General features: G+C 37.1%; 1 protein-coding gene across 1 annotated transcript; it reads left to right on the top strand.

Annotated features, from left to right (window-relative positions):
- The first annotated feature begins 35,956 nt into the window (after positions 1 to 35,956).
- LOC149228121 (CBL-interacting protein kinase 23-like) lies at positions 35,957 to 118,271 on the top strand. The gene is made up of 14 exons (XM_089378050.1): positions 35,957 to 36,135; positions 113,244 to 113,306; positions 113,721 to 113,792; positions 114,054 to 114,161; positions 114,336 to 114,416; positions 115,262 to 115,315; positions 115,520 to 115,645; positions 115,758 to 115,847; positions 116,071 to 116,193; positions 116,285 to 116,395; positions 117,179 to 117,298; positions 117,491 to 117,547; positions 117,669 to 117,743; positions 117,924 to 118,271. The coding sequence occupies exons 1-14, from the start codon at positions 35,965 to 35,967 to the stop codon at positions 117,987 to 117,989; spliced, it is 1,317 nt and encodes a 438-aa protein (XP_089234176.1). The 5' UTR covers positions 35,957 to 35,964; the 3' UTR covers positions 117,990 to 118,271.
- The last annotated feature ends 25,908 nt before the right edge of the window (positions 118,272 to 144,179 follow it).

The following is a 144,179-nucleotide window of genomic DNA, read 5'->3' as shown; positions in this document are numbered from 1 at the left end:
TTAACTCCTTTGCCAATGTTGATGGTTTCATGAATACCATTGCATAAGTCCAAGCTCACAAGGATTTTGGCCATTGACATATCCTTGGTCTCTTTGAATGAGTAGTTAGCTTCCTGGAAAATCCCAATACTGTTTCTGAGATCATTGAAACTCTTCTTGTTCCACAAATGGGAAGGTAATCTAGGAAGCCAAACCCAAGTAGGAACAATGTCAAGCTGCTCTCAACTTGCATAAAAAAACAAGGGTCCAAAATTTGAACATTACTGGAGTCAAATAAATGGACCATACAAATTTGGCAATTTGTTATGCCTCCTTAAGAGAGCCGAAATTAATTTGAATCCAACCTTTTGCCAAAATGAAAATTTCAAGAGTTTTTTTACCTTTGCATTTATCTCGACCCTAAGCCACTCCGACAAAGTCTCGATGTTGAATTTGCACCCTTTGGCCCTTCTGACCAAATACTTCTCCACATAATACTTTTCCTATGTCATTTCCATGTCATCTCCTAACTTGAGTTTGTAAGCGGCATAACTTTTCACACTCTTCAAAACCCTATTCTTCTTTGATTTAAGCCATGAGCCAAATGTTCCTTTAGTAGGAGAGTGAGAGTCTTCTTCACCACCACCTTCCTTAGCTTGCTCTCCACATTCTCCAAGCCCTACTAGTCGTTCACCTCCATTCCCTTCCTCAAGAAATGTCTTCAAAAAACTTCCTTGAGGTTGGATGAAAGGCTTTCACCACTTGTTCTACCTTTGAGACCTGACTAGAGGCCAACGAGTGAAAAACCCTTTCCATGGTCGAAAATGGTAAGACCATCTCTCCCATGGAAAAATCTATAATTTTTTCAAATTTGGGTTCCTGAATTCCATGCAGAAGCGCCCCTTGAACATAAATACTAAACCCTCCAGGAAAAACAGGTTCCAATAAGTTAAAAACCCATGACTCCACTGATGTCAAAACACCACCATTAACCTAGGGAGGGGTAAAACCGTAAGTAACCTATGGTAAAAACTCAATGAAATTAAACCAAAGAATTGCTAATCACATGGCTAGAAGACTGGAGCTCCTCTGATATATGCCCTCTCGATGTAACAATACCCCCTTCTGACGGAGAACCTAACCAATTTGTGACCACCCTGGACTGACGAAAATTCGCATCTGAGACAAAAAAATTCCATGTGACAGGGGCTATATGAGAAGTTAATCATTCCTGACTCCATTCTACCAAAACCCTATGAACCTCGTCAATGTAATTGTATGTTGACAGTGCTTTCCTTTAAATTATTTTGAACTAAAAAGTATTTTATATGTATAATTTAATAAATTCTAGAAATAATTGAGATTTTTTTTTAGCCATAAATAGGGGAGATAATATCATATAAAGGCATTGATTGTTTATAATATGTGTTTACAATAAAATTATAAGTAATACAATTATAGTAAGTAATTAATTTTTGGAGCACAAAAAATTCCAAAAATGTATATGGTTAAGACATTTTTGTGGTGTTATGAGGAAGATGTGTAATTCTTCCATTGTGCAATATGAAGTTAATACATGTCACAAAAATTTATAAGAAAATATTCCAATATTGTTGTAAATAAAATATTTTAATGTCTTTTTCAATCAATTTAACTATTTTGATATAAAATATTAGCAGATCAATAACAATGTACTATAGAAAATAGCCCACGAGTGTAGAGCTTACGATGACAAGGTTTTCTACTAAGGCACTCTGTGGTGTGAAGGTCACCCGTTCAAAATTCCATAGGCAAAAATTTAGCCATGCTAATTGTTGGTGTGGCCCGGGCTAGGCACGATCCCAGGTGATTTTGACAGCTTAGATATCTCTGGGTCGTGGTTACTCAAGCAACAAGTTAAGCATGCTAGTCATCTCAAAGCTCGTATTACCTAGCAAACAAAAAAAAATATACTATATAAAATGATTTGGCTCATTAAATTTAATTGTAAATTAAAATATACTTTAATTTAATATAGTATAATAATAAAATAATTACATTTTCATAATCTAAAACAATATAAAATAAATCTTTTAAATCATAATTTATTATAGTAATTTATAAATATTTATGTAAATTGGATTTATCATATATCACTAGGAATAAAATCTTTTAAGATAATTGTCACATGTCTACATGCTAATACTTATATGCATAAAAAAAAAAAATTGTTTATACAGTGCCATACCTTAGATATGCATCAGCACTCTATTAAATATATGTAACATCATGTGGGTCGCCACCACCACGTATTCAGGCCTAACCTAAGGCGATATATGGTGGCAGGTAATGTTTTATTAAACCAATGTTTAATCAATGTGCACTGATGGTCTATTGTTTAACCTTGATACGATGGTGTAACATCACCCTTCGAGCAAATCAAGCCTGTGTTGACTTCGTTGGCTGGCACCTCCAGCGCTGGACATCTGGCAACAGTGTTAAATTCCACTGTCCGGATCACGTGACAAGGGTATGGTCACTGAGCATGGATCTTTCCCGCGCCTTCCTCTTTGGTAGTATCGCCTCCATCGACGGTGTGCATCTGCTGCCGGAGATCCAAGGCCAGCATTGTTCCACGCTCTCACCACTGGCAGGTAGAGTATATACGTGGTTTCCTCCGGTATTTTCGAAGTTTCCCTCCCTCTGCTCAGTGATCTCCAGCTCTCTCTGCTTACCACTGCAAAGGGTGCTGCTCCGCCATTCCGCGCCGAGACCACCGCTACTTCAGGTACATGCGCCATTCCAAAGGGGTTTCACTCCATGGATCTCCAGTCTTGGCTCGGCCAGGTAAACACGCAACCAATTTAATGATTTGATACGATTCTGTGTTTTACAGGTTTATGCAAATATCTAATGTTTGTTCTTTTGGTTGCCAGGTGTGAACGGCATCTCCCAACTTCTGCGGATTTGGAAGAGTCCCTCCAAATGAGGCCCGCCGAGCTACAGAGGTATTTATCTAATTACCAGGGTTTGATTCCGGTTGATGCATCTTCATCTCTCTCGGGTTGCCAGAGGGTTTCCTCTGTTTTTAGGATGAGACCCCAACCTGATATTACATGGTTGGCCGCAGGTTATGACGGACCCATGGTCTCATTCTGGTTACAATGTCTTGAGCAAATTGATTAAGGAATCTGGCACCTTTCTGCTTGCGGTGATTTGGGTTTTTACCCTAGCTCCCGAGGCTATAGATTCCACTTGGTCTACTAGACAGATGTGTATTATTCCTTTCGTTTTTTGTTGAACATTTTCGTGGCTACAACCATATATTCTGAATATTGTGAAACCCTGGTTGACAACCAGCTTGTTACTAAATTTTGAACTCATATATAGCTCACGGCCTATGGTTTTTAATATATGCATATATATCACGGTTGTATTTCGCTATTGTTTGCTCATTATGCTGGTAGGAATGGTTTCCTTCTATAAATCGTAGGGTTTACTGGTTAACCGAATGCGTAATACATTCTTCTTATTTGGAATCCTGTTGGCTCGGATAATGTCCTACATGCATTTTATTATAGAATGATTCAAAGGTTTATGCCGTATATTTGTTGAAATACTTATGTGTAAAGGATAGCAGAGCTGTCGCACCTGCATCTGACCTCTATAGATGTATGGTCGATCAGCTAAGGATTCACCGCGACAGGAAACCCTGAGGAACTGTAAATTGTATAATGGTTACGCAGTATGGATTATAGACTCCTGTTATGATTCTAGCAGTCGATACATCTGCGACTTAATGCTATCGAGTTTTGATATTTCCTCGGCATATTTCAATGTTTATGTGATACATTTCCGGAATGTCTGTTAATATTCCTGCATGACTCTTGTCTGATATTGGTAATAACTCACGTATTAAATCTTTGTGATATTATACTATCAGCTGCACAAATCTTTAGATTCGAATTTATGTTTAAGATTTCTTTGCCGTCGTTTCGGACTCGCCAGAAACCCCACCTGCTACGGCTGGACCGATTCAGGGTTTCAGAGTTTGTTATTGCCTTCCCATTGTCTTATTTAATCTCTATTTGACATTACCAGCCGGTCGAGGCTATAGGAAAGGCATTTGTTTTTAAGATTATCATAAGAGTTTATGGCTTACTGTGATTATTGGACCACGAAATGAATCAACCAGAATGATTATCGGGGTTTGAGTAACCAGTTTTTCTGGCTCGGATATTCTTAGACTGTGAACCAATCTTCTTGTAAGAATAGGCTTGTTTAATGGTTCTATCGTCTTCTTTGTTTGGATATTCAAATGTTCTCAGTACTCTGTCTTTTGAGTTTTACAGATACTCTAAATATAATGTTCTTTCGTACAGAAAGTCAAGGATATATTTCTTGCTTGTACAGATAACCGGAATTGCTCTGTCTTTTGGTTTACAGCTAGGTTGTTTATATCTGGTACAGATAACCATAGTTGTACTATCTTTCATTCTTTACAGCTAGTAATGTTTACATTCTGTACTGCTAACTACAGCTTCATTATAACAGACAATCACAAATACTTTTATAAGTTACACAGATAAATATGGAGACATAAGGGTCCGTTACTTACCTGGTCTCCACTGACAAGGTGAGTCTGGAACAAGTCTCCTGGCCAAATCTCTGTGTAAAGCTTGTTATCCACCCAACCGTGAGACCAGTCCTTCTAGACCCGAGTCTCCCCCCAAGCTTCTGCTTACCGGATCACTATCCTCAGTAAGCCAGCACTGTGTGCTTGACTATCTGGTCCTTACCAGACTTAGTCCATACAGGGTTTTTTCCTTCCCTTTCTCTTTCTCTGCCTGTCTCTACAGCCCAGAGTTCCTCAACCAACCCCCTTTTTCCCTGGAAACCCTTCCAGTTAGGGAAGGTGGTTATTTCTAGTTTTATTAACTAACTTTTCTTTTCCAGTTCCCTTTGGGAATTCAGATATCTTCATGATTAATTCTTTTAATCATTAATTTAGTGCACATGTCAAATCAACAGAATATCTTCAAAAGAAAATAAATTCCTCAATATTATTTCAATTCAGTTTTCTATGCTGTAGTAACTTTTAAATAATTACATTTTTACGGGGTCATCACAATAATAACTTAAAATAAAAAGCTTTAAAATATAAATATCTGCAAAAATAAAATTTAAGAGATTTGATTTATTAATATATTAAAAAACCAAAAATAAAAATAAATTTACATAATACATTATTACAATTATATAATTAATACTTTCATATAAAAATTAATACTTTTTATTAAATTTAAACATGAATATGATTAAATCTAAAATAAAATAGTTTATATACTTTATAATAAACTTATTGGTTTAAATGTATTACTCTAGAATATAATATTTTATAAAAATAAAATAATTTCTTCATATTTTTACGTATAAATATAAATTACTATAAAATATACAATTTAAGCATTTAGTTAAAACCTTCTAGATGAAGGCGATATTGTTTATATTTAATTTAAATATTATATTTATTATGACATAGGTAAATGTAAAAATATAATAAATTTATATTATATATAATTACAAATGTATTGATTAAACTAATGATATTAAAAATTAATATTTAATAAAAATAAAAGATAAATATATAATTATTATTAAATAATATATTTCATTTATGAATTGGAGTTATTTTAATTGGTTAAGTGAAATAGTTATTATTTTTTCTAATCAGATTTAGTTTTGGTTATGATAATTATAATACTCGATGAACCACACTGGTTGGTTCGAAACGCGTCGACAAAAGATTGGTTATGTGATTTTGCCGAAGATTATCTAAACAATGTTATGGATCACAGAAGTCTAAATTCCTTAAATATAGTATAATTACTTGAAAGTTATAAATATTATTATATTTAATTAATAAATTAAGATTCATATTAAGATGATTGAGGAGAGTTTTGGGTGAGGATTATGGAGGAGAGTTTTGGGTGAGGATTATGGAGGAGAGTTTTTCGTGAAAATTGCATCGGAATTTATTTATTTATTACGCCTTTCGAACCAGTTAGTGTAGTTCATCATCAGAACAAGATGAATAATAAGATAGTGACTACATGTTAAATAAATAAAAAACAAATCTAACAACAGCTAGAAAAAACAGCTACTATTGACTAAGAAATCGGTTAAAATAAATTTTATATATTTTTAATAAAAATTTATATAATTTACATTTAAAAATAAAAAATCACATAACCTATATTTAAACATGCAATTCATACTTTTACTATAAAATAATAAAATTTAAATATGTAGTTGAAACATTTTAGATAAAGGTTATCTATTCTATAATTAAAAATGTAGTTGATACCTTTTAGATAAAGGTCGCATACTATATATTTAATTTAATTTGAACATCTCATTCACGAGAACATGGCTTAAGGAACACGTTGCCGCAACGGTTGTTCTATTTGAATTGTTCCACGAAGATCTCGGGGTCAATCTCGGAGGCCGCTTTACATAGAAAAAGATTGCATGGTTAAAAAAAAAAGTTTATTTATTTTTTAATTTTTATTTATATTTAATACTTAAATGTCACATCTTACCTAAATCCCACCTTTTCACATGATAATCTAAAAATTGATGAAAGCTACTCGGAGGGAATCTCAGGATTTAGGATATTCATGGAAGATTCTTCTAGTTCATCATGGAAAATTTTGTTGCTTCTCTAGTTTTTTATTATTGAATAGCTAAATGTCACATCTTTATTTTATCAAAAGGAATATTAAATATGATATGAAAATTGATGAAACTTTTTAGAAGAATTATTTTTTTTAATAAAGAGTTAAAATAGGTCATATATAATCCATTTGAAATTAATTTGTAAAAATAAAGATTAAAAAAGATCCATATAGAATATAACTGGAAAATATCATGCAGGACCATGATCTTATGGATGTCCTTCCAAAAAACCGTCGATACATCTGGAACAACCGCAGGATGGGTGCTGGTAACATCATGGAGCGGTTGGACAGAATTCTCATCAATATTACACTTCTCTTTGCTTTCTCCGTCGAATATGCTAACATTCTAACGTGCTCTGCCTCCGACCACTTCCCAATAACTCTAACGCTGGAAAATCATAGGCCACTTGGGCCCATTCCATTCAGATACAGTTCTCTCTGGAATGATATACCAGCAGTTGCAGGAATTGTTTATAGCTCTTGGATCCAACACGTGGAAGGCTCTCCCGGTTTCATTTGGGAAACAAAACTACGGAAAACAAAACAAGCCATCAAAGAATGGGCTAAAACAAAGTATCAAGAACCAGAGAAGGTAAAAAAAGAAATTAAGAACAATCTGGAGAGTATCCAAAAAGCAATAGAGGATAATGGCCTTTCCCAAGAGAACAAACAGCAAGAAAATGAACTCTACTTATAGCTATACCGAGTTAACAGAGAAGAGGAAACAAAATGGAGGCTCAAGTCGAGACAATTATGGTTACAAGGGGGTGACAAGAACTCAGCTTTTTTTCACAAGCAAACAACAGCCAGAAAGATAAGGAATAATGTTAGCTCCATCCTAGATGCAAAAGGTGATAGACAAAGCACTCAGGAAGCCATTCGAAGAGCTGCTACAGATCACTATCGGGACCTGCTAACTGAAACAAAGGAAGCAGAGGATTATACAGATTTATTGTAGCATCTCCCAACAAGGATAAGCAGGGAAATGAATGACATTTTAAGCAAGGATATAGATGAGGAGGAACTCAGGAGATCAATCTGGACTCTTCAACCTGATAAAGCCCCTGGACTGGATGGCTTTCCCATCTGCGTTTATCGAGCATTCTGGGGAATTATTAAAAAGGACTTGACAAAAATGCTCAATTGGATCCAACGAAAAGGCAAAATAGGAGGATATACCAATGCTACTCATCTAACACTCATCCCCAAAGAAAACAGGCCATCTTCCTTTGCTCGTTTCAGGCCCATATCACTCTGTAACTCCTCCTATAAAATATTGAAAAAAATCATAGCTACCCGCCTAAAACCTTTGCTCCCTTCTCTCATTTCCAAAAATCAAGGGGGATTCTTAGCCAACAGAAAAATATCTGATTCCATTTTACTTGTGCAAGAAGCCATCCATTCGAGTCAAACCAGAAATGAGAAAGGGTTTATCCTCAAGCTTTATCTGGCCAATGCATTTGACAGAGTGAGACACTCCTTCCTCTTGGCAGCTTTGAAGAAGATGGGATTTGATGACCACTTTCTCAACCTCATTCGAGCCTGCATTTCGGGGCCATGGATCTCCCCTCTTTGTAAATGGCAGACCTGGAGAAGCTTTCCTATCCTCCAGAGGCCTCCGACAAGGTTGCCCCCTCTCTCCTTATCTCTTCATTCTAATGGTTGAATCCTTCAACAGCGCATTGGACTTCAGCCAGAGGGTTGGCTTAATCACAGGAATAAAATTTGGGGACGGGGTCAAGAATATAAATCATTCACAATTTGCCGATGACACCCTGCTGATTGGAGGGGCCTCCACCACAATAGCCAAGTGCTTCAAATCTCTCCTTGACAAATACATGAACTACTTTGGCGGAATGGTAAATAATTTGAAAAGCTGCATTTATGGCTGGAACACAACAATACAGGTGCTTCACAATATCGCCAACATCTTTGGAGTCACATGCAAGTATGATTGGACTCACTTCTCTTACTTGGGCATGCCTGTAAGTGCTGGACCTTTGAGAGCATAAGTCTGAGACACAGTAGTCGACAAAATGAAAAGAAAAGCGCAGCAGTGGGGATCTATTTGGCTCAACCCAGCTGGTCGCCTCACTCTTCTTAAGTCAAGCATATCTTCTATCCCCCCATATCATTTTTCTCTTCTTCAAGCTCCGGCCTCCTTCCATAACAAAATGGAAATCGTCCTTCGCCAATTCCTATAGCAGGGGGAGAAAAATGATAAAAAGAAATTCAACTTGATTAATTGGAAGCAGGTGATCCAGCCCCAAGACCAAGGAGGTCTTGGAATTAGATCTCCTAAATTTCTCAATTTAGCCTTTGGAGGCAAAATTGTCTGGAGACTCATTACTGGACTCCCAACATGGTGGAAAAAAGTTCTGGAAATTAAATACCTCAATTTTCCTAGACAACAACTTCTTGATCGAGATATTCCCAATAGAGAATCCTCCAAAATTTGGTGATTATGCAAGAGAGCAATTCCACTAATCGCTCAAAATACTTCAAAAATCCCCAAGGTAGGTGCGAGCATCAATATTGGAGCAGACAGAATCATGGGTCAGCAACCAATAAACAGACATGGGGGAGTCCACCCTATCCTTTACCTTTTTGAAAGAACAAGCATTCATTACCTCGACCAGATCTCCCAATGGGATCCTCACACCCTTCTTTGGTCAGGTTGGGCCTTCCCATCCATAGCCAATAGTCTTAACGCAAGTCTTTCTGTCCTTCAATCCCATTTGCACAGTATAGCCCCTGTTAAAAAGAACGATCTTGATGGGTTTCGTTGGGACCCATCCGGATCCTCTTACACCATCCAAGCTACTCACCATTATATTTGCAACATCAGCTACCCCATGCCAAGTTGGCACCACTGGAAGGTGGTTTGGAAATCCGAGGCAATTCCAAAAATCAAGTTTTTTCTCTGGACCCTCCTCAAAGGGAAAGTCCTCACGGCCGAAAATTTGCAAAAGAGGGGAATTAACGGCCCCTCTCGTTGTCCTAACTGCTTAGCTACTGAAGAATCAATGCATCATCTCTTTATTGAATGCCCTTTTGCCATCAACTACCGGAGGAACTTGTCTCATAGCAATCAAATCCCATGGAACACCCAAAACACCATAGGAGAAATTCTTTACAAATGGAAAAAAAACTACCCCTGGCAGCACAGGAAAAATAACACAGTGAAGAGAGTCTGGGACATTCTTCCCCACAATATGCTATGGAATATTTGGCTGGCATGAAATCGAAGGTTTTTAAGGATAAGGACTCGACTGTTAGAAGCCTTTGCACCAAGGCAAGGAGTCTTTCCCTTGACATCATCTCACTTAAGAATCCGAGAAGTATAAATGTCAGTGAACTCAGCATAGAAGAACACATTTTCATTGGACACCTGTTAGACCAAAACACCAACAATCAGAAGGGCAACGCCACTAGCAACAGAAACAACAATGTTTCCCCTAACTGGAAGATCAGGCTAAAAGAGGAAGAATTTGCAGGTTGGCTTAAAAACAGCAATAGGCATTATCTCTGTTTCGATGGGGCCTCAAAGTCGAATCTCGGGGCAGCAGGGGTGGGAGGAGTTATTTTTAATGCTAATGGGGATAACATACTCTCATGCGAGTAGGGTCTTGGCCACACTTCCAATAACGGAGCAGAAGCCCTGGCCCTTTACCAAGGGCTTATCCAACTTGGGAAGCTTGGTATAGACACAGTCACAATATTGAGAGACTCAACGATAGTCGCCAGTGCAATGGTTCAGAACAGGGATCTTCCCAATGCTCTCCTTCAGCAGATTATCAGACAGTGCCAAATTTTAGGACACACCATGAAAGATGTGCGCTACTATCATGTTTTGCGATCGTTCAATAAAATTGCTGACAATCAAGCCAACAAAGCTTGTGCCAGATCACTAGGCTGCCTTATCTGCAATGGCGTGGAATCATTTCAGCATATTCCATAATGAAGAGACCTCCCGAATCCGAACAACATCTCAGCTCATCCAATATACCTTTGGTTTCTGTTGTTCCTTTTTCCCGAAGGAACAACAAAAAAAACAGAACAGCAGAAAATGAACAACGGAAAAAACGGAATAGCAGAAAAGGAACAGAAGAAAAGAAAAACACAGCTCCAACAAGTTCGTCAAGCTTGAAGCAAGTCGGCGCCGACGACAAACCTGAAGAGTCTACTGCTCGACACATCAGCCACAGTAATATAGATTGATATGTTTTGTAAATGTTGTTATTTACTACTGCAGTTTGTTAGGATTTACCTTTGGTCTTTGGTTTTTAGAAGCCCAAAAGGCAGGATTAAGGAGGATTTTTGTCTAAGTTGTAACTCCTTCTTCCCTAGCTCTTCTTGGCACCTCAACATGTACTTCAGGAGCTCAGTCTCCCTCTTTTTTTTAGATTTATAATAGCAACTGAATTTGTAAAAAAAAAAAAAAAAAAAGATTAAAAAAATTATTTATATGGTTGATATTCAATTGATTTATAATGAAATTTGAATTTATATTTTATCAAATTGTTTAAGTTTTTTATATGTTTTTTTTGGGAGTAAATGACACTATAATATGATTAATCCTTACGATAAACCCTTGTTTTATTGGGATGATGTTTATAAAGGGTTTTTATTGATTTTTTGGGATGATTATAAATCTTCCAAATCTAGTGTGATAAATTTATCCATGTGGTTTCTAGTCTAACATTTAAGATTTTTAGTGAATGCATTGTTTAGTATCATCACCCTATCCCCAATCAAATTACTCACTCATACACTAGAATTAGATGACGCCTAAGCCATTTCTTTCTCCCATGATAATGATTGTCTCTCTTCTAGTAAGATAGACCATATGAATGTTTGCTTCCATGGATCCAATATGTCAAATAATGAGCAAAATTTTGGGGCAGACCATATCTATCGGACCTTCAGTATATCATTTGAGTAATCAATTACCTCTTCTTCCAGTGTTGATATTATGTCAACCCTCCTTACCTCTTGTGTGTCTACATGCTACCACATACAGGACCTCTGAAACCTTGAAACATCCCTACACAAACCCTAAGTCCTCCTAAAAATTAGATGGTATATATTATGATATATTTTTCATTTAATGCTAACACTTCTATAACATAAAATCAACTCATTTCTCTCATACAAGAAGATGAAAAATCTCTCTACTCATATGGCTTATTTGTGACAATTCTAAACCTTTCGTGAATCTTAATCTCTTGTCGTCTTCTCCAAAACCTATAACTCTAAAACTATAAATGTCTTTGAAACTTGTGAACCATGCAAGTACAAACTTCTGCAATTTTTAAGCACTAATAATAAATTCTTAGGAGGCACATTTAAAAATAACACTCTTCATAAATCTTATAATGAACCAGAATCCTAAAGAATAAAATTTCATAATAATTTTTTTATCATTTAAATAAAATTATAACTTTTGAGAATTTTTCTATAAAATTTGTTTGTTTGTTTGTTTGTTTTTTTCTAATTAAAAATACTAATAACACTTAATTTATATTATTATTAGTATTGTCAGTGCATTTCAATATAATTTTTTATCATTATAAATTTTCCACATAATTTCACCTGGATAATAAATACCTTCCTTTATTTAGAATTTTATTTTTATAACGTTTTATTATTTTTATAACATTTTATATTAATATATAAGGATGTAAAAAATATATTAAAATAATACTTAATTTATATTATTATCATCGTTAATACTCCATAACCTAAAATAATTCCAAAAAATTTCCACATAGTTCCACCTAACTACATAGAAAAACCTACTCTTTGGAATTTTATTTTTATTACGTTTCACATTGATACACAACGATCTAAGTGTAGGCTTTTGTAGCCGCATTTTATTGCTAATTTAAATTATGTTTGGTGTAATTTTTTAAAAGTGAATATAAGTGTTAAAAAATAATTAAATTTGTAAAATTATATATATATATATATCAAATAAAATAAAGATAAAAAAAATTAAGAGTAGTTATGTGTAGTTAGAGTTAATTTAAGAAAATAAAAAAATTATGATTTAGTTTCGAGAGTTCATTTGGTTGAGTCTTTGATGTTAAAGTACTTTTGATATTGAGAGGTTACGAGTTTAATTCTTTTGACATTCTCAAGGTCATGTTCCATGATTGAGCTTTTTTGACATTCTCAAGGTCATGTTCCATGGTTGAGCCAGTAGGAACTGATCCTTTCCGATAGATCTGCTTGGTACAATTATTCTGTGATATTGAGAGGTTACGAGTTTAATTCTCTTGACATTCTCAAGGTCATGTTCCATGGTTGAACCAATAGGAAGTGATCCTTTCAGATAGATCTACCTGGTACAATTATTCTGTGGACATAGCAGTCACCGATCTCTAAGATCATAAACCACATATAAAAAATAGATCTGTATGACTTTATAAAATAATAAATAAATAGTATGGTATAAAAGTGAATGAGAGAGAAATACATTTTAAAAATAAAAATAAAAAATTAACACAGAGAATGAGAATGCACAATAATAAATGAAGACACATAATTGAAGAGGGTGCAATTAATAAAGGGAAAGAGAACATGATGGGATATGTGAGATTAAGGAGTCATTAGGAAACCTAATGGATCTTTGGTGAAAAATAGTTATGAAAATATTAAAAAGAGATTAAAAATATGTATAGAAAAATATTATCAAATCATATATATATATATATATATGGGATTGAAATGAGTATGACATAATATTTGATATTGAGACTCAAAGTGTAGATATAATTTTGAAAATCATATGGAAGTAAATGATTTAAGTTGAGTTAAAAAAATTTAATAAAAGAAAGATTCAATCTATCAAATTGGAATAGTAAGGAGATTCATGAAACGAAAGTCTCAAAAAAATATAAGAATCATAATATATTAGAGAAACTCTTTTAATATTTAAAATAGCGAAAAAGTGCATGAAGGACATGAGGTCAATGGTATCCTCGGATTTGAGATACCTCATGGACCTACCAATTGAGACAAGATGTTGGTTAGGGAGTACTTAGGTTATGAGAAGGTTGGGAGAAGAAAGTAATTAACCTAACGCGAGGCACTTTGGATAACTTTTCGTTAGAAAGTTGTTAGTGTAAGTCAAGCACCTTGTAGAAAAAAGTGTTAAGCACTTTTAGTCCTCATATGCCATGAATGCATAGGGGAAACCATGTGAGTCCCTAAATGGACAATAGAAGTTCCATTTGATGTCACAAATATAGGGGGGACATTTGAATACAAAATACTTTTTGATCTCAAGATCTAAAAAAAAATGACAAGCATGGTGCTTTCGAAGAATATGGTGGTTTATCTCAATGTGGATCCAAAGTGAACACACTTTAAGTCACATTAGATGAACTATCAAGGTACAAGGAAATTGGATTCTTATGTACCAATGAGGTTCAAAGAATTATCCATCCCTAAAGTGAAGATATAAATTGGACTAGTGATTGAGCTTTAAGGAAAAAATTTCTTGAGGCTTCAACCATGTGGACCAGAAATGAGCTTTTCAGAACTCAATTTGGATGCACTTATTTAAATCTCTCTTGAAATGCTCTAATCTTCGACTAGAAAGATGTGTATTGGTGTCCTATTGATATCGATATCAACTAAACAAAGCAATGTAGAGAATATCGAAAGGTGTCCATGTCATGTGTTGTTCATTCCATAGAGGAGATGAGTGCTAGATATAAATAACTAAGGTGACCAAATTGGAGTTGTTCACGTTAGTTTTTGTAGCATCAGATGTGTTATAGCCTTGAAATTTGGTGGAGAGGCTAGAATACATGAGATCTCCAAAACCCAGAAATCGTTTCTGGAAATTTCACCTAGAAATGACTTAATTGGATTATTAACCAGTTTTTAAATATTTCTGAAGTCTAAACTTAGGGAAATGGTTAATTAATCAGTATTAATTAAGTCAAGGCGAGAATCATCTAGAAAATCACATGGATTGATCCAGAGATGATCCTAGCCATCGATTATGTTTTAATCTTAGGCGTTGGTGCTCCAACAGAGGATTATAAGAGGAGGTCGATGTGGTGATGGAGAACACACTTGAGCAGTTTGATTTCTTGGTAGATCGATTTTTAGAATAGTAACAGTCAGTTGTCGAAGAGAGATGAAGATCGAAGTAGTGAGTGAGGGGTAGAGACAGTGAGACTAGAGGAAGTATTCAAGATCCAGTGAGTGCATTTGCATAGAGGCAGAAGAGCCATAGAGAAGCTTACATAGGGGGAGCGCAACAAATTCTAGAGGCAAGTTTGATTTGCTGAGATGGAAAGACGTCTTCAGTTCCAAAGGTCAGGAAGGAGTCGCAAAGTGTCGTAGAATCATTTTCCCAGCTAGTAGAAGGCATAATGACTTCTTCAGATATCGGGCAGAGGCTTGACATCAAGCAAGTTGCGTAGACACTGATGCAGAGGGTCAGAGGGTCGAATTTCTGAAGGCAAGTTGTGTCGGGGATTACGTTTGGGGTGAGGAAATTTCTCACTAGATTTTTTTCCAGTATTTGTCTCTATAGAATTGCCAAATTTCTTCATCCGGTTGTACTCAAAATTTCTCACTACTGCATAGTAATAAAACCCTCAGTTGTTGCACTGGTTTTCCCACATTGGATTTTTCCAGACACTTTTGTCCAAAAATATTTGTGTTAATTTTATGTGTGCATGTTAGCATTTCTCAGCTTCCAACATTTTATTTTTGCACATAATTTTATTTGTGAAGGTTGCAGTGTATTTATTTCGATATTTTCCGTAGCAAATAAATTGTTAATTAATTAACAATTAGGAGAAATAATATCAGTTGCTACAATAGGGTTCCAGTTTGGAAATTTCACATGGTATTAAAGCACAGTTGATCAGCTAGATAACTCAAAAGAAAACAGAAGGAATTATGTTGCTCAGTATGGGCAGCAGGCCAAAATTCGCAAGGGCAATGCAGCCTTTTTCCAGGAGGGCGAGTTGCTTGAGGAAGACCAATTTTTCTAAGATAAGGGAAAAAAAACTGATCCTTCTAGATCGAGTGATTCTAGAGGCAGAGGGAGCAGCTCGAATTTTTCATTAGGTAGATCTCTAGCTGGATGCAAATGTTTTTGTAGTGGTTCGCTAAAGCAGAGCCAACGTCAAGGTGGAAGAGAGAAGAGCACACACAAAGGGAGATTTTTCCTCAGGGAACTTCTAGCCTCAAGAAATTCGTTTTTCCTTGTAGATCGACAATAGTTATGAGAAATTCTTCTCACTCCAAAAGGGAGTGCGAGCAATTGGGCAACATCCAAGCATTAGGAAAGAGGAATTTTTCGACATTTTGTTGAGATGGCCACTACTAGGCTTCGTGATCAGGACAGGTTGGATGGAGCTTCCAACTACATCATATGGAAGGCAAGATGTCCTTCCTTCTACAAGAATATGGCATGAAAGCCTACATTGATGTTATAGTGGCGGTTCCTCAAGATGCATATCAATAGAAAGAATACAAGAAGGAGATGGCGTGAGTGAAGCGGTTGAGCCCAGATGGAGTCAGGGATCATGTTGTATCACATATAGCTAGCAAAGATACTGTCAAATAGATTTGGGATGCTCTCTCCACGTTGTACCAGGGTACTTCCGAGCAATGGAAGATGTACTTAGTGGAGAAGTTGAGACTCATCCAGATGCAAAAAGGGGAAGGCATAGACCCCTTCCTTACCAGGATTCAGGAGGTACGAGACTAGCTGTCAGTTGTTGGGGTAATGCCTCAACCCACAGAGATAGTGCAATTGGCACTCAATAGTGTCTCAGAGGATTGGTAGGTCTTTGTCCAAAGCATATTGGGCGGAGATAAGCTACCACACTGGGATAGAATGTGGGTTGATTTGCAACAAGAGGAGTTGAGACAAGCTCTACTAAAGAGCTCCATCAATGGCAGCATCAACAAATCGAAGCCGGTGAAGGAGGAGGAGAATTTGGCCCTCGCATCAAAGGGTCCAATTAAGGGACAGGGGAGCAGAGAAAGAAGAAGAAGGACCTGTCAAAGGTCAAGTGCTTCAGGTGAGGTGAGCTCGGTCACTACATTACCCAGTGTCCTCTCAGGAAGAAGGACAAAGAGGAAAAGTAGGACCAGCAGGCAATTTCAGCAGAGATCGATAGAATTTCCTCTAGGTTGGAGGAAGACTTTGCTATGTTTATTGATATATCTCCAAGAGTGAGGTGGGCTAACTTCGTGTTGTATCCCCAGAGTGCTACAGTTGGGCAGGATCCTTGAGGAGTCCACCTAATGGATCATTACCTGGCTACGGGGGCCCACATTATTCAGTAGCAAGATGGATCAGTGACATTTGATGCAATCAGAGACCGAGTGACAGTTGCAAAGACTAGTAGTAGTCAGATGCGGGGAAGCACAGTGCATTTTTGAAAGCAGAGCTGCTAGCTCAGTACAGAGTTGGCAGCAACGCATATTTTTTAGTGACAGTGTAGATGTTAGTAGTAGTCAGAAACTCGAGAGACATATGCATCATACTAAACACAATTTATTCAGTATTTTGGATGCTTTTCAGTTGCAAACGTTGTAGTTGCAACAAAAACATATGAGAGGGAGTTGAAGTGCAGATGTAGTGTTGGCAATAGTATGGCAGTTCCAGCAACAACACATATGTAGTGTATATCAAAGTTGCACAGTTGTTGGTGGGAAGTATGGCTAGAAATCAACAGCGTGATAGGAGATAATGCAGAGACATGGTGTTGTGGCAGGGTGTGCAACACTAGAAAACATTCCTTGCTAAGAGTGAGTGTTAGTTTTTGTAGCATCAAATGTGTTCTAACCTTGAAATTTGGTGGAAGAATACATGAGATCTCCAAAACCTAAAAATTGTTTCTCGAAATTCCACCTAGAAATGACCTAATTAAATTATTAACCAATTTTTAAATATTTCCTGAGTCTAAACTTAGAAAATATGGTTAATTAATCAATATTAATTAAGTCAAGGTGAGAATCATCTAGAAAATCTCATGGATCGATCAAGAGATGATCCTAGCCATTGATTATGTTTTAATCTTAGTCGTTGGTGCTACAATAGAGGATTATAAGAGGAGTTCGATGTGGTGATGGAGAACACACTTGAGTAGTTTGATTTCTTAGCAGATCAATTTCTAGAGTAGTAACAATTAGTTACCAGAGAGAGCTAGAGATCGAAGCAATAAGTGAGGGGCAAAGACAATGAGACTAGATGAAGTATTCCAGATCTAGTGAGTGCATTTGTAGAGAGGAAGAAGATCCACAGAGAAGTTGACGCAGGGGCAACGAAACAACTTCTAAAGGCAAGTTCGATTTGCTGAGAGGGAAAGACGTCTTTAGTTCGAGAGGTCGGGAAGGAGATCTAGAGTGCCAAAGAAGCATGTTCCCAGCTAACAGGAGGCATAACGACTTCATTGGAGACCAGTCAGAGGCTTGGCGTGAGTCAGGTTGCGCAGAGGTTGATGTAGAGGGTTAGAGGGCAGAATTTCTGAAGGCTGGTTGTGTCGGGGATTGCTTGTGGGGTGAGGAAATTCCTCACTAAATTTTTGCCAGTATTTTTCTCTATAGGATTGCCAGATTTCAGCATCCAGTTGTACTCGGAATTTATCATTGCTACATAATAATAAAATCCTCAACTGTTGCACCAGTTTTATCGTATTGGTTTTTTCCAGGGACTTTTGTCCAAAACTAATTGTGTTAATTTTATGTGTGTGTGCTAGCATTTCTCAACTTCCAGTGTTTTATTTTTTCACAAAATTTTGTTTGTGAAGGTTGCAGTGTATTTATTTTGATATTTGTCGTAGCAGATAAGTTGTTAATTAATTAACAATTAGGAGAAATAATATCATTTGCTGCAATAGGGTTCCATTTTGGAATTTTCACAGTCCATTTTCTTGAACTTGTGTATCATCATCACCACCTGACATATAATTGAAGTAATGAATGGGGCAATTCCAGACTCCATGAGACTGATCCTTTTAGGAACTAGTATCTTAGCATGAATGTGATTGGAAAACATAAAATCATGTACCCTCTCTATTTGGTTAAGATTTACTACTTGAAACTATGGTCCCCAAATATTTGACCCATATAATAGTGTAGGTGTGACTAACAAGTGAAATATGTGGATCTTGATTCAAATGACTTGAAATCGAAGTTGGAAACAATACTTATCAAGGTGGCATGGCTCTTGCATGTTCTATAAAATAGAACTCCTAGATACATGTATGATGTAACAAACTCAACCCTCTTACTTTTGTAAATCAAAATCACTTAAAATACCTCTTTCTTAGATACATCAAACGTTATTTCCATTTTCTCTAAATTTACTTAAAGCCTATGATAGTAAAAAAAATCCCAAAATATTTGTGTCTTTGAAAACCTCTCCTTCAATGTTATATCATTTGCAAATATAAAACCAAGAATAAAATTCCAAAACACAAACAATGTTATTAAAATGTAGGGAATCTTAATGGGATGAAAAGGAAAAAAGAATAAAATTTCAACACGTAAAGGTTAGAAGGAAGGCACTAAAGATTCTTTTATTTAATTGTATAAATATTTGTTTTTTAATAGTACAATATGAAGGAGATGTGTAGTTTTCTTTGTTCTCAATATGAAGTTGATAGGTGACATTTAAATAAATATTAATAATAACAATAATTCAAAGTCAACCACAAATAAAATATTTCAATGTCAACTTTGTATAGTAACAATAATAATAATACTCTAATTTTAAGGTCACGAACCAAGCCAGACACCAAATTGTTGTATGAGACCCCCTTGTTTATTGAACAAGAGACCCTCCTCCCCTAGGGATTTGAGTGTTAAAGTCTATTAATGTGTAACTTACTCTTACCTCCTCTAGATTTGAACTTTTGAGGTGTAGCATACTTTTCCCTACTCTAGATTAGAACTTGTGAACTCTTACAAGGAAACACGTGGTCTTAACCTCTAGGTTGACTCAAGAAAGAAGTCGTTGAAAGTAAAGAAAAAAAATAAAAAAAATCTTATTATGTCTTAGAGATGCTTTTCACAATTCCTTTTATGCTAAACATGGAGTTGACAAGTAACATTTAAAAAAATATTAACAATAATAATAATACAAGCCACAATCTAATACTTCTACATTTTGACACTTTTGGGGCATATGTTTTGGTCAATTTTTTAGAAATCCATTAAGGATTTGTTAGAATGACAAGTGTGAGTCTTGTAGTATACACAATCCAATGCCTCAAGGGTTATTCAAGGTGCTAAATCCATTTATGCATTCAAAAGCACATTTTAAACAATTAGAAGTCATAATCTCGTCCAAATTTGTATCATCAAATTCTGATAAAAAACCAAAATAGAAGAGTTAGACAATGCCAAAATTCAATCTCAACCATAGATATAATATTTCAATGTCCATGTTAAGTAATATATATATATATATATATATAATTTTTTTATTTTTTTTTGCGTAAATACTAATTCTATTAAAAAGAGAAAATTATGTACATAGAGGTCGAGACCTCAGAGGGGGCAGATGCCAGCCCTCAGCCAGAGATTCAGAGACATACATTTCATGCTTTCTGCCTTTTTCAGATTACAGACTTCAAAAGATTTTGTGTTAGACCATGACCCACTGAAATATTTCTGTTCTGATTCTAACATGACATAGCTAACACCTTCATAGGTTTTACGAAGACGCATGCTATCATGCCCGCCATGAACAAAAAAGACAAAATAGTACCCATCAAACCCATAGTTGTAACTGCAAACAGAGAGCAGGTTGGCTAGTGCCACGAGCTTAAACAAGAACTTAAACCAGACACAGAACCAGAGACCTAGAAACGAAGACACATAGCAAAAAATACACAGAGCGAAGGCAAGAGTGCCACCCGTCGGTGATGAACCAGCCTTAGTCTGCATGCTGCGGAGAGTCGGGCATGTCCTTATCCACCTGGCTAGACGAAGCGACCTAGGTGACGAAACCATTGTCATCAATTCCTTCAATGCCGCCTTCAGGAGTAGTTACCAGGTTGAGAATGCTACCTGCACGATGAGTCGGTCCACAGGTAAGAATCTCGATCTGTGTTGAGTCGGCCGGATGCAGAGGCGCTTTAGAAACAGGGGTGTCATCTTGCATGTTGTCAATGTTAGACACCACCCCAGCCATTTCCCCCTGAAGGACACTATCTTCCTGAGATTGAGAGGAGGTAGTGTGGGCCGAGCTGGTAGGATTACTCTCTTCCTCAACAAGAATGACTGTGATGCTGGCAGACAACACATGCCTGTTGAGCCTGCTATGGAAGGTGAACCTGGTAGTCTAAAAGGAATTGTGCGGAAGAGGCCCAGCTTGACCCGAGGGCGGTGAGGATGGGGAGGCCGACGCAATGGGTATGACATTCTGCGGAGCAGGCCGAGAGGTTCTTCCTCTGTTCCCAGTGTTACCTCCTCGGCGCGGGACTCCTCGACGACGAGGCATTCTCAGAATGATAGACCAATTGAGAAAGGGAAGATGGCGGAGCTGACGGGAGAGAATCTGAGCGCAGAGGAGCCCAACAACACCAGTTAACCAGGCGAGCTTCCAAACAAGTTGAGCCAGGCAGGGGTGCGGGAAGAACCCCGAGCGGAGGTAAAATGAACCAGTGACAATGGCGTGAATCAGATATGGATCCATACGTAAAACCTGAAGCAAGAACTCTTGAACCAGGCGCTCATAAATGCCGATTTGTGCGACCAACATTCCGTTCTGCAGGTGATTAAATGCGCATGCCATTAAAATTGTCCACCAGCCAGATGCGCATGCCATGGAGGTCGTCCGCCAGCCAGGTGCAGGGCCAGCTGCCTGCTTTGTGCGGCCCCTCATAAATATCATTTATTAACACCCGCATCCGGGTATTATATATATATATATATATATATATATATATATATAGTGTTGTTGAGGGAGGTGTAATTCTTTTATTGGAAAATACGAAGTTGAAACATAGCATTAAAAAAGTTATTAAAAAAAATAGTTCAATGGTGCCATAAATAAAATATTTGAATATTACTTTCAACCAAAATGTTTAATAAAAATTCAAACACATCAATAATAATGTAATACATAAAATTATTTGGTACATTGATTTTAATTATATTTAAAAAAATGTTCTTCATGGGGCGTGAATGGGTGCACTCTTAAGGCACTTACCCTGTAGATGTCCCACCTACCTAACCCTTAACTAGAGGTTATAGTGGTAGTGTCGTAATTGATCCCTACCCCTAACTAGAGGTGACGTAGGAGCATCTCACCTCCAAGTAAAAAAAATTGACTAGATCTAGGGGTCATTCATTTATTGAGGGAGTTGGTTCCCTAATTGATAATTATTTGTAGTTTTCTATGTTTTAGGAATTTTATAAAGATTGTAATATTGATGTGATTTGGTGTATAATTGGATCTTCTTCTAAAAAGAAGTTTTGGGAGGTTGAGTGAGTTAGAGAGATCTTGGGATAGCATAAATTTCTTGATATGATTTTGTGGATCTAGAGGATCTAAAGATAGGTTCATTAGTTGAGTGAATTGTGGATCTGAACTAATTCTAGTTCAAAATCCTTTTGTATATTTTTGTAAGCCAAAAAAGCATTAAGAGAGCAATCACAGAGAGGAGAGGATTTGGAGATCGAGTTCGGCCACAAGGCCAATAAGGGCCAATACAATGTAAATTTGGCCAGAGGAGGGCCTTTTGTAAATTATGTGCATACATATTCATTAATAGAGGAAGCACTTTGCTTTGAGTGATTGAATGTGTGCAATTGAGCCTTTGTACACTATTGTGAATGCTTTTTGTAATTTTTGTTAGTCAATTTGTTATAGAATGATCACAGTTAAGCTCAAGAGAGATTGAGTGCAAAAGGAACCCACGAGAGTATACAAAGATCACAGAAGCCGTGAAGAATGAAATTCTTCCTTGAACAAAGCCAAAGTTTTGTAGAGAGGAGAAGTGCAATAGAAGCGTGGAGACTTTAGAGGTCGGAAGGAAGTCATAGAGAATGGAAGTCTGAAGTGAATCTTGTGTAGGAGTAGCTCAACATTGGTTGAGAATATAAAGAAGGTGTAACATAAGACTTGGCTTCTTAAAGGTTGACAGGAGTATGAAAATTGACGACGTTGGGAAATAAAACTTGAAGTTTTGTCATAATAGTCCCATCAAGAGGCAGTGTCGACTTGAAGGTTCTTTCCTGGATGATCAAAGTGGAGTGCATGAGCTGAGCAGTTGGGGTGACGAGGACCGAGCTGACGTGTAAGGTCACCAATAAGAAAACAGTTGGGTTAGTGTGGAGTGTGAACATGATTGCGAAAATAATGTTGACTTATCTTGGAAGGTTAACACAACATATGAGTTAATGGCTAGGAATGTTATTTAGTAGAGGGCGAGATTGATTATAAGTGATGGGAACATTTATGTCTCTTAGATTCTATCTTCCCCGATGATTCTAAGAAGTGTGCACGAAAGAGAACAAGTGGGTTGACTCAGCGCCAGGCCAACATGGAAGATTGATCAACGTGAAATGAGTCGGGATGATACAGAGAAATCTCATTAAGAGACGAGGCTAACAAGGGGCCCACAAGTACTATTTATATTTCACAAAGGAAAAAGGGATGTGCGCGCTTTTTATAAGGATTGGGGACAACAATTAATAGAGGCTGAGGACGACATAATTTGATGGGAGAAACTCCGTTACCTGGAGTGTATCTCCCAGAGTAATTCAGAGCTGCACGCTTTTGGAATAGGCGGGATGACACCAAGCCTGGCTGACGTGTAAAGGGAAGCACCATGGAGCTATTCCATTGGCGGATAAAGGAATGGAATATAACAAAAAGGATCGAAGGCCAATGTCATAAACTTTGGTCACTTGCGAGCTAGCAAGAGCTTTGGAAATAAAGGAAAGAGGGTAAGTAGGGACTTAAGCCGACGTTATAAATAAAAAGGTAAGGGATTAAGCGATATAGAACCTTCGCTCCACAATGGTGATTTGTGTATAAAGAGCTTCAACTACGACGGTTCTTTATGAAGGATTGGTTTAGAAACCCGAACCCACACAATGTATTGGAATGAGTTATATCACCCATGAACGGGTCAACAATTGTGGAATTTAAAAGGGTCTGAACCATACCCTTATGACTCCTCCCACTTGGTTTAACGAAAAGGAAGGGATTTATCTCCCATAATTCAGCTTTAAAGGAAGCACTGGTTGGGATGAAGTTGGGCCTTGTGGGATTTAAAGCTGACATATTGGCACAATGGGTGTTTTCCTGACATCAAAAGGTTATAATGGTAGTATCATATTCAATCTATACTAGTTGTTGTCGAAATTGACCCAATATCATGTGAGTATAAGATAAGTTAAATTACCTATTCATCTAATTACAATAGAAACAAAAAATACCTATGCATTAAAAAATATTTATTTATTAATATGTATTAATATAATGCATCGAACACTTCAAACCTTATAAATTACATCTATATTAGGTAAATAATGCATTAGAGAGACAAATTACATACATATTGAGATTAATAACATGAAATAAAATATTTAAATAAAAATATGAAAAACACAATACCAAAAAATAATAATTATAATATGAGTAGAATATTAAAAAAAATATCTATCATTGTGTAAAATTATTTATTTATTTTCTATTAAATTGATACCAAATTTATAATATTAAAATCTTTTGGTAGTGGTTTGTCAAATTGGAAACTAAACTAATGATAAAAGTTAATGTTTTTTATCCCAAATGTCCATCTACTAACAAACTCCTTACATAAAAAAATGATCCACTACCCAAGATTTTATTATACAATATATTATGACACAATACTGCTAGAAAAACCATAAGCTAGCTAAAACCATAAAAAAGATGTGGAAATCTCAATGGTATTTGGAACAACTAATTTAACTTGAGGTGTAAGATTTGGCCAATTCATCATATTCTTTCACCCCTAAGAGGATAAGAAGATATCTATTAATGCCAATAAATTAAAGTGTGTGTGTGTATATATATATATAATAATAATAAAATCATATATATATATATATATATATCTATAAAATAAAAAATAAAAAAATCATTGATATTATGGAAAATATTATCAAACTTATTTTAAATTTGAAAATAACATAAATAAGAAAGATAATACGAGTCCACGGGGTGTTGGATAGACGGTGATTGGATATTCTATTAAGGCAATTCTTGATGTGAAGTCATTGGTTCAATTCCCTGCCCCAATAGGGATGATGTATTAAATGCATTAGACATGTTGAAAATATAATCCTAGCCAATTTAAAAAAAGAAAGAAAGAAAAAGATAATACAAAATATAATAATATGATAATCAAATTTTTATAATCTAAAATAATATTTAAATTGATACATCAATCTATCTTTTAAATTATGATTTAGTGTCTAATTTTATAATTATAATGTACATTTATCCCGACTTGAAATTTTCCAGGGTAAAAACTTTTTAAAATATAACAATTATAAATGTATGAAGAGATCTAATTACTTTCCCATACGAAAAATTTGAAATTAATTTTTTATTTTTATTTTTATGCTACACTATAAGAAATTTATTGATTAAATTAATTACTTTAAAATTTAATATTCTATAAAAGTAAAATACCTTTATTATATATTTAAATAAAAAATAAATATATACTCATTATAAAATATTATAATTTAATTAAATATGTAGTTCATATTTTCTAAATGAAAGTTGTATATTAATTTATAATTATAATAATATAATTAAATGTAAATTTAAAATAAATTTACATTATAACAAATTTATTACTATATGTAGTTGATATTTTTTAAATGAAGACCGGACAATTTTATTTTTAAAATGAAAATTGGATAATATATATTTAATTTGAATATTATATTTCTAATAATATAGTTGAATTTAAATTTTAAAAAATAAAATTGGATAATGTATTATTTAATTTGAATATTATATCACTAATAATATAGTTGGATTTAAATTTAAAATAAATTATAACAAACGTGTTAGGCTTAAATTATTTAAATAAATTTTGATATATAATTATTATAAAATAATATAATTGAAATATTTTTTAGGCAATTTTATCAAACTTATTTTAAATTTGAAAATAGTATAAATAAGAAAGATAATAAGAGTCTACAAAGTGTTGGATAGACGGTGATTGGGTGCTCTATTAAGGCAATTATTGATGTGAAGTCACTCGTTCAATTCCCTCCCTCGATAATGTATTAAATGCATTAGACATGTTGAAGATGTAGTCTTGCCCAATTTTAAAAAAAAAAAGATAATACAAAATATAATAATATGATAATCATATTTTTATAATCTAAAATAATATTTACTTTGATACATCAATCTATCTTTTAAATTATGATTTAGTGTCTAATTTTATAATTATAATGTAAATTTATCATGACTTTAAATTTTCAAGATAAAAATTTTTTAAATATAAAAATTATAAATGTATGAAGAGATCTAATTACTTTCACATACGAAAATTTTGAATTTTTTTTCTTTTTAAAATATAAAAATTATAAATGTATGAAGAGATCTAATTACTTTCACATACGAAAATTTTGAATTTTTTTTTTTAATACTACCCCATGAGAAATTTATTAATTAAATCAATTGCTTTAAAATTTAATATTTTATAAAAGTAAAATACCTTTCTTATATATTTAAATAAAAAATAAGTGTATACTCACTATAAAATATTATAATTTAATTAAATAAAAGTTTGTGAGAAAAGTATTTCGGTGTAAATAAAAGTTGTATATTAATTTATATTTAACTTGAATATTATAATTATGATAATATAATTAAATTTAAATGTAAAATAAATTTACATTATAACAAATTTATTACTACATCTAGTTGATATTTTTTAAATGAAGATGGGACAATTTTATTTTTTAAATGAAAATGAAAATTGGGTAATGTATATTTAATTTGAAAATTATATCTCTAATAATATAGTTGAATTTAAATTAAAAAAATAAAAAATAGATAATATATATTTAATTTAAATATTATATCTCTAATAATAGAGTTGAATTTAAATTTAAAATAAATTATAATAAATATGTTGGTTTAAATTATTTAAATAAATTTTGATATATAATTATTATAAAAGAATATAATTGAAATATCTTTTAGGCAATTTTTTATTAAAATTATATAATATAATATTTAATTTGGATATCATAAATATCCAAATTAAATATTAGGATATCAGGTGCACACATTCCTTATCTTTTTCTTTTTCTAATACATATTTGCTAATATAATTTCAAGTATGAATATTTCACCACAGTTACCAAAGATTACCAAGGGAAGACCTAGCACAGTTACTCTACAAGGCCTTTATGAGTATATAGAGTCTTTAGAGAAATGTAGAGAAGAAAGAGAAGCCAAGCTACAAAAAGAGTTAGAAGCCATGCTGGAAAATAAATTTGCATCTCTTGAAGACACGATCCAAAAACAAATAGAAAATAAAATAGAACTACTAGAGAATAAGATGGAGGCAATGGAGACTAGACTGCAGGTTATAGAAAAACATAACCAAGATACTAACCAACCATCCCTGCAAGGAGATGCTGATACTTTAGAGAGTCTTAAAATGAAAGACATGATTAAAGAACTAGAAGAAAAAGTTAATAGCCACCTCACCCTAAATAATGTGGTAGATAAGTTAGATATCAAACCAATTAAAGATGAAATGAAAAAATTAATAGAATTAGACCACGAACGTAACAAAAGGGCCTTAAACCTTATAATATTCGGTTTAAAAGAGGAAGTAGATGAGGATAATTTAGCCTTAGCCCAGACAGAACTACATAATAGTTTACAAATTGAAACATTGTGTCTCACAGAAGCAACAAGGTTGGGGAAATTAACCGAGAATAAAGGAAGACTAATCCGCATAAAGGTGAGCTCCACTGATCATAAGCATGACATACTTAGTAAAACCTCAAGTCTAAAAGGAACGGGAATATTCATAAATGAAGATCTCATTCCAGAAGACCAAGCAGAATTAAGAAAGGAGGTTCAAAAGGTAAAAGAAGCTAGAAAGGAAGGAAAATGGGCAATAATCAGAAATAGAAAAGCCTTTATTCAAGATAGAAACCAAAAAGATAGTAATCAATAGCAATTAAACATGCTCCGGATCCTTTCTTGGAATTGTCGGGGCTTCCCATGGAACAAAGGCCCCAAGCTAAGTTGGATTTCAAATGATGTTGATATTATTTTGCTTGTTGAAACTTGGGAGCACGAAGAATCTAAGGTCCCTAACATAGATGGCTTTACGCTATGGTCTACCTGGAACAAGCGATCCTCTCGTAGAGGCATTGGGGGAATAGCTTGTTACATTAAGAAGAACATCTCCCCCCATGTTAGGATTTATAAAAACGACCCTTACAACCAATATAGTTGGATAGAGATCAAAGACATTAATAATAAAAAGTCCTACATAGCAATATGTTATTTTCCCCCCATTAATTCTAACTTCTATAAGAAGAAGAATCTAGATAAAACTAACCCTTACAATGGTTTAGAGAATGATATTTCTAGCCTAAGGAATGACGGTAATATCCTTTTAATAGGTGACTTTAATGCTCGAACTTCAAACAACCAAGCTATTATTCTAAGTAATCATTCCAACCCTAATCCTCTTTGATTAGACGAAGACCCTACTCTGGCTAGCAGGTACAAAAGGAACTCTGAAGATCTCGGGGAAAATTTGTTTGGGTTGGAGCTAGTCAAGCTTTGTAGTGCTCAGGATCTCATAATTTGCAATGGTCTAAAGAAGTGGCCCAATTCTAGCAAGATGACCTGCATCCATGGACTTGGTAGCAGCGTGGTAGACTACGTTATTTCCGATCTCCCATTATACAACGAAATAATAAATTTTGACATCTTAAACGACCACGAACCTGACTCTGATCATAGGCCTTTACTTATAACTCTCAATTTTGTCATGCATAGAGTTCCCATAGAAAATAATACTTATAGCCAAAAGAACTTAATATTTGATAGAAATAAAAATGATCTCTTTCTAAATGAATTAAAAACTAATTTGCTTCCTTTATCTAATATAGACAACATAGAAGACTTCTATCATAATTTTACTACAACCCTCTCATATTCTATTAACAAGTTCTCAATTGAAGTTTCAAATAATAAAAGAAATAGCAAAACCAATCCATGGTATGACAAAGATTGTAAAAGTGCAAGGAGAGCAATTAAGGAAGCTGTTGATGAATCTCTTAAAATGGACAAGATAAAAATATACAAAGCCCTAACTAAAAGGAAAAAGAGGCAGTACATTCGCCAAAGACAGGAGAATCTCTTACACCTCTCTAAGGTAGCTCCTAAGAAATTTTGGAGGCAGATTCTAACTAGGAAGACTAAGGATAATAATAAAATTGCTCTTCACGATTGGAATTCCTATCTTAAAAAGCTTTATGAATCTCCAAATGTCATGGATAATTTGGAAACCCTTCTCACAACGAAAGAAGTTTTCTCTTTAGAAGACATTAAGTTTGGGGTTAATCGCCTCGCTAATGGGAAAGCTAAGGACATTGAAGGTTACCAAGCGGAAATCTTAAAAATTGGAGGTCCTGTCCTCATCCCCCACATCCACAAGCTTTTCAATCAAGCAGTCAAGCAAGGGTTCCCTAAACCTTGGACTGAGAGCCTCATTATCCCTATTTTTAAAAGTGGGGATACAAATAACCCCTCTAATTATCGAACAATTATGATCAGCCCTCTCTTAGCCAAGTTATATGGTAGTATTTTGGAAAAGAAGTTAAGCATATGGCTTGAAAGTGAAGGTAAGCGGGCTAAAGGCCAAGCAGGTTTCAGAAGGCATCACTCAACAATAGACCACCTTGTTACGCTTAGGATCATTGTGGAGGAATTTCGTAATGATAAATCCAATTTATTTTGTTGCTTTGTGGACTTTAGAAAGGCTTTCGATACGGTTCCTAGATACAACCTTTGGAATAGATTAAAAGAGCTAAAGGTTCCTCTCGAGTTGAGAGCTGCCGCTATAAGGTTATACGAGAATGTAATTGCCAAGCTAAAGAGAAATGAAGGGTGGTCGAAAGATATTAAGTGTAACATCGGAGTTAAACAAGGTTGCCCCCTCTCCCCTACCCTATTTGGCATTTACATCGATAAGCTCGAAGGCTATTTAGAGGAAGCAGGATGTGATGGCACGATCTTAGCTGGGATAGTCGTCATCCTTCTTCTTTATGCTGACGATATTGTTCTTTTGGCAAGGTGCCCATCTGATCTTAATAAGCAACTCAGACTTCTTAAGGATTTCTGCTCTACCATGGGTATGACTGTTAACACTGACAAAACAAAAGTTATGATTATCAAATCCAAGGACACTTACGCTAATTTTATGTATGACAATAATAACTTGGAGGAAGTGTATTCTTACAAGTACCTAGGAATTGATATTCATCACAAGCTCAACTGGAACCATAGCATTGAGAAAAGGATTAATGGGGGGTGGAAAGCCTACTTTGGTCTTGAAAATAATTGTAAAATAGCAAACCTTGTAATGTGGGATAAAAAGAAGTTCCTCTTTGAAACTTTAGTCACTCCTGTTATCTTATATGGCTGTGAGGTTTGGGGTTGCAGCATCTCCAGAGAATCATGGAGAAAGATTGAGCAAATCCAGAAGCGTTTTATTACTTATAACTTGAAAATTAAAAGTAATACACCCTATCCTATTCTCCTTATAGAAGCAAGTCTTTCCCCTATTGAGAGCCTAGCTATGCTTAGGTTTATGTTGTACAAGCACAAAATCAGTAACATAGACGATCATAGACTTCCTAAGCTAGCTTTAAATTCTAGCCAAAACCACCTAAGGCTCAATCGAGGGTGGCATAAAGACACAAGGGCCTGGTTAAAGTATTGGGAGATCAACGAAAATGATGCTTTGCAAAACATAAATAACATTAAAGATATTGTTACTTCTAAGTTCAAAGAAAAAATGTGGTGTGAGAAAGACTTAGCGGCTAAAAGAAAATTAAGTTATTATAAGAAGGTCATCAACCCCATCCTAGAAGATCAAAAGTATCTCTCTATTTTAACTAGCTCAAAGAAGAAAATTAATATAGCAAAGATTAGAACAAATTCTCATGAGCTCCATAGTGAAACAGGTCGTTGGGCAGTTCCTAAAACGCCATGGACGGAAAGGATCTGCCATATATGTGAGAATAGGAACATCGAGGATGAAAACCACTTCCTCTTAGAGTGCCCCACGTATAACCACATTAGATCTCAGTTTCACAATCTTTGTTACAATACTGACCTTCCTAGCCTTTTACAATGTCAAAATTATAGTGAGCTCGGGAGGCTTCTCTCCAAGCTTTTTGAGCATAGGAATAAAATCTTAAATCAAAATAGATAATTTGTTTCTTTAGGTCCGATAGACCATTATTTGGTCTCAGCGGACGTTAACCATCATCATCATCATCATCAATAATATAATTGAATTTAAAATTAAGATAACTTTTATATTATAATAAATTTATTAATTTAAATTAAATAAATTAAAATTGATTAAAATAAATATTTTTAATATATATATATATATATAACTTAAAATAATATATATATATATATATATATATATATATATATATATAACTTAAAATAATATATAATATATATATATATATATATATATATATATATATATATATATAACTTAAAATAATATAATCTAAACTTATAGTTAGTAATTTTTAAATAATTTATATTTAATTTGAAAATAATGTCATGTTGATGGCAATTTTTGTTTTATTTATTTATTAAATAATAGGAAGAGTATATATATGTATGAATTTTTTTTTGTTCTAGTTAAAGGATTATGAAGTGTCATGTAAAATTTGGTGAAAGCTATTTGGTTAGGTGATAAAGATATTAACTAAAGATTTGATTTGTTGTGGCCAAAGAATTATAAAATGCGATATAAAAATGGATGAAAGCTAAGTGATAATGATTTTAATTAAAGATTTCACTTATTTATTATTAGTTAAAGGTAATATATTTAAAAAAAATTGATATTAATATATGTTTTAATTTTTCACAATTCTATTTTGCTAAAAAAATATTAAATATATTATATGAAAAGTGATAAAAAAAAGGTATGTTTATTGATGAGTTCTATGATTTATTTTTGGGAATGTTATTTTTTTTTTTTTTTTGTTTTGTTTTGTTTTTTTTATGAATTTGAATTTTTATAATTTATTATAATTAAATTTGGTTATATAATTGTAAAATTAAAAAAAATTATTAATCACATTGTTATTTATAAATAAATATAAATATAATATTAGTAAATTATTTTTATTATAATAAAAATAGATTATATTAATATTTAATATTTATAATTTTATTAATTTAAAATGATTTACTTAAAGTTAAATAAAATAATGATTTTTTAATTATCATTTTAAATATTAAAAGAAAAAATTCAAATATTTAAATTTCATATTAATTAATGAAAATAATACATATTAAAAAAATAAAACAAATATTAATATAAAATTAATTTTATTCATGTTTTTTTGAAGTAATATTAAAAAAATAAAACAAATATTAATATAAAATTAATTTTATTCATGTTTTTTTTAAAGCAATATTACATTTGATTGTAAAAAAGATTACATTATTTTTCATTCATTAATAATAATTGTTTTCAAAAAGGTAAGATTAATTAATTGTTTTCAAAATGGTAAGTCAAAGCTAATTCGGAATATGAAGAGTTACTAACAATGTAAATATTTCTCCCGGATCCGGGTGGCACCAACGACCTTACTGTTTCCCATGCAAGGAGTTAATGTCCGGTACTGCCAGCTGCAGAGCAGCGTGGCCTCCCGGGACGTAAACTCATGCAAGCAGGGGAAGGTTATTAATGTTGCGTTGATCGACGCAACATTCCTACTGTTATAATCATGCCGCTCCATAGTTCTTTCACCATGCCTTGTGCTCAGTTGCGCGGTAACGGAACCTGGTTTGCGGAGGCTGTTGGTGATGGACTAATTCTGGTTCACTGCCGCGAGCTCCAAGCCAACTCTATCAAGGGTAATTTCTCCCCTGTTCTGGATTCATGCATTGTGTTGTTGTCTGCAAGTTCTGTGGTCGTCTGTAAGTTCTGTTATTTTGTATTGTCGGTTGCAAGCTCTGTTGGGCATCCCTCTCGCCTCAATCGACTCTGTCCTGTTGGTTCTCCCGTCCATAATCCATTTGCGCCCTACCTCCTGTCTGTCATCATGGTTCGCTCGGGCAAGAGGCAACGTTCAGGGGGGCGTCGTGATAGTCGCTTGCATCCTCCAGTTGGTCATGCCATGGAAACTGCGCCGGAACCCTTCAATCCCTCCCCCGTCCATGAAGCTGGGCCTTCTATAAGTTCTGGTCGTAAGCCTATCCCGAACAGTGCTTTCCAAACCACGCACTTTAAATTTCAAAGTAATTTGCATAGGCCCCTGGTCACTGCTCACATCACCATTATTCTTTCGGAAGAGGAAAACCAAGTCTCCCCTTTGGCCTGCATCGCCCCTGATCCTTCCCCAAGCAGTGAGCATTCCTCGGACAAAGACAGCATGGAGAATTGGAAAAATGAGAAGTTTGAACAGGAGGAATTTCTCAAAAATCTTCCTCCCCTTGAAGATACAGGACCTGCGGCTGAGGACGGGACTCATGGCGAGGCAGGCCATGCCATGGCAATCCCTGGCAGTGACTTGAGTGGCAATGAAGGTCTGAAGACTGGTGATATAGGTCTGGCTGAGAAGAAGAACCATGGCCCGACAAAGGAGAAGTAGCGCCACTTGGGACTGTCTCTTTTTGTTTCGGCTACTGTTTCAGGCTCGCGGTCAAGGTTCAGTGCTAATGTCCTACTGTTTTTGGCTCCCAGATGGGAATTTGGTGACACATTATGTGCTGGGTTGCAATGTTTTTGTGTTTCTGTGCTGGCTCAGTTCTCCTTCTCGGCAACACATATCTCTTTTTATGTCTGTTATCTGGTTTCTTGATCTTTGTAACTGATTTCCCCAGCTTATGTCTGTAAAGGGGCAGTTCTGTTCTGTCGAGTGCTTCCAAGCCTCGATACTATGTAAAAATATTTTACCTTACAGTTAATAGAAGTTAGTATTTGCAGAGAAAAAAAAAACAATGTAAATATTTCAATATTATTATAAATATTTGGAACTTTATTAAAAAAATATTAATAATATTTTTCTCAATAATGCGTCTCAACTCTATGTAGAATAATATTTTTCTCAATAATGCATCTCAACTCTATGTAGAATATGGAAAGATTTATACCACTCCTTCATACTAAAGTATACAAAATTACATTTAATCCAATAAAGCTAATCAAATATGCATATTTATTTTTGATTTTATTATAATCAATAATAATTTTATTTCATATAATTAACCATAAACCCACATTATTATAAAATTATATAAAAAATTAAAATTTTAATTAATTTAAAATTATAAACTATTTATTAAAATTAATTAAATAATAAATTAAAATGTCACTAAAATATTTAAAAATATATTCATTTATATATAAATCTTAAATATATTAAAACATATTAATTTCTAAATAAAACTTAAATATATTAAAGTACACATAAAATTGATTTTTTTATTAAATTGGTGAATTATTTGTAAAATCATTTTAATATCAGATTAATATGAAAATAAAAATAAAAATATATTAAATTATACACAAATTTAAATATTTAATTATATATCAAACAACAACAACATTTAATTAATTATATATAAATCATATATTTATAAAATAATAATATTTTGGTGTTGAAGGACTGTAACTTAAAGTGTATGGTATATATTTATGTTTCGAGTTGTGGTGAATTTGAATCTCAGGAGACATTATAATTTGGAATAATGTGTTTTTACTTGGTGAAATAAAGATTACTTTATTACAGGATTACTATAGTGTGAAATAATGTGTTTTATTTGGTGAAATGAAAATGACTTATTACAGAATTATCTCTAGGTAGACCAACTAATGGTTTTTTTAAAAAATGGTTAAATAAATTTAATAGTTAAAAATATATGATTTTTTTAATTGTAAATTTAAATTTAAAAAAATGATAAAGTATGATTTTTTATAAATTTTAACAATTAAATCATTTTGCTTAATATAAATTGTAAAAGATAAATTGTCAATTAAAATTGTTTTGAGTGGTTAAAGAGAATCACTGTTATCTTCCCCATCTAAATTTAAATCCCTGAAAATAACATGATATTATCTGCTCCACCCAATTTTAATCCCTACCAATAACATAATCCTAATAAATATTATTAATTACTCAATGCCTCTAAATATTATTATATTAACCCTCACCCTGTCACTCCAGCTCTGGCTTTACAGAGATTGATTTCCTTCCCAAGAGTAATTTTCCAAAATGCCAAAAAAACAAAATATGAACCCAAAAAAATACTGAGCGTTTAACCCAGTAACGTGCTCCACATTTAGGCATGCTTACTTTTCTGGCGTGACCCACATTCGTTTTCTGAAACTGGCAAGGACGACGTCCTTGGGGTCTGCGGTGTACAAGCGACAAAAGTTTGAGTTGAGTTCGGTTGTTTGCAGAAACTCTGGCGCTGCTGTTAGATGTCAGAGACGAGATTGGGTATGAGTATCGGCGACAGAGGGGGTGGGATTTGAGATTTTTCATGATTTGATGAATGGGTATCCAGTTCTGTCTTTGGATTCTGAATTCCTGGGGTCTGGGATTTCTCATTAATTGATGAATGGGTATTCAGTTCTGAATTCCTGTAAATTACTATATGTGTCCCTGCTCTCGAGGCACAATAGCATCCAGAAACATGTTGAACATGGCCGCTAGAAGTTATTGTCTGTGTTTGTTTGGATTTGGGAGTCTGAGGAACCACTGAGAAGGTGCAGCTGCAGTTTCTTGTTCTCTTTTCGGTTTTCTTGTGAGCAAGATGAATGTCGTAAAGTCGCAGGTCTGGCAGCCTTGTAATCGTAAGCGTTAGAATCAGCAGAAGCAGGGGCAAAGATCCAGAGGCGAGGCCATCCTGTTCCTTGAGCGTAGATCCAGAGGTCATCAATCCAGTCAGAGCCGAGCTTTTCCCTGTTTCTTCTTCTTTGCATTGTGTGCGTATTGAGAGGGAATGAGCTTGCAGAGCGTAAGAACTCGTGTGGGTAAGTATGAGTTGGGACGCACCCTTGGTGAGGGCAACTTTGGCAAGGTCAAGTTTGCTAAAAATGTGGAGACTGCTGAGATTGTGGCAATCAAGATCCTGGATAAAGATAAGCTCCTCAGACACAAGATGGTGGAACAGGTGCAATCTTCTTCCTTTTTCATCTTTAACTTCATTAATTTCTTCAATTACCCACATTGGTTATAGATCATTGCCTTCTGAAATTCAACTGTTCTATCTATCACTTTTTTTCATATGTACAGTAGCATTTCATAAGGTTAAGACCCTTTGAATTCCACCCGGTCGTTGGTTATAAGGTTAAGACCTTTGAATTCCTACAGCTTCCCTGGCATTTTAAGGCAGAGGACACCTGGTAATGGCTAATGGGAGTGTGAACAGGTTGGTTATGATCTCTACTTCCATGGCATTTTAAGGCCAGCACACTTGCTAATGGGTAGTGTGAGAAGGGAGGCACGAGGACACATGGGCTCCTCCTAATTCACTTTGGAAGGATGCAGGTTCCTTTCTTTTCTTATAAAAGTTTACAAGTCATATCAGTAAATTCACTTTTTGACTGTGGTGGGTTGAAAAGTACATAAAAGCCGAAACAAATTTAATGTAAGGGATTATATTGATAATTATAATCTATGTTTAATAGATTATTATTATATCTTCCCCACGGTAGGCATATAACATATTTAGTTATATTTTAGGGATATAACATATTTAGTTTTATTTTTGATTAAGTATTAGTTTGCTTTTGATTAAAATTTCATGATGTTTATTTATAGTTTAATTAAGTTTTTATTTTATTTTATTATTATTATTTAAATTTATTTATTTAAGGAATTTAGACTTCTGTGATCCATAACTTGTTTAGATAATCTTCGGCAAAATCACATAATAAATCGTTTGTCGACGCGTTTCGAACCAACCAGTGTGGTTCATCGTCAGGACAAGTTGAAGAACCAATCTGGATTAGCTTGATTAAATAGAGGTGCAGAGACTCCAACGGTTATAATGCCAACGACTAATTTTGACCAATCACCCTAGTCAAATTCAAAAATAAAAAGAATATATATATATATATATATATATTCCTAGAAAAGGTAAGTAAAGGCATTTCACTTGTTTATTTATAAATAAATAAATCTAATACTAAATATTAAGAAAATTCATATTTTAGTTATAAAGGTCATTATATCTCGTATAAAGTACATATTTATATTAGTAATCATCCCAATATTGTTTAAATACAACTAAAAGGTGATAAATCATTATTATTTAGGTAATGCGTAATAATTATTAAAGGTTCATTGGTAAGTTAGATCTTTAAATTATATTATTCTTATCTATTATTTTAATATAATGGTCTTTAAATTAATAAGTAATGAATGTTTAATAATAAACTATATCTACTTAATAATCCATAATTCCAAACAAATTGTTAAATTATTACTTATTCCTAGGAATTAGTTCCATTAGGTACATAGAATAACTAATTATCCTTATGGTTAAATAATTAATAATAATTTAATATTTCAAGTTTAACTAAGACGTTATTTAATTACTTATAAGGTAATGTTTATTAAAAATGGTATTTATTGGTATATCCTAACTAATCCTTAATGGTAAATTTTATATTCAATGATAATCCGTATTAATTTATTTATTCCAATAAAAATATATTAAGGTTAATTATGTCAAAATAAAAAGGTTTTATTAGACAAAAGGTCAACTCAATACTAAGGATATAATAGAATTAATAATGGGATCAAATCTAAAAGTAAAATGCCTACCTAATTCATAACTTAAAAAGGACTTAAACACTTCATAAATCAGCCAAAAGAAGAATAAGAGGCGGGGGAAAAAACAGAAACCTAAGACCTACCCCAAAGGGGAATGAGGAACCTAGGAAGACAAGGCTGGGACCCAGCAACGGCTAATCATTACCTAAATAATAATGATTTATCACCTTTTAGTTGTATTTAAACAATATTGGGATGATTACTAATATAAATATGTACTTTATACGAGATATAATGACCTTTATAACTAAAATATGAATTTTCTTAATATTTAGTATTAGATTTATTTATTTATAAATAAACAAGTGAAATGCCTTTACTTACCTTTTCTAGGAATATATATATATATATATATATATATATATATATATATATTCTTTTTATTTTTGAATTTGACTAGGGTGATTGGTCAAAATTAGTCGTTGGCATTATAACCGTTGGAGTCTCTGCACCTCTATTTAATCAAGCTAATCCAGATTGGTTCTTCAACTTGTCCTGACGATGAACCACACTGGTTGGTTCGAAACGCGTCGACAAACGATTTATTATGTGATTTTGCCGAAGATTATCTAAACAATTTATTTATTTGTAAGGTGATTGGTTGATTTAGTAGCTTCCATTTCTATTAGTTATTAATTTTTTGTTTTTAGTTTTATTTCTTTTTATTTAAGTTTTTGATTTTTTCTTTTTCTTTTTTTCTATTATTTCTATTTTCATAAATTATAAAATTTTCACATTATTTTCAATTTAAAATGATTTATTATTATATTCAAAACATATTTTAATAAATTTAATTATAAGCAATTATATATATTAATAAAACTAAAACACACATAGATATATCTATGTTAATATAAACAATATTAGTTAATCATATTTCTTAATTTTTGGTGATGACATTCAGCAATACAATATTTTATTAGTTGTTTTATTTTTTTGATGAAATCTTTGTCTTTGTTACTTTTTGTTTAATTAAGCTATATTTAAGTTGAGCGAAAAGTACTAGCTACTATGTAGCCCGTGTTGTAATATAATATTTATTTCAAGTACATTAAATTTATTTTAAAATTATATATATATATATATATATATATATATATATATATATATAGGAACTTTATGTATTTTGATCTTTAGTGGATAATATTGTAACTTAATAGATCCATTATTTATTAGCTATCTCATGAAGTGATAGTGTATTTTACGTATATTTCAACCTGCTTTGTATGTTAATGGAAGACTAGATTATTTATGGGCTAATTTGAATACTCATTTAATGTTATAGAGTAGTGGTGTTGGCTTTATTAACATCATCATCGTGTTTGAAAGCATCTAGTAGAGCCAAACTACATCACACACACTTTTTTCCTTGCTCCTTGATATTATGCTTCCATCAATAAAAGAGTAATTGAGTATTTCAACATGCTTGGTATGTTCATGGAATACTAGATTATTGGCTAGTTTGAACATCCATTTATTGTTATGAAGTAGTGATGTTGGCTCTATCAACATCATCCTTATGTTTGGAAGCTCTTGTAGAGCCAAACTACATCACACACTTCTCTCCTTGCTACTTGATACTCTACTTCAGTCAATAAAAAAGCAGTTGCATGCTACTTCTTGCTAGTCCATGTGATTACTCCTATGCTAAGGTTGAATATAGATCTAAGAGTTGGTCTTTGTTTCTGCTATAATGAATGCCAAAGTGAAGTGTCCCTCTCACATATTTCAACACCCTCTCTATTATAATCTCGTGTTCTACCTTTGGTGTTATCATAAATATGGAAATGAAGCTTAGAATGTAACTTAAATCAGGCCCATTGGTTATAAGATATATCAAGCTTCCAACTTGCTTCCTGTAGACTAACTCATTAACTGGCTTAGAGTCATTTTCAACTAAAAGTTGTAACCTTTTCTCCATAGGTGTAGGTGAGATTTTGCACTCTATAATTTTGTATATATCAAGTAAACTCTTGCCATATTTTGTTTGTGAAACAAAAATGTTGCTACTTGTTCTCAAAAGTTCTATACCTAGACAATGATGCATCATGCCTAAATCGATGATGTCAAAAGATTTACTCATATTAGATTTGATCTATTCAATAACACTTGCCGCAATTCTTGTAATAATGATGTCATCTACATAAATGATTAATAGAATGATATCATTACCAATGGTTTTGACTTATAGATTGAAATATGAAGGACTCAGTTAGAACCCTTGTTCATCTAAATACTTATCAATCTTTATGAACCGTGTCCAAGTTGCCTACTTCATGTCATATAGAGTCTTCTTATCTTTGCAAACAATATATTTGATATATGTAGACCTCTTGTTCCAAATATCCATTGAGGAAGGCTCTCTTCACATCCATTTGATGGACCTTCTAGCCAAACTATGCTATCATCACTAGAACTAATTGGATGGTGCTCATCTTTTTTATAGGAGCAAAGGTCTCCTCAAAGTCAATGTGTTCTTGTTGAGAGAATTTTTTTGTAACCAACAATGCTTCACACTTGTCAAGTGTGCCATCTACCTTGTACTTGGCCTTGTACACCCATTAGTAGTGAATGGGTTTCTTCTCTTGTGGAAGCCTTTCCTCATCTAGACCTCAGAAAATATCTCATATGATACATACAACTTAAGCAACATTATTATTTCTCCATCTTGCTCATCAAACTTATCCTAGTCTCTACATGTAACTGGTGGTTGGGTATTGTTACCTAGGGCGATAGTAGCTAAGCACTTGTGCTCAAATATGGTCAACATTCATTTCTTTGATGTATTGTAGTTATTGAAAAAGGACCTCTCATTGTCTTCTAACATAATGTTGGGTAAAGAGACCATGGATACAAGAACACTGATGTTTTAATAAATCTGCCTAAAAATAATGTTAATAACATGTAGGGGTGAAAGCATGAAGATGGGTTACACTTTTGGGCCAAATGTGGCGATGAAATTTCAAGTTTTTTCTCTTTTATCGAATTGAATCTCTCAAAATTCATACAAGCACAGTGAATTTTGATTCAGAGTAAAAAAACAAATTGTGGAGAATTATGTTGTTGTCCTACTAATATTTTTTCAAAAATATTTAATGTCATATAATATGTCAATTTTCCATCAAATGAAATGCTTGTCCTCGCAAATTTTCACACATCTTAAAATGTATGTGTGTGTTCATGTAGAATAACTTAGTCTAAAATGTGTAATTTAATATATATATATATATATATATATATATATATATATATATATATATATATATATATATATATATATATATGTATGTATTTGAGCATGATCTACACGGAGAGAGCAATGTTTTTCATATTAAAAATATTTATTTTTTATTATTTTTCGAAGTTGGAGAAGTAATATTTCAATTGCATTTTACAGACACATGTTCACATAAGTTTTTTTCAACTATTTAAATAAATTAAAAAACAAAAAGTACCATTTTGAAGAGTACTCGTAAATGAAGATAGTGGTAGTTTTTGAATTTTTTTCGTTGTGTATATTTTATGATATTGATTTTTTATTCGACCTCTTTAAAACAATTCAAAAAAATTTCAAGCAATATGTTTAAAAGAAATTAGATAAAAAATATCGTATGAATTCGAAAATGTCAAACTCATATGCCATTGGATACAAGATTCCTTCATGAATCCAACGTGATCAACTCCGCCACCTAAGGACAAATTTAGCCCTAACTCTGCTAGGGTACAAAATGGTGTTGCAAGAAATTTTGCAGAAGGGGTGTTGAAATTTTGGATTTTAGGACTTAAGAGGCTCGATCGAGCGCTTTAAGCACTCGATTGAGTGTTTAGATTTCAAATTCAAATAGCTCGATCGAGAGTTTAGTAAACCCTCGTTCGAGTCGTTTACGAGGTTGAATAAATGCTCGATCTAGCTTTAAAGTTCAATTTAGCTTATATCTCGATCTGGCTTTAAGGCTCGATCTAGCTTTAAGTCTTGATCTAATTTTAAGGCTAGATCTAGCTTTAAGGCTCGATTGAACCACTTTTTTAATTCCATGCCTAGGTTCTATTAGCACGAAATTTCAAAAACATGGCTCGATCGAGGTCCTAGTTAACCTCAGGTTACATTGTTTAAGCTCTCTAACAACTCAATCGAGGTCTCAAAGATTGCTCGATCGAGCTATTGATTTTCACTGAAAATGTGCCCTCCTTTGCCAAAAAGTGTAACCCAGCTCCATGCTTTCACCCGTAGATCTTGCCAAATTCACTTCAAAATAGCTCAATAAACCACATATTTATTCTCATATGGTTGACAAACATGCAAATCTTAACATACTTGCTTTCAAACAACTTCAATACAATTAGATGTACTAAGAAAAAACACTGAAATAATGAATTTCTACTTGGATTTGCTAAAAAACAATAAGTCAGTGACCATCTCAATCAAATTTGCAAATTTGGATCACAATACAAGTAAGAACAAATTGAATTTACTTCAAAATCCTCTGAACCATAGAAAAAGATGAAGTTATTTATTAGGAGGAAACCTAGACATTTTATATATTGGATTTTTTTTTTACTATCATCAAAATTGATCATGTAATCATTACCAAAATTATTGCACTTTTCAATAGATGAAATTGTTGGTTTTAATGTAAAAATGGATCCAACACTTTTAAATACCCCTATTGCAATGTGATTGCACAAAGTCAACATTTGACATTTACAATTACATTAATTCGAAATAATTATTGTAAGATTTTTTTAGGGTAAAAAACATTGGTTTTCATTCCCATTGTTTTGAATTTACCCCCCAAAAATTGTAAAACATTTAAATTATATATATATAAGTTCCACATTGAAATTATATACCATCAAGATCATAAACAAGAAATCTTGGGAAACCAGGCTAGTAGCACATGCAGTAATAAAGTAAGTAAACCCATTTGATAATGTTTAGGTTTTCATTTCCTAGCCTATACTTAAAATTAAACTGGTTAGTAGCTTTAATGTTGAAAAAAAGAAAAACGAAAAAAGTAAATTCTCGACATGATATATATAATGTAAGCTCTACATTGAAATTACATTCCATCTAGATCATAAACAAGAAATACATGTGGCTTGCTATTCCTGCCACTTGGGAAACCAAACCAGTAGCACAAATGGTAATAAAGTAAAGTAAAACCATAAGTTTGATAATGTTTAGGTTTTCATTTCCTAGCCTATATTTAAAATTAAAATGATTAGTAGCTTTATTGTTGAAGAAAAGAAAAACAGAAAAAAAACAATTCTTGACATGATCACCCAAAGGGTGAGTCCACTTGTTTAGCCACTGGATTATCCTCTTCTTCATTAGAATCAGGGAATTTTAGGCTGACTATCTTTTTGCGAGTTTGGAGATCTTGTGGTCCAGTTTTTTCACTTGGAGCTAGAGAACATCTATGCACAACAAGGTTTTTCACTGAGCCTCACTCATTTCCACCAACATTTTGCAAATGATGGTTTTCATCTGTGAATATAGGTCCACTTCCTAAATATATCTATTGTATCTCTCTCTGCTAATTTTAGTGTTAAAAATCCATTGACCTACATTTTCTTCTATTTTTTCATCCTACATGAACTATCTCCCTATCCTTGCTTCTACAATGTTAATTTCATTTGTAGCTAATAGAGGCGTATGCTCCCAATAAGTAGCAAATGGGTTCTCATCATTTATCTAAGCATGCGCTTAGGGGAGTCCTTTAGGACTAGGACTCATTATGTTGTGTTGGCATGAACCACGTTGAGGTATGCTTGGAGGAATACTTGTGACATAAGCAAAGAGGTGTTGTAACAAGTTAACGAGAACCAAGGAGTTGAGGTAACAAAAGCAAGGAGTCGAGGTAATAGGTCCACGAGGTGATAAGTTGACTAGATGAGTAATAAGTTGTTATAGGGAGAGGAGAAATCAACAAAATAGGCCACCTTGAAAACACAAAGGAGAGGTAAACTAGATGGTAGGAGATCCTGGCGACAAAAATTTTAAACAAAGGAATGACGCTGCAGAGTTAATTTCCAAAGGTAAGAGCTTTATCGAGCAAGAGCTAGGGAAAATACATAAATTCGATGTGGAGTCAAATTCCACTAGGAGTTAAGAAAGGAGAGGACCTAGGATGCAGGATAAATCTCCTAGCCCCGACATGAGGGAGAAACCAAGAAGAAGGCTTTAGTAAACATAGAAAACAGAGGATATGCTTATCTTATTTTGAGAAAGCCACAAATCCAAATTGAATAGCTTGACACTTCATGTTATTTGAATAATTCTTTGAGTTGAGCTTCATAATGGGAGAGCAATGAGGTAGAAAATGCGTGAAATCATTTTTACATGCGAGTGAAATGGTGCACATGATCGAGAGGAGTTTGGCACCACCTTCTATACACTCAAATTGTGTTGCATGCACTACATTTCATCATCTGCTATCAGCTATCTAAGCTGCATAGGGTGGAGTGAGCATGGGCAATGAAGGCTCATCATTATTTTGTAGGCAAATAGGGTATCACCTCATTATGAAAAAATTAAGATATTTATTGGTAAAGACCATACAACTTTAAAAAAAAATAATAATTAATATAAAATTACTTAATAACTATAAATATAAAATTATTTAATAACTATTTTAAAAATTATGTTTGATTATAAGGAAAAATGTATTATTTGTTATTAATTAATAGTGATAAAAGAAGATGAGAAAAACTGTAATTCTTTTATTTAGTATTATTTTTTAGCATATTACCATAATAAAATAATATAAAATTAAAATTTTGATTAAGTTAAAATTATAGTTTTTATTTTTTAAAATTTATTAAAAATTAAATTGGCATATAATAAAATAAAAATGAAAATTTTGATTAATTTGAAATTATAGTTTTTATTTTTTAAAATTTATTAAAAATTAAATTTGCATAATTTTTAAATAGTAGATTTCATGTGTATATAAAATTTAAATTATATATAATATTTTTATTAAATTTAAAATTTAAAAAATATATAAATTTAAATCATTATATATTAATGTAAAATATTAAATTAAAAATAATTATAAATATATAATTTCTTTTTTTATAACATGTATTGGTTGACGGGAACCTAAAACTCTTTAATTACAAATAGAAAACTAAAAGGAGTCGTTTTCAAGACGGTTAAAAGTGTCCGGAATCTGGGTAAATTTTTTTCGAAAAATCTTATAGAGACAGCGTTTGAATCTTTTTTTGATGATAGAAATAGATTCAGCACCATCAAAAACGTCTAGGACACATAAAATTTTGAAGTTTAACAACAATAATTAAAATTTAAAAAATCCTTACCGGATTTTCTCTAAATATTAACGAAATTTCTGTAGCTTTCCGAACAACTCACGTCGAGGAACTAAAACTCAATGTAGTAAAACTATACTTACAAAATGCAAGAAATAAAACGAAAATTAAGCGTTTACAAAATGCAAGAAATAAAACGAAAATTAAGCGTTTGATCTACTCACATGTTTTCTCACACATTCTGGCATGCTTAGTTCCCTGGCGTGACCCGCAATTGTTTGTTGAAACGGACAGAGTACGACGTCATTTTGTACACAAGAAGTGACAAAAGATCGAGTTGGGTTGTCCGGTGCCACTGTTATGTGTCAGAGGGGTGGGATAGAGTCTGGGCATGCATATCAGCGGCAGAGGGGTGGGATTTGGAAGTTTTCATTAATTGATGAATGGGTATTCAGTTCTGTCTGAGTTCTGCATTGCTCGAAATTGCTATTTGTATCCCTCGTTTCAAGGCACAATAGCACCCATAAATATGTTGAATCTGGCAGTTAGAAGTTATTGTCTGTGTTTGTTTGGATTTGGAGGTCTGAGGAAACACTGAGAAAGTGCAGCTGCAGTTTCTTTTCTCTTTTCGGTTTTATTATTAGCAACATGAATGTCGTAAAGTCACAGGTCTGGCAGCCTTGTAATCGTAAGCGCTAGTATAGGCAGAGGGAAGGACAAAGATCCACAGGCGAGGCTATCCTGTTCTTTGAGTGTAGATCCAGAGGTCACCAATCCAGTCACACGCGAGTTTATTTTGTCTTCTCTGCATTGTACATGTATTGAGAGGGAATGAGCTTTCAGAGCGTAAGAACTCGCGTGGGTAAGTATGAGTTGGGACGCACCCTTGGTGCGGGCAACTTTGGCAAGGTCAAGTTTGCTAAAAATGTGGAGACTGGTGAGATTGTGGCCATCAAGATCCTAGATAAAGATAAGCTCCTCAAACACAAGATGGTGGAACAGGTACAATCTTCTTCCTTTTCATCGTTAACTTCATTAATTTTTGCAATTGCCAACATTGGTTGTAGAACATGGCCTTCTGAAATTCAACTATTCGGTTTTTTGTTGTCTATTTTGTCACATGTACAGTAGGACTTGTTAAGGTTAAGAATTTTTGAATTCCACCCGGTTGGTGTCCTTCTCATTGCATAAGGAGCTATTTTAGGATGTCATGCGCAGGATTTGATATCTTGGTTATGATTACAACTTTCATGGCATTTTAAGTCCATGCAAGCCATAGGCCCCATTGAAAAAGGCAGACACCTGGTAGTAGGGATTGTGAGTCTAGGAAATCTTGTGAATCTCAATCTCATTGTAATGCTTTTCAAGGTGTAACATCAGCTGACACCTGTACAAGGCTCAAGCTGACAGGTCTGTCACCAGAGCCATTAAGAACAAGATCAAGCAGATAGACTCTGTTGAATGTGTAAGAGGTCGATGCAGACCTCCCAAGGTATGGTGAAAATATGGGTTCCTAATAAACATGGAGATGTGTTCGGGCCTTCAGCTTCCCGAATTCACAATAACGGAAACAACAAAACAAAATAAAACAAACTTTTTGCTTATTGTAATTTAGAATTATGTTGTAGAAACATGGCCTGGATCGAGTTATTCTTTTGGACCATCTGGTGTTGTGCCTTGACCCTTGACATCATAGCTCAAGTTCCACCTTCTAATGCGAACAACACCTTATAAATTATATTGTTTTCACATCAGCTGACACCTGTCCAAGTAGGGATGCAGATTAATGGGATTTTACCAGGCACATTTCCTTTTGAGCAGCTTTATTACATCTGTTAGGGGAAGGGGAGGAGAGTGCGCCAAATCCCCAGAACCACTATGAACAAAATCATAAGCAGATAGACTTTGATGATGGAAAATGTGTAGGAGGCTGATGCAGACCTCCCAAGCAAGGGGGGAATATGGGTCCTAATAAACATGGAGATGTGTTTGAGCCTTGAGCTTCACTAACTCACAACAACGTAAAAAACAAAACAAAATAAAACAGACTTTAACTTATTGTAATTTAGAATTGTGTTATAGAAACATGGACTGGATCAAGTGATCCAAAATGGATCCAGTTTTGCCTTTGGATCAAAGTCTTCAAATTCAGTTGAAAGTGGGATCAAGTCAAAGTGCTCGACGAGACGATTCCAACGGTGCGAAAATCCGAGTTCGGATGAAGAAGTTAAGGCCAGTCAAAGTTTCAAGGCAAACTAGGGAAAAAAGTCAAAAAGTCAAAGTCAAAGAAAGTGAAAGTCAAACTGGTCAACGGTCAACAATCAACGCTTACGTCAGCAAGACACATGTTGTCCCAGGAATGTGCCACATGGTTTTGATGACATCAGCAAGGAAGGTGACATGGCAGTTTTTGATTGGTTCACATGGGCCAATTTGGTGCTGACACGTGGCAGCTCGTATTTGCCCAATATTGGCATGCTAATCCCAAAATTTGGGGGTCAGGGAGGATCGACCCTGATCCTCCCTGACCCCCCGGATTACTAAGATCTCGCCGGATTCTGCTCATTGGATGAGCTAACGCACCGCTTGTTCATTATGGCAAAGATATTTTATTTATTGTTTCGGGTTGGATCCGCCGGAAAAAGGGTCAGACGTTCAAGGTCAACCCCAGACCGCCGGTCCCTTGGCATTTAATGGCTGAATAAACCACGGGATTTCACATAGTCCGAACCACATATATATACAACAAACCATATCATAATCCCACATGTGCCGCTCTATATGTATTGTATATATCTATATATATATATATATATATCATATAAAGTTAATGCATAGCAAGGGGTAAGGCGGAAGGCTCCGGCGGAGGTTTGAACCGCTGACCTTCCCAAAACCATTATATAACAACGCTTTCACATAAGTCCGCTAGCCAACTTGCCATATGGTGGAGCTTGTTATTTAAGCTACCCTAAACTTTTAAATTGTTATGTAGGTGCCGAACTAGGTTGAAACCACCAGTGCGCTTTCCAAGGTGGGTTTCAGTTGCAGAAGTGGTTTTTCACAGGCAGAAGCGGTTTTGTGCAGCAGAAAGGCAGTTTTGCTATAGGCAAGGTGGTTTTTGACTTTCCAGGGGGTCTGGAGGTCACTGTGGCCAAATATGGTCGAGTTTTACTCATTTGACTCGAAATTTCGAGCTAGACGCAGTGGTGACGTCCATTTTCTCATCCGAGACTCTGTTTTTGAGCTCATGCTTGTAACAACATTTTTGAAGACAAAATAAAGAGGTCAACACTGGAACCAAAAGGATCATGAGACGTAGCCAGGAAGTCTGGTGAACTCCTTTATTAAATTCTATTGTGTTGATGTGTTTGAATGTGTCTTTAAATGGTTTAATTGTTTATGTTATTCACAATCTTTTCGATCCATTGCATTAAGTAACATAAGAGAATTCACACATAGTCTATAATACCTTTTTCATTTATGGATCAAGTGGTATTAGAGCAACAAGGTTTTTAAGGTTTGACAAGTTTGTGTGAAGATTTGGATGCTTACTAGGTTGAGGCTCAAACGAGGCGAAGGAGAGCTTGTTGAGGCGAATCCAGAGATTGGAAGGGTCTTTTCAAAAAGAAGGATGGCAGATGAAACTCCACTTGGGTCAGAATCCCAATTCTTGGATAGTTTCATGACGATACGTGCCATGGTGGAAGAGATGTATCATGAGTTTAAAAAGGGTAAAGGTGAAGGCACTTCATCACCTAAACCAGACAAAGGAGCAGAGGAACCTTTTCTTTTTACACCTCCAGATAAAGAAGATAAAGGAAAGGGAGAAAAGCCTCCTCCATCTCCTCCCTCATCACCATCATCGTCATCATCATCGTCTTCTTCTCATAAAACTAGTTCTTCTAAGAAGAAGAAAAAGAAGTCCTCTTTGATCAAATTAGATGTAAAATTTGATTTGCCAATTTATGATGGAGAACTTAATGCTGAAAAGCTTGATAATTGGATAAGGCAAATTGATGTATATTGCAGGGTGCAGAAAGTTGATTCAGAAAGAAAGAAGATCCAGCTTGCTAGCCTTCGACTTGGAGGAACTGCACTTGTATGGTGGGAAGGCAAGACACAAGTAGATCTCCAAAAGCATGGTAAAATCATTTCAACTTGGAATGAATTTGTTTCTGCTATTAAAAAGCAATTTTATCCATTAGCTTATATGCAACAAGCAATGATGAGTTGGCAAACACTACGTCAATTAAAAGGTCAAAGTGTTCAAAGTTATACTTAGGAATTCCGTAAGAGAGCTTTAACACTAGGCATTTCATTGGACTCACCAGAAACATTGTTGAAATACATAGGTGGTCTTCATAGTTATTTGAGGCATACCATACTTATGTTTAATCCAACTAGCTTAGATGATGTATCTGTTCAAGCAACTCATCTAGAAGCTAGAGGTAAAAATGTAACCCCAGATGTTGGGAAATCATCCAAACCTATTGAAGGCAAGAATAAAGGCAATAAGAAACTTAAGTGGAAATAGAAGAAAACAAACACTGTGAAGAAGGATAAACCTTCATGCACTCATTGTAAGAAGGAAGGACACGATCAGGCACACTGCTGGTCACTGCATTCGGAATTGAAGCCTAAGAAGTTTGGGGGTAAAGAGCGAAAGAATGTTGCTGATATTCATAAGGACTTGGGATCAGATTCAGGTGACGAGACAACGGTTACAGCTACAGGTATAAGAGGTAAAGATTCTAAAGCATATACAAGTACTTCTTCAAATTCTGTTGATAATGATAATGATGAGAGGAAAAGAAATTAGCTATTTCACATAAGAGTCATTTCCAAGCATATTAAAATTGATACTTTATTTGCTAGTGGGTCACAAGTTAATTTGATTTTTGAAGCAATTGTAAAGAAGTTGGGTCTAGAAACAAAACCTCAGAAAAATCCATATCCATTAGGTTGGGTGTGTGATAAAACTAAGCTACAAGTTACGAAACAATGTAAACTTCGTTTTGCTATTGGGTCAAAGTTTGTAGATGAGGTTGAGTTAGACATAGTCCCATTGGACATATGTGGAATTGTGTTAGGAAGTCCATACTTGTATGATAGAAATGCTATCTTCTATCGAATTGAAAATAAGTATCAACTCACTAAGGATGGAATTGAATATATTGTAAGGGCTCATAAACTCAAAGATAACTTCTCTCTCATAAATTCTGGACATATGAAAAGAATTGTAAATGCAAGTAAACAATTTTTACTTATGATTGTAAAAGCAAAGGATATTGATAAATCCGGTGCATTCAAAGGTTGTAATCCTAAACAGAAAGTAGATCTAGTTAAAGTTGTTTTCGATTATGATATTTTGTTTCAAGAGCCTAAAGGGCTTCCACCCAAGCGAGAGATAGAACATGAGATTTATTTGCAGTAAGATGCTCCACTACCTAACATTGGAATGTACAGGTTATGAGCTCTAGAGAATGCAGAGATAAGGAACAGGTATAGGAGTTGCTCGATCAAGGGTTTATTTGACTAAGCACATCACTGTGCGGATCACCTATTGTGTTAGTGCGAAAGAAAGACGGTTCGTGGAGAATGTGCATTGATTTTAGAGCATTAAATAAAATCACAATAAAGAATCGTTATCCTCTTCCTTGTATTGATGATTTGTTAGATCAGTTAAAGGATGCAGTTTACTTCTCTAAATTGGACTTGTGAAGCGGCTACCATCAGATCAAAGTTGCAGAACAGGATGTGTGGAAGATTGCTTTCAAAACGAAGCAAGGACTCTATGAATGGATGGTTATGCCTTTTGGCTTAACTAACGCTCCAGCTACATTCATGCGAGTCATGAATGATGTATTTAGACCATTCATTGATGATTTTGTAATAGTCTATTTAGATGATATTCTTGTTTTCAGTAGAACATGGGATGAACATGTTAAGCATGTAAAGCAGATTTTAGATGTTTTGAAAAGAGAAAATCTCTATGTAAAATTGTCAAAATGTGAATTTGGCAGAACATCTTTGAATTATTTGGGTTATATTGTAGGGGGTGGTGAATTGAAGATAGATCCCTCTAAGGTCGAAGTCATTGTAAATTGGCCTAAGCCCAATATTGCTACAGAAGTTAGAAGTTTCTTAGGGGCAGCGCAATATTGGAGAAAGTTTATTGCTAACTTTTTTTTGATTGCAGCTCCTTTACATGCTTTGACAAGTGTGAAACAGGTGTTTCAGTGGGGAGGCAAATAGCAGAAAGCCTTCGACACATTGAAAGAAAGGATCAGTACAGCGCCAGTACTAGCACTGCCAGATCTTCAGCATCCATTTGAGATCGAGACAAATGCAAGTGAATATGCCATGGGGGCAGTGTTGATGCAACACAGAAAGTCTATATGCTTTCATTCTGAAACATTTACATCAGCAGTAGTTAACTATCCTACATATGATAAGGAATTATATGCATTAGTTCAGAGTGTTAAAAAGTGGAAACATTACATAATGGGTAAAGAAACAATCATACACATAGATCATCAACCACTACAATACTTACACTCACAAACTAAATTGCAACAATCAAGACATTATAGGTGGATGGGTTTCCTACAACAATTTCATCTTGTTATCAGATATAAGAAGGGCATACATAATAAGGTTGCAGATATGTTATCAAGACCAATTATAAATGCATCCACAATACTTAAACATAATTCGGTAAATCATGAAAGTTACATAGAACAATATGCTCAAGACACAAATTTTAAGGATGTATATGCAACTTTAAGTCATGGAAAGCAGGTATAAGAATTGGATTATTACATAAAGGATAAACTCTTATATCATTTGGGAAAGTTATGCATTCCACAAACTGAAAGAGTTAACATAATTCGAGAACCACATACTTCTCTCATATCAGGTCATTTTGGAGTAAGTAAAACAGTTGCATAATTACAAAGATTCTGCTATTGGCCACGAATGAATGAGACAGTTTCAAGATATATTAAAAGATGTACTATGTGTGCTACAAGCAAGCCAAGTAATAGAAAATTAGGCTTGTATACTCCATTGTCAATTCCTTCTCGTCCTTGGGAAAGTGTTTCCATGGATTTTGTTGGGGGATTGCCAAAGTCTAGAAAGGGTCATGATTATTTGTATGTAGTTGTGGATAGGTTTAGTAAAATGTGTATTTTGACACCATGTAATAAACAGGTCACAGTTGAACAAACTGTAAAGTTGTTCTTTCAAAATGTATGGGTTCATTTTGGGTTACCCACTTCTATTGTATCCGATCGAGATTCTTGATTTTTCGGGAAATTTTGGTCAAGTCTATGGGAGTTAATGGACACAAAGTTAAAGAAGAGCACGACATTTCATCTGCAAACAGATGGTCAGACAGAAGTGGTCAACAGGACAGTGATACAGTTGCTTCGAGGATATTGCAGCAAGCATCCCAAACTTTGGGATGAGCATTTGTGTTATGTGCAACATGCTTACAACCATGCAAAACATTCTTCTACTCAGAGATCTCCTTTTGAGACTTATTTTGGTTTTACACCAAAGTCTCCCTTGGATTTTGTCTTTGGTAAAGACATAGCAGTTGATGGACACAGTGATGTAGACAAAGCCACCAAGTTCATTGAACAAATCCAGGAAATTCACTAGGCAGTACAGAAACAACGGGAAAGAAGCCAAGCAAAGTATAAAGCGTGACATGACAGGTATCTAGTTGAGCATAGTTTTCAAGTTGGTGATCAAGTCTGGTTGTACATCAGCAAAGAAACACTGCAAGGGGAAGGTAAAAAGTTGAAACCAATTAGATATGGTCCTTTCAAAATACTTGATAAAATTGGTGAAAATGCTTTCTGCCTAGATCTACCAGCTTATATGCAGATCTATTCCATCGTAAATGTTGAAAACTTGCGATTGTATGAACCTTCATTGATTGAAGATCTCGAAGAGCAAGGTCAACTACCTTCCATCGAAGATCTTTTGCCCGAGTATCTCAATGAGCTACAGGAGGACACAGTTCTTGACAGGAGGATAAGGACTTCGCGACGGGGAAATGTTGAGTATCTTCGAGTTGGACTCAAAGGTACAAATCCAAGTAAAGCACGATGGATAGAGATTGGAAAAGTGAGGGAACTTTATCCTCACTTACTCGATAACTAAAACCAACTTTTGGTGGTCCAAAAGCTTCTAGTGGGGAGGAGTGATCCAAAATGGATCCAGTTTTCCTTCAGATCAAAGTCTTCAAATTCAGTTGAAAGTGGGATCAAGTCGAAGTGCTTGACGAGACGATTCTAACGGTGCAAAAATCTGAGTTTGGATGAAGAAGTTAAGGCCAGTCAAAGTTTCAAGGCAAACTAGGGCAAAAAGTAAAAAAGTCAAAGTCAAAGAAAGTGAAAGTCAAACTAGTCAACAATCAACAGTCAACGCTTATGTCAGCAGGACACGTGTCGTCTCGGGAATGCGCCACATGGTTTTGATGATGTTAGCAAGGAAGGTGACATGGCAGTTTTTGATTGGTTCATATGGGCCAATCTGGTGCTGACACGTGGCAGCCTGGATTTGCCCAATATTGGCATGCGAATCCCAAAATTTGGGGGTCAGGGAGGATCGAACCCCTGACCTCCCAGATTACTAAGATCTCGCTGGATTCCGCTCACCGGATGAGCTAACGCACCGCTTGTTGATTATGGCAAAGATATTTTATTTATTGTTTCGGGTTGGATCTGCTCGAAAAGGGTCGGACGGTCAGGGCCAACACCAAACCGCTGGTCCCTTGGCATTTAATGGCTGAATAAACCACGCGATTTCACATACTCCGAACCACATATATATACAACAAACCATATCATAATCCCACATGTGCCGCTCTATATATATATATATATATATATATATATATATAGTATATATGCATAGCAAGGGGTAAGGCGGAAGGGTCGGGCAGAGGTTTGAACCGCCGACCTTCCCAAAACCATTATATAACAGCGCTTTCACATAAGTCCGCTAGCCAACTTGCCATATGGTGGAGCTTGTTATTCAAGCCACCCAAAACTTTTAAATTCTTATGCAGGTGCCAAACCAGGTTGAAACCACTAGCGCGCTTTCCAAGGCGGGTTTCAGTTGCAGAAGTGGTTTTTCACAGGCAGAAGCGGTTTTTTGCAGCAGAAAGGCGGTTTTGCTACAGGCAGAGGTGGTTTTTGACTTTCCAGGGGGTCTGGAGGTCACTGTGGCCAAATATGGTCGAGTTTATACTCATTTGACTCGAAATTTCGAGCTGGACGCAGTGGTGACGTCCATTTTCTCATCTGAGACTGTGTTTTTGAGCTCATGCCTGTAACAACATTTTTGAAGACAAAATAAAGAGGTCAACATTGGAAGCGAAAGGACCAGGAGATGTAGCCAGGAAGTTTGGTGAACTCCTCTATTAAATTCCGTTGTGTTGATGTGTTTGAATGTGTCTTTAAATGGTTTAATTGTTTATGTTATTCGCAATCTTTTCGATCCATTGCATTAAGTAACATAAGCGAATTCACACATAGTCTATAATACCTTTTTCATCTATGGATCATCAAGTTATTGTTTTGACTTACCTGGTTTTGTGCCTTGACATCGCAGCTCATGTTCTACCCTCTAACAATGACAACACCTTAAAAATTATATAGTTAACCATGAATTCTATGCATCGAAGCACACTGTCAAGAGGAAAGAAATCTCTCAAAATCAAAGTTGTATATACTATATATGTTGTTCATACTTTGAAGCTACTTGGCACCTCAGGTTTGGCTGCAGCTGGAAGTATCAGGCACGCCAAAATTTGGTTTCACAACAAAATTTGGAAATCTTATACCTATGGGTAAGCACATCTTGGACGCTTTCTGCTTGGCTACATTAATTGTCAGTTGTGGATTGAAAATCTACAAACTAAATAATCAACGCATGACGTTGGCACAAAGGGCATCCATTTCAAAATCCACAACTTTTGTGACTTATTACAGTTATCTATCGAGTATATAGTATATACTGTAAAATGTAAACTAATGCAAGTTGAATTGCTATTAACAAAGAACTTAACCATTTTCTTGCCATGGGTATACTTTTCTTTTAAGACATTTGCTTCCGGAATGCAAATAAGATAATATGAGATAATTTTGTTAATGTCCATGTTTGACCAAAAAAATAGGTCAATTGGACTCATATGGAATTGCAAACATTGACCCACAAATCCACAATGTCATACATGAAATTCCTACTATGGCTATACTTTAACACATACTTGAGTTTGGTTGGATAGAATCTCTAATTGCTTATTATTGAAAATAGTGTTAAAAATTCAGATCATGATAAGCGGATTCTGCACTCGTACAAGCCTTATGTAGCTTAAATCTGTTTAAGCTAATAAAAATTGCAAGTCAGAATGCCAGATCTACATAGTACAAACACATGGATCACTGAAAACACTTAATAGCAAGCAATCACGATCTCTCTATTAACTCCAAAACAGAACATTCCATTACCACACCTGCTAATAACCAGCAAACTACAGAACTAAATGCCTCACATACTCATCCTGCAATTTTCTATAGACTAATAATGGCTAGGGTATACAAAAATAGAGTGAGTACCATCCTTATGGTACACCTAGGCTAGGAAGACAAAACCTAACCCAACTCACTGGCTAGAATAGTGTGCCTAGGCATAAAATAAGAAGGATGCCTAGCTAAAAATGGAGTGCCTCTAGCTCATGTGCTTTTGTCCAAAATTAGTAACTGTGCTAACACTGAAAAATCACTTTATAAGTATAACAAAAGAAAGTCCTTTCTAAACTGGAACTGCACCTAAACTAAGAGGTAAACTGCACTCTATAATTCTAGAAAAGCAACCTAAATTAAGAAGGAAACTTCTAATTAAAGAAAATCTATATCTGTAATTCCCTAATTCTGGGACATGGACGCTAAAGGCCTGAGGGCACAGCATGCATGCACCTTCTATCTCTATGTTATTGTCGTGCATCTCCCAAGATACTAGTTCTGTGCCATCATCTTAATGTCCTCTTCGCTGTGCATAGGAACTGAGACAAGGAAGAGCGAGGCTGCTATATGGATCTGACATCACTGCTGCTGCACCCTCATTAACACTATCATCATTGTTGTAGGGACCTGCTGAAGGGTGCCGTACTGAAGACACTCTGGCTGAATATGCTGGTACAGGAGAACACCACAGAGAAATATGTAAAGTTAACATTCCCTTTTTGTGAGGAATGAGTTCTCTAGCAAACCAAGATACTCTCTCAATATGTTGAACTTCCTCTCTACTAGGGGCTTCTTCAAAATGTTGACTACCTACAAATATGATTAAATAAAACCCTTGAATATTGCTCCCTTCTGTACTCTGAAATCTCTTTAAAATGTTAAACATGTAAATTCCTTGTACAAGGAAAACTTCATCAACAACATGCCAACCTTGAATGTCATTTGTGTCAACTTCACGTGTCAAAATGTTCTCACACCACTTCTTGAGTTGTTCAGAACTTCTTGCAATGATAAACCCATCTACATACATGACCAAGGTAAGTGGGGCCAGATCTATCAAATAAAGAGTTAAAATATGCACAAACCTTGGAAAAGCCCAACTTGAGTATAAACTCATTAGTCCTAACAATAGTTTTAAAACCAGGCCGGTCCGAATCAGACTCAGCTTGGTCGACTGAGTCCACTGAGCCGGAACCCTACTTGGGCCGGCTCGGTAGAAAAACTGGTTCGAAGGTCGGTCCGTTACCGAACGGGCCAAGCCGGACACTGAATCTCTCGGCCGGTTCGGTAATGGACTGGCTGGCTTAGCCGAGCCCATCATAAACAGGCCGAGACCATCCACGGTAGAAAAAGGTGGCAAACTCGGACTTGAAAGCATTTTTTTTTTCCTCAATGCATCTACCCCTCTCCCAAGCCTATAAAAGTGACCCAACCCCCTCACATTTCCTCACAGCTATCTCATTGCATTGGTGTGAGCATTTGTGAGGAGTTTGCGAAGAGTTGGAGTTGGTTTTTGAAGCAACAGTGAGGAGGTTCTTGGGAAAATCATTGGAGCAACATTGAGGAGGCTAGAGTTATTTTTTTTTCACTTCTCAAATCTGCCTTTGTTGTTGTTGTTGTTTTTTTTGCAAATCTGGAAATTGGAAAGAGTAATTTTTCTAAAAGAAATTAATATTGAAGAGTTGTTTTTCTTTTCTTGTCATTTTCAAACTTTTGTCTTTTCATTTCCAATTCCAAATATCAGAAAATGGCTCCTAGAATGAAAGATGTTGCTTGGGTATATGTTGAGATGATTGATAATCAAATGTATTGCAAATTTGTCATGAAAGAATTAAGGGAGGTGGAGGGGGCATTCACAGACTGAAAAAACACTTGGCTGGTATTAGAGGCCAAATTGTTCCATTGGCAGCACCAACATAACAGATTGGGGAAATTAGGAAGAAGTTGCTAGCAAAATTTGAGAAGTTTGAGGAAGAAAAAGCTAGGCAAAAAGAAATAGAGGTTGAAATAGGGAGGAAGAGGAGTATAAAACACATTATGGCTGCCAACCCCAATTTTGATTATGAGGACTCTTCATCTATCGTTTGCACTGATGCATCCAACCCCTTTCGCTATGTTCCTCCCTTTTTGGAGTCTATTCAAGAAAAGAGTAAGGGTAAAATTAAAAAGAAGGGTGATATCAAAAGTTATTTCACAGTCACACCCTCCTCTCCCTTTGATAGTGCACATGGTCCTCAAGCTAATAGAGGTCAAATGCAACCTACTTTAGATGACCATTGGAAGAAAGAATTGAGAGAAATTGCCTGTGATTACATAGTTAGATGGTGGTATGATGCTGATATCCCCTTCAATGCTTCCCATTCACCATATTATGAAGCTATGTTTGATGCCATATTTGCCACTGAAAAGGGCTTCAAAGGCCCTACTATGCATGAATTAAGGGGATCTCTTTTGCAAAAAGAGGTTATGTCCATTGACGAATATTTGAAAGATTTCAAAAGCTCATGGGTGAAAACAGGATGTACCATCATGTCAAATGGATGGACTGATCAAAGGAACCATACCATCATAAATTTTCTTATCTTTTGTCCATAGGGAACCATGTTTCTAAAATCAGTGGATGCATCTGATAAGGTGAAAGATGCACACTTGTTGTTTCAGCTTTTGGATGAGGTTGTTGAACAGGTGGGTGTGGCTAATGTTGTTCAGATCATCACAGATAATGCCTCTAACTATGTTCTTGCTGGTAAAATGTTAGAGGAAAAACACAAAACCATCTTTTGGACTCCATGTGCTGCACATTGCATAGACCTCATGCTTGAGGATATTGGTAAAATAGATTGGATCAAGAACACTATAGAGCATGCCAAAAGCATAACAAAGTATATCTACAATCACTCATGGATTTTGACTTGATGAGGAAAAACACAGGGAGCAAGGATCTTGTTAGGTCTGCCATCACTAGATTTGCAACTCATTTTTTGACATTGCAATCTATGGTTTCCCAACATAGAAACTTGCAGAGGATGTTTTCCAGTGATGAATGGAATGGATGTCAATGGGCTTGCAAATAGGATGGCAAAGATGTAAGAAAGAAAGTTAATGAAGACATATTTTGGAAAAAGGCAGCAGAGATTGTGAAGGTTGTTGAGCCACTAGTTAAGGTGTTGCATTTGTGGATGGGGAAAGATTGGCTATGGGTTTCATTTATGAGGCTATGGATCAGGCAAAGGAGAAAATAAAGGCAACATACAAGGATAGAGTGGCTAAGTATGGGCCCATTTGGGAAATCATTGATCAAAGATGGAACAATCAACTCCATCGCCCTATACATGCAACTGGGTTTTTTTTAAACCCAAGGTATCATTATAAAGCTCTAGAGGCAGAAGCTTTGACTGGGGAGGTTAGAGATGGATTGATTGAGTGCCTTGAGTGCATGGTCCCTAATGAGAGTGAGCAACTGGAGATACATCGACAAATCACTTCTTTCAGTAGAGCCACAGGTACCTTTGGCAAGAACCTAGCAAGGATTGCAAGGGAAGCAGATGAGCTAGGTAAACAATTTCAATTTTCAAATTCTTATTTTGTTAAATTGTTTATAATTTGAAAGTTGGATATAATTTGTTGAGCTAACTCATTACACAACTATGTTTTTTGCAGCATAATGGTGGGAGGCATTTGGTAGCCATTGTCCTCAATTGCAGAATTTTGCAATCCATATTTTGAGTCAAACTTGCAATGCTTTTGGGTGTGAGCGCAATTGGTTTGTCTTTGAGAGGATTCATGCAAAGAAGAGAAATCGTTTAGAACAAAAACGGTTAAATGATCTAGTCTATGTCCAATACAACCTCCGACTAAGACGCCACCAATTGCTGAACAAAAGACCTAATACAAATCCCATTGTGTTGGAAGATATTGATCCATCCTCAGATTGAGTAGTGGAGAGTCAACCAGCAGAGTTTGACCATGATGAGGATATTGATGTTGATTTGGATTTAGAGATGGAGGCATTACCAAATTTTCAGTTAAATGCAAATCCACTAGTACCAACCCCAAGTCCTCTAGCTGCAGGTAGTTCCTCTATTCAGCCACGATGCAGGCGCATAGCTCGTCTATCTCAGCGTGCAATTGCTGCCCCTGCTAGTGCTACTACTTCTACAGTTGCAGTTGGAGATCTTGATGAAGAGGAGCCATGGGTTTCCTGTCTGACTCCAATTCATAGTTTGAGCTAGATGATGTTGGCTTCTCTAGTAGTAGTGATTAGTGATGTTTTGTTGTAGAGGCCATTTAGAGGCAGCTTGGTTATGTGTTTTTGTTCTGATCTCTCTATGTTACATGTATTGGACAGTGCACTAGGTGCCATTTTGATATAATAGATATATTCATGGGCATACTTTGATCATATGTTGTCTTCTCTCTATATTCTAATGCTTTGAGTTTGGAAATATGAATGAAAATCTTTAAAAATATGTGTTTTCATAAAAAATAAATATTTAATGTATTTTTTACAAAGGCTGAGTCGATACCGAGTTGGAGTCGACCCTCGGCCGGTTCCGAATTCGAGTCCGAGTTTTAAAACTATGATCCTAACATACCAAAATTCATGGTGCATGCATCAACGCATACAAGACATTCTTGAATTTGAGTTCATGGGTATCTTGTCCATGCACCTCAAAAAAACCTCTAGCATTTGATGCAAAAAAACTCAACAAAATCAACTTCCTTTTTTTGAGAGAATCCTATGTTAAGAGTCTCATCAAGGTCAATTCCCTCTTTTTGAGAGAATCCTTTGGCAAAAATCTATCTTGGTACTATTCAATCCTCCCTCTTGCTGGATGCATGGAATCAATCATTGATTCCATGGTAGGTTTTGAAATTTTCTCTACAATGTTGGCAGGAAACTCCTCCATCATGGCATCTTGCAAAACCTGCTCTATGAGATCAACAACTTGCTTGTAAAGGCCACCCTCTTGAACTTCTCTAGCCAAAATGTGACCAAGTTTAGAGTTGTGATTTTTAATGAGCAATTGATGACCATCAAACTCAGCCATGCATTGTAGATGCAAGAAACCAAAAGAAGATCCGTAATTGAACCATATAAATACAAGACATCATATATCTCAAGAACATCACAGGAAGGCTTGTAGATAAAGATAAACCCCAATTTGGTAACTAAACAAGTGGGCATTGTTACCCCTTTTTCAACAGGGGTACTCCTAATCTTTTTGACCATGCCATATAAGCCCAATGAATGTGCCTTATAGCCTGGTAAATCCATGTAGGTGTGTGTTATTTTTGTGAAAGTGACTCTTAGATCCCCATTGGTGTGGATGGCCATGGCTACTTTGGTTTTGTTTTATTCATGGTATATCTGGCTTTGTGGCAATGTTGACTTCCCCTTGGTGGGTGGTAACTCCCTGCCTTGATGGGTATTCTTATACCCTGGGATGATGTTGCTAGTATCATGGATTAGACATTGCTAGGACTCATGGTTTAAAGGAGCACTTGTGTCATATAGCCTTGTAAAGATGGTCACCATGTGTACTTTTCCTTGACAATATCCCTTTTGATCCCGGTGCACCCCCTTACCCCACATCTATATATTATATCTTATGTATTTTTCACTTCCCTTTGGCCTTGGCTTTGCATCCTATAGTCTCACAATTTCCAGTGCATTTGCATCTCCCAAGTATCATGCTACATCTTATGAGGCAAAGTGGGTGTCCATTTGATTCTCCATGCCAAGATGAACCACTTGTCTTTTGAAATAGTCAGAACGCCTTCTTAGATCTCTAGTTACAACAGTGGACCTGCTTTGGGGGAAAGAGGGTTTTCCATGTGGAATTGCAAGCAACAATATTTGAAGACAAATGATGAGGCAAAGAAAGAACAAAGTCAAACAAAGTACCATCTCCATTCCAAATCGGCCCAATGCTCAAGTTAGATGGCAACATCAAAGAACTTTCAAGCACTCTTTACACATGTGGGGCATGATGTCATCTTCTTCATGGCTGTTGGATGAAGTAAAGCTCAAAGATCAAGGCAAATATTGGAATGTTAGAGTCTTATGGTGCATGTTGAAACCCCCAAGAGCTAATTATCCAAGTTTCAACTCAAGAAACACTCAAATGAAGGTGATTCTTCTTCAAGTCAAGACAACCACTAGCTTTCTAAAGGAGGACGAGCCCTCCTTGACAGAAATTAAGCATCCCCAAGTGAACGTTGAAGGAAGAAAGGAGGGAGCAAGTCCCCAAGGGCCAAATCAAGCAAGTAGTGTCAAATTAAATGTCAAATCCAAGTATTTTCTCTCAAGTAAGGTAGTTGTTGGAAATTTGAAGATCAAGGAAGGAGGTTGAGCCCTCCTTGAGCAAAGTTGAGCCTTTCTCAAGCAAACGTAGGAAGGCTTATGCATGAAGGGGAGCTACCAAGGGCTATTTCAAGTCAAATTTCAAACATTCTTCATCAAATCAGCTATTTGTTAGTCTTGAAGAGAGGTTGAGCCCTCATTCATTGTGCAAGAAAGGTCAAGAAGTAAGATGTTGCAAGGAAAAGGTCTCCTCCAAGTCAACCGTGAAGGAATTTTTGAAGGAAAGTCACTTTTCAAGCCAAATTAATTCATGTTTCAAGCAATGGAAGAATAACCAATGTAAGTCGTCCACATAGCCCTAGCGGCCAGCCCTAACTTGGTTATTCGAGGGTCAAACCAAGGTCAAATCAATTCATTAGGGCATCAATGAAGAGCTAATTTTGCTAACAAACCATTCGTACCTCCACAAGTGGAACTCTAGCCTCTAGAAGCAAATCGACCCCTCTTGGGCCACATTGATGTACCATTTTTTCCTCCATTGGGGGTTTACTTAGTAACTCAATGTAATTTTTGAAAAAATTAAATTTTGACCTAGCCTCTAAGCATTTTGTGGATGGCGAGTCGCTTATTCTGTGGGAGACAAAGGAGGAATTTTTGAAAAGCCTCATCCATAAATACAGGCTTTCTCCTCTTTGGCAAATCATTGTGAACTTGTTAAGATATCAAATAAAATGTGAAAATTTTCATGAGACAAAAGGGTTTACATGTGAATTTTCTTATCTTGCTTGGTTGATCTAAAATATTTAAAGTTGATATGTGGAGCATCTCAAAGTTACTACAAGGCTAAGGAAATTGATTCATGAAGGCTTGAGTGAGTAATATTATCTTTTATAATTGTTTATTTTCTTGGTTGGATGATTCATTTAATAGGAAGTCCTCCTAGTAGAATTTTGGTTCCATTTCTTGTCTTGTTTTTTATCATAGGATTGTATCCTTGGTGTTCCACCTAGTATTAAAAGCCTCAAGCATTGTGATACCAAATCTAAGAGGGAATATAATTCCATGTCCTTGACTCGTGGAAAAAGTTTCATATCCTTATTTCAACAATTTACAACCAAAACTCTTTCCAAAAACATTTTCAAAATTTATTGTAACTTTTGTACATTTGTATATAGAATTAAAATCTAAAAAATCTAAAATTACATATAATAAAATCTAAAAACATATTGCAAATATTACAAAAATGAATTTCTTCACTAGCCATGGTTAAATATGCATTTATTGGATATTTTCATTGGATAAACCACAAGAGTTTTATATTTTGAGAGGCCTTCTTACTCACCAAAATGGGTAACCCCATAGGAGGAATTTTTTCTTCTACATTTGATAACCAGTTAGATAGCCAGCTAGCCAGCCACCCCTAAGAGCTACTATTTGATGATGATGTGCCATGTGCCTTTGTCATCTGCATCAACCATATGCCTATCCCCCTCCAACATTACCACTTGGGTGAAGGTGGGCTGCTATTCAAAAGGTACTTTAATTATTTTGCAATCAGGTGCTTATGCTTGTTTGTTTTGGGCATGTAGTATGGATAAAGGGGTGATTTGGAAGATTGACCGATCTTGATCGTAAATTTGTTCTCTCACCTTACTAGAGGGGTTAATCTTTAGCCTTATTCCAGTGGGACCTCCCTTGAGGCCTTAGGGTCATAGGAGGGGCACTATTTGGAAAACCAAAATTGAGATTGTGCGTTCATTATCCCTTACACCATACTTGACACTTTCCATCACACATTACAAGCCACATATACCACATCCATTCTCCGGGTCTAACTTGTCATTTGTTCCTTCGGATTTGGCACCCACATGTCAACACTTCTTGAGTAAGGCCGAAAAACATTGCCTTGGAGGTTGATGCATCTAAAAAATTGGAAAAGTATATCATGGCCACAATAAAACAAAAGGAAGAAAATCAAAATGCAAAAGATGGCCAGGACGTAAGTTAGCATGTGGGCAAAAGCCTAGCATGAATTATACCCTCCTCATTAGCCATTACTCAGTTCCTAAACACATCATGCTCTTTCACATTGAAAGGAACCCTTGCATGTCCCAATCCTGATGAGCGATGAACTATCTCATCTTAAGGGTAATATAAAATGCTACATCATAAAGAGAAAGTTCTAACCCTTAAGTTATGCTCTGTCATACAAAGTATTATCAAGAAAAAGTAAAAGGCACACTAGAGGGGTGGAAAAAACAGGTTGAGTAGGGTAACTAATGCCTCCATGATTGCTCCCTCCTTTACATTCATACACTTAGGATGTGGACCCCCTCATCAGCTGGTTCCCTAGATCATAACACTTGGCCATGAAGCCTTCACCCCTCCATTTCCATACATTCACACTAACACCTGTGGATTGAAGAGTTGACCATGGAACTGTCACTTTTGCTTGAGATTTGGAAGCACTTAATAGGGTTGACCATTAGCCACCTCTATCAAGGTAGGGAACACCTTTACAAGACTTGGTCTAGTTAGATATCAGAACATGATCCTTGTTTGGAGTATTAATATACCCTTGATATTCAATTTTGGCCCACTTAGATGCATATATGATCTTAGTCCTTGATGGATGGTTGCTTTTAGTTGATTTCATGTTGTTTTTGTTAGGTGGTCCACAATAGACTAGGCCTTAAGGGCACCCACTCCACAAGTACCTAGGCCTCTTTAGAGAGATAGATGGCTTAGCAGATGCAACGTTGATAGAGTTCAACCTCTTGATGTCTTGAGGAAATGTTGCATGTCCTTGAGCACCCTTGGGATCCCAGGACGTTGGTCTACTTTGACCTAGCATAAAGAATTCTTCGTGATGACACCGCTGGAACCAACATGCCTCCAAGCTGGCCTTGACACAACCTAATGGGCAGGACTTGATTTAGAGCCTAGATGAGGATGGTTTCCCATTGAGATACTTGGGAAGGCTTGTTGCAATTGGAGAAGCCCTAACACTGGAAAGAGGAGGCCTTGTTTTGATAGTTGGAGACCCATGAAAATGACTTGATGGTACCCCAATTGCACTTGGGACCCTAGAGGAAGATTTGAGAGAATTTACTCAAATTTTGGATGATCCTAGCATCAAGACACTTTTTTTAGACCTCACTTCACCATGGCATGGCATTTAGGGCCCTAAAAAGGGCATAATGTCAACATTTCTAGAGGCTTCAACTCACATGTGTGGGAAATTATGGTTTCTTTGATCACTTAGCTAGTGGGTTGGCTTGTAACCCAAGGTTATCTGATGTCAAACTTGTCTTAGGGGCTTCATTAGTAAAAAATTAATTGAGGTAGATCTCATATAAATAGAGGTCACCTCATTTATATTGTTCATCATCACTTATGGATCAATTTGGCCTCTTTGAAGGATTTCGACCTAGTTGAAATAGTCTTGTATCTTTGTGGAGATTTTGCTTTTGGAGACATTCTCTTGTTGTGGAGATATGATTTTGGATAATAAAGGATTGGTTCATGTTGAATATCTTTTTATGGTTGTTGCATGGAATAGTTATTGGTAGGGTTTCTATGTGCTATTTTTGTGAATATTTTTCTATGAAATCTTGGCAAAGTATTGTATGTATTACCCTCAAGAATGCGTGACAATCCCTTGAATGAATCTTCATGTTAAGCTCTCTTTAATAATTTTATCCCTCATAAAATGATAGCTAACATTTTGAAAACTAGGGTTTTTCTTCTCCTTACTCCATGTTACCCACCAAAAGTGGGTGACCTCATAGGAGATTTTTTTCTCCCATCATCTCTTCCAGCTAGCAACCAACAACCCTTGACAGCGACTAGTAGTCAATGACGATGTGCCATTCATATCTCTTTTTCCTGCATTAGTCATATGTTTCCTCACCCATTTGGCAAGAGCACATGTTGGAAGGTGGGTTTCCGATCAAAAGGTAATTTATTCATTTTGTAATTGGGTGCTTATGCTTGTTTGTATTTTGGGCATTTGGCATGGATTATGGGGTAACTTGGAAGGAAGAGGGGTTTTGACCATGATCTTGTTCCCTCACCTTAAATGGGGGGTTAATATTTCATCCTAGTCCAGTGGGACCTTCCCTAATGGCCCAATGGGTATAAGAAGGGCACTACTTGGGAAACCTTGATTGAGATAGTGTAGTCCCATCTCTCCCTATTCCATACTTACCACTTACATTACCAACCCTATATTCCACTTCCCTTCTTCAGGATCAACTGACCATTGATTCCTTGGGATTTGGCACCATACATCCTCATACGTAGGTAGGGCCAAAAATTTGGCTTTTAGAGGTTGATGCAACTAAAAAAACAAAAAAAAACATATGATGGCTACAAGAAAAAACAAACGAAGATCAAAATGCGAAATATGTCCAAGGCACGCATATTAGCATGTGGGAAAAATCCTAGCATGAGCTTTACCTCACTCATTATGGCCATCACTTGGTTCTTGCGCACATGTTGCTTTTCATAGTATGAGAAGGAACCATTGCATGTCCCAACCTCTAGTGGGCAATGAGCCACCTCACCATTAAGGGGTTAATAACTACTATACATCATACAAAGCAAGCTCTAACCCTTTGAGCTACAAGTAGTAATACAAAGAAAAATCAAGAAAAAGTAAAAGGTGCACAAGAGGGGTCGAAAAACAAATGCCAAGTTGGTAACTCATGCATTTGTGATTGCTACCTCCCCACATCTATACACTCAAGATGAGGAGTCTATCATAGTTGGTCCCTTTGACTATGACACTTGGCCATGAGGTCCTCTCCCCTCTGTTCCATCATTATTAACATGGCACCTATCAATTGAAGGGTGGAACAAGGACATGTCACTTCCCCTTGGGGGTTGGAAACACCTAATAGGGTGGTCTATTAGCCACTCCTACCTAGGGAGGTAACACCATTGCGAGTTCAAAGCCTTAATTTTGGAAGGGAAGCCTTATTTGAAGTGTCAAATTGCCCATTACTTTCAAGCTTGGTTCACTTAGATGCAAAAATGATTAAATGTACTTAATGATGTAGTTGCTAGCACTGGATATTGTGTGTAATTTCCAAGTGGTTCCACAACCATGGCTTGGGAAACTTAACTGGGGCTCAAGTCCTTTAGAGGAGCATACTGACACCCACAAGTGGAGCGTTGAGATTCGAGAACCATGGGACTCCTAGCAGTAGCAGAGCATCACACATAGCCATTGACACCTCCAACACCCACAACGTTCCAACACTTTGTCTTACATTGATGACTTTAATGGGATGATTCACTTGAACCCAACATGCCCCCAACCGACTTAGCACTCTTAGAGGGAAGGTAGTTGATCCAGGGCCCAAAGGAGGATGGTCTCACACCTTGAGACATGGGAGGGCTAGCACCACCTTGAAAACCCCCAATGTTGGAGCAAAGATAGACATTTTGACTGCCTAGAAACCCATGAGATCACTTTTGTGCCCCAAGATGAAAATTGGGGTCCACAGATGAGCATTGATAGAAACCTAAGAGCCAACCCTTAGTAGGTGATTTTAGAGGGCTTCTACTCACATCTTGGCACGAAGAAGCCTCAACGCTAGCCCTAGAAGGGCTCACACATGCATGATGTCATCTTTCTCTCACTTATGGCTCACATGTGTGGGCTAGAGTTATGTTTTCTCATTGGCTACTAGGTCGGCTTGTGACCTAACTTGTGATTTGCACATTATTTTATGATTTTCAGGGCCATTAGGCTAAAATTAGGATTCAAACTCCTCATATAAGTAGAGGAGGCATTCATTCTTGTAAATGATCATCACATCACTTGGAATTTTGGCCTTCTTGAGCAATTCAGCTTCTTTTCTTGTGGAGAATTTGGAATCTATGAATGCATTTTGACATTTGGAGCTAAATCGTTGTCTTTGGAGCTATTCTTTGGATCAATGGATGGAATCTTTTGCATGTTATCTTGTAAGTGTACCTATTGTTGAATATTTATCTTTTTACATGTCTAATGTATGGAATAATGTTGAATCTAGGTCTTGCTATTATGCCCTAATTTATTGAATGCTATCCAGATGATCTATTGCATGCATTACTCATACATAACATGTGAATGAATGTCCTAGTGGTGAACTTTAACTAGCTCTCCCATGAAAATTCCATTATCCATTGCATAAATAATTGCTTGAGTTTTGGTGCTAGGGCATCAAGATTTCGGCCTTCTTAGAAACTTATTGGCTGACCTATCAAATCATAGACTCCATACTCCCAAGGAACAAGCAACTGGTCCATTTTGTTGGTGATCAAACTTGACTTTTATCCACAAATTCTTCTTTAAATTCGCCCCCTTCAAGGCCAAGCACGGGCTTGGTGCGAATCCCTAGGCAAGGTACATTTGTGGGATTAGAGAGCCTAAACATCAAGAGGACTACATTTTCTAGAAAATCTATCCTTTTGGTGGGCATCCATTTCAATCTTGTCCATAAATTTCTTTGCCCTAATTGTTTGCCCTACGGTAAAACCTTAGTCTAGTCTTGCTTCAACTTAGGGGTTTGTAAGGGTTTCATGGGCCTTAGTCTTGTTGAAAATCATTGTTGGAAACCCTTTCTCTTCGCCTTGACCTTTGGCCATCCCAACACTCAACCTACTATTCAAGCCCTAGGTCTTGCGCTTTATCTAATAAGCCTTTATCATGGAAGCGAATTGCCTCCTATTGGAGCCTTGAACCTAAATTGTGCCTTTCTTGTAAAAGGTCTCATTGAGTGACCTTGTACCCTAACCCTAGAATGTCCATCAAGTGACCTTCTCACATATCGAGACTCCCCCCATCAGTGAAAGTCCATAAAAATCAATGGGTTTTGGCTGTGGCGACCTTGGGCTATCACCCCATTGTTCTCTCTTAGTCTAGTAATAGCCTTGTAAGGTACCCCTCTCCAAGGGCTGCTAGATTTTGCATCAACACTCTATACTATGGTTTGATTCTTCCATGAGTGGATCTCCCTTTAGACTCTGTTGTCGCGCGGATTGACACGACAACCCTCAGACCGGGGGCTGTCACTCTGATCCCCGATCCCTCCATTTAAGCCTGTCTCCCGCGGCTAAGGGGGGTAGACCCTGTGAGATGATGAAGACCAATTGTCGACCAGTTGGTTGGGAGACACGAGATACGATATAAAAAGCACTCGATGGATTTGATTAATTTAGCAGACCAGTGCCTTAAGAGATTATGGTTAAGATGATTACTTGTTAGATGATATAAAAAACGTGAACCATGAACAGCAATCATCTATCATCAGCTAAATCACAATGCTCTTAGAATGACCAAAAAGATATCCAGTGACTGAAAATTTTTGAAAAGATGAATGCCTTAAACCAAGAAACTGAAAACCCTAATGAAAACTGCATAGAACAAAATTTAAAACCCTAATGAAGAAAATATTAAAACCCTAGATCAGCCTAATAATTTACAGATTTAGGCCCTTAGCAGCCAGATTTAGCAATAAGAACAGGAAAATTTTCAAAAAAAAAAAAAAAAAAAAAAAAAAATATTTAAATGTAAAATGCTTCAGAAGACCCTGCATGCATTCAAAAAAAAAAAAAAAAAAATTTCGAATGATAAGCCCAAGATCAAGAACTGGCTGGGCTCTTTCAGAAAACACAACCCGGGAGTTGGCTGGTTCAGCCGAGAACTTCCCCTAACGCCCGGTTATCTGAAAAAAGGATTTCCTACACAGCTTAAAATCAACCATCAACGTAGAAGGAGAAAACAATAGTGAAACCCTGATCAAATGGAGATACCTGCCAATATATTTCAGAATCTAAACTATCATTCAAACCCCAAAGATCAGAGAAGATACCTGTGCCTAGATCAATCTTCATTAAGCTATCATTAATGGCTGAAAATAAAATTATGCAGAACAAATAGAACAATCTTACAACATTTTCAGAAGAGTAACACCAGCAAGATTTTTAACCCCAAAGTCTTCTTTATTGCACAAAAAAAATGAAATACAAGAGAGCTTCTTCAGCCACAGACTCACAGATCCGAATCAATCGACAATGACTCCTAGCACCCTATTTAAAGGAAATGACTCCAACGGCTAGTTCGATTGATCCATGTAGAAATGATCTCGACCGTTGATGAGGATCAAGACATCTCTTGATCTCATCCGTCGATTTATTCCCTTTAAATTTTTTAATTTTTTATTATTTATTATTTTATTTTATTTTTTAAATTTTTAAATTTTTTTTAAATTTTTTATTATTATTTTTAAAATTTTTAAAATTTTTATTATTATTTTTAAATTTTTAATTTTTTTTTTAAATTTTTTATTATTATTTTTAAAATTTTTTATTATTTATTATTTTATTTTATTATTTTTTTTAAATTTTTTAAATTTCTTATTTTTTATTTATTTTATTATTTTTAAATTTTTAAATTTTTAAATTTTTTATTATTATTTTTTAAATTTTTAATTTTTTTTTTTTTTTTTTTTAAATTTTTAAATTTTTTATTATTATTTTTTTTAAATTTTTTATTATTTTTTATTTATTTCATTTTTAAAATTTTAAAATTTTTAAATTTTTTATTATTATTTTTTTAATTTTTAAATTTTTTATTATTTATTATTTTTTTAAATGGATCATCGAACTAAACCTTTCGAAACATCACCCAGGACCTAGGACTTAGGACTCACGAGGGGATTTAAAACATTTTTCGACCCTCAAGACACATTACATCATGACTTTTTACAATTTACATCTCAAGGGGACAAACCCACTTAATACAGACCCTCACAAAACACCCAGTTCTGCGACACAACTATAATCTAGCAGATCAACACACTAGGATTCTCCTAAAGTTCTAATGACAAAATGCATCCCGGCTTTGGGGTCAGGTTTGAAGGAAAACTCTGCCGATCCGTGGATCGGTGAGACGAAAAACCTTCCGGGACGTAGATTATCACTAGAAAGTCAGGTCCACCTAGGCAATTTTACATACATGACTCATATCTGCTAAGATTATTTACAATTCATACATGCAGACTGGGTTTACAATCAAAATGATTAAGCTGCTGATGATGGCAGGATGGCATGGATATGCTGATCAGGTGCTGCCCCTTTTTGCCAAGAAAAGGGGGGTGTACTGCATGGGTAGTTGACCAGTAGTGGTCAACATCTGGCTCCACTTGGGGACACGTTGCTGCTTGCAGGAATGTGAGAATCCAGAATCTGCATCCATACAACACAAAAATAAGTAGCGTCCATCCAAAAATCAGCATATACATTAAGCACAGGAAAGAAAAAAGCTCTTCATTTATTAACTATCTAAAGCAGAAATGAAAATGCGGAAAAAACAAGGAGTAGGGTTAGAAATACGATACAAAGGATGCCCTACGGCATCAGATGTGTTCAATATAGTGCATACTGAGCATTTGCCTGCTTTCAGGCAAATCTGTCGGCTGCTTGTCGGATGTGCCATGTCCAATTTTGCATATGGTAGGACTCTTTCCTATCCGAAAATCAAGCTGCTCACGGCCGTCTGATGTATCAAATCTTCGTCTCATCTTCTTTCTCTTACGTTTTTTCTTTTTGGCCGGTTTAATTACTGATGACCAGGAACTTTCTGTTTCAAAACTATCAGATGAAGTATGCATGATATGTTTTTCTTTAGCCCGCATCTGATCTTTATCATTCTTAAGTCTGTCCGGATCACCTTCAATTAACCATCTTTCAATCGAATCAATAACCTCCTCAAAATAAGATGGAGCTTGTTGCAACAAATGAGAAGGCTCCTGATCTATTGATGTCCCCTGGTTTCTCTCACTTTCCAATTGCTGAAACCTTTGAACTTGTATTTTAAATGCATCTATCTGACTAGAGTGTTCAACCTTTACAGCACTGATTTGTCTGGCATGGTGTTCTTGCATGTCTTTTATTACTTTAGCATTCTCTTCCTTTATGTCCATCAAGCAATGCTGCATAAAATTTATTTCTTCTCTGTGATTCGCTTGCATGTTAGCCAACTGATTATTATGATTGAATGTCATGATAGTCATTTCCTCATCCATAGTGAATAACTTATTTTGCATAGAGTCAATTTCCCTATCATGATCAGCTTTCATGGTCACCATATTTTCCTCTAATCCTGACAACCTGCTTTGCATGATTCTAATTTCTGTTTCATAATTAGTTTTTATGGCCTCAATTTCCTTAGCATGCTGATTTTGCGTGACCTCAATCTCCCTATTACGTTTTTCCAGATGGGTGCATAAAGTTTTGACATCATTGACGTAATTAGTTTGATTGCTTTCCATATTTTTCACCAGCATCATTAGATCTCGTAGAATTTGCTTTTGCTCTTCTTTTTCATTGTCATTTGTCCCTGATTTTTCACTATCATGAACTGCAATATTTCCGGTGGATGACACATTCTGACATGATGAATCGTCTTTCTGTCGCACAATTTTGGAGGAAGAAGGCAAGCTGTTTGGATAACCATATTTATCTTTAAAAGCATCAATAATGTCTTCTAAAGAAGTGAAAGATTCCTTAGGAAAACTGTTAAACCAATTCAAAGCATCATCTTCTAAAGAAAGGACAAATAGACGCATTTTGATATCTTCATGATTAAATTGAGGGGATCTGCAATATATGATCATGATGCGATCAAACAAGCCTAGATGCCTTCTAACAGCGATTGGATCGCCACCTGAAAAAATAGGTAATTTAGAAATGGCCTCCTCCGGAAAATCATGGAGATGGTGAATAAAACGACATGGTTTAAATGAATAATCCATGATAAATAATAGGAGATCAGATGGATGATAGAACTAGATCTCTGCTCAAGAAAATCAAAAGATGAAAGAAGTGGAGTCGCCACTTGAACAATAAATCTGATTCTAAGATCCAAAAGGAAACAGCAAGCAGATATGAGGAAGGCTTATTGTCTGGGAAAAATGAGAAAATGGAGTCGCCACCCAAACAAGAAACAAACCAAAGAGATACTGCTGATATGACGAAAAAATAAGGCAATGAAAGATCCAAATGATAAGCAAGAAGGCTGAATCTGCCAACTCAAATGAGAGATGAGAAGATGAGAAGATGAATGTCGATGAAATCCCAGGAACAGAAAAAATCTTCCCCGGCAACGGCGCCAAAAAATGTTGGCGTTGCCGGGCCAGACGAACGATAGGAAGATGAACGATGAATGATGAAAAGTCGTTGAAACACCAAGGACAGAAAAACTCTATCCCCGGCAACGGCGCCAAAAATTGTTGTCGCGCGGATTGACACGACAACCCTCAGACCGGGGGCTGTCACTCTGATCCCCGATCCCTCCGTTTAAGCCTGTCTCCCGCGGCTAAGGGGGGTAGACCCTGTGAGATGATGAAGACCAACTGTCGACCAGTTGGTTGGGAGACACGAGATACGATATAAAAAGCACTCGATGGATTTGATTAATTTAGCAGACCAGTGCCTTAAGAGATTATGGTTAAGATGATTACTTGTTAGATGATATAAAAAACGTGAACCATGAACAGCAATCATCTATCATCAGCTAAATCACAATGCTCTTAGAATGACCAAAAAGATATCCAGTGACTGAAATTTTTTGAAAAGATGAATGCCTTAAACCAAGAAACTGAAAACCCTAATGAAAACTGCATAGAACAAAATTTAAAACCCTAATGAAGAAAATATTAAAACCCTAGATCAGCCTAATAATTTACAGATTTAGGCCCTTAGCAGCCAGATTTAGCAATAAGAACAGGAAAATTTTCAAAAAAAAAAAAAAAAAAAAAAATTTAAATGTAAAATGCTTCAGAAGACCCTGCATGCATTCAAAAAAAAAAAAAAAAAAAATTTCGAATGATAAGCCCGGGATCAAGAACTGGCTGGGCTCTTTCAGAAAACACAACCCGGGAGTTGGCTGGTTCAGCCGAGAACTTCCCCTAACGCCCGGTTATCTGAAAAAAGGATTTCCTGCACAGCTTAAAATCAACCATCAACGTAGAAGGAGAAAACAATAGTGAAACCCTGATCAAATGGAGATACCTGCCAATATATTTCAGAATCTAAACTATCATTCAAACCCCAAAGATCAGACAAGATACCTGTGCCTAGATCAATCTTCATTAAGCTATCATTAATGGCTGAAAATAAAATTATGCAGAACAAATAGAACAATCTTACAGCATTTTCAGAAGAGTAACACCAGCAAGATTTTTAACCCCAAAGTCTTCTTTATTGCACAAAAAAAATGAAATACAAGAGAGCTTCTTCAGCCACAGACTCACAGATCCGAATCAATCGACAATGACTCCTAGCACCCTATTTAAAGGAAATGACTCCAACGGCTAGTTCGATTGATCCATGTAGAAATGATCTCGACCGTTGATGAGGATCAAGACATCTCTTGATCTCATCCGTCGATTTATTCCCTTTAATTTTTTTAATTTTTTATTATTTATTATTTTATTTTATTTTTTAAATTTTTAAATTTTTTTTAAATTTTTTATTATTATTTTTAAAATTTTTTATTATTATTTTTAAAATTTTTATTATTATTTTTAAAATTTTTTATTATTTATTATTTTATTTTATTATTATTTTTAAAATTTTTTAAATTTCTTAATTTTTATTTATTTTATTATTTTTTTTAAATTTTTAAATTTTTTATTATTATTTTTTTTAAATTTTTTATTATTTTTTATTTATTTCATTTTTAAAATTTTTAAATTTTTAAATTTTTTATTATTATTTTTTAAATTTTTAAATTTTTTATTATTTATTATTTTTTTAAATGGATCATCGAACTAAACCTTTCGAAACACCACCCAGGACCTAGGACTTAGGACTCACGAGGGGATTTAAAACATTTTTCGACCCTCAAGACACATTACATCATGACTTTTTACAATTTACATCTCAAGGGGACAAACCCACTTAATACAGACCCTCACAAAACACCCAGTTCTGCGACACAACTATAATCTAGCAGATCAACACACTAGGATTCTCCTAAAGTTCTAATGACAAAATGCATCCCGGCTTTGGGGTCAGGTTTGAAGGAAAACTCTGCCGATCCGTGGATCGGTGAGACGAAAAACCTTCCGGGACGTAGATTATCACTAGAAAGTCAGGTCCACCTAGGCAATTTTACATACATGACTCATATCTGCTAAGATTATATACAATTCATACATGCAGACTGGGTTTACAATCAAAATGATTAAGCTGCTGATGATGGCAGGATGGCATGGATATGTTGATCAGGTGCTGCCCCTTTTTGCCGAGAAAAGGGGGGTGTACTGCATGGGTAGTTGACCAGTAGTGGTCAACAGACTCCATCACCCAAGATCCAACATTGGCCTTTCCACATAGGTGATCACAACATAAAAACTTTCCTAAACCTAAATTTTCTCTCTCTTCAATTTATGGCCCTTTAAATAAGTCGCTAGGCTAGGGTTAGGGCTGAATTCAACTAGGACAAGTGCGTTTGCCTTTTGGGGGTGGGGGGTGGGCTCTACACATGGTTTGTGTATCATTGCCTCAAAATCATCTCTTTCCCATGGTGAATTCTTCTATTATAGGGCTAACGTCACTAGCCTTGGGTAATTTTTCCCTAGGGTAAATCCTAAGCTAGCCCAAGGCTTCAACTTGGGGCTTTTTGAGGGCTTGTTGTTCCAATTATTGATCATATCTATCTTATGAAGTCTTTTCTTGGCCTGGTGTACCTTGGTAAGCCTTTTCTCCTTGCTTATTCACTAAACCCTAGGTCAACTATGACCTAGATAGGTCTTTGGAAGGCACACTTTGCCTTGTCCTTGTTGGTTTGAGCCTTTTCCTTAATTAGAGTGTCATTCCTTAGCCTATCCTTGTCACCTCCAAACCTTAGACTTTGAATATCTATTAGGTGAGCTACATAGAGAAACCTTCCTTGTGGTGAAAACCCACTAAAGAGTAGGAGGTGGTGAGTTGTGGTGATAGTGGGCCTCCACCTCATAGTGTTGTTCCTTGGCCTAGTCCTTGTCTTGTGAGGCCTCTGACAAGACCTATTGGATTTTGAGGCAATAGGCCCTAGAATCCCTAAGGTTGTGCAACCCCCTTTATTTGGTCTTATATTGTTGTTCTAACACCAATTTCAAGTGTTTCGAGGCTTATTATAGGTGCTAGAAATTACTCACAATGATTGATGACAATTGGAGACAAGCCCTTGCCTTGAGATACATGAAACTCAAGCATAATCCTCTTGTATCCTTTATAATTGATCTAAATGGGTTTTCATTTGATCATTTATTTCTTTTAGATCATATATTGGCTGTCTAAAACAATTTGCAGGTCTAAGCATTCATTTGGACTAAGACTTAAGTCAATTTTCAATTCTCATGGTTTGAGGGTCATTTTCTTAGTAATTAACTTGCAGATTGAATATCTTTTAAACTACTCATCCAAATTTGGTGTTATTGTGCTCATTGGAAAGGATTTTCATAGTATTAACACTTTCAACCAAGTTCCTTGAGTTTCAGGTCCACCAAGAGCTAGTTTTGGGCCCCTAAAGTGGCCTTTTGTCCGCTGTCGTAGTACAATATTACGGAATTGCAGGTTTGAACAGCAAGCTCATCTCCTTACAGTCACATAAATCAGGTACAACACTTCCAAATCATTTTTTGTTATGGTAAAAAGTCTCCAGACTCAATTGGTGGCATTTTCCAAGCTTATTTCATTAATCTATTGAGTATTTTCTTTGTTGGTCTGCGTTGTTTATCTGTTGTCATATCATTTTACCAGATCGAAATTCATTATTAAATTAACTCCTACCTCTTCCAACCTGGTGTATTTAGGCATTGGTCTACTTATACATTGGTTGAGTGTTTTGTTTGTAGGGATACCGCATGTGTTGTTTCACAGGAGTTGGCCTAAAGCGAGAGGAATATGCTATGGTGACATTGGGTGTGTTCCTAAGGTGCTTACCGTGTAGCCAGTTTGGAGACCTCACCAAACCCTGCTACTTTGAGTGGTAATAGGCATCATTGGCCACTTGTTTAAACTTTAACATCTTCTTCTTGAAGGTCATGTGTCTAGATGCTTCATTGTCCAAATAACACCCTACACTAGAAATGATGTTACTGGATTCGAATGATACCATGGAGAAAATTTCCTCACATTTGGATGTTAACTCATGCATTCTAATTGAAGCTTCTGCATTCCTTGCAAACTCCTACTGCAGGTCCTTGTCTTTATTCCTCCTAGGATACAAAGATCCATAGTGGCCTGTCTTGTGGCACTTAAAACACCTCATGTGGCTCAAGTCTTTATTCGCTTGTGTGATTGCTCAAACTGTCTCCTAAAGGGGAAACTCTTAACCCGAACAAGAGAGCCTAGAAGCAACTCTTAGGTGAGCCACCCATTGTCATCTTGGTGGCCTTGCTCCACTTTTTAGACTAAAAGAAGGGGTCCTAGTGAAGTGGGGAGTCCTTAAAGGTTAAGCTAAATCAAGTCATTGAGTAATCAAGGGGGTCTCTAAGGCTTAGCTTAACTAAGGCATTGGAAAATTGACACTACCCACTCTTAAGGTATAGGGGAGACTTAAACATATGTGAATAGCACATCAATTTATTGATTATGAACAAGTTGAATTTCTCATAATTTAGTCTAAAAGCCCTAAAAATAATATTAATTGTGATTACAAGTCAGATAGATCACAAGTCGACCCTCAAAGATAGCTAACTCATTGAATAAACATAAAAACAAGCCTCATGTAACCCACATTTGTTAGCTAAAACCACTCCAAGGGTGACATCATCCTCCAAAAGGTGTGTCTCTCATTAAAAGGTGCAATGGATGGCTCAAAAGGGTGCAACTCATCCCATAGGTCACATTTCCTAATCAAATGGTGTCCAATCATCAAGATAGGCTCCCTCAACAAGACCTCATCCTCAAACAAGCCCATGTCATCGATCCAAACCTCATGAAGGGGAAGCCATGGTGCTAGGGCATAAATGTCATCATGCAGAGTAGTCTGCCATCCCCTCCAAAGAGGTTGCAAGTCATCATCATCATCATCATCAAATATCCTCTAAAATAAGGCAACATCCATCAAGTAGGTGAAATGCCAACGTGGAAGCATCCTGTCAGGACTTGGTTGTAGGGTACATTAGCTCTCAAAGCTTTGTATTGGCTCAGGAAGGCAACATTTTAGATCCTCGAGGGAGAGCAGAGTGTCATCAATTGTGTTGAAGGCCTCTCAAGGTCAATACTCCTTAATAAGTGGTCCACATTCTAGGTTAGGTGCCTAGTGGAGTCATCAAGTGGGGCCAAACGTCCTCTCCAAAGTGTTGGGGAAGCATCATACAATCCCTAAAGGGATGAAAGTTGTACCTGGGAGCAAGAACTAGTAGCACACTTACAGAATCAAGTGAGATCAACATCATAGGTGCACAAACCATAAGAGTATTAAAGTAGACCATATTTAATATTAAAGGCATTAAAGTACATTACACAAGCATCATCTTCAAATGTCTTTCTAGCTTATGACTTGTAAACAAGTTACCTTGCTTAGGTATGGGAGGGTCATCAGATGGTCCTATTAGGTTCTTCCAAACCTAAGGGGAGGAACAGGTCTGAGGCCCAACCCATCAATCAGTGGATGCAAATGATCAATGACATGGTGTAGGGTTTACTTCATGGAGGATGCCACTATCTTGTACTAGCTATGAAATTCCAACATCCTTGAGTGCTATGATGTCAAGAGGGAGCAATCGTGGGACCCGAGTTACTCCTTTCCTTGGCTTATTTTTACCGCCCCTCTTACATGCCTTTTTCATCATTAATTTCCCTTTTTCATATACATATCTTAGGTTACAAGCTTTGTTGATTCATCATTGGCTCCTTAAAGATGAAGTGTTTCCTTGCTTATTTGGGTTGGGATATTCAAAGTTTCTTTCATTTAGATAGCTCATGCATTAGCCAAGAATTGGGTGAGGCATAACAAGAGGGGTAAAGCTTAGGCTAAGTTTTTGTCCACACACTTTCATTTATCCATGCCAATATTTTGCATTTTAACATTATGGCTCATGCCTTTTTTTTATCTTTCTGTTGCATCAACCTCTTAGGGAACAATCTCTAGGCCCCTACTCAAGGATAAGGAAAACATAGAACTAATACTGGTGATAAATAGGAACCAATCTGAAGTTGGGATGTGGATACATGGGAGATATGGAAGGTGTTAAGTATGGATTACCATGGACACACAACTTCAATTAGAGCCTCCTATTTGTGCCGTTCTTAGACAATGAAAGAAAGGCCTCGAGGAAGGTCACACTAGAGTAGGGGCAAGTGATAACTACCAAGGTGAAGCAAGGAAACAAGTGTCTAGTCAAAAGCAATGTTTTAAAAAATGGCCGGCTCGGAACCGACTTGGCCGAGTTGGTCCGAGCCAGCCTTGGATTTTGTGACCCAACCATTGAACCGGTGCGGCTGGCCGGGTTAATACCGAGTCGGCTGACAATGAAAGAAAGGCCTCGAGGAAGGTCGCACTAGACTAGGGGCAAGTGATAACTACCAAGGTGAAGCAAGGAAACAAGTGTCTAGTCAAAAGCAATGTTTTAAAAAACAGCCGGCTCGGAACTGACTTGGCCAAGTTGGTCCGAGCCAGCCTTGGATTTTGTGACCCAACCATTGAACCGGTTCGGCCGGCTGGGTTAATACCGAGCCGGCCGAGTTGTTACACAACTCGGCCAGCTCGGTATTAACCTGGCTGGCTCGATCGAGTCCATATCAACCCGGCTGGGTTACGTACAGCGGCCAGTGAACCCAAAAAAATGACTTTTTTATTTTTTATTTTATTTTTGGGGACTCCTTGGGCTTCCCTGTCTGACTTTGATCCCTAGTATTGATATGCTATTCATGGTAATGTTAAATTCTTAAAGTAAAAGTGACATTCTCCTTAATCTTCATTTTCATCCTTTTACTTAAATTTTTAACATTACCATGAAATGACTCAGGATGTTTGAGAGTGGTTCTGGCCTCATTGGATTTCATATGGAGAAAGTAGAATTTTAGATTTCATTCAAAATCCAGCAGACTTATCAGTTTTTCAGGATTTCAGGATTGGGGGATTGCAATGTTTCCATTGAATTTTGTCATGTATTAGGGTATGGAACTCGTATTTAATCAAGAGCACCAATCTCTCTATGTACCTTGATGTTAGTGACATTGGTTGTCGAACTCCTCCGAGATTCGCTCCCAAACCGGGAGCTTCTAAAAATGTCGCTCCCGCTCCCGTTTTCACTCCCGCTCCTCGCTTTCGCTCCCGCTCCCAAGTAACACTGAGCCAGATGATGTTGGAAACTCTAGCAGTAGCCAGTGGTACTGGTCACAGACTTTTGTTGTAGAGGCCATTTTTAGCCTCCTTGGTTATGTGTTTTTGTTTTGATCTCTATATCATCATCATGTATGTATTGGATAGTGCATTGGGTGCCATTTTGATATAATGGATATATTCATGAGCCTACTTTGATCATATGTTGTCTTCTATCTATATTCTAATGTTGTGTGTTTGGAAACGTGAATGAAAATCTTTTAAATTATGTGTTTTTATAAAAAATAATTATTTAATGTATTTTTTACAATGACCGAGTCATTGGAATCGAGCTGGCCGAGTTGATACCGAGTCGGAGTCGACCCTCGGCTGAGTCGGAGTCGACCCTCGATTGAGTCGGAGTCGACCCTCGATTGAGTTGGAGTCGGAGTTTTAAAACATTAGTCAAAAGCAGTCTACCATCCATGTCAAATTGTGATCGATATTAGAATTCCCTTACACATGAAATGAAAATACTTGAATAAAAAAATGGTTAGTGTACCTCATATTTGTTGACCTGCCACCCACCTTCATTAGATAAGCAGGCTAGATGAAGAAAGCACTGACTAGAGAATGGATGAGAGGCATTTGAGGCTAGTTGTCTATGGATCATGATAGGGCTGCTCGCTAGCAAGTTGAAAGCTTGAAACATCAGGAGAAAAAATTCCTCATAGGGTTCACCACATGGGTGGATAGTAGTCCACTACAAGCAGCATGACTCTACACATGATAGGCCCACATGTGGAGCACAACAACTCTAGGAGATGTCAAGCTCTAAGGTGTGTACATCCAACAAGCAAGGCTTCAAGGTTGAATGCTCCTCAAGAAAGGTTTTGTTACTTGCGGGATTTCCACAAAAGATAAGTCCAATCACAAAACACAAACCCTAGGGAAATTTCAAAGTTCCACCCATTGTCACCTTGGTGGCCACTTGATCCAGGTGGATATTGGTGGCCACCCGCCTATTCCACTTGGAACCTAGCACTGTTTCCTTTCAATTTTCTATTTTCCAGCAAAATTTCCTATTTCGGCAGTTTTTTAGGTTCTAAACTTCCAGAGTCGTTTTGAGGCCCTAAACAACGTTTTTGGGGAAACAGGCAAACGTGAGTTGAAGATTGATGTTTGCAGTCGAAAGTTGTTGTCCTCAGATAGACCTTTCTAACAGGCTATATCGCACGCCAAACGAAGATCATATGCCAAAGTTACCACCTCGGGAAGTTGACGTTCCAACTAACCCCATCAGGGCCCACAAGATTTTGGCGCTTCATCTTCTAGGATTTGGTTTTTGGATGTGTAGGGTTTCTAATTGTTTCTTCATGATAAAAAGGCCTTACAGCTTCATTGTAACTCAGTGTAGAAGGCATGTAGTTGTCACATCTCGTCTCAGAGATAAGATACCATTGCCCAAGATAGTTTGTTTTCATTTTGCATGTAAACAATTTTCAACATTTGCTATTTATTAGTTGAAGTTCTGTTTCACTATATCTCTGTGTTGTTGTTTAAATCTATATTTCATTTCATTCCTTCATAAATTCGTATCAATGGTATTAGAGTGGTTTGCTCTTTCTTGGTTTTTCTGTGCATGTCCCCAAAGAGGTCAGGGTACAAGGAATCGAGACTTGAACTGGTTGAGCCCTTGCAAGACCGACCTCGTTGACCCCGATGGCCTCCCATGGCGGAAGAAAAGAAAGACGAGGGAGCATGAGATCCTTTCAAATTGTTGCTCGAAGAAGCCCTCGTGTGACAAATGAATGAGATGATGGATATTTTTTCTCGGATCCTTCGGCGGATACCAGTGGGCAAAGCATCTTCATCCAACAGTCACTTCGGAGGCATCGCCCCCTTTAAGATACGAATTAACTTCGACATTCCTATATTTGAAGGCTAGATAGACGCAGATGCTCTAGATCATAGTTGCAGGAAGCGTCCCCCCCCCGGTTCTAAGGCCCGAAGCGCGTCTCGTGCAGATGCGTCTCTGGAAGTGCGCTTCCACCTGTTTTGGATGCTTCCTGGACGCTTCCGCCTGTTTGGGATGTTTGTTTCGAGTATAAACGCATATATATATATATATATATATATATATATATATATATAGCAGACGCTTCCGTAGACGCTTTGCTTCCTAGATTTTTGGAAAATGATGCTTCTGTGTCTCGCTTCCAAAAAACGTCCCCGCTACGTCCCTGCTTCGTGCAACATTGCTCTAGATAGATGATTAAATTTGCTGGAAGGGTATTTTTCGGTCTATAATTTTTCCAATAGAGAAAAGATTACTGTTGCACTCCTCAAGGCCGCGCCCCATGTCAAGGACTAGTGAGAAACTTACTGTGAGCAAAGGGACGAGGAAGAATCCTCACTATTTTTAGCTGCACCCTCTTGGGATTCTTTCTGAGATGTCGTCAAGGAACAATATTACCCTGTTGGGAGCTATGAAGACAAGTACATAAAATGGACCGCACTATGGCAGGAAAGGGACCAAGAAGTGTCATAATTCACGGATATCTTTCATACCCTACGCATGAAGCGCTAGGTATCACAGACTTTGAGCGACCTCTGGTGCTCAAGTACTGTGGTTGTTTGCACAAATACATCTTGGAAAAAATGGAGTTCCTGGACATCTCCTTTCTTGGCGCAATGTACTGATATGCTATCAAGATCGAGCAAAAGTTTAAACAGAGGAAGTGATACTTTAGATTTGCGAATCCAAAGCAGGGCAAAGACACCCCCAAACTGCAGAATAAAGGACAAAGCCAAGGTGGAACGACCTAGGACAACCCATCGAAGTCACAAGTAAAGAATAACAAATGGAAGACAAAGAAAGACGCAGGGAAGTGCTGTGAGTTCCATAAGAGCCCCACTCACAACACAAATGAATGTCGTGCAAAGCAGTCACTAGTGGTCGAGCTAAAAGCTTCATTTTTAGATGCATGTTCCGACTTTGAGCCACAACCCAACAAGTGGAAACAAATCATTGATGCAAAACCTAGTGCCACCGTTTCCGCCACCAAGGTCAAGAAGAGTAAGCTCGAAGATCCAGAGGAGGGTGAGCATCTCTTCCACTCACAGATGTGGGTTAAGGGTTCTCCGCTGCAGTTCATTGTCCATAGTGGGATTCATAATAACCTCATCCTAGTAGAGGTTGTTAAGTGGTTGGGCCTGCCGACCACACCACACCCATAGCCATACACCATTAAGTGGCTCCACCAAGGGCGAGATCTCTGCGTCAGCCAACAATGTCGCCTTACCTACAACATCAAGCCTTTCACGGACGAGGTACTATGTGATGTTGCTCCCCTTGAAGTTTGGAATGTTTTATTAAGCCAACTATACTTGCAAAAGCATCATGTTGTGCATGAATCCAGACCTTGTACTATTATTATTACTTTGGGCAGAAAACTATACAAGATACCGGAGGTAGCCCCATCTATTGACATTTCTTTGATCTTTGCTAAGTAATGCAGTAAGATCATCTCCCATACTCAGAAATTTGTTTTCTTCTTGATTCGCTCTCAAAGTAAAGGGAAGATCATGGCCACATCCATGGCCCCCAAAAAGAGTTCCTCGACACAACAGAAGCAAGTTGATAAGGTTGTGGAAGAGTACAGGGACATCTTCTCCTCACCTGCAGGGGTACCTTTGCATTGCTAGGTCAAGCATTTGATCGATCTGACTCCCATAGCACCTCTACCTAATGAGCCAATTTATTGTCGCTCTCTTCTAGAAAATGAGGAACTCAAGCGATAGATCCAAGAGTTGCTACAAAAAGGGCACATTCGACTAAGTTCCTCACCTTGTGGGAGCCCAATTGTACTCGTATAGAAGAAAGATGGGACCTAGGGGCTCTATATTGATTATCGGGCACTAGATAAAATCACCATCAAGAACAGGTACCCAATCCCACGGATTGGTGACCTTCTTGACCAGCTCAAGGGGGCTAAGTACTTCAACAAGATTGATTTGAAGTCTGGCTATCACCAAGTTCCAATAGAACCCATAGATGTATGGAAGACTGCCTTCAAGTCCAAGGAGGGTCTCTTTGAGTGGTTGGTCATGCCCTTCGAGTTGACAAATGCCCTTGCAAATTTTATGAGGTTGATGGATGACATCTTGCGACCTTTCACCAACTCATTCATGGTTGTATATCTGGATGATATCCTCATCTTCAGCAAGAGTTGGGAAGAGCACTTGCAACATATTCGGTAGGTCCTTCAAACCCTGCGGCAACACAAGCTATGTGCCAACCTAGAGAAATGCTCCTTTGGCATGGATCAAGTCCAATATCTAGGCTACATAATTGATGAACAAGGTGTGCATGTGGATCTAGCTAAGATCCAAGTCATTAAGGATTGGCCAGTCTTGATGATTCTAACAGAGCTCGCAGCTTCTTGGGCCTTGCCAATTTCTATCGAAGATTCATGTTGGGGTTCTCTCATATCACTTGGCCCTTGAGTCAAGTTACCAAGGGCAGAGCAAAAAACAAAGTTTTTTTGGTCCGAGTCACAATAGAAGGCATTCATTGAACTGAAACACTACCTTTGCTCTACACCAATCCTCACCTTGCTAGACCTGCAACAACCATTTGAGATTGAGACATATGCCTCTGATTATGTTATTGGTGCAGTCCTCACTCAACAAGGGCATCCAATGGCATATCATAGTGAGACGCTCTCTGATACTGTTCGAAGGTACCCCGCCTATAATAAGGAAATGTATTCCATCGTGCAGGGTTGCCGACAGTGGAAACATTATATTCTGGGGAAGGAGATGATCATCCACACTGATCAACAACCCTTTTAATTTATGTAGACACATGGGAAGTTGCAGAATGATTGCCAGTAGAAATGGTCCACATGCCTGCAACAATTCCATTTGAACATTAAATATAAGAAGGGTAGCACCAATCATGTTGCGGACTGCCTCAATCGGCCCCCGATTGTGGCACTAAGCACAATTCTCAACTCTTGTGGGCACGAGACCTCTGGATGGCCACAACTATATTAAAATGACTCGGAATTTGCTGCCATCTACAAGATGTTGATGGTTGGAAAGCCAATTCCAAATTTCCACCTTCAAGACGAATTGTTGTGCTATTTGGGACATCTTTGTGTTCCTTCAAGCGAGCGTGCCAAGCTGATTTGGGAGTCACATTATAGTTGGGTCGCAGGACATGTTGGTGTGGAAAAGACTGTGGTAGTATTGTATAAGTATTTTTATTAGCCAAAGCTTTGACAAGATGTTGGAAAATATTTAAGATCCTGTGCTACCTGTGCCATCGCTAAGCCAACTATTATGAAGCAAGGCCTGCACACTCCTCTGCCTACTCCTAGTCGGCCTTGTGAATCCATATCCATGGACTATATGTTTAGCCTTCCTTTTACCAAGCATGGTAATGACTGTATATTTGTGTTCATTGATAGATTTTCTAAGATGGCCATATTGGCTGCCTACAAGAAGAGTATCACAACAGAAGCCAGTGCTAAACTCTTCTTCAAAAGAGTGTCGGTACATGTTGGGATCTCGTAGACCATTATATCAGACCGGGATAGAAAGTTCCTAAGCGCATTTTGATCGAGCCTCTGGTCATTGTTGGACACCAAGCTCACAAAATCGACTGCATTCCACCCCCAGACTGATGGCTAGACAGAGGTTGTCAACAGGATGATAGTGCACATACTACGCATGTACAACTCTAAGCATCCACGAACATGCGATGAGAGTCTTCCCTATGTCCACACAGCTACAACAAAACTCTCCATAGCTCGACTGGCCACGACCCCTTTTAAGTGGCTTGGAATTTCAACCATTGTGTCCTATTGATGTTGCATTGCCTCTTACAACTACACAGACAAAATCTGCACATGTTCAATGCGAAGCTAATAAGGCCATCAAGTTTATTGAACGCATTTAGCACATCCGCCAACAGGTTCATGATCTCTTGGATAAATCCAATAATAAGTATAATCAACGTCATGATCAACATCGGGTGCCTCATAAATTTCAAGTGGGCGACAAGGTTTTGTTGCATTTGCAAAAAGAACGCCTTACCGGAGCCCATCGGAAGCTTCGACCACTCCGATACGAGCCTTACACCATCACAAGGTTGTGGGTGACAATACTTTTGAGCTAAGTATCCCCCCATTCATTGGCCTACACCCAATATTCAATGTGGACTGTGAAAATTCGGAAACCACGAATCTTATTGCGACAATTGGTAATATTTCTTCTATTTGTTAAATTAACTGAACAAATTATTTGTAGTTTTCTACGACAAATATCAAAACATATACTCTGCAGCATTCACAAAATAAATACTGCGGAAGAAATAAAAACACTGGAAGAATAGATGCACACACAATAATACACAATTATTTTTTTACCAATGTCCTCGGAAAAACCCAACTTGGGAAAATCGGTGCAACAATAGAGGGTTTTATTTATTATGTAGTAGTAAATCTGAGTAAAAATATATGGAAGCTCAAATCTAGCTTTCCATACAGAGAAATAATTGACAGGTGATCTAGTGAGAAAAATCTCATTCCCACTGGTGATCTGACACTAACCTTGGCTCAAGATGAGTTGCCCCTTGCTGTCTCTGCGTCAGCCTACGCAGATCTACGTCCCACAACTCAGACCAGCGTCTCTCTCGCTAACTGATCAACTGCTATCTGGAAAATTGATCCTCCTGGCCTCCGGGCTCCCACTTTGGCTTCTGGCACTAAATTTCATCTTCTCCTCAGCAAAATATGGATCTCCCTCCGAAGCTCTACGCTGCCTCTCTGTGGCACTCATGGCCTCTCTACTATGCACTCATCGGACTGGAGAAACTTCCTTCTGGTCTTACTATCCCTGCCCCTCTCTCACTGCTTTGACTTCACTGAATCACCTCTGGCAACTGACTGCTACTACTCTAGAGTTCTATTTCCCAACAAAATCAAATTCCTTGTCTCTTAAGTGTGTTCTCCAACCCCCATCAAATTTCTTCTTATAATCTCTTGTTGAGGCTTCAACGACCAAGATTAAAACACAATCGATGGCTAAGATTAACTAGAACTCGATCCATGTCTTCTTTTAGAAGATTTCACCATGACTTAATTAATACCCTTTAATTAATCAGTTTTCCGAATTTTAGACTCAGGCACCATTAAAAAAGATTAATTATTTTAATTAAGTCGTCTCTAGGTGGAATTTCTAGAAACGATTTTTGCGTTTTGGAGAATACATGTATTCTAGCCTCTCCACCAAATTTTGTGGCTAGAACAAATCTGATGCTACAAAAACCAACACTCCCTTTGAGCGAGGAATATGTTCTAGCGCTGCAACCACTGACACAGCACCCTGTCTTTGTACCACCTCCTGTTACGTTGCTACTGCCCACCAACTGCTGCGCAACTTTGATAAAACGTTGCATCCGTGTTGCTGCTGGCCCTGCTGAACTGCTGCCAACACTACATATACAGTGCAACTCCTTCTCCATCTGCTGCTACTGCAATTGCAACAACTACAACGGAAAAACATCCAAAACACTGAACCAACTATGGTCAGTATGATGCATCTGTAACCTAAGTCTTGACTGTTGCTAGAATCTGCGCTGTCACTGAAGCCTCCGCTCTGTGCTAACTGCACTGCTGCCAACTTTGCACTGTGCTGCTCAGCATCTAACTTGCTACTAGCTACTACATCTGTCACTCTGGCACCTGACTGCACCAACTGCCATTGATCCATCCTGCTACTGCATGTTTTGGGCTCCTGTAGCAAGGTATTGATTCATGAGGTGGACCTCCTCAAGAATCCTGCCCATCTTGTAGCTCTCTGGGGCTACAAAACCAAATCACCCCACCTCACTCCTGGAGGTATCTCGGTGATCATGGCAAACTCTTCCTCCAATCTGGAGGACAACCTGTCAATCTCTGCGGATGCAGCTTGTTGATCTTGCTTCTCCTCTTTGTCCTTCTTTCTAAGAGGACATTGAGTGCTGTAGTGGCCAATCTCACCACATTAGAAGCATTTCACCTTGGAAATGTCCTTCTTCTTCCTGTCGCCCCTTTGATGCGAGGGCCACATCTTCCTCTTCCTTTGCTTGCTTTGTCCCACTGCTGCTGCTGCTGCTGCCAATGATGTGCTTTTCACCAAATCTCGCCTCATCGCCTCCTGCTGCAAATCAGCCCACACAATCCCAATCTGGCAGTTTTTCTTTGCCCAGGATACTCTAGACGAAAACTTGCCATTCTTCGGAAACACTGTTCAGAGCTAACTGTACCAATTCTGTAGGTTGGGGCGCTGACCCTACTTAAGATAGCTGGTCCTAGACATGCTGAAGCCTAGTAAGGAAGGGGTCTATACGCTCCCCTTTCTGCATCCTCGTGCATCTCAACTTCTCCTCAAGATACATCTTCTGTTATTCGGAAGATCCTTCGTACAACGTAGCAAGTGTCTCCCACATCTGTCAGATAGTATCTTTGCTAGCTATGTGAGATACCACATGATCTTGAACCTCATCGAAAATCAGCCTCTTTGCCTTCGCCATCTCCTACTTGTAGGCCTTAAGTGGATATGCATTTGCAAGTACAACTACCACGCCATTGATATAAGCTTTGAGATTGTACTCATCTAGAACACAGGAAATTTTTACCTTCCAGATCACATAATTGGAGGCTCCCTCCAATCGACCTTGATCTCTCAGCCCTGCTGATGTCATCTCTGCAAAAATGTCGAATCTCTCCTCTTCTCCTCTGCGCAGCTCCTGAATGGATTTTCGCACTCCCTGCTGGAGTGGGAAAATCTGCTCACAACTACTGCTGCTCTGCTAGGAAAAATTGAACTTCTGGGCTAGAAGTTCCCTGAGGAAAGAATTCCCTCAGTGTGTGCTCTTCCTTCCTCCTAACGCTATTTTGCACTAGCAAATTGCTGCAAAATAATTGCGTCCCAGCTGAAGATCTGCTCTGCAAGGAAAATGTTGTTGCTCCCTTTGCCTCTGGTAACCTCTGATCTGGAAAATCTATTCTTTGTTGACTCTCTCAGAGAAATATTTTTCCTCAGAAACTGACCCTCCTAGCCCAAGCGACTGCGCTGCCTCTTAAGGGTTTCGAACTGCGGCCTCTGTAGAGATTCGAAATTCCTCCTTCCTTCTGCTTCTGATCTCTCCGACTTACGATCTGTGCTCTGATACCATGTGAAAATTCGGAAATCATGAATCCTACTACAACAACTGATAATATTTCTTCTATTTGTTAAATTAATTGAACTAATTATTCGCAGTTTTCTATAGCAAATATCGAAACATATACTTTGCAGCCTTCACAAAATAAATACTGCGTTAGAAATAAAAACACTGGAAGAATAGATGCACACACACAATAATACACCGTTATTTTTGGACCAATGTCCCCGGAAAAATCCAACTTGGGAAAACTAGTGCAACAGCTGAGGGTTTTATTTATTATGCAGTAGTAAATCTGAGTACAAATCTATGGAAGCTCAAATCTAGCTTTCCATATAGAGAAATAACTGACAGGATATCTAGTGAGAAAAATCTCACTCCCACCGGTGATCTGACACTGACCTTGGCTCAAGATGAGCTGTCCCTTGCTGCCTTTGCGTTGCCTCTGCGTCAGCCTACGCAGATTTGCGTCCCACAACTCGGATCAACGTCTCGCTCGCTAACTGATCAATTGCTATTTGGAAAATCGATCCTCCTGGCCTCCGGGCTCCCACTCCGGCTTCTGGCACTGAATTTCGACTTCTCCTTAGCAAAATACGAATCTCCCTCTGAAGCTCTGCGCTGCCTCTCTGTGGCACTCATTGCCTATCTGCTATGCACTCACCAAACTGGAGAAACTTCCTTCCGGTCTTACTATCCCTGCCCCTCTCTCACTGCTTCGACTTCACTAGATCACCTCCGACAACTGACTGTTGCTACTCTGCAGTTCGATTTCCCAGCAAAATTGAATTCCTTGTCTCTCAAGTGTGTTCTCTAACCCCCATTGAATTTCTTTTTATAATCTCTCGTTGAGGCTTCAACTATCAAGATTAAAACATAATCGATTGCTAAGATTAACTAGAACTTGATCCATGTCTTCTTTTAGAAGATTTCACCATGAATTAATTAATACCCTTTAATTAATCAGTTTTCGTAAGTTTAGATTTAGGCACCATTAAAAAAAGATTAATTATTTTAATTAAGTCGTCTCTAGGTGGAATTTCCAGAAACGATTTCAGGGTTTTGGAGAATACATGTATTCTAGCCTCTCCACCAAATTTCGTGGCTAGAACACATCCGATGCTACAAAAATCAACACTGCCTTCGACGATACTTTCCACTATTATTGGACACATCAGACATTGCTCTGCCACTGACACCAACAGAGCTCAACCCATATTGCATTGAACAGGCCACAACTAATCTGATCATGGACACACAGATCAATAACTCTTGCCAACAAAGGATCTAGCTGTATCGGGTTGTCAAAGCTGGCCAACTCCTACACCAAGGAAAGTGGTTCATCAAGGACCAAGTTCAAAAGAAGTTTCCCCATCTCATGGAGGCACTCAATGCAATGGGGACTATTGCTTCCTAAGAGGGGAGGATTGATCCAGGTGGATAATGGTGGCCACTTGCCTATTCCACTTGGACTCCCAACACTGTTTCCTTTCAATTTCCTATTTTCTAGCACAATTTCCTATTTTGACAATTTTCTATTTTTGGCAGTTTTTGGGTCTTAAACTTCCGGAGTTGTTTTGAGGCCCTAAACGGTGTGTTTTGGGGAAACAGGGAAACGTGAGACGAAGACTAACATTTGAAATTGAAAGTTATTGTCCTCGGATAGACCTTTCTCACGAGTTATTGTGCGCGCCAAATGGAGATCGTATGCCAAAGTTACGACCCCGAGAAGTTGACATTCCAACTAACTCTATTTGGGCCCACAAGCTTTTGGTGCTTCATCTTCTAGGGTTAGGTTTTTGGATATTTAGGGTTTCTCATTGTTTTTTCATGATAAAAAGACCTCAGAGGCTCATTGTAACTCAGTTCAAAAGGCATGTAGCCATCACATCTCTTCTCGGAGATAAGCTACCATCGTCCAAGCTAGTTTGTTTTCATTATGCATGTAAACAATTTTCAGCATTTGCTTTTTATTAATTGAAGTTCTGTTTCGCTGTATCTCTGTGTTGTTGGTTAAATCTGTATTTCATTTCGTTCCTTCATAAATCTAGATCGCCACTTCTCTTACTTTAGGTCAGCTCTCATCTGACACAAGGGGGAATTCCCTAATATGACTACAAATCTACCCTTTACAGAGCTATTAATAAAATCAGATTTGTAGAATGTAGTGTTTTGATTTTTTCGATAAAAGAGTGAGAAGATTAGCAAGACCAAGTGCCTTGTCCTTGGGCAAATGGAGTCAAAATGTTACTTGATGAAGAAGTTCAAAATGCAGGGGGTTAATCAACAAGCTATGTAGTACATCAACCTTGCTAATCAAATCATCAATATTGACACATGAAAATGCATGAAGAACTCATAAAGACGTCATTTTATTTCCAGCTCAATATCTACCGACATATGGTGCAACCATTGAAGTACAAAAGGCAGTAACAACCTTCAGAAAAGTAGAATAGTAGCAGCCTTTTATCATATACGAATCTGGTTACATCAAAGGGTGTTAAGAGCAGAAAACCACTCACAAAACCCTTATTTACACATCCAAACAGCCCACTGAAAATGTGCCACAGATCTTAAAGAGCAGAGATATACCAGCAGAAATTAAGGTAGCAGCCCAAGCATCAATATGATCAACCATCCCTGCAGAAAAGAATCTTCATTTCCCAGGAGCCCTTCCACTCTTTAACCTGAAAATGACATTTCCTTTGGCCTTCATTGGTGGGAGAGGGGCAAGGACGGGTTGTGTTCCTTCACATAAACTTCTGATTTGCCAAATGAGAGGAGTTTTCCTTTTATAGAGCTTCTCATTAACTAATTTACAATAAACTATAATTAATAAAACTTTAGAGTGTATTAAATCCTTCTTTTCTCCAAAAGATATTAATAAAATATTATGAAAAGGTTTTGGAAATGTCACTTGTCCTCTTTAGCAAGAAATATCTTTCAGAGATACCTTGTCAAAATCCTTTGGAGTGATGAGACCTAGAAATATGTCCATAAAAAGTTTCAATAATGGAGCATCCCTCTTCGTTGACCATGTTAAGAGGCTACATGTCATTCCTCTAGCCAAGTGCTCCATTATTTTCCTTTTCATTGATGTTTGAGTTCTCTAGATAGCTTTAGGTGGAGCATGTGAAAATTCCTGAATCTAACACATCAAAAACCCCTACTGCAATTTCTGGTTTACTATCTCCTACTTGTTCTTTACATTAACAAGTTATTTAATTGCATAAATATCGAAGTAAACACAAATGCAGCCTTCACAGATACACAGATGATGCACTGAAGTAAACAGAAACAATAACACAAGGGACACTGTTATCTTTGGACAATCGTCCCCACAAAAACCCAATGCGGGAAACGCGGTGCAGCGTATATGAGGGTTTTATTATTAAGCAAATTTCGTGAATACTACTAGGGTGCCAGAAATGGCTCACCCAACAGAGAATATCCTCGGCAGTAGTACCTCTATACAGAGACAAATATTCTGGCAAATCAACAACCAGATGATCAACCCCACAGTGACTCTGACTATTCCTTGTGCTAGACAACGAAAGCTGCTCCAATCATTGCTTTGGAACTGCGTCACCCTCTCCCGGCTGATCTGCTCTCAGTCTGCCCCACAGAATCTCCCCAGCGCTGCTTTTGAAGCTCAACGTTAGACTCTATGGCCCTCTGCACTGCCTGTGTCAACCTCTACGGCCTTCTGCGTCCTCTGCGTTAGCTCCTGCTGCCTCTATGTCAGCCCTTCTAGGGCCAACGCTGTCTCTCTGCTATGTATTCTTCGGCCTCAAATGGAAATCCCTCGCTGAACTGCCCCTCACTGCAACTCTGGTCACTAACTCGATTTCCTCAGCAAACCTCTTCCTAGAAAATCAAATTCTTTGATCACTTGGTGTGTGTCTCCAACTGACCCTCAAGCCTCCTCTTATACTTTTCTTGTTGACGAATCAATGGTCGAGATTAAGTCCCTAATCAACAGCTAAGATTAGAACTAGCTTGATCCTCGTCACTTAGAACTTTCTCACCCATTTTATATTAATACACATTAATATTTTTATTTTCATAAGTTTAGACTTAGGGACCCATTAAAAATATTAATTATTTTAATAACTCTTCATCCGGGTGGATTTTCTCCAAACAATTTCTGGGTCTTGGAGATCTCATGCGCCTTAGCCTCTCCACCAAATTTCATGGTTAGAGCACTTCCGTTGCTACGAAAAATCAACAGAGAACTCCTAAAAAATTGTGCATTAAATACTATAAAACTGTTAACTTCCTCCTTATAAAGGGGGATGCCCTTTTTGAGATGTGTGCTTTCAATAAAGTGTAAAAGAGGTCTTACACCATGTTGAGCATGTCTCCATCCATAAAACACTAAAAGACCTCTTGAAAGGATAGGTTGTCCTTTATTCTTGAGATGTGTGCTTTAATTAATATGCAAAAAGGAAGCTAAGGGTCCATTAACCCCTTCTTATGATGCATACACGACACTCGTCTTCTCTAGCTAGGGCACTCTCCTTCCTTGACCCTTTGACTAAGTAAAATGTTAATAATGTTCCTCAAGAAGTAGTGTGGTCTTGGTATCTATGCAAGGATACATCAACAAAGGGTCAAATTTACCACGTGTCTCAATCCTACTTGAAGAGTTCTCCAAGACCATTATAGTAACTTCCTTACCAAAAATAGCTTTGAAGATCCCAAGGAGAGTGAAGTGCTCAAACATCTTTCTTGGCATATATGCATAGTGGACTCAAGGTGTTTAAGATAACAAATTCTCTATTTCCAAAGGTGGGATCCCTAGAAATATGTGCAAAAGACGGGCTAAAAAAATCATTATCCCACATAAAGATAGAGCACCCTTTTCCATATGCTCAACAAATACACCAAAAATCCCCATCTTAAGGGTAGTGCACTCTCTAAGAAAGGGGTCACAATTGCAATTGTCCTCATGTGATGCAAGGCAAGCCCTAGAAACTCTAATGATATGATATGACTCCAAATATGCAACATTTCCTCAAGATATGTGAAAGGTAACCTCAGTGAACAAATGTGCATGGAAATATGTGGATAAGTGTTCAAAAAGGTGAATCTTTGCCACATGTGCAAACTTGTTGCTATATGTGTGAACTCAACCATCCATCATGTCTCAAAAGACGTGAGCATCATCCAATCAAGTTACCAAAATACCATAGTTTTAAAACCTCGTTGGTTCAAACTGGAAATTGGCCAAACCAGTCAGTCAACAATTCCAGGGATCGAACTGGTCCAACTAACCTGATTCATAGTCCAATCATAAATGGTTAGGTGCACCGGTTGTCTTGACTGGTTGATTCCATCACAAACCAGCCAGTTTGGGTACTGCATAGGTGGATGGAAAAATGGGGCCCACGGGTGGTTTTTTGCAAACTATGGGAAGCTTCCCCCCCAAATATGCCATCCTAAACTTATAAAAGCAAGTCCAAGCTCCTATTTTCCTCACACATTTGATTTCTAGTGTTTGTGAGCATTTGAGAGTTTGAAAAGTGTTGTAACAACATTGAATTTTGGAGCAACAACATCAAGTTTGGAGGTTCATTGTCATCATGGAGGAGTTGTCTAGTGGAGTTGGCATCTTTGGGAGGAGGCTTCATCATCTAGTTTTCATTTCTAGCCTTTCAGGTAGGATTTTTCCCTAAAACTTTCCAGATTTCATTGTTGTCCTTGTTTTTAATTTTTTCCCCTATTTCAAGTTTCAACTTTCAAGTTAAAAAACAACAAAGGAGAAGGATAGTAGTTGATTATATGTTTTGCATTTTCTATTTTATTTGCAGATCTCTTTCCTTCAAAATTTGAAATTTCACCATCCATCATGGCCCCAAAAGCCAAAGATGTTGCATGGGTTCACTGTGATGTTGTTGATGGCAAAATGTTGTGCAAATATTGCAAGCACCCAATGGGAGGAGGGGGTATTTATAGGTTGAAACAACACTTGGCTGGTATAAGAGGCCAAGTAACCCCTTGTGATGCACTAGATAAAGTGATAGGGCCTATTAGGAAAGAATACCTTGAAAATTTTGAGAAGTATCAAGAGGCAAAGGCTAGGGAAAAGGCTATACAAGATGAAATTGCAAGGAAGAAGGAACTTGCAGAAGCTATGGCTAGGAGAGAAGCAAGTGGGTATGATGATTTTGACCTTGAAGACTCCTCCTCTATCCCTTCCACCAATCTCCATGACCCCTTCTATTATGTTCCTCCCCCTCCTGGGTTTCTCTCTCAACTTCAAGGCCAAGTGAAAGGTGAAAAATGATGAACATTAAGAGTTATTTCACACCTTCCTCCACCTCTGCCTCTACTACTGCTAGTGCCATTGCCTCCCAACCAAGTCTAACTCAACCCACCTTGGATGCTCATTGGAAAAAGCAATGCAAACATGTTGCTTTTGAATACATTGCCAAATGGTGGTTTGATGCAGACATCCCCTTTAATGTTGCTCACTCACCTTATTACCAAGCTTTGTGGGATGCTGCTTTCGCTATAGGAAAGGGCTTCAAGGGATCTACATGCGTGACTTGAGGGGAGCTCTTTTGCAAAGAGAGGTTGCATCCATTGGAGAAAACTTTACTGAGTTTAAAGAGTCATGAACCAAAAGAGGTTGTTCCATCATGTTAGATGGATGCGCTGATGGAAAAAACCACACTATCGTAAATTTCCTTGTCTCTTGCCTTTAAGGAACCATGTTTTTGTCATCGGTTGATGCATCTGATAGGGTGAAGATGACAACCTATTATTATAGTTACAATAGTGGGGGAGAAGAATGTTATGCAGGTCATTATAGATAATGCCTCAAGCCATGTTCTTGCTGCAAAGATGCTAGAGACCAAATATAGGACCATATTTTGGACCCCATGTGTTGCACATTGCATAGACCTCATGCTTGAAGACATAGGAAAAGTGGAGTGGATAAAAAACACTGTAGAGCATGACAAGAATATCACAAAATACATCTACAACCACTCATGGGTATTGAGCCTAATGAGGACAAACACGGGGGCATGGAGCTTGTTAGGCCTGCCATCACAAGATTTGCAACTCACTTCCTCACATTGCAATCTCTCACTTCTCAACAACAAAACTTGCAAATTTTTTTTTCCAATGATGATTGGAATTCATCTCGGTGGAATTGTAGAGTAGATGGAAAGACACCAAAAAGAATGTTTTTGACAACACTTTTTGGAAAAAAGCAGCAGAGCTTATGAAAATTGGTGAGCCCCTCATTAAGGTTTTACGGTTGGTGGATGGGGAAAATTTGGCCATGGGCTATATCTATGAGGCTATGGATCAGACAAAGGCGCAGATACAAACAACCTACAAGGATAGAGTAGGTAAATATGGGCCTATTTGGGAGATCATTAATAACAGATGGAACAATCAACTCCATCATCCTATACATGTAGCTAGATATTTCTCGAACACAAAGTATCATTATAAAGCTAAGCTAGGAGAAGATCATACTAGGGAGATCAGAGATGGGTTGTACAAGTGCTTGGAGTGCATGGTACTTGATGAGTTGTAGTAGTTGGAAATACATCAACAACTCAATGCTTTCTCTAGGGCCACATGCACATTTGGAAAATATTGCAAGAGATGTGGATCAACTAGGTAAGCAATTCCAATTTATTTGTTTTTTTTTGTTGTAAAGTTCAATTGTTTAAAATTGAAGTTGTAATTTGTAAATTGTTCAAACTTACCATCTAAATTGTTGAACAATGAACTACCTCTAGTCTTTGTCTTTGTAGCACATTGGTGGGATTCGTTTTGCAACCATTTTCCTCAACTGTAAAAATTTGCAGTTAGAGTTCTCAACTAATCTTGCAAAGCTTCTGGGTATGAGCGTAATTGGTCTATTTTTGAATGGATTCACACAAAGAAGAGAAATTGTTTGGAACAAAAATGATTAAATGATCTTGTCTTCGTGCAATACAACCTTTGACTAAGGCGCGACAAGTTGTTGAACAAAAGCCATGATATAGATTCCATTGTGTTGGATGATATTGATCCAACTTCAGAATGGCTAGACGAGACTCAACCAATTGAGCTTGATCCTGATTTTGATATTGATGCCATGGAGTTGGGGGTGTTGATCCCAATGCAGATTTGGTAGTTGAACCAATAGTTGAAGGAAGCGAACCACCAAGACCAAGCATGGCACATGGTATTGGTGAGGGAAGCAGTAGTCCTACAGCTTGACCAACTCATGCTTCTAGATCTGCTAGGCCTAATACTACTATTGAGTCTGGAGAGGAGTTTGAGGAGTCCTCAAACTTTGAGCCAGATGATGTTTATGTAGCTCCTGCCGATGATCCCTTGTCTAGTAGTGGTGATGAGTTTGATGAGTGATCATGTTGATCAATGATTTGTAGTAAGCTAGTGGCCTAGTAGCTTGAGTTTTAGCATTGTTTTTGGACTCTAGAAGCCATCTAGAGCCTCTTTGGTTATGTATTTTGTTGATGATATCATTGATATGTATTGCGCTCGTTGTCATTTTGATATATGCACCCTTACATGGTATATAGATGATAAGACTTTACATATTTTGTCTCTAATTGTTTGGAATCTTAAAATAAGTTTTTTTCATTAAAAAAATAATTATTTTATGTATTTTTTCGATTCTGGTTTATTGAATTTGGTTCGGTCCAATTTGATCCAGTTCTGGTTTGAATCATGGTTAAATAGGCAATCGGTTTGATACCTGGTTCTGGTTTTTAAAACCATGCAAAATACACATCCTAGTGCAATGTTGTTGAGAGAAAACCTATGAAAATGCAAATTGGATTTTTGATATTCCAGTTGTAATGGGTTGAATGCTTCTCCTCCAAAGGCTTCCAAAGCTGGAATGCTACCTCCTAAACCATGTGTAGCTCTAGATCCTCCACACCTACATGATCCCTTCTCAACCCAAGCATCCTCAAGCTTAGTACAAGCCTCCATGAAAGAAACCAGGTGTCCTAATGCTGTCTAGGGCTCAGTGCCCTCCTCCAAGATGCCCAACATTCCTCCTCCAAAGTGAGTTGTCCTCTCATGCAAGCAACCAACCTCCATGTGCATGTTGCATGAAGAAGTCACCAAATTATTTAGGTCTCCAATGCTTCCAAGGAAGTGAGCCATGTAAGCATCAAGATAAGGTCTAGCAATTCACAAGCAAGCTAACTCCAATGTGTATCTCCATCATGGTACAAACAAGGATAGTCAGCACACCATGCACCCCACATCACATGAAGCACCCCAGGCATGGATTAAACATTTTCAGAGAAACCCCAAATTCTAACAGTTGCTTTGGGGAAAAGCAATTCAATAAGGGGGCACTATTATGGTATGTCAGAGTATGCAATATTTCTAGCTTAAAAGAAACACTTTTATCATGCTCGGTACTGAAGAAATTAAGTTTGAATGGTCAGTTTGGCATACATGGGTGAGGTGTTGATTATGGGTGATACATATGCTTGATGGCAGCCTTAGGATATGATGGTTTTGTTAGAATTTGCCACCTAACTAGGCCCACCTACCCCTTAGTTGAAAGTATATTTTATATTTTGTGGATAAGTTTTGTTGACTGTGTCTGTGGTTTTGGGCCTTTGTTTGGAGCGGACCATGGATTTTGTGTTGGTGGTTTCTTATGTCCCTTTGCCTCTTTAGGGGCATGTGCAATGAGCATGGTAGTATAGGTTCTCGGGTGTTGAAGGGATTGCTTAGGAGACTAAGTTGTGCCAAAAGCAATGTCCATACCTTCTTAAGAAAGTTTTTCTTATTGTTGACACTAATTACTATTTCTGTTATATCTTAATTATATTTGTGCTGTTCAGATTGTGGATTTGCAGATTTACTCTGCTGCATTTAGTGACTATATAATTGTTGAGATTCTTTCAACTAAGCTGAATTTTCTCTGTTATTTCAGTAAAAGATCAAATCAAATTTCAAATCTTGCTCATAACATTCTTCATGAAAAATTGTTATTATAGGTTCAAAATAATAAAGATTCTAATTTTCTATTACTAGTTTATTTTCATTACGGAGCTTTCTCACTTTTGATGATGATTATGACAGTTAGAATCATGCATCTTAAAACTTTCCTGTGTAATTAAATGTACTACACTTTTCATGATGCATGTTGTCATTGTCATCTTGATTCAATGGTAACTAAGTTGCATGAAACTTGGAAATGGGTATGCTTCTGAAACAAGGAAGGGAACAGAAATTTGATCACCCAAAATCTGAAAATATGGGGAATGACAAACTTTTAAGAAATATAGAAAATTATTAGGAAAAGTAAAACTTATAAGCATATTCAACAAATCTCAGTTTAATCAAAAGACAAGGATGCATAAATCTACTCTACCACAATTGCTATCTTAACTGCATGCCAAATACCTCACATAAAACTGATTCATTGCTTTTAGTAGGTGACTTCTAGCTTGATCATTTTCAAGAATTACAGATAGTCATACTAGGTATGAAATTTTCAACACAAAATTGAATCAACGTAACACAGGAGCCATCAACAACATTTATAGACCTTAGACATGCAACTAATGCCATATATGACTTTTGGAACATCTAGAATTCATGAAATCACTTAGACCAGAATCTGTGCATGGCTGTAAAACCAGATCCAGTTCATTTTCAATGAGCCCAGATGACAAGAAAAAGGAACAACATAATTATTTAAATACTACAAGGAGTTACATTGCTCATATGAAGGCCAAAACCACCCCTTCTTTGCTTCTCTGAATTGAGAAACCCCATTCACGAGGGGGATCAAACACCTCATTGTTGTTCCTTGTAAATTGAGTCAAATAAATGGCTATTTCCTCAGAGATAAATGTACATCTGTTTTGGGTTGTAGATGCCCCAATATTCCCCCCACCAGGTCAGAAATGGCCCCGAAACCTTTCCAATGGTTCTAGGTAACAAAACGAGGGGGCAAAGGCTTCCTGCAACATACATTGGTGAGGTTGATGTACCCTTTGTTGAAAAGTAGTGAGTGAAGGTCTTCTTGACTTGTGCCTTAGTCAAGAAAGACCATGAGTTGTTCTTCTTTAGCATGCATGAGTCCCTGTAAATTAAGATGAGTTCATGAAGCAGTTTGACTTATGCGCAAGAGTGAGAGGCTCAGTTTGTTGTCTACTATTGCGAGTTAGAATTGGGAAAAGACAAGTGAAGAGTCTCAAATTCTAAATTGAGATTAGACGAGTTACACAAGTCAATTAGACTTAATTAACTCATCAATCACAAGTTTGACTTCCAAAAAATAAACTTGCCAGATTTAAATAATGCAAATTGCTTATAAGGAGGACGAAGGCACATCATTGTAACATTATTATTGAGCGTGAGTTTGTGTGAAGGAGCTTGTGAGAGAAAGAGCTTGCTAAGGAGAAGTGTTAATTTTAGGTATGTTCTATGCTTAGAGCAATTTATTTCAATTTTCACAGTTAGCTCAATATCTCTTCCAGATTAGCAATCACATCAGCATTAAAGTAAACTGTAGATAGAACATAAACATAAATCGCAGAAGACAAGCCAAGACAAGAGGACACAAGATGTGGCGCTAGCCAAGGACAAACCCCAATGTGGGGAAACCCTTGATCAATTCTTCTTATATGTTCTTCAATAGTTCAGTAGAGAGAGAGAGATAGTACATATACATCAGAAGTCAACACTTTGACTTGACAAGATAAGAACATAGATCTTCTCTAAGAAGATGTCTCATGAGGTAACTGATATGGACTCATGTGATTCCATCACCCTATCACAGTGCTGCACCATGTTGCACCATCATACCATGTCCATCATAGAGCTGCACCATGCTGCATCACTGCTGAGCTGTACCTCATCATGCTGTACCCATCTTGCTGCTCTTCATCTTCATGCTGCACACATCATGCTGCTGCACCATATCATCATGCTGCACCTCCTTGTGCTGCATCTTCAAACTGTACCTTACTGTGCCTATCATGCTGCATCCCCTTGTGCTGCATCTTGATACACTTATGCTGCACCTTGATACACTTGTGCTGCACACCCTGATACACTGCCCATAACAACTCTTGCTATGGTGCTATGGCCTGCGGCCTAGCACATAGCAACAAACGTATCACAGATAGTGTCCAATCATTATTAACGCAGCAACATTTAGTCTATAGAAATGTCAACTCTTGAACATGCTGTAATGCTGCAATTCAGGGACTGATTAGGGTACTGACCACAGTCCCTAACAACCCATCTAAGCTGGCCCAGAATTGCTCTTAATGACTGTGGTTGTCCTCCAATGAGTTGCTGCCCTCCACGCTGCATCATAACAGTCCTCCTTGATATAGTAGACCTCCCAAATCGTCCCACTAATGAACTGCTGTAACCTTCTCTTTTCCTGTGGCTAGGGCAGTCATGAGACTGCATATAAGGAACCATTCAGATCCCTTCTCACAGTAGTCTAAGGGCACATGAAACCCTCCACAAATGCAGCCTAGAATAGTGTTAAGGTGACTGCGTTCAGCCATGTATAGACTGCGTCTAGGGCATGTTTAACCCTTCCTTAGATATGCAGTTAAGGCTCCTTTAAGTCTTCCTCATGTCTGCGGATTAGGGCTGCCTTGCTGCGTGTAGAAGTTCCCCTAAACAGTGGGTAGATCTCCCTTCTTTGTTGTGGATTAGGGCCTCCACTTGGCTGCGTATAGGGCTCCTTCTTTGCTGTGCATTAGGGCCTCCTTTAGACAGCTATTAGGGCTCCTTTTGGCTGCGTATTAGGGCCTCCTTTAGACAGCTGTTAGGGCTCCTTTTGGCTGCGTATTTGAGCTTCCTTTGACTGTGGCTAGGGCTGCATTCTTCAACTGCGTCTAGGGCACATAGAACCATTTATTCATTGCGTCTAGGGCTTCTCCCTCTTGACCTCTCTAGCCACTAAACTCAAACGAGTGGAGAGAGATATTTAGGAGAAGTGAGTGTGTAAATGACTTGAAGACCTCCTCCTTTTATAGTAAAACGTGGAGCACAAGAGGGGGCAGATTAGTTGCTGGCCGACCTTGACGAATTGTCCCATAACACAAATAAAATCATATCTCCATGAATACTTATCGGAATCAGATGATCTTTAGATCAATCCTACACCTCTTGAAGAGAGGAGTCCAAGAAAAATATCAGTGGTCATTAATAAGATGACCCACATGGAGTTTGGCCCTAGTTGCCAATTTTAACAAGAAGCTTGTGCTCAAATTGGTAGAAGGCAATTTCCTTGGGATTTGCGCTAGGATTTAGGAAGGAAGGCAATTTCCTTGGGATTTGCGCTAGGATTTAGGAAGAAATTCCTAAATAATAGGAGCTCCCTATGTGTAAGGATTTAGGAGGAATGTGCTAGGAAATAGGGTCTCCAGAAGTACGCAAGGAAATAGGGAAGCAAGATCAGGGTTCTTGCAAAGTGTTTCAAGCTTAGGATAGGCAGGGAGAACAATATTGTTTTCTATTGAAACATGATTGTTTTGTAAGAGATATATTGCTCAAATTTCTATCAATAAAATTCTCAAACAAGCAGAGGGTTTTCCCAATTGTGACCCTTAGAAAAATATTGTGTTTTTGCTATCACGTGACTATGTTTATTTCTGTTCTTATTCTGCTGCAAACAAGTAGAGAAATTATGTGTCTTAATAAAAAGAAACTAGTTTTCAGATTGTTCATTAGAGCAGTTGCAAAATTTCAAGGAAATTCTACATGGTATTAGAGCAAAGAACAATATATATACCAGCACAAAGATCAATTTGTTATCAGCACAAATCACTCAAGAGGGCTAGCGCTAGATTGTGAAGGAGAGCTCTCTGGGTAAGCAGGTTGGCGTACCAAGGATTGAGAGCAGATCACTGTTTAGAGGGAGCTCGAACTTCATCTCTTGGAAAGGGAGGATCATGATAGTTTTGGAAGATAATGGGGTGAGAGACTTTATCAAGCAGGTGATAGCACCACCTCAAGATCCCCAACAATTGGCCCAGCGTAATAAGAATGATATCAAGGCAAGGAGCATTATTCTAGAAAGGGTCAAAGATCATATAGTTCCTCACATTCATGAGAATAAGATAACATATGAGATGTATCAAGCCATCTTACAATTATATCAGAGTACCAGTGATACTAGGAAGCTTGCTCTTAAGGAGAAGCTAAGGAGTTTCCAGATGAAACAAGGAGAGCCCATTGCCACATATCTTACGAGGTTCACTCAGGTTTGAGATGAGCTAGGTGGTGCGAGTGTCATTGTATCTGATTATGACCTTATGAGTTTTGCCTTACTTGGACTTCACAAGTCTTGGTATAGCTTCTAGGATGTTGTTAGTGGGAGAGAGAACTTTCGTAGTTGGGAAAGGTTATGGACTGATTGCATACAACTAGAGGTTTGAAGAGGGACCAGAGAAGGGAGATCAATAAATGACGAGGGAAATTTTGCTCTTGTAGGAAAATCCAAGGGCAAGAAAGGCATAGGGAAGGGCAAGTCCAATCAGAAGGGCAACAAGAAGAAGAAGGATTTGAGCAAGATCAAGTGCGTCTATTGCCATGAGTTTGGGTGCTAAGCTACTAAGTGTCCAAAGCGAAAGAAGGGATCTGATAAGGATCATGTTGCTGCATCAATTGAGGTAGATGGGTTTGCTTCTCATTTTGAGAAAGACTTCTCATTGATAGCTTGCATGGCAAGCTCAGTAGGTAGAAACACAAGGTATATTGATTCTGGTGCATCGTTCCATATGGCCGGGAACAGGGAGTATTTCAACCAGCTAGAGGAGAAGGACTTGGAGGTTCATATTGAGCTAGGAGATAATGGCAAGTATGCTACCAAGGGAGTTGGTAATGTCAGCTTTGAGAGGGAGTTTGGGAGCTCTCTCCATTTCAGAGATGTTCTCTATGTTCCAGGGCTGAAGAAGAACCCGGTTTCAATAGCATCCCTTGAGGACAATGGATATGTTGTCATCTTCAACAGAGGTAAGGCGTACCTCAAGCACCTAGCTTCTAGATTAGTAAAGCAGATAGGTGTGAGGATGAGGAACCTGTACAAGTTGCAGGTAGAGACTTGCGCAACCTTGAGAAACAAGGCAAATGGTGAGCAGAGTAGAGATATTGGAGAACTTTGGCACAGAGTCACAGACGCATGGGACATTTACATCATGGGGCATTGAAGATTCTTCAATAGATATCCACAGGATTACCAACATGCAAATTTGACAAGAATGGAGTGTGTAAGGGATGCACGCTTGGCAAGTATGCCAAGACTTCTTTTCAGGGACGAGACAACAGGGCCAAAGGTATTTTGCAGTTGGTGCATTCAGATGTATGTGAACCCTTTTCTTCTCCTTCTCTTATGAGACACATATATTATGTTACTTTCATTGATGATTATTTTTGTAAAACTTGGATATTCTTTATGAAGAAGAAAGATGAGGTTTTAACCAAGTTCTTGGAGTTTAAGGCCTTGGTAGAAAACCAGATAGGGAAGAATATCAAGTAAGAAGTGACAATGGGGGAGAATATGTCTCCAATGCCTTCAAGGAGTTGTGTGCGAAAGAGGGCATTAGGAGGGAGCTTATTGCACCCCATAACGCTCAGCAGAATGGGGTGGCTGAGAGGAAGAACCCTAGATTGTTGGAGTGGCCAAGGCTATGTTGCATGATCAGAGACTGCCTATGTTCTTGTGGGTAGAGGGATGCAACATTGGGGTATTTCTGCAGAACAGGAGTCCACACAGGGTTCTTGGATGAGTTACACTAAAGGAGACTTTCATAGGCAAGAAGCTTGATATTTCACACTTCCATATCTTTGGCACAAAAGTTTATTGCTATGTGTTCAAAGATAGTAGGAAGAAGTTGGAGCCCACAACAGAAAAGGGTATTTTGGTGGGATACAATGAGACAACTCAGGCATACAAGGTGTATCTACCAGGACACAAGAAAACAATACTCAAGCGAGATGTGAGGTTCGAGGACAGAGCTATGAGGGAGTTCCTAGAATGAGAGAAGATAACACTACCTCAGATGGAGGAGCTACTCACTCTTAAGGAGGAGCCTTAGGCAAGATCACAAACAAAGTTTCAAACAAGTGGCAAGAGGGCCACACAATAGGATGCTAAAGAGGATGATGAGAAGAAGAGATTAGTACAAGAGCAGGAAGCTACTCATTTGGAGACTCCTGGCACAGGAAAGAAGAGAGACAAGTGGGAAAACATGTTGATTCAGGAGGCCCAAGAGTATATTGAAGCTCCTAGAACCATGTTCAAGCAGAGCAAGCAGCCATAGAGGTCCACAGGTTATATGGCACTGATGACAAAGTTAGTGGACACTGAGTCTTCTTCTTACAAGGAGGCAACTTCTCAACAGGTTTTGTAGGATGCCATGGTGGAGGAATATTCCTCCATCATGAAGAACGATGTTTGGGAGATTGTGCCACGACCCAAGGGAATATTAGTAGTAGGATTGAGATGGGTGTACAAGGTGAAGCATGGAGTAGATGGGAGTGTGGAGAAGTAAAAGGCCACGTTTGTGGTCAAGAGCTTCTTACGAATTGAGGGCATAAACTATGCTTAGACTTTTTCCCTAGTAGCACGGTATTCATCCATCAGGACTATTCTGGCACTTGCAACACAGATGGGGTGGAAAATCCACCAAATGGACATAAAGACGACATTCCTCAATGAAGTGGTTGAGGAGGAGATTTATATGGAGCAACCAGAGGGGTTTGACCAGTTCAGCGGAGACACACATGTGTGCAGCTGAAGAGAGCTCTTTATGGGCTTAGGCAGGCTCCGAGAGCATGGTACACTCGTATTGACAACTACCTTTGAGGATTGGGCTTCACTAAGAGTGAGGTGGATGCCAATCTTTACTACATCATGGTTGGAGGGCTTCCGCCCATTCTAGTGCTCTATGTTGACGACTTTATATGTTGAAAATGCAACAAGATGATGGAACTTAGTGGAAAGGAGTCGCCTTCACTAAGTGGGCCCGCAGGCTATTTTGGCGCAAAGTCTATTTTTAGACATATGGATCATGGTCTATGAGTTGCAGGATGCTATTTGTGGATGATTGGTCATGTTGGTAAAAAATAGATGGACTTCTATTTTTAGACATATGGGCAGTTTCTATTTTTAGACTGCCAGGCTAAAAATAGAAAAGTCGAATATTATTAGCTCATAATAATATTTGGACTATAAACATTATCTTATCCTCTTGGAGCACTTCAGTTTGAGCTACAGATGTGGCACATGCAGCTGTCAGAAGGAAATACGCTTTTCTTATGGGTCAGTTGAGCTATTGCATGATGGACTTCAGTTAGAACTCAAGTGATTGAGTTTGGTGGAGTTGATTGAGGAGTTGATGGAGTTGTGTTCAGTTTGACTTGGTTAAACTAGTTGTATTTAGTCTAACTGCAGAATACACTAGTGATGAGTGATGTGAATTAATTGTTAATTAATTCACTAATTATTAACTCATAAAGCAACTAAAGAATACATCAGTTAACTCAGTGCATGGACAGTTCAGTGGAGACAGGTGTTAGAGGTTGAGATTGCTATCAATTGTGACTATAGTTGTGCTTGAGATCTTGCACAATCAATGGGATTGAGTAATGCCAATGAGGATTGCGTGGTTCAGCCAAGGAAATACGAGTTTGCTTTAGCCATTCATCATTATTCTCTTGCAGGATTGCACAGTGGAGGCAGGCAAGCAGTGGAGGAGATTTGAACCTGTGATTGATTCAGATTTGAGCTAGTTTGTGTGTAACAGGTGGAGATAGTACTGAGTACTTGTGAGGAGTATTGTACTATGTATTGTTACATGTTCTCAATCATTATAATATACAGATAGTGTGGGGTTTTCAGCTGTATGCTTTCCTCGGGTTACATACTGTGTTAATGTGCGCATGCGATTGATGTTTCATTGTTGTTAATGCTGCTAAATTGATGATCAACGTAGAGGAGGTTATGTATAATGCATGTATTCCGCAATAGTGTATAATCGGGATAATCTCTGTGAATAAGTGTCATATTATTCAAAATTTCTACATGGTATCAGAGCTGTTGATCATCAGATCTACTATTCCGAAAGTGTTTACATTTATTTCTTCAGGCAGAGTCTGTAATCGGGCCAGGTAGCCTCTGGATTCATCCTTCCTTTGGAAGGTGAGATATCTGGTAAAAGCCTATACAGTCAATCTCTGTACGAGAAATACTTTGTTCTCACGAATTTTAGATCAGAAGTGGTTGAGTTTTGAGCTGGTGGAATTCGAATTTGCAGCAGTGTTTTCTTGGTGTCAACGTTGCAATGTCTTTCAACGGATTGCGATTGGAGTATGCTCTTGAGGGCAGCTCGAACTATATTGCATGGAAAGACAGGATGGAGGCGGTGTTAGATGACAATGGGCTGAAGGAGTTCATAGAGGCTGAGGTCCCAAAGCCTACTGACGCTGCTCACGTTGAGGTTTGGCAAAAGAAGACAGCAAAGTGTCGAAGGATTCTGTTGGAGGGCGTGAAGGATCACATTGTATCCAGCCTGCATGGAAAGGCTTCTCCATACTTGATGTGGAAAGTGTTGACAGATCTATTCCAAAGCAAGAGCGACCAGAGGAAGTTGGCGCTCAAGGATAAACTCAGAAACATTAAGTGTGAGAGTGGAGACAGTATGCCTAGGTATCTCACGAAGTTCACCCAGTGCCGGGATGAGTTGGGAAGTGTGGGGGTGACTGTTGATGATGAGGACTTGGTGAGCTTGGCTCTCCTTGGTCTTCCGAAGAGTTGGCATTCCTATCAGGACTCTGTCAATGGTCGGGAGAAATTGCCAGGATGGGAGAGACTTTGGTCGGATCTTGTGCAGGAGGAGATCAGACGGAGCACCAGAGACAATTCTTCATGCATGCATGATGAGGAGAACTGTGCCTTAGCGAGTAAGGCGAAGAAGGGGAAGGAGAAGGTTTCTCTTTCCGAATCCAGTTCTTCCAATGATGGGAAGAAGGTTGACAAATCGAAAGTGCAATGCTTTCGTTGTCATGAGGTGGGCCATTATGCTGCAAATTGTCCACGGAGGAAATCCAAGAAGGGATCCGGGGAAGGATCTGAAGGTGAGGCACTTGCTTCACAGTTTGAGTTGGATTTCACACTCTTTGCATGCATGGTTTCATCCATGGTGGGAAGTGGTTGGTTTCTTGACAGTGGAGCTTCTTTCCACATGACCGGTGACAAGAGTTTGTTCAGTACTTTGGAGGAGAAAGATCTCCAGATACTCATAGCGATGGGTAATGATGAGAAGTATAGTGTCTCAGGTGTAGGCACGGTTATTTTTCAGAGGGAGCATGGAGCTCGCCTTACCTTGACCGATGTCAAGTATGTACCAGGACTGAAGAGAAACTTGGTGTCGATCGCGATGCTGGAAGACAGAGGCTATGATGTAGTCTTCAGTAAGGGAAAGGTTTTCCTTAGACACATCATCACTAGACAGGTGAAGCAGATTGGTTCATGGGTCAAGAACCTGTATGCTCTTGAGGTTCAAGATGCATGCAAAGCCTTGAGCAGCGAGGCAACTGATGGAGACTTGGTGGTTGAGAGGGAGCGTATATTACCTCTCAACATGCAGAGCCAGAAGAAGTCTCAGACAATTGTGGAGGAGTCATGATTGGTGCAGCAACTTCAGGAGGTTGTGGAGCAGCCACAACAAGGGAAGCTGAGAGGAGATCGAGTAGAGACATCTACTCATGCAGAGACCTCCAGTAGGGGGAAACTTCGAGCCAGGTGGGCAGAGGGATCGCATGCAGCCATACCTCCAGGTAGGAGGTGGGGTGATGTGGATTGATCGTCCCAAGGAGGAGGGGCAGGATCCTTGAGGTACCCAACCTCTTGGATGAGACCTTGCTACGGGAGCCTCGATGTGGAGTAGCAGGAACTGACTGATTGGGTAGAGATAGATGCGGATGGAATAGCAGAGAGAGCGACAGTGCAGGTAATCCCAGGACAACGCATAGCTAGCAGGCTGCAGCAATGCGAGAGGCACAAGTGTTTTGCACAGTGCTAGGTGGCACAGAGAGGTGTGCAATGGTGCGAGATGCATGGAGATGTTGCAATAGCGCAAATGTCAGAGAGGGAGCACTTGTCAGCAGCAGGTAGAGCTTCAGCATCAGAGTATGTTCCTAGCCCAACAGAGTGGTCAGTTGGGAGTGTTTTTGTTCCAAGTGTTGTTGGAGCAAGTGGACTGGGCAAATGTGTTGCATGCAGAACGTTCCAGAGTTGCAGGATAGGGGTTGTAGATAATCCATATCTTGTTGAGAGGGAGTGTTGAAAATGCAACAAGATGATGGAACTTAGTGGAAAGGAGTCGCCTTCACTAAGTGGGCCCGCAGGCTATTTTTGGCGCAAAGTCTATTTTTAGACATATGGATCATGGTCTATGAGTTGCAGGATGCTATTTGTGGATGATTGGTCATGTTGGTAAAAATAGATGGACTTCTATTTTTAGACATATGGGCAGTTTCTATTTTTAGACTGCCAGGCTAAAAATAGAACAGTCGAATATTATTAGCTCATAATAATATTTGGACTATAAACATTATCTTATCCTCTTGGAGCACTTCAGTTTGAGCTACAGATGTGGCACATGCAGCTGTCAGAAGGAAATACGCTTTTCTTATGGGTCAGTTGAGCTATTGCATGATGGACTTCAATTAGAACTCAAGTGATTGAGTTTGGTGGAGTTGATTGAGGAGTTGATGGAGTTGTGTTCAGTTTGACTTGGTTAAACTAGTTGTATTTAGTCTAACTGCAAAATACACTAGTGATGAGTGATGTGAATTAATTGTTAATTAATTCACTAATTATTAACTCATAAAGCAACTAAAGAATACATCAGTTAACTCAGTGCATGGACAGTTCAGTGGAGACAGGTGTTAGAGGTTGAGATTGCTATCAGTTGTGACTATAGTTGTGCATGAGATCTTGCACAATCAATGGGATTGAGTAATGCCAATGAGGATTGCGTGGTTCAGCCAAGGAAATACGAGTTTGCTTCAGCGATTCATCATTATTTTCTTGCAGGATTGCGCAGTGGAGGCAGGCAAGCAGTGGAGGAGATTTGAACCTGTGATTGATTCAGATCTGAGCTAGTTTGTGTGTAACAGGTGGAGATAGACTGAGTACTTGTGAGGAGTATTGTACTATGTATTATTACATGTTCTCAATCATTATAATATACAGATAGTGTGGGGTTTTCAGCTGTATGCTTTCCCTGGGTTACATACTGTGTTAATGTGCGCATGCGATTGATGTTTCATTGTTTTTAATGCTGCTAAATTGATGATCAACGTAGAGGATGTTATGTATTATGCATGTATTCCGCAATAGTGTATAATCGGGATAATCTCTGTGAATAAGTGTCATATTATTCGAAATTTCTACATTATATTGATTGAAGCAAACAGCTTGATCCAGGATTGAAAGGAGTACCTTGCAAGGGAGTTTGAGATGAAGGATATGGGGCTTATGCACCATTTCCTTGGCTTGGAGGTTTGGCAGGGTGATGGTGAGATCTTCGTGGGACAGGGGAAGTGCACTGCAGAGATTCTCCAGAGATTTCATATGCAAGATTGCAAGTCCATGGCCACATCCCTCGTCACAAACTGGAGGAAGGTGGATGCTAGTGGAATAGAGTGAGTGGATGCTATAGTATATAGGCAACTCATCGGGTCGTTGATGTACTTGGTCAACACACGCCCTGATATTTGTTTTGTAGTCAACTCGCTGAGTTAGTTCATGATGGAACCGACGAGAGTTCACTGGGTTACTGCAAAGCATGTGTTGAAGTATCTTAGAGGCACAGCGAATTATGGATTATGGTACAGGCAAGTTGATGATGTGAGGCTTGAGTGCTTCATAGATGCAAATTGGGTAGGGAGCTCCACAGACAGGAAGAGTACTTCAAGGGGCGTCTTCAACATTGGATCAACAATTGTTCCTTGGTACAATAGGAAGCAGAGATCAATTGCACTCAATTCAACAAAGACCGAGTACATGGCTGCCAGTTTGGCAACATGCAAGGCTATTTGGATCAGGAAGTTACTTGTGGGACTTTTCAGACAAAGGATGGAGCCTACTATGATACATTGTGATAATCAAAGTTGCATCAAGATCTCTGAGAACCTAATGTTTCATGATCGCTCAAAGCATATCGAGATCATGTATCATCATTTTAGAGATTGTGTGCATAAAGGGATAGTGAAGCTACAATACATTATGACGGAGGGGTAGACAATAGATATCTTGACCAAGGCATTGGCAAGAAGTAGTTTTGTTCATTTCAAAGATAAGTTGGGAGTTGTACAAATCCCTTCCTAGCTAAGAGGGAGTGTTGAAAAGTAGCGAGTGAAGGTCTTCTTGACTTGTACCTTAGTCAAGAAAGACCATGAGATGTTCTTCTTTAGCATGTATGAGTCCCTATAAATTAGGACGAGTTCATGAAGCAGTTTGACTTATGCACAGGAGTGGGAGGCTCAGTTTGTTGTCTCCTAGTCCGAGTTAGAATTGGGAAAAAGACAAGTGAAGAGTCTAAAGTTCTAACAAGTTCTAAATTGAGACTAGACGTATTACACAAGTTAGTTAGATTTAGTTAACTCATCAATCACAAGTTTGACTTCCAAAAATAAACTTGCCAGATTTAGCTAATGCGAATTGCTTATACGGAGGACGAAGGCACATCATTGTAACATTATTATTGAGCACGAGTTTGTGCGAAGGAGCTTGTTAGAGGAAGAGCGTGCTAAGGAGAAGCTTGTGTGCAGATTGGTATAAGGCAATTTCCTTGGGATATGAGCTAGGATTTAGGAAGAAATTCCTAAATAATAGGAGCTCCATATGCACAAGGATTTATGAGGAATGTGCTAGGAAATAGGGGCTCCAGAATTGCGCAAGAAAATAGGGAAGCAAGATCAGGGTTCTTCCAAAGTGTTTCAAGCTTAGGACAAGCAGGGAGAACAAGATTGTTTTCTATTGAAACATGATTGTATTGTAAGAGATCTATTGCTCAAATTTCTATTAATAAAATTCTCAAACAAGAAGAGGGTTTTCCCAGTTGGGTTCCCTAGAAAAATATTGTGTTTTTGCTATCGTGTGACTGTGTTTATTTCTGTTGTTATTCCGCTGCAAACAAGTAAATAAATTCTGTATCTTAACGAAAAGAAACTAGTTTTCAAGTTTTTCATTAGAGCAGTTGCAGGATTTCAAGGAAATTCTACACCCTTAAGCAGCTCACCAAGGTTCCCTTCTCACTTTGGTCTAACCCCACTTTAATAGCAGGATTTGGATTAATCCAGGTGCAAGTCCCAAGTGAGTTTGGTATAATAGTTACCTTTCAGATTTGACTCCTATGCTGGAGGAATTCTGCTCTAATGTGGTGCAGCCCCTGGAGGCTTGTTTCTTGAAGCTCTTCCAAGTTCCAATAGAAGAGGATACTTAAGTGTCTGCCTGTAGTGACTTCTTATTACAATATTTGCCCTTGCTATCACTACATACATACTGCTTATTAATCACCAACATTATGAAAATTTCCTCAACTATATGGCGGGGTTTTAATTGCTCGTTTAAGATGGTGTTATCATGCAGCCTTAAGTGTTTTTTGATAATATTTTATTGGTCAGAAAAATACTTTGGTATTTATGTCAAATATTCATTGAAATAAATATTTCATTTTATTGGTCAGAAAAAGGACTTAAGTATTTATTTCAAATATTTGTTGAAATAAATCCTTTACTTGTGCAGATGAAGCGGGAAATTTCTACCATGAAGCTGATCAAGCATCCAAATGTCATACGGTTACATGAGGTAAACTTTGATTCTGGATTCTCTTAGTAATGATTGGAAAACTTGACATTGGCAAAATAAATATGGCAAGCAAATGTATGCTTCATGCTGCGAATATCCCACTGTCTTTTATCAAAAAATTATCAGTTAATGTTGCATCTTGATCCACTCTGTCCATTTGGCATCGTAGTAACGAGTTTCTTTTTCCTTAGCAACATATTATTGGGTGTTAAAACTCTCTTAAGTGAAGTTGGTGCTTATTTTTAATGGATCCACTAGAATATTGCATGAAAATTTAATTTTGCATACACATAATCTTCTGTTTTAAGGCAGACACATGAGAATCCCTTGACTAGTTTGTTAATGTAATGATATGGGTTACCCATTACACTGAAGTAGTTAGACTAATTGATGCTGTCATCATCTGGTTTTCAGGTCATGGCTAGTAAAACAAAGATCTATATTGTACTTGAGTTTGTAACTGGAGGAGAGCTTTTTGATAAGATTGTAAGCAATAAGGACTGCTTACAAATTTTCATTTTAGTTTCTTAATTCAATTTTCAACCTTTGAAAGCTATGATTTTCCTTATATTGTGGCTTGTTTCTTGTTTATTGATTCAATTATCCACCGTTAAAAGCTATGCAGTTCTTTAAATGCTAGCTGCCATCCTGCTTTTAACAAGGATTATGTTGGATTCGTTGTTAGGATTTGTCAGTTAAATGACTAGTGCCCTGGATTTTAAAAGCACATTTCTTTTGGCAAAACAGGTAAGAAATGGAAGATTGAGAGAAGATGAAGCAAGAAGATACTTCCAGCAACTCATCAATGCTGTGGACTACTGCCATAGTAGGGGTGTGTTCCATAGAGACTTGAAGGTAGTATTAAACCTGGGATTGAAATGATGTCCTGTTATTCTCAATTCGTGTTCATTGTATATCCATTTAAATTAGTTTGAAAACCTTGAGTTACTTTGCAAGACCACTGAATATCCTTGGAAATAAATTATATCATGTATACTGTCTGGTTTACGCTACTCATGGATTTTGCAGCCAGAAAATATGCTTCTAGATGCACATGGGAATCTCAAAGTTTCTGATTTTGGCTTAAGTGCCCTGCCTAAGCAAATCAGGGTAAGCATATTGGTAGTAAGGACTCAAAGTGGACCTTTTGGTGTATTTGGCTATTTCTTTCACAATATTGATCTGAACTTCAAGATTTATAGGAGAACACAAAGATATATACTTAACTTTGACTGGGTGATGTTCAGACACTACTTTAAAGTAAATTGTTTATATTTCATACAACAGGCAATTGTTGGGGGTGCTGATTCATTGAATCAGCACAAACGCTAGAGCTTTGTCAGATGAGCTTTTATCATCTATAAGAACCAAGGATTTGGTTTGATGTTGGATCATATGATGCTTTCTTAGCAATGTTGCAAATATCTCCAATTCCTCCAAAAACTTATGTTCTTTTCCAAGTTTCTCAGTTTGCTGTTGTTTTTCAAGCTTTTCCAAGATGTTTGGGCCCAAGTTTATGCTTGCCAGTATTTTTTGATATTTCCCAATGTTTTCTCTGATATTTCCGATAAGTTTCTTTCTGGATCCTCAGCAATATATTCCCCGAAATGATATTTGCAACATTGCAGTTTTTGGTGCTTACTACTTTTTATACATGCTCTCCTTTTATGTTTTGATTGTTCAGATGTGTAATCTGGAGTGAGTGAAAAATGCACTTTGAATTTGTTGCACTTCTTTCATCATTTTAGGGTTAGAATCTTCAGTCATCCGTTGGTTAGACTTAGTTATTGTCCTTCTGAGTTGTTTGTAGCTATGGAGATTACATTACCTGAACCTGTTTAAAAGAAATAGCTTTTCATTTGTAGTATACTATGGTTTATAAATGCAATGGATCATTTGCTGCAGTTTGAAGAGCCAATGTAAAGAGCTAATCTTATTAAAATGATTAATTACAGGAGGATGGACTACTTCACACTACTTGTGGAACACCCAATTATGTCGCTCCTGAGGTATCAATAATCTTTTGTAGTTTAAATCAAGCATAAATAGGGCATTCAGATTAGCATGCTTTCCTGCCTGGCATTTCGTATCAATTAATATTTGTAGTTTTAGTCCGACATAAAATATGGCAATCAGGTTACCATGTTGGCCTGCATGGCAGTTTTATTAGCACCAGACTATAAATTGAAGCGTGTATGCCTTATTTTATGCAGGTAATTCATGATAAAGGTTACAATGGTGCAACTGCAGACTTGTGGTCTTGTGGTGTTATCCTGTTCATTTTGATGGCAGGTTACTTGCCTTTTGAGGACTCAAATATTATGAGACTATATAAAAAAGTGAGAATGCCAGACCAACTCAAAGTTGCATCATTTTGCATTGTTTAATATTTTTGGTACTTGTAATGTAAAAGAAGAGCTCAATGACTGACATGATGGAATCATACTGTAGATTACTAAAGCCGATTTTACCTTTCCTTCATGGTTTTCTTCAAGTGCAAAAAATCTGATTTCAAGAATTTTGGATCCAAACCCAAAGACGGTAAGTGAACTGGTATTTCAGTTGTATTTTGAAATGTTGCAGATATGTTCAACCCGCCCACTCACATTTTCTGTTCATTTCAATCCATCTCATACCTACCAGCCATATAATTTGAAAAGGTTATAAAGTCATTGATTTTTGAACAAGTAACGAAATGGTACATTTATTTTTGTAACAAGATATGGAATAAACTCACAGGCACATTTATATCCTCCATTGGCAGCGTATTACAGTACCCGATATTTTAGAGGATGTATGGTTTAAGAAAGGCTACAAGCCACCCAAGTTTCAAGAAGACATGGATATAAATCTGGATGATGTGGATGCCGTTTTCAATGACTCTGAGGTAAGATCTTGCGTGTGAAATGATATTTGTCAATCTCTTAGTATTCGAGGAACAACCTGTTGACCAAAATTTTTGTACTTCTTATAACCAGGACCATCTTGTAACAGAGAAGAAAGAGACACAGCCCGTGTTAATGAATGCATTTGAACTTATCTCCACGTCACAAGGTCTCAACCTTGGCAATTTGTTTGAGAACAATATGGTATGTTATAGGCAACTATGGTTTATAGTTAGGTGCTAAAATCTTGTTTTCTTGAAATGTAAATACCGGTATTATTGTGCAACAGGAGTCTCCTATTCCGCATTTAGCTTCCGCATGACTTTTCTTTGAAAATTTTGTCTTGTAAATGCATTCCTTGTTTTTTATATAGTATATAAATTATTTTCTTTCCTTTCTTAAGGGACTGGTGTTTAAGAGTAATTGGCAGACTGCATTATTACATCTAGTTTGCACAATTGAACAAGCAAATGACAAAAAATATTCCTTCTAGGAGAATATATACAATCTGTTCGATACTTTTGGCATTATTATAAACACACACAACTTATTCCTTCTAGGAGAAAATACACAATATGTTGTGTACTTTTGGCATTATTATAAACGTACTATGCATGTACTGTGCATCATTTTTGGAGCGCCCATATCATGGCAAGCACAGAAGAAACGTATACAATTACAATATCAAATGAAAAAATTTAGTCTGAGGAGGAAAAAATACTCCCAGTTACAAAAGCACGCGGAATTCAATATAAATAGTGCAGAACTCATGATTGACTTGTAATAAAATTGAATGAACTGCTAACTACAAAAATTGACTTGTTCTCTGATACTCTCTTTTTCTCTCTATATATATAAAGCATGTTCAAGATTCTGGAAAAGAAATATGTAACCAACGTTGTAGAATTTTAAAACTTGCAACTTTTCCTTTCATTAACATTCAGGAACGTATTCATCCAATTGATGTAAATGTGGTGTTGCTGATAGGGTCTTGTTAAGCGAGAAACAAGGTTCACATCCAAACACCCTGCCAAAGAGATAATATCAAAAATTGAAGAAGCTGCCGGACCTCTTGGATTCAGTGTCCAAAAGAGGAATTATAAGGTGGCAATAATCTCACAGACCTTCAATTGCCTGGTTGAGATATAAAACTCTCTAAGACACTCTTTTATGCCAGTTATAGACGTGCCTATCTAGGATCTGTGTCTTGGTTTCGTTCTATTCTCTCTGGTCTGGCTACATTTCTAGGGAATGGTTATTCTTTTCAATTCTGATTTCTATTATTCCACTCGCTCTCAGATGAAGCTGCAAGCTGCCACGACTGGAAGAAAGGGGCACTTATCCGTAGCTACAGAGGTACTAATATGGTTGATAAATATGTACTCGTTGCATTCAAGGACTATGGATATCAATTACAAGTGCTAGACCAGTAAAAATCCTTGCCTCAGCCTTTAAGCTCGAGCTTGTCTTTTTTCAGATATTTGAAGTAGCTCCGTCGCTTTTCATGGTTGAGCTTCGTAAAGCCGGCGGTGACACATTGGAATTTCACAAGGTTACAATGCATTTTTTCCTCATATGCCCCTACTCAAAAGATATTTGAGGGTGTTCTAAAGTCAACTCTTAGTAGATATTTAAATGTGTCTCCTTGGATGGCTTAAACTGTTTAATATTTGATATTGCTTTGAAGTTTCACTTAAGGTGAATGTGGACTTACTGGTTTCTTTATGTGCAGTTCTACAAGAATCTTTCAAGTGGGATAAAGGACATTGTCTGGAAGTCTGAAACGATCATGGAGTAGAATGAATAGATCTAAATTCCCATGAGCTAATTAAATATGGATATTTTACTAACTTCTGGTATTGATTATATTTTTACGCTGATTGCTAGCTATATGGAAACTGATTGATTAGTTTTGATTAGAGGTGCAGTGGACATTTTTGCAGTTTGTGTAGTAACCCCACAAGATATTAATTATTGATGGGAAAACAGATTAATATGGAGTGATGCTATTTCACTACAACTTTTAATATTTTACTGCTGAACAGATTATGAGATAAAGACATTCTATTTTGTAGTTTTAGTCTCTGTTCCAATATTATGGCATGACATATATACATACATTCATATGTGTGTGATAAAATAATTATCAATTCAGTCAGTGTGTAGCCATAGGAAGAAAATCTTCAAGTTGCTATTAAACTCAACAAGGTCAACTGAATGCAGGCCTGAGATCTCTGCTTCTGGCAAGGCTTAATATCGATTCCAAATAAATTTAAGTCAAAGAAACTTGGGTCAGAGTCCATTTCCATAGGGAACTTGAACCAAGGACTGGGATTGTTAGGATATTTTTGGTTACATATATATGTAACTAGCAGTTTATGTGTATATGGAATGTGTAAAGAACTCTTCAGATTGCATTCTTGTATTTTAGAAGTAGAGCTGTTTTCCAATTGTCTTCCTGATTTTAGCAGCAGTGTTGTTTCTATGTTTGTACATTCTTTATAAAAGAAAAGAAAACAACAAGGTGGACTATGATTTGTCCCCAGTGAGAAAAACTTTTTGATTGTAGACTAGTTACTGTGCTTCTTTGCTATAGTTATTCTCTTATTTTGAAAATTCATGTTTACATTGAATATGTTTGCATTGTAGAATCTTGTCCATTTCCCACAGGTTGCTCTCAAGGTGTAACAGTTTATATCAGAGAAGTTGTTGATCTCAAGGGGATCCCTTTGTCGCCAAGCTAAGGACACTCAGTCTGTGGAATCTTGGGTTGTTGAGGTCTTGCTTTGAGATGTTGATTGGAGAGCTAGATAGATTTGATTGTCTAGGTTAAGGGGCTCAAAGTGAACAGTGTCGTGTTGCCACAACAGCACTTTTTGAGGTAGATGGTTTCAGTAAGAGGCTGGGAAGATATCTATGGTAGGACAAACGATATCTAGTCCCCCGGGGATGGAGAAATTCAATGGGACAACTTCAATTTGTGGAAGTTGAAGATGGAATATTTGCTTAATTGAAGGAGAGCATAAGGTAGTTGTCATGAAGGACATGAAGCCCAACCATTGTGAATCAAAAGAATTAGAACAAGAGGAATGAAAAGACCATTTCCTTGATTGGTCTTAATCTGTTGAATTTTGTGTTAATGAATGTGTCCAATGAAGCTACAACAAAGAAGTTTTTGATAACTTTGGCTCATTGTGTGAGGCTAAATTCCTCATGAATTCGATATTTCCTATGAAAAAGTTGTATGCTCTAAATATGAAGGATGGTGATAGGATTACAAATCACCATAATGCCTTCAATGCCTTGTGTTATCATGCAAGGCCATTGGTAACAAAGTAAAGGACAATGAGTGGTGCATAGCCTTGCTCTATAGTCTTCTACATTGTTGAAAGAATCTAATACTTGCCATCAATGGAGCTATAAAGGTAGAGAATATCTTAGCTGAATGAGATCATGTGTTAGTTGCAATAGGAAGAGACAATGAGAAGAACTTGATTCAAAGGCTTTCTTGACTAGGCATCGCTCTAGGGAGTGAAATAATGAGAGATCTGGTGGGAGAAATTCTAGATCTAGAGGAAGATATGTTAGTAAAATTATAGGTGACAAGAATTGATTTATTGTAGGTGCCACCAAAGAGGGCACAAGAAGAGTGTATGCGAGGTTGATCCTTTAAAGGAGAAAGAAGCAAATTCAGAGGAATTGATTAATAGGATTTATTGTTGTGACAACTGCATGTATCTTTCTTTAGTGTGCTGTTTGGTCAATTCAATGTCTTTGAATTGTCAATCATAAATTGTCAACCAGGGTGCATAGACTGATGAAGTATAGGTGCACAATATGTGCTTAGAAGTTATTCATTGGGTCGTTATGTATTTGTTAGGATCTAAACTTAGGATGGATATGGAGGTGGTGTTTGTCAATTATATTAGTGTCGTAATTCTTAAAAATGTTGGCTAAGTTTCTTAGGAGTTAATCTCTATCTAGTTAGTTTGCAGATGATATGAGAGTGATCCTACTTGTATTAGATTATTTTGGGATTTTTGATCCTGAATCTTTATGCCGCAACTTCTAATTCACTAAGTGCTAAAATAAACTTATTCTATCAGCTATGAAGAAACACTGTTTGAACTCAATTGTTTAGGAGAGAACTCTCACTCTTTCAATTTTCGCTCAAACAAAATAATCCAAGCAATATCTATATTATGAATTAAACACACTTCAACTATGCTAGATAATAAGCAAATGAAATAACCATGCTGTACCAGGAATAAAGCAAATTAAATAACAAACTAAACTAGGTGTAATGCAAATGAAAGTACCTATGCAAATAACAACTCGTTGGCGAAATCATTATGCTGCATTTTCACACAAAACAGAGCCTTTGAAGAATGAAAGGAAATCGTATTGCAATTGATTAAAACCTGTCACTGTTTGTAGGGGCCCTCCACATAGCAGTTCATAGCTTCCAATCAACACAACGCATACACACAAAACCAATTCTATTCAAACAGAATTCACAAACTGTTCAAAATTACATCATCCGGTGCGCACCCAAATCACAGTGTGACCATAAGTTTTATAATAGGTCTCTGGCGTAACTGCACGAGTAATTGAAGCCTAATATCTCTATCTTATCTAAACTTATACCGCTAAACCTTCGTTTTGCTATTCTGAAAGCAAAACGATAAGGTTTCAATAGAACTCGGATTCTGTTTTGCATTAATCCAGCGGTTGTCTTGGAGTTTGACTGTGATCTCCTGCACTTATCTTAACGGACAATTTTGAGGGGATAGGAAGGGATCCACGAGGGAGCCATCCTCTATCCATCTGCACCCTTCGTTGCTGACTTGGAACTCCGAAACCTTGCAAACAATGGAGACAACTACAAAAACTTGGATTAGCTGCGGAAACAGACTGATTTGGTAGCCAATTGCAAACTTTAACAAAACAATAGGGTATAAAGTTAAATATGAACAAGAAGGCATATTATTGCATGCCTTCATTAAAACCTGGTGGATATGGCTTTATTTAGGTGGTAAATATATAGGAAAAGAGAGGATCATTAGGCAAAAAGGATGTCATGGTAGGACAATCTTCAGACTCTACATTCTCTTGGATTGGAGAATTTGTATGTCCTCATACACTTCTTCCTTGTCAGTGACTTGTGCCTCTTGCTTATCATTTCCATGTTTCACTGTTTTCTTCTTTTTGGCAATGATTGGCATTTTGGGGTTTCTCATGAGAATTTTGTACTTTAAACTAATAATCTCTCTCTGCATAATTCTATTTTCCTTCTTCAGCTTTTTGTTTTTCTTATACCACAAGCGTAGATGAAGGATCAGATTGTCACTCTTTGCAATCTGGATCTCGCTCTGTGTCTTGAATGCTTGATTCTCATTTTTGAGATACCGGTTCGATGTTTCTAGTTCAAAGATCTCATGCTTTAAGATGTTTGAGGCTGATTGTTCATTTACTTGATTGCTCCCTTCTCCAGGGCTCAGAATTGTTTCCTTTGTTGCTGTCCCTTTTCTTTCCAATGACTATATAATCATATATTTCCTGCTGAGCAGGATCAATTCCCAGACTATGCATTGGGCTTCTTAGAGGCGAGTTGTAAGGCTATGGTGATACTCTTGGTGATGATCTTGGTGACCCTCTTGGAGATTTTCCAGGGCTTTCAATTGGCTCATACCCTATTGGCACTTTCTTTGTTGGTTCATTCTCTGTTGCAGTATTCTCTGTTGGCTCATTTTCAGTTGGCTCCTTTTCATTTGGCTCATTTTCCTCAAGATTAATGTATTTTGTAGTTTTTGAGGTTGTTTGTGGGATCGTGCTCAACCTTGTGCTCCTCCTCAATCTTGGGGTTTGTATTTTTTGTACTTTCTTCCTTTTATTCTCTGATTTTTCTTCTAGAGGACGGGTCTTAGTTTGCGAGAATTCTTCCTTACTTGGGCTGGCTTTCTTTCTTCTAAGGTTTCACCTCTTCATTTTCTGTAAAATCTTTACTATAGGCAGCTCTTCTTCTGATAGTTCTGTCTGAGTCTGAGGTGTCTGCCCCTTTATCACCTCTATGGTTCTCTTCCTTCCTCTAAGGGCCTTGCTGCTACTTGCTTTTTCTGGGGATTTTTCTTCAGAGTGGTTCCTCACTAGGAAACTCTCTCAGTTATCCCCTATACTTTGGAGATGAAATTCGACCAATATTTTTATCAGGCCATGATGATACATGGTGTTTTCTATATATTGAATTTTCTTCTGAACGTTTGTAGACATTTTCTTGAGGCTATTTAAGAGGAAGTAGGGAAGGTTCATCTGGTGGTCTTCGAGGAAATGCATCATCATCCTAACATGATAAAAACACATTTTCCCAAACCTACCCTCACAAGTGACAAACTTCTGAAGCACAAGTAATAAGTTTCTCCATTTGTTTTTAAGAGTAGTGTTGGGAATACCTTTCTTGTAGATCATAGTGTCCATGTTCGGATTCTTGAGGAAGACCTTCCAATCCTCGCTATCAATCCCCCTGTTTTTAAACCATTTTTCTCCATTCCTTGGCAGCTCGGTAGCCTCAGCGATCATAGACTCTGTTATTGTGAGCTTAATGTCCCCAATTTCGGCTTCAATTCCATCGAATGAGTGCGCAAATGTCTTGGTTACTTCCTTGTGGAAGCCGTTAAATTTTTCAATGAACTACAACCATTGTCTCCTTTGCAGCAGCTCCCTAGTTTGTGGGTACCCCTCCAAGAATTGCTTCCCTGCTGGCTCATTTCGAACAATTATCCCCATTCTGAAGGATGCTTTGCCTCGAAGATTGGCTACCTTGACAGGAAAATGGAGCTGGTAGGGTTTGCTAGATGGCGGAAAGATGGAGTGGCTATGAAAGTTCATAAGAGTGTGAGAATAGGGAAGAACATATAGATTATCATAAGGATTATAGGAACAAATTCAACAATTAGGCGCATTTAAACTTATGATTTGGTAATTACTTTGGCAGATTTGGACTAAGGTTGCGACATGACTTTTTAAGTGGTGGCATATGATATTTTGTTAGGCGGCCATTACCCTTAGGTTATAATGATTGCATTTTAGTACTATATCTTCTTAATCATATATGCTATATAACCTTCCCTATTGTTAAATTAAAGCAGCACGTACCTTTGATCTTCTTTTGCTAACCTTATTTGTTGTCCTTTGATCTCCTGTAGGTACTTTGTTGTCAGCTCTTTAATCCAAATCACCAAGTATCTTTGTAGACTTCAAAAATTTATTAAGCTGCAAAAACTTGTCTTCGCTGTGGAAACTTGTCCAAGCTGTGAAAAGTTGTTGATTCTGCAGCTAAGAGAAAGAAGGCTTTAATAGATGAACTTTATTATTTTTTTTTTGAAAAGAAAATTTGAAGTGCCAACAAATTGGTTTTCACTTTAAATTTTCTGTATAAACATGCCAACAACATGTTGGTTTTCATGTTTATACAAATTATTATTATTTTATATATATATTTTAAGAGCAAACTGAGTAAAAATTTCTAAGGTGGAAAAGAAGAAAAGTTCTTCTTGACCATCTTCAGTTCTGAATTATCTTGAAACATTTTAACAAATTCCTCTTTCGTTAATGGTTTCTAGTAAAGCTTGAGTCGATGTCCATTTACTAATAGAGGAGTTTTCTCTTCATCAATAGTCCTGATTCTAACTGCACCATTGTTAAGGACATTTTCAACTTCATAAGGTCCAAGCCAATGGGTTTGGAATTTTCCTTGAAATTTTTTGAATTTTGAATCAAAGAGCAATGCCCAATCTCCTGGATGAAATTTCCTTTATTTAATGTACTTATCATGCCATCTTGACCTCTGTTGTTGAACTAGGCTAGTTCTTTGGAAGGCTTCTTGTCTGATTTCATCAAGTTCATTTAGTTGTGTCATCTTTTGCTTTTGGGCTTCTGACAAGTCTAGGTCTAATTGGACTGCTGTCTTATAGGTCTGGATCTGGTACTCTATTGGCAGTAAGACCTGCTTCCCATAAACAAGTTCATAGGGAGTATGCCTTGTAGTATTCCTCAGTGTAGTTTTGTAGCCCATAATGCTTCTGGAAGCTTTTCCACCCAATCCTTTCTGTGTAGATGTACAGTCTTGGTAAGGATAGCTTTAATCACCTTATTTGTGGACTCAACTTGTCCATTGGCTTGTGGATGGTATGGAGTGGACTTCTGTTGTTTTATCTTGTATTGATCCACAACGTCTGCACTAGTCTGGATGTGAACTGTGTTTCTTGATTTGTTACAATTTCTCTTGGGACACCAAAATGAGTAAAAATATCCTCAAAAAGAAATGAAACAACAACATTTTCAGTAGTAAAAGGAAGTGCTTTTGCCTCTACCCATTTAGTGACATAATCAATACATACCAAAATATACTTTTTTTGCTTTGAAGGTGGGCTGATAGGTCCAACAAAATCCAGTGTCCATTTTTCAAATGGTTTGATAAGTACCTGTGGCTGCAGTGGCATTTCATTTGAAAGAGTAGGTTTGCCCATTCTCTAACAATTGTCGCATCTTTTAAAATATTCCTTGGTGTCCCTGAAAATGGAAGGCCAATAATACCCTAAAAGCAATATTTTGTAAGCAGTTCTTCTATCAGAAAAATGTCCTCCACATGGCTCATCATGACAAGCCTTAAGTATTTCTGGTATTTCGTCCTCTCGAACGCATCTTCTGATGATAAGATCTAGTTTTGTCTTATATAATTCTTCATTTATCCATGAATAAGATGTGTTATTGTAGACTATTCTTCTCTTATCTCTAGGAGATAAATGAAATGGCATTTTTCTTGTGGCCAAATAGTTAGCAATATCTGCATACCAAGGTGATTTAGTAGATACTGCAAAAAGATATTCATCAAGAAATTTGTCTTCTACTGGTTGATCATTATTTTCATTTTGTATCCTAGATAGAAAATCGGGAATTGTGTACTGTTTTCCCGGCCTATCTAGAATGGTTATGTTGAATTCTTGTAAGAGTAGGAACCATCTAGTTATTCTTCCATTGGTGACTGGTTTATTCATTAAGTATTTAATGGCAGAATGGTTTGTGTGAACAAAGGTTTCATAGCCAGTTATATAATTTCTGAATTTGTTAATGGCATGAACTATAGCTAAAAACTCTTTTTCGGTTACAGTATAATTTAAATCTGCAGGGGTTAAATTTTTACTGGTATAATAGATTGCATAAGGAGTAAGATTTTTTTGTCCTAACACAGCTCCTAAGGCTGAATCTGAAGCATCTGTTGAGATATGGAAAGGCAATTTCCAGTTAGGTCCTTTTAAGATGGGTGCTTCAGAAATTCCCTTTTTCAAAGTTCAAAGGCAGATTGACATTTGGAATCCCAACTGAATTCACAGTCTTTGGTGAGTAGTTTAAAGAGTGGGGATGCAATTTTTGTGAAGTTTTCTATAAATCTTCTATAGTATCCAATAAAACCGAGAAAACTTCTAACATCCTTTTGACAACTTGGCACTGATAACTTAGAAATGACTTCAACTTTAGATGAGTCTACTTTGATTCCATCTCTTGAAATATGATGACCTAAAACAATTCCTTCGTTAAACATCATGAAGCATTTTTCATGGCTTAGTGAGAGATTTGTTTCTTTACATCTTATTAAGACTTTTTCTAAATTTTCCAGTGCTTCATTGAAAGAATCCCCATAGACTGTGAAATCATCCATGTACACTTCCACACAATCATGAATGAGGTCAGAGAAAATGCCGAGGATTGCTCTTTGGAATGTTGCTGGAGCATTACATAACCCAAAGGGAAGTACTCGGTAAGCATAAGTTCCCCATGGACAAGTGAACGTGGTTTTATCTTGATCTTCAGGGGCTACCTAAATCTGGTTATATCCACTGAACCCATCCAAGAAGGAAAAATATTTTTTTCCTACTAAAGTGTCTAAGACCTGGTCTATGAAAGGTAACGGAAAGTGGTATTTTAATGTTGCTTTGTTTAATTCCCTGTAATCGATGCATACTCTCCATTTTCCATTCTTTTTAGGAACGATTACTAGGGGTGAAACCCACTGAGTGTTGGATATTGGATAAATGAAATTTACATTTAATAGTTTATGCAATTCTTCCTAATAATTTCTTTTAGGTTTGGGTTCATTCTTCGCTGAGGTTGTTTAACTGGTCTTGCATTTTTTTCAATGTAGATATGATGTATGCAAGTTTTAGGATCAATCCCTCTTATGTCAGTGTATTCCCATGCTAAAAGCAGAATAATGTTTCTATAAAATTTCTATCAATTGATTCTTTTGCACTTCTTCCAGGTTTTCATTGACATTCAAGGTTTTCCTGGAAATATTTCTATGAGGAATTTCCAAATTTTTCCATGGAGAGCAATGATACTTGTTTAGATGAGAGATACTCATTTCGATTACGATCATAATGTGAAGAAGATTCATTATTTTCCAGTAAATTTAAAAGTTGGTCTTCCTCCTTTACTTGTTCAGTAGCGAAAATAGGTTGTATATCTTCTTCATCTTCTATCCATTCTTCATTTTCTGTATCTATTGTTGTTCTTGGAGGGGGATATAATGTAAATTTATTTGTGGAATTTCCATCTGAGATAAATATGTCGCCTGATTTACAGCCGATGAAAGCATCAGCTGTAGCCAACCAAGGCCTTCCTAGAATTAATGGATGCCCTCCTAAATTATTCTTGAATGTTAAGACCATGAAATCAACAGGATATTCCCAAGAATTTAAGGATACACAAACATTTTCCAACACACCATCTGGTTTAATAACAGACTTATCTGCTAATTGGAACAAGGTTGGTGTGTATTGAAGGTTAGGAAGCCTAAGTGTGTCCATAACTTGTTTACTCATTATGTTTATGGCTGCTCCTAGATCAATTAAAGTGTTTGGTATTTCAGTTACATTGATGTGAATTTTTACAATGGGGCTTCCTAGATCTAAATATTTTTGAATTGTCAACTTCCCCATCATAATGTCTGCAATTTTTCCAACTAACTGAATTCTTTTTATATCTTTTCTCCTCCTTCCTGATCTTTGTGTACTTAATTCCTTAATTTTTTTTTGCAAAAATTGGTATTTATTTTATGGCTTGTAATAAGGGAATCTTAAAACAATATTTCTCAATTCATTTATCATATTGTAATCAGGAAGGACAATTTGTTTCTCTATTTCATCGATTTTCAACTTTTTTGGGAAAAGTGGTTTAATTGATTTTGAGCGTTGTTCTACGATAGGAGTATTTATTGGAATTTCTTCTGCTTGTTTATTGTATTTTTGAGGGAGAGAAGTCTCCCCTAATCGATTTTTGTGTTTTTGAAGATTGGATCTTGTTTCTTGAATGACAATAGGAGGTTTTCTTGGTAATACTCTTCCAGACCTTAATTGGACATTGTTTAGGTCTAGTGGAGTTATTACATAAGTTTGAGGATTTTGACCCTCCATGTTGTACACTGGTTGTTGTGGTATTTTATTATTAGGATTCGGAAGTGGTTGAGCGGGTAGTTGATTTGATTTTTGTGGAAATGGTAGGGAAAGTTGTGGGTTTTGATTCTGAATTGGAACTTGTGGCAATTGATTAGCTTGAGGAATTTGATTAGATGGGGGTAAGAATTGTGGTGGAAGGTAAGATGGCGAGTATTGTTGATATTGAGCATAGGCTCCATAAGGATTTTTCCATCCTTGATTCCAAGGTTGTGACTGTGGCAGAGCCCAAAGTTGCTAGGTTGAATTCCAATTATTTTGTGAAGACTGGGCAAATTGTTGTGGTCTAAATCCTTGTGATTGGTTTGGTTGGGGGTTTTGCCATGGTTTTTTGGCTATAAAGTAGAGAGGGTCTACTGGTTCTGAGATTCCTTCATCATTGAATACGGCCTTAAAACCTGATAAGGATGGACATTCCTTCGTATCATGATTATCTACACATGACACAAGTTTCTATGGCTTTTGAGTCTAAGGGACAATTTCTTAGAGCATGTTTCTTTTGACTTTTGGGACAAAAGATAGATAATGTAGCATTTTCAGAATTTTGTTTGTTTTGTATTTTAAGGGTGTCTATCTGCTTACTTAGGCTTCCTAAAATATATGTTTTGAAGGTGTCAAGCAAATTTCCTATTTCTTCCCTGCTGACTGTCCTGGTTGCAGATTTGTTAATTCTTGACAAGAGAGGGCTTCTAGGACTCCTTCCAACTCGTGCTTTACCCCTTGAGATATGTACACATAAATCACACATATTTGCAAATGGTAGTTGGGAAATATCTCCTTTCCCAGTTAGGTTAAGGAGATCGATCCATTCATTTTTAACAGCTCTGAGTAAGAGAGCTTTTAAGGTTTCTTCATCCAAATTATCTATTTTTTCTCTCTTAACATTGTAAACAAACTTTTCTACCAAGTCTTCAAGATTTTCCTCTTGTTTTTGTGTCATTTTGAAGACTTCATCTTCAAGGTTACTACGCATACAATAATCTCTATATTTGCCAAAGAAAACCTCTTTCATTTGTCCCCATGTTGTTATAGAATGCACTCCTAGACTCATGAACCATTTTAATGCTGAGTCTTTTAATGTGGCAGGGAACAATTTTAACTTTTGAGCATCATGCAGATAGTCATATGATCTGCATAATACTTCAAATTCGAAGAGAAATGTCTCCGGATCTTCGTTTCTTTTCCCGTGGAAATTAGGAAGAATCGAGGGTGATATATTTTTCATTGTGAGGGTTGTCTATTCATCAAGAATAGGAAATCCCGAAGGAACTTGATTTCCTCTGCCTCTACCCCCTTCTCTATCTCTATCTCTTCCTCTTCCTCTTCCTCCAATCCTATCTTCTTCGCCATGGACATTGTGTACTTCTCCTTCCCCTTCTTCAGGGATGATAGATTCTTCGGAGCTAATATAGTGTTCTTCTAATCTTTCTGGTTTCTTTATCAATGGTTGCTCAGAATAAGTTTCCAATTCCTCTTTTTCACTAGGAACTTCTAATTTTTCTCCCAAAATTTGCTCACCAGTGGAGGATAGAAATATTACTCCTGTAGTTGGGGATGTAGGATCTTCCTCAATTACAGCTTTAGTAGAAGAAGCGGGTGAAGTCCTGGATTGGATTTCTGATCTTGAAATTTCAGGAAGCCTTTGTCGACCTCTAAAAGGAATTCGGGTTTGAGTTGGCGGTGTGGATTCTCGAGGTCTAGGTGAAGTGATTGGATTTGTGGGAATTAAACTTCTTCCTCTCCCTACAAATCTACCTCAGTCCACGACTTGAGCCAACGCGGCCACTTCAGACAATTTATTAATAAAAGAAAGAAAATTTACATAAGCTTCTCTCATGAACGGTTAACCTACAAATGACCCTCCATGCTCTTTAAATAGAGATCATGGACCAATCGGGTGTTAAGCCACGGATCAAGTGTCGGTAATACGAAGGAGAGAATGAATTGTCAGATCACTTCATGTCTAGAACATATCATGACCGTCGGATTGTAAGTTACAAAAGTACATAGTAAAGAAACACATTTTACCTAACTCTACATTAGACCAAGTTATATTTAACTATTTCCTATGTGTGTCGGAATATCCTAACATCCCCCCTTAAGAACAACTTGGGATAGGATTGAAGGATGTACAAATATGACACAATAGGAGAAGGAAGGAGGCACTAGAGTCTATCCCCCCTTAGTGACAACTTCTTAAACTCCACCCATAAATCGAAGTTTAGTGAACTTCGCCTCTGTGAGAGCCTTTGTAAAGATGTCTGCAACTTGATCATCTGTGGAAAAATATTGCACTTCAAGAACATGGTCATGAATGAGCTTTCTGATGAAGTGCATGTGCAGTTCAATGTGTTTGCTACGCTGATGTTGGACTGAATCTTTGCATAGTTGAATGGCACTTTGATTATCACACCAAAGTGTAGTCAGATGCTGCTGCTAAAAGCCAAACTTTGACAAGATCTGATGAAGCCAGAGGGCTTCCTTACTGGCTTCTACGGCACCACGATACTCTGCTTCTGCTGAAGAAAGAGAAATGGCACTTTGTTTCTTGCAAGCCCATGTAATAGGTCCTAAACCAAGAGTGAACACATAACTTGCAGTAGACTTCCAATCATCAGGGTCACCAGCCCAATCGGAATCAGTGAAACCAACCAATAGAGGAGATGATTCTGCGCTGTAATGAATCCCAAACTGAACTGTACCTCGAACATAACGAAGTATTCTTTTAGTTGCTTTCCAATGACTTTCATGTGGGTTTTGCATAAACCGAGCAATAAGGCCAACAACAAAGGAAAGGTCAGGACAAGTATGGGTCAGATACAAAAGTTTTCCTATAAGTTGACGGTATAAGGTAGCATCAAATTCAGGGGAAGTACAAGTGACTGAAAGTTTGGCTCCAAATTGAAAGGGAGAAGGGGCTAGCTTACAGTCTTTCATGTGAAAATGGCGTGGAAGATCACAGACATACTTGGACTGGGAAAGGGAAATACCTTCTTGGATTGCAAGACTTGAAGACCAAGAAAATAATGCAAGTGTCCTAAGTCTGTCATTTCAAACTTCTTTTTAAGTCTAGACTTCACATGGTTTATAAGGTTGGGATCATTACCAGTAAGGATAAGATCATCAACATAAAGAACAATAATGATAAGAGACTTGCCCACTTTCTTGGTGTAGACAGTGTTGTCAGAATGACACCTAGAAAAGCCAGTTTCTAAAAGAAAGCTATCCATTTTGGCATACCAAGCCTGAGGGGCTTGCTTGAGACCATAAAGGGATTTCTTAAGCTGACATACAAGACTGGAGTTTGTTTGTATAAAGCTAGTAGGTTGTTCCATATAGATTTCTTCATGCAAGTCCCCATGCAAGAAGGCAGATTTAACATCCATATGATGGACTTCCCATTTGAAAGAGGCAGCAAGGGAAAGAACAAGGCGGATAGAGTTCATTTTGGCAATAGGGGAGAAGGTTTCAGTATAGTCAATGCCTTCAACTTGTGAAAAACCCTTAGAAACAAGACGAGCTTTATGTTTATCAACTTTTCCATCTAGTCCATACTTGGTTCTGTAAACCCATTTGCATCTAACAAGTTTTCGTCCCTTTGGAAGAGGAACAAAGTCCCATGTATCATTTTCCAGTAATGAACGATATTCTTCATTCATAGCTGCATCCCAATATGGATGGCCTGAAGCTTCTGCAAAGGTGTCAGGATCATAATTCGTTGAAGCTTGAGCCAGTAAAGAAGAGGCTCTATCGAACTGAGAACATGTACATCGATGATCTGTAGGATCACCGACAAGAGCATCTGCTGCATCCCGAGTAGCATGGACCCATTTTGGAAGCTGAGGAGCTGAAGGAAGATCCTGAGAAGGTGGGGGAGGATTGTCATCCTCATTGTCATCATCTGAAGAAGAAATATTTTCAGAAGTAGAAGGGATAGAGAGAGGTGGCACATCTGTCGAACTAGGCTCGTAGGCCGATATATTTTCAGCAACTTTACATCTCTTCTAATGATAACATTTTTGGACTTAAGTGGAATAACTCTATATCCTTTGACATTTTCAGAATATCCAACAAAAATACATTTTTCACCCTTAGGTTCTAAAGCTTTATGTTTCTCATTTGGAATATGGGCCCATGCTTCACTGCCAAAAACACGAAAGTGACTTACATCTGGTTTAATTGAGCTCCATGCTTCTTCTGGAGTGATATTATTTAAAACCTTAGTAGGAGTGCGATTTACTATGTAATTTTCACAGTTAATTGCTTCTGCCCAAAAATTGAGACTAAGTCCTTTAGATTGAAGCATACAATTAGCCATTTCCTTTAAGGTGCGATTCTTCCTTCCAGCTACACCATTTTTTTGTGGAGTATATGGAACATTATGTTGCATTTGAATTCCATTCTTAGTGCAAAAGTTGATGAATTTGTTGTTAACATATTCTCCGTCATTATCAGATCTTAGCTTAAGAATTTGATGTCCAGATTGTTTTTCAACAAAGGCCTTAAAGGCCAAGAACATGTTAAATACTTCACTCTTGAGTTTTACGAAGTATACCCAAGTGCGTCTGGAGAAATCATCAATGAAAGTTAAGAAATACTTGTAGCCAAAGAATGAAACAACTGGAAGTGGACCACATAAATCACTATGCACAAGCTGTAAAGGGGCTGAGGCGTGCCAAGAGGCACGTTTTTCAAAACTATCCCGATGATGTTTTTCGAGTACACATCTGGAAAAGACACCATCTCTGCAAGATACCATTGGAAGATCTGTCACCATATTTTTTTTACATAGATTCTGAAGGGAGCAATAGTTTAAATGACCAAATCGCTCATGCCAAAGTTTGCTCACTTCATCATTATGAGCAAAAAATACCGAGGGAACATTTGATGACCCAAAGTTGTTAAACTTATACAACCTTGTAGAATCATCAGCAATGCCAATAGCTAAAATATGTCTAGGATCTCTTAGGTCCTTAATTACAACATTGTGAGGTGAAAATTCAACGATTTTACCTTCACCTGAATGAGTTATCTGATATACAGATAGAAGCTTGCAGGATAAGCTTGGAACACATAATATATCATTAAATTTACCATTTTCTAGATGAACAGTTCCAGTCCCTACAACACTGAGAGATCTATCATCACCAACATAGATATTTTTGGTGTTACAATCATTTAAAGAAGAAAACATGCCTTTGTTTTTGGCCATGTGATAAGAAGCTCCAGAATCAATGAGCCACTCATGAGAATGATAAGAAGAATATACATTTAGTGCATAACCAGACCAAGATGCTTGACAACCACATACAGAAAGTGTTATTCCTGAAGATGAAGTTGAAGTTGAAGAGTGCTCCAAATGGATGTTATGCTTCTTCATTGCCGCTTCCAAGGCTTCCATATTTTTAAAGCATTTGGATTCTAAGTGGCCATCTCAATTACAAAAGTGGCAATGTCTATCAGTCTTTTTCCCTTTGTTTTTATTTGCCTTATTATTTTGTGGAAATGATTTTTAATTTTGAGGCTGAAATTGCTTAGGGCCCTGTTTGGTTTAGGACCATTCTTTTTAGGATACTGCTTCTTAGGATTCTTTGAATTTGGTTGCTGCTGGACGGCTAAGGCTTTCTTAGAAGAGTTTTCAAGATTAAAAAGACTAAAATATAAGAGCTTTTCTTGTTCTCTTATTAAAGAATCACAAAAGGCATCAAAAGAGGGGGACTTGTAGTCTTGTCCTTGAGAAATAAAGGCTTCTCTAGTAGAATGGAAGGTGGAAACAAACACAGAGTATGCTGGTCCCAACTTAGTAAGAATGGAATAGATAAGGCTACCATCTTCTTTCTTAACCTTAACACCTTCCAAGAGAAGTCTAAGGGTCTTGAACTTGGACAAAAAATCTTCAATGGAAGAAAAATTATTGGGGTCCAATGTAAGCAACTCATTTTCGAGTTGATGGGCTCTAATTTCATTTTTAATTCCAAAAACTTTAGTGAGCTGTTTCATTGCTTCATTAGGAGTATCAAGTTCTGCGATATGGAATCTAAGGTCTGGAGAAATAGACATCCCTGTCAATCCACGTGCTTGATCTTGCCTATTTTCCCATTTGGATGCCTTATCTTCATCTTGAGGTTTGGTTTCTTGGCCTGAGGTTATTCTGTAAAGGCCTTTACTTCTAAGTAAATCCACAATGTAGGACCACCATTGGAAGTAGTTGGTGCTGTCAAGAATAACTTGGCATGGACTTTTCATTTTAACAGAAACTGAAGTTTTAAACGCTAAAACTAAGTGTTCCAATGGAAAGATCTTGAAAAATTAGGCTGATTAAAAAAAAATGGCTTTGAAAACGGCTTCCGGATGAAGAAGTTATGGCTTTTTGAAGAAAAGTTGTTGAAGATGCTGACGAAGTGCGTGGATGTGTGAAAATGAATGATAGTGTTATATTTAAATAAAAATCCGCCCCCTTTCCAAACTTAATCTAATTAGCTCACTTTAAAAAAAATTATGTGATTCACTTTTATAAATAAGTGAAAGTCACTTTTACAATGGTACTTTATGAGTTACCCACTAAATTGTAACTTAAATAAAAGATAAAGAGACTTTAGAATTATAAGTGACTCACTTTTTATAATGGGTGAGAACAATTTTACATAAAGTAACTTTAAAACATAAGTTACTTGTGCTTTTTGAAAAAGTAACTCAACAAAAAGAAAGACTTGAAGCTTTGGGGTGCATGCTTACTTGAAAAAGCTCTCTTTTTGTCTACAAAACAAAAACCACAAAACCCAACACAGACATTCCAAAAAACAACCCTTACGGCTTGAAGTTAGTTTTAGCTGGAACCTAAATATTTCCTCAATGTTTCTGATTTTCTGAGATCACACTAAGGCACAACGGAAAAGAGCATACGCATGAGAAAAATCCTTTCTTTCTATTTCTGATTTGCCCAGATCGCACAGAGTTGCAGGGCAAAGAGCATACACAGAAATGAAAGGTATAGATCTGGTAATAAAAAACAGAGAGCTAAATAAACCAATATAAACAGAGAGATGAATAGCTAGAACTGCAAATAAAGACTGTATACCCCCATATCTTAAAAATGACGTAGCTAGGGCTACCAGAAACCTTTTCGCGTGAAACGAAAGGGGTTTCTCACTAGAACAGATGCTCCTAACACAATAGAGCAGTCCTCTCTGTCCGAAAGTAGTAAAAAACAATATATCTAGGAAACGATAGTCGGATGCAGTTGTATCGGCTTGAGATTTGGATCACCGACAGATGCAACCCTCAAATTGCTTCGATAGCATGTAGGAATTTACAGGGTAAGTTCTCCAGATAGAACACCAAAGGACACTGCTCACAAACAGATAATAGATCAATACACTAGTATTCTTGACGTGGTTAAAACCCTCAAAGAGAGAAACAATCCACGGCCTGAGCCAACGCGACTACTTCAGACAATTTATTAATAAAAGAAAGAAAATTTACATAAGCTTCTCTCATGAACGGTTAACCTACAAATGACCCTCCATGCTTTTTAAATAGAGATCATGGACCAATCGTGTGTTAAGCCACATATCAAGTGTCGGTAATACCGAGGAGAGAATGAACCGCCATATCACTTCATGTTTTGAACATATCGTGACCGTCGGATTGTAAGTTAGAAAAGTACGTAGTAAAGAAACACACTTTACTTAACTCTACACTAGACTAAGTTATACTTAACTATTTCCTATGTGTCGGAATATCCTAACATTTTCGATTTTTTTTTTTTGAATTCTATTCGTACTTCCCGACAACGACGCCAAAATGTTTGGTCAATTCAATGTCTTTGAATTGTCAATCATAAATTGTCAACCAAGGTGTGTAGACTGATGAAGTAAAGGTGCACAATATGTTCTTAGAAGTTATTCATTAGGTTGTTATGTATTTGTTAGGATCTAAACTTAGGATGGATATGGAGGTGGTGTTTGTTAATTATATTAGTGTCGTAATTCTTAAAAATGTTTGCTAGGTTTCCTAGGAGTTAATCTCTATCTAATTAGTTTGCAGATGATATGAGAGTGATCCTACTTGTATTAGATTGTTTTGGGATTTTTGATCCTGAATCTTTATGTTGCAGCTTCTAATTCACTAAGTGAAAAAATAAACTTATTCTATCAGCTATGAAAAACACTGTCTGAGCTCAATTGTTTAGGAGAGAACTCTCACTCTTTCAATTTTCGCTCAAACAAAATAATCCAAGCAATATTTATATTATGAAATAAACACACTTCAACTATGCAAACAAATGAAATAACCATGCTGTACCAGGTATAAAGCAAAGTAAAGAACAAACTAAACTAGATGTAAAGCAAATGAAAGTACTTATGAAAATAACAACTCGTTGGTGAAATCATTACGCTGCATTTTCACACAAAACAAAGTATTTGAAGAATGAAAGGAAATCATATTGCAATTGATTAAAAATTGTCACTGTTTGTAGGGGCCCTCCACATAGCAGTTCATAGCTTCCAATCAACACAACGCATACACACAAAACCAATTCTATTCAAACGGAATTCACAAACTATTCAAAATTACATCATTCGGCACGCACCCAAATCACAATGCGGCCATAAGTTTTATAACAGATCTTTGGCATAACTGCACGAGTAATTCAAGCCTAATATCTATATCTTATCTAAACTTATACCGCTAAGCCTTCGTTTTGCTATTTCGAAAGCAAAATGATAAGGTTTCAATCGAACTCGGATTCTGTTTTGCATTAATTCGGAGGTTGACTTGGAGTTTGATCGTGATCTCCTGCGCTTATCTTAACAGACAATTTCGAGGGGATAGGAAGGGATCCACGAGGGAGCCATCCTCTATCCATCTGCACCCTTCACTGCTGACTTGGAACTCCGGAACCTTGCAAACAATGGAGACAGCTACAAAAATCTGGATTAGCTGCGGAAATAGACTGATTCGGTAGCCAATTGCAAACTTTAACAAAACAATAGGGTATAAAGTTAAATATGAACAAGAAGACATATTATTGCATACCTTCATCAAAAACTGGTGGATATGTCTTTATTTAGGTGGTAAGTATATAGGAAAAGAGAGGATAATTAAGCAAAAAGGATGTCATGGTAGGACAATCTTCAGACTCTACATTCCCCTAGGCTGGAGATTTTGTATGTCCTCATACACTTCTTCCTTGTTAGTCACTTGTGCCTCTTGCTTAGCATCTCCATGTTTCACCGTTTTCTTCTTTTTGGCAATGATCAACATTCTAGGCTTTCTCATGAGAATTTTGTACTTTAAACTGATAATCTCTCTCTGCATAATTCTGTTTTCCTTCTTCAGCTTCTTGTTTTTCTTATACCACAAGCTTAGATGAAGGATCAGATTGTCACTCTTTACAATTTGGATCTCACTCTGTGTCTTCAATGCTTGATTCTAATTTTTGAGATACCGGTTCAATTTTTCTAGTTCAAAGATATCTTGCTTTAAGATGTTTGAGGTTGATTGTTCATTTACCTGATTGCTCCCTTTACAGGGCTCTGAATTGTTTCCAATGACTCTATATAATCAATTCCCAGATTATGCACTGGGCTTCTTAGAGGTGAGTTGTAAGGCTATGGTGATACTCTTGGTGATGATCTTGGTGACCCTTTTCATTTGGCTCATTTTCCTTAAGATTAATGTATTCTGTAGTTTTTGAGGTTCTTTGTGGGATCATGTTCAACCTTGTGCTCCTCGTCAATCCTGGGGTTTGTATTTTCTATACTTTCTTCCTTTTATTCTCTGATTTTTCTTCTAGAGGAGGGGTCTTAGTTTGTGAGAATTCTTCTTTACTTCGGCTGACTTTCTTTCTTCTAAGGTTTCCCCTCTTCATTTTCTGCAAAATCTTTACTATAGGCAGCTCTTGTTCTGATAGTTATGTCTGAGTCTGAGGTGTCTGCCCCTTTATCACCTCTATGGTTCTCTTCCTTCCTCTGAGGGTCCTGCTGCTACTTGCTTTTTCTGAGGATTTTTCTTCAAAGTGGTTCCTCACTAGGAAACTCTCCTAGTTATCCCCTATACTTTAGAGATGAAATTCGACCAATATTTTTATCAGGCCATGATGATACATGGTGTTGTCTATATACTGAATTTTCTTCTGAACGTTTGTATACATTTTCTTGAGGCTATTTAAGAGGAAGTAGGGAAGGTTCATTTGGTGGTCTTTGAGGAAATGCATCATCATACTAACATGATAAAAATACATTTTCTCAAACCTACCCTCACAAGTGACAAACTTCTGAAGCACAAGTAATAATTTTCTCCATTTGTTTTTAAGAGTAGTGTTGGGAATACCTTTCTTGTAGACCATAGTGTCCATGTTCGGATTTTTGAGGAAGACCTTCCAATCCTCGCTATCAATCCCCCTATTTTTAAACCATTTTTCTACATTCCTTGGCAGCTCAGTAGCCTCAGCGATTATAGACTCTATTATTGTGAGCTTAATGTCCCCAATTTCAGCTTCAATTCCATCAAATGAGCACGCAAATGTCTTGGTTACTTCCTTGTGGAAGCCATTAAATTTTTCAATGAACTGCAGCCATTGTTTCCTTTGCAGCAACTCCCTAGTTTGTGGGTACCCCTCCAAGAATTGCTTCCCTGTTGGCTCATTTCGAACAATTATTCCCATTCCGAAGGATGCTTTGCCTCGAAGATTGGCTACCTTGACAGGAAAATGGAGCTAGTAGGGTTTGATAGATGGGAGAAAGATGGAGTGTCTATGAAATTTCAGAGGAGTGTGAGAATAGGGAAGAACATATAGATTATCATAAGGATTATAGGAACAAATTCTACCGTTAGGCGCACTTAAACTTATGATTTGGTAATTACTTGGGCAGATTTGGAATAAGGTCGCGACATGACTTTTTAAGTGGTGGCATATGATATTTTGTTAGGTGGCCATTACCCTTAGGTTATAATGATTGATTTTTAGTACTATATCTTCTTGATCATATATGCTATATAACCTTCCCTATTGTTAAATTAAAGCAGCATGTACCTTTGATCTTCTTTTGCTAACCTTATTTGTTGTTCTTTGATCTCATGCAGGTACTTTGCTGTCAGGTGCCCTTTAATCCAAATCACCAAGTATCTTTGTAGACTTCAAAAATTTATTAAGCTGTAGAAACTTGTTTTAGCTGTGGAAACTTGTCCAAGCTGCGAAAAGTTGCTAATTCTGCAGCTAAGAGAAAGAAGGCTTTAATAGATGAACCCTTTTTTTTTTGAAAAGAAAATTTGAAGTGCCAACAAATTGGTTTTCACTTTAAATTTTCTGTATAAACATGCCAATAACATGTTGGTTTTCATGTTTATACAAATTGTTATTATATATATATAAGAGAAAACTGAGTAAAAATTTCTAAGGTGGAAAAGAAGAAGAATTATTCTTGACCATCTTCAGTGCTGAATTATCTTGAAACATTTTAACAAATTCCTTTTTCGTTAATGGTTTCTGGTAAAGCTTGAGTCGATGTCCATTTACTAATAGAGGAGTTTTCTCTTCATCAATAGTCCTAATTCTAACCGCACCATTATTAATGACATTTTCAACTTCATAAAGTCCAAGCCAATGGGTTTGGAATTTTCCTTGAAAATTTTTGAATTTTGAATCAAAGAGAAATGCCCAATCTCCTAGATGAAATTTCATTTCTTTAATGTACTTATCATGCCATCTTGACCTCTATTGTTGAGCTAGGCTAGTTCTCTGGAAGACTTCTTGTCTGATTTCATCAAGCTCATTTTGTTGTGTCATCCTCTGCTTCTGGGCTTCTGACAAGTCTAGATCTAACTGGACTGCTGTTTTATAAGTCTGGATCTGGAACTCTATTAGCAATAATACATGCTTTCCATAAACAAGTTCATAGGGAGTATGCTCTGTGGTATTCCTCCATGTAGTTTTGTAGTCCCATAAGGCTTTTGGAAGCTTTTCCACCCAATCCTTCCAGTGTAGATGTACAATGTTGGTAAGGATAGCTTCAATCACTTTATTTATGGACTCAACTTGTCCATTGGCTTGTGGATGGTATGGAGTGGACTTCCGATATTTATCTTGTATTGATCCACAAGCTTCTGCACTAGTCTGGATGTGAACTGTGTTCCTTGATCTGTTACAATTTCTCTTGGGACACCAAAACGAGTAAAAATATCCTAAAAAAGAAATGAAACTACAACATTTTCAATAGCAAAAGGAAGTGCTTTAACATCTACCCATTTAGTGACATAATTAATACATACCAGAATATATTTCTTTTGCTTTGAAGGTGGGCTGATAGGTTTAACAAAATCTAGTGCCCATTTTTCAAATGGTTCGATAAGTACCTGTGGTTGCAGTGGAATTTCATTTGAAAAAGTAGGTTTTCCCATTCTCTGACAACTGTCGTATATTTTAAAATATTCCTTGGTGTCCTTGAAAATGGAAGGCCAATAATATCCTAAAAGCAAGATTTTGTAAGCAGTTCTTCTGTCAGAAAAATGTCCTCCACATGGCTCATCATGACAAGCCTTAAGTATTTCTGGTATTTCGTCCTCTTGAACACATCTTCTGATGATAATATTTGGTCCTGTCTTATATAATTCTTCATTTATCCATGAATAAGATGTGCTATTGTGGACTATTCTTCTCTTCTCTCTAGGAGATAAATGAAATGGAATTTTTTCTATGGCCAAATAGTTAGCAATATTTGCATACCAAGGTGATTTAGTAGATACTGCAAAAAGATATTCATCAGGAAATTTGTCTTCTACTAGTTGATCATTATTTTCATTTTGTATCCGAGATATGAAATAGACAATTGTGTTATGTTTTCCCGACCTATCTAGAATGGTTATGTTGAATTCTTGTAAAAGTAGGAACCATCTAGTTATTCTTCCATTGGTCACTGGTTTATTCATTAAGTATCTAATGGCATAATGGTTTTTGTGAACAAAGGTTTCATAGCTAGTTATATAATGTCTGAATTTGTTAATGGCATGAACTACAACTACAACTTCTTTTTCGGTTATAGTATAATTTAACTCTGCAGGAGTTAAATTTTTACTGGTATAATAGATTGCATAAGGAGTAAGATCCTTTTGTCCTAACACAACTCCTAAGGATGAATCTAAATCATCTGTTGAGATATGGAAATGCAATTTCCAGTTAGGTCCTTTTAAGATGGGTGCTTCAGAAGTTCTATTTTTCAAAGTTTCAAAGGTAGCTTGACATTCAGAATCCCAACTAAATTCACAATCTTTAATGAGTAGTTTAAAGAGTGGGGATGCAATTTTTGTGAATTTTTCTATAAATCTTCTATAGTATCCAATAAAACTGAGAAAACTTCTAACATCCTTTTGACAACTTGGCACTGATAACTTAGAAATGACTTCAACTTTAGATGGGTCTACTTTGATTCCATCTCCTGAAATATGATGACCTAAAACAATTACTTTGTTAAACATCATGAAACATTTTTCATGGCTTAGTGAGAGATTTGTTTCTTTACATTTTATTAAGAATTTTTCTGAATTTTCCAGTGCTTCATTGAAAGAATCCCCATAGGCTGTGAAATCATCCATGTACACTTCCACATAATCATGAATGAGGTAAGAGAAAATGTCGAGGACTGCTCTTTGGAATGTTGCTGGAGCATTACATAACCCAAAGGGAAGTACTCGGTAAGAATAAGTTCCCCATGGAAAAGTGAACATGGTTTTATCTTGATCTTCAGGGGCTACCTGAATCTGGTTATATCCACTGAACCCATTTAAGAAGAATATATATATATATATATATATATATATATTTTTTTTTTTTTCCTGCTAAAGTGTCTAAGACCTGGTCTATGAAAGGTAACGGAAAGTGGTCTTTTAATGTTGCTTTGTTTAATTCCCTGTAATCGATGCATACTCTCCATTTTCCATTCTTTTTAGGAATGATTACTAAGGGTGAAACCCACTGACTGTCGGATATTGGATAGATGAAATTTACATTTAATAGTTTCTGTAATTCTTCCTTAACAATTTCTTTTAGGTTTGGGTTCATTCTTCGCTGAGGTTGTCTAACTGGTCTTGCATTTTATTCAATGTAGATATGATGTATGCAAGTTTTAGGATCAATCCCTCTCATGTCAGTGTATTCCCATGCAAAAGCAGAAGAATGTTTCTATAAAATTTCTATCAATTGATTCTTTTGCACTTCTTCCAGGTTTTCATTGACATTCAAGGTTTTTCCTGGAAAGATTTCTATCAAGGAATTCCCAAATTTTTCCATGGAGAGCAATGATACTTGTTTAGATGAGAGATACTCATTTTGATTACGATCATAATGTGAGGAAGATTCATTATTTTCTAGTAAATTTAAAAGTTGTTCTTCCTCCTTTACTTGTTCAGTAGCGAAAATAGGTTGTATATCTTCTTCATCTTCTATCCATTCTTCAGTTTCTGTATCTATTGTTGTTCTTGCAGGGGGATATAATGTAAATTTCTTTGTGGAATTTCCATCTGAGATAAACATATTTCTTGATCTACAACTGATGAAAGCATCAGTTGTATCCAACCAAGGCCTTCCTAGAATTTATGGATGTTCTCCTAAATTATTCTTGGGTGTTAAGACCATGAAATCAACAGGATATTCCCAAGAATCTAAGGATACACAAACATCTTCCAACACACCATCTGGTTTAATAATAGACCTATCTGCTAATTGCAACAAGGTTGGTGTGTACTGAAGGTTAGGAAGCCTAAGTGTGTCCATAACTTGTTTACTCATTATGTTTATGGCTGCTCCTAGATCAATTAATGTGTTTGGTATTTCAGTTCCATTGATGTGAATTTTTACAATGGGGCTTCCTAGATCTAAATATTTTTGAATTGTCGACTTCCCCATCATAATGTCTGCAATTTTTCCAACTAACTGAATTCTTTTTATATTTTTTCTCATTCTCCCTGATCTTTGTGTACTTAATTCCTTAATTGTTTTTGCAAAAATTGGTATTTCTTTTATGGCTTGTAATAAGGGAATCTTAATACAAACATTTCTCAATTCATCCATCATATTGTAATCATGCAAGACAATTTGTTTCTCTACTCCTTCATCGATTTTCAACCTTTCTGGGAAAGGTGGTTTAACTGATATCGAGGGTTGTTCTACGATAGGAGTATTTGTTGGAATTTCTTCTGCTTTTTTATTGTATTTTTGAGGGAGAGAAGTCTCCCCTTCTTCTGATCAATTTTTGTGTTTTTGAAGATCGGATCTTGTTTCTTGAATGACAACAAAAGGTTTTCTTGGTAATACTCTTCCAGACCTTAATTGGACATTGTTTAGGTCTAGTGGAGTTATTAAATAAATTTGAGGATTTTGACCCTCCATGTTGTACAGTGGTTGTTGTGGTATTTTATTGTTATGATTCAGAAGTGGTTAAGCAGGTAGTTGATTTGATTTTTGTGGAAATGGTAGGGAAAGTTGTGGGTTTTGATTCTGTATTGGAACTTGTGGCAGTTGATTAGCTTGAGGAATTTGATTAGATGGCAGTAAGAATTGTGGTGGAAGGTAAGATGACGAGTACTATTGATATTGAGCATAGGCTCCATAAGGATTTTGCCATCCTTGATTCCAAGGTTGTGACTGTGGCAGAGCCCAAGGCTGCCAGGCTGAATTCCAATTATTTTGTGAAGACTCGGCAAATTGTTGTGGTCTAAATCCTTGTGATTGATTTGGTTGGGGGTTTTGCCATGGTGTTTTGGCTATAAAGCAGAGAGGGTCTACTGGTTCCGAGATTCCTTCATCATTGAATACGGCCTTAAGACCTGGTAAGGATGGACATTCCTTCGTATCATGATTATATGCACCTATGACACAGGTTTCTATGGCTTTTGAGTCTAAGGCACATTCTCTTAGAGCATGTTTTTTTTTGACATTTGGGACAGAAGATAGATAATGCAAGATTTTCAGAATTTTGCTTGTTTTTTATTTTAAAGTTGTCTATGTGCTCACTTAGGCTCCCTAAAATATTTGTTTTGAAGGTGTCAAGCAAATTTCCTATTTCTGCCCTGCTGACTGTCCTAGTTGCAGATTTGTTAATTCTTGACAAGAAAGGGTCTATGTAGATTTACCCCTCGAGATATGTACACATAAATCACAAATATCTGCGAATGGTAGTTGGGAAATATCTCCTTTCCCAGTTAGGTTAAGGAGATCGATCCATTCATCTTTAACAACTCTGAGTAAGAGAGCTTTTAAGGTTTCTTCATCCAAATTATCCATTTTTTCTCTCTTAACATTGTAAACAAACATTTCTACCAAGTCTTCAAGATTTTCATCTTCTTTTTGTGTCATTTTGAAGACTTCATCTTTAAGGTTACTAGGCATACAATAATCTCTATATTTGCCTAAGAAAGCCTCTTTCATTTGTCCCCATGTTGTTATAGAATGAACTCCTAGACTCATGAACCATTTTAATGCTGAA

This window comes from Pinus tabuliformis, chromosome J, assembly GCF_031772625.1.
Source record: "Pinus tabuliformis cultivar Carrire ecotype Pingquan chromosome J, CPIR1, whole genome shotgun sequence".
In the NCBI taxonomy this organism is placed as follows: Eukaryota; Viridiplantae; Streptophyta; class Pinopsida; order Pinales; family Pinaceae; genus Pinus; species Pinus tabuliformis.
This window is presented reverse-complemented; position numbering and strand designations above follow the sequence as displayed.

Excerpts from the sequence above, each read along its gene's own strand:
- LOC149228121 (XM_089378050.1), top strand. The coding sequence starts at position 35,965 with ATGAGCTTGCAGAGCGTAAGAACTCGTGTGGGTAAGTATGAGTTGGGA. Across the intron at positions 36,136-113,243 it reads GACACAAGATGGTGGAACAG|ATGAAGCGGGAAATTTCTAC; the intron begins GTGCAATCTTCT and ends TTACTTGTGCAG. Across the intron at positions 117,299-117,490 it reads AAAAGAGGAATTATAAGGTG|ATGAAGCTGCAAGCTGCCAC; the intron begins GCAATAATCTCA and ends ACTCGCTCTCAG.